Source organism: Nicotiana sylvestris, chromosome 12, assembly GCF_000393655.2.
Source record: "Nicotiana sylvestris chromosome 12, ASM39365v2, whole genome shotgun sequence".
Lineage (NCBI taxonomy): Eukaryota > Viridiplantae > Streptophyta > Magnoliopsida > Solanales > Solanaceae > Nicotiana > Nicotiana sylvestris.
Genome location: NC_091068.1, coordinates 85,575,024 through 85,719,202, shown reverse-complemented (window position 1 = coordinate 85,719,202; position 144,179 = coordinate 85,575,024). Strand labels below are relative to the sequence as shown.

At 39.3% G+C, this 144,179-nt stretch overlaps 1 protein-coding gene and 1 long non-coding RNA gene across 3 annotated transcripts; one reads left to right on the top strand and one right to left on the bottom strand.

Annotated features, from left to right (window-relative positions):
* The first annotated feature begins 47,764 nt into the window (after positions 1-47,764).
* Positions 47,765-49,343, top strand: LOC104224974 (heat stress transcription factor B-3-like). Its single transcript, XM_009776715.2, has 2 exons — positions 47,765-48,134; positions 48,776-49,343. Exons 1-2 carry the CDS (start codon positions 47,892-47,894, stop codon positions 49,259-49,261), a joined length of 729 nt encoding a protein of 242 aa, XP_009775017.1. The 5' UTR covers positions 47,765-47,891; the 3' UTR covers positions 49,262-49,343.
* An 896-nt stretch (positions 49,344-50,239) lies between these two features.
* On the bottom strand, positions 50,240-114,281 carry LOC138884244 (uncharacterized). 2 transcript variants are annotated; one of them, XR_011404422.1, is made up of 5 exons: positions 113,897-114,281; positions 85,682-85,743; positions 74,992-75,049; positions 69,723-69,792; positions 50,240-50,644 (listed from the first exon to the last, which is right to left on the bottom strand). It is a non-coding gene; the product is annotated as an uncharacterized lncRNA (long non-coding RNA). The 2 variants fall into 2 exon arrangements; XR_011404423.1 differs by lacking the exon at positions 113,897-114,281 and adding an exon at positions 110,567-110,732.
* Positions 114,282-144,179: the final 29,898 nt, after the last annotated feature.

Sequence of the window (144,179 nt, the reverse complement as noted above, 5' to 3'; positions counted from 1 at the left end):
ATGACGAAGAGGACGGGGATCGATAGTGGACTAGTTGGTTTATCCGGGTCCGGACGATCGACATTATCCCTGTGGAGCTTTTGCCATTTCCCGAAGGGTGGAATTATGCACGTGAGCGGAGAGTCTGGTGCTTTTTCAGATTTTGCCTATAGCGAAAATTAGTTGAGTAATAGTGTTGTCTCCCTTGTTTTAGCAACTTCATGGACGCCGGGCGAAGTCCTTGACCTGCTCGGTTGGGTCCAGAGGTCGGTGACCCATTCGACCTGCGATGAGCGTCAGTGGTGAGTTGTATTCCGTGCTAGATGGGGGGTGAAATACCAAGGTATGCGTGCACGCTGCCTTTGCCTTGGCCTTCGTATATTTGAGGTAACATTTCCCTCCTTTCTTTTGTACTGGCTTTACTGTTTGTAGGTATTGGGCAATTTTCTGGGATGACGCAGTGCTCTTCCGAAGGGGAGAAAAGGGCGTTGGCCTCCGAGCTGAGGGACGACGATGATAAATGGGATTGGCACCCGCAGTGTGATGGAGCTTTTAGTGGTGCCAAACGGGCTTGTATAGTCGAGGAGAGGGCATCGTTCGAGTCTGCTATTCCCGGGGTATCTGATTCCCTGGCGGCGGTTCCTCCGAGTGAATATGTTTTGCCCGAGGTCAGTTCTTCTGAGGCCGAAGAGGCAGGATCAACAAGAGTGTGTTCTGTCTTCGAGGAAGTCCGTCGGCTTCACTTCGTGGTGAGTTTAGGTGCAGTTTTCCTGTATTCCACGTCCCTCCTATTGCGCTTTCCTTGTGCAGGCCTATGATAGGCTTATGTTTGAGCTGCTCTGTCAAGGGGCCAAGCTTCAGAAAATTCTGGACGAGGGCAAGTCCCTTAGGATCCTTAGCAAGGAGAAGGAGGTTGAGTTGTTGTATTGGTGATATGAGGCGTACCGGAGCTCGAATTTACGAGAGCTATTTGATGGAGCAGGTAACTTTTTGCAGCTCATGCTTTGCTCCTTTTGGACCTTAAGGTTAACCCCCTTTTGTTATACTAGCTGCAGAAAAAGACGGAGGCCTTGGAATACCTCAAGGGCGACATTGGCCGCGTCAGAACTGTTTGTGGCGAGCTAAGGGCTCAGGTGCAAGCTTAATATTTAGAGGAGACAGGCGCCTCGGCCAAGGTCCCCTGCCTTCGAAGCCCAACTCCACTTGGCTCGTGACAATGCCAAAGTTCAAGCGGATATTTTCGGGAAGCTTGAATCTGATCTCTCGAAGATCAGGGCGGAGATAATTGATGCCCGGGCTGAAGCGGCACTAAGCCGAACCAAGGCTGATCGGGAGATGGCGATTCGTATGAAAGATGTTGCGGATGCTCAAGCTGAGCTGAAGCGAACCCTCGACAGGGAGAAGAGGATAGAGGAATATGTCCGTTGCAGATCCCGAAGAGAGGTACTCGAGGAGATCGGTGCGAGAGGCTTCGTTCTCTTAGAGGATTTGGCTCGAGCAAGGGCGGACGAGCGTGAAGCCGGTCACTTCTTGCTGACGATGCGAAGAGCGAACCCGACAAGGTGTAGCCCTTTGGAGTAGGTCACTTCTTGTTCCCATATTTTGCCCTTGGGCATTTGCCATTTCGACTATTTTGGGTCCATTCTCCGAGTCGCATTTCGATTCGAGCTTCAATTGACCCTCAAGTTCTTTCCTAACTGCATGGGCAGACGATAATGGCCTTTTGTGCTTCACGTCGAAGTGACCTTACAGGTGGGTGACCCGAAGGCTCACTCAGCTAGCAATAGTGGCATTTATGTCGTGCCCTTAGCCATATTGTAGTTTAACCATTTCGGATCTAATCTTCGAGTCGCATTGCAACTCGAGCTTTAATTGACCTTTAAGTACTTTCGATTTTCAGACCGGCGATAGTGCCTCTTACGCTGTTTTAGTCGTTGAGACATTTTAATATGTGGCCCGGAGGCTTGAATCGTTAACTATTTTGGATCCGGTCTCCGAATTGGGTTACGATTCGAGCTAATTTTAATCCTCAAGTTGTCAATTTTCAAGCTGGCGACAATGGCCTCTTACGCTGTTTGGTCGTAGAGACCTTTTACTGTGTGGCCCGGAGGCTCGTTTAGCTAGTGACAATGGCTCTTACGCTGTTTGCCCATGGGCTTTTTGTAGGCTTTGTTTTGCGCTCATTAAGGTCTTTTGAAATAATTTTGTCTAACCCGTCGTCGGTTCTGGAAGAATCTCGATTTCAAGTCGTTATCAGCGATGTTTCGAGCACCTCGGAAGGTTCATAGCTCATAGGCTGAGTAGGTCGAAGCCTTATGATTTGGAGCTGACATGGTCGAAGCTCGTTTTTGCCTGTTGAGGGAAGCCTATTTTAACCGGTTCTTTCCGAAGTATATTCGAAGTAGTGGCCTGCGTTTTTTGTTTAATGACGGTCGGGCATCCCCGAGTCACATTAATTTGGCTGTATCAGCCATTTTGACAGTAGTCATATGCGTTTGGCCGGATCCATTTTTGACCCGAGTGATATTTTAGGCATCTACACCAAGGATATGCCCTTTCGGGACTCTTATACATGCGACATATAGCCTGAACTTCGGGATTTTTATGCCTGTTGAGGTCTTATAGTTTGTCGTGCCTGTTGAGATCTTACAGTTTTTGTTGTAATGTAGAATAGATCTGGTTATGCCGAGTCTGCCCGCTAGGGGTCTTCAGTTTTGGGTTTCCCAATGTATGGCGATTAATGATAGTCTTCGAGTCATCGAGCTGTTTAAGCTTGAAGAACGCTTCTCGTGAGCTCGGAGTTGCCTTGTAGGGGCTTTATGAGCCCGGAGTTCCAACCCTGGGGTCATGCAAGTGCCAAATTTGTTGACGTTAAGTCTCCGAGTATTTTGGGATGCATTTGGTGGAGGGGTCCCTGCCGGGAGTGTCACACCTCCTTTTTCACCTACACCCCGCAGGGGGGGCGTAAAAGGGAGTTTTTCCAATTAAGGGACAATCGAAACGGGATTTTATTTAAAGATTCAGAGTCGCCACTTGGGAGATTTATGGTGTCCCAAGTCATCGGTTGAATCCCGAATCGAGGAAAATATTGACTCTATATTACAGTCCGCGAACCAGAAATCCGAGTAAGAAATTCTGTTAACCCAGGAGAAGGTGTTAGGCATTCCCGAGTTCCGTGGTTCTAGCACGGTCGCTCCACTGTCATATTCGGCTTATTTATCTGATTTTTTATACATGTTGAATCTATGTGCAAATTTTAACTGTGTACCGCTCTTATTATTATTATTTTTTACCGAGAATTGCAACATCGTGAAAATACATCTCGAACCATGTCACATCAATGCACCGGTGGTTATTGACACATTTCAACTCTGTTGAGATTTGGATTTGGGTCACATAAATGTGCACCCGAGTTTAAGAAAATAACATTATTAAATACGCGCCTAAAGCGACTAGCGTATCATTATTTTGGGTAGGGCCGTGAAATTTTGCTAAACGGCCCATCCCGAAGTCTAAGTAATTTTACCAACACGTATAGAGGGCCCTGCAGCTTGTGTATTTTTGTTTGTCGAGGCTCGTCTCATTCATTATTTTTAAAAGGAATTTGCAACGTCGTAGAAATGCATCTCGAACCACGTCACAATCAATGTACCCGTGATTAGCGATACATTTCGACTTCGTTTAGATTTGGCTTTGGGTCACATAAATGTGCACCCGAGTTTAAGAGAGTAAATTATTTAAAGCGCGCCGGAAGTGACTTGCGCGTTGTTATCTTTTGGGGAAGGCCGTGAAATTGGCTAAACGGCCCGTCCCTAAGTCTAAGTATTTTAAAACAAATATTTATTGAGGGCCCCGCAATTCTGTATTTTTTATTTGGCGAGGCTCATCTCATTTTTTATTCAAGGATATCCTAAAGCGACTATAATTTTCTATTTATTGGTCTCTAAGAATAAAGAAAAATCCTAATCAATTAGCATTAAAAGTTCGGGCTTCAAATTCAAGTCCGGGTCCAAACAAAAGGAAACACCTTCTAGTTTGAACCCGCTACCTAACTTAAGATCCGCCGCCTGCCGTTGTAAATATTAAAAAACCAGCTACCATTTCGATCCAGTTCAACTTTAGCTTCATTATATGAATTGGATTATTGGAGTTAACTATGTGGAATATAAAGCCATTTTTGAGCTCTTTTTACGATTTGTTGAAAAATGCATCAATGCTTAAAACTGACATCAAGCTAACATGAATCACTAACATTCGAGAACTAACATTATTTACATTGCTATTTAAAATGATGTTATTTACTCAAGTGAACTCGCGATTTCAGAATTAGACCTATTAAACCAACATGCTGATTTTCATAAACTATTTGAACCTATTTTGCGACATAAACTATTTGAAACTATTTCACGACTACTGAACAAAAGAATTAAATACAGTATATTTCATAACTAGTAATCACCAACTAAGATTAATTACAATTGATATTCCATGTTTGTAGAAATAGACTCAACCAGTCCAGTTTATGCATTTCAAAATCATTCCAATACATACTATGAAATATCAAGTGAACTACTGCTTATACATCAAATTAAACACAAAGAAATAGTTATTTTCAGAAATCCATTCCAACAACTCTTTACTTCCTTTCCTTTAAATTTGAGAGCTGTAGAACATGTACCTGGATAACAGAAATACAATAAGACGAAGGAGCAGTCAACAACAGTAATAACACAGCAATGCAGTGACAGAACAACCCAGTGACAGATTAAAAAGGAAGGAACCAGCAGAGTTCCAGCAATACCCAATGAAAACAGTAGCCAATAACCAATAGCAAACTCAGGAAGAACCAATTGAAACCCTTTTCAGTTTCTTAACTCTCCAAACACTGAACCTTTTAGGATTAAAAACCAGCCTCCTTTTTTTTACTCTCAAATTACTAAACTTTTAAATGTTAAAAATCCAGCCTAAACTCTCTGAAAAAATAGACTGAAAGAGAACTGATTTTTCCTTCCAAAAACCAGCCCCCTTTTCTATCTTGAAATGATCCTATTTATAACCCAAAACAGGTATGAGCAACATATTTTAATCAATCCTTTTTAAGTTTTTCATACCATTATGTTTTGTTCCCCATACTTGCATGTCTTGTTCCCCACTAGCAAATGTCTTGTCCTCCACTATATTAAACAAATGTATTAGTTTCCACTACCATATGTCTTGTCCCCCACTATGTATTAAACAATGAATTATTTTAATATTATTAGTCCTTAGTGGACGAAGCACTCAAATTAATCAATTTTTTAGTCTTTAAATCCCAAAATACCCCTGAAACTACTGAAATTGCCATTCTACCCCATCAGCTATATCCAATCCTCCTAATCAATTAACCAAACTATAGCAGCTACAACCAATCTTAAGTGAAAAATCCTAACAATTGACTAATCAAATCATATGAGACTAACTCCCAATTGACAACACTTAGGGCCCAGTTTATCATGGTCAGATTCATATCAACAAACTTAATAGGACAAACAAGTAGATTTAAATCACTAAACTCGATCATCAATTGAACTTCAAATTAAATCCAACAACATTACAACCAAGATAAAGGATTCAATGATTCAAAACCATTGTATTGAACTAGTAAGGTCAAAATTGATTCACACAGATACAAGGGAATAAACTAACTCTATTGGGAACAAAATCACAATTAACTTAGACAAAACATGAACGAGCAGGGAACCAAACAATATGATGAACAACCAAGAGCAGGGAAGCAAACAATACACAAAAATGAAACCATTTGAACCAAAAATGCTAGCAAACATTTATAGGAATAGTCACTGTTTGTACAAGAATATGAAATTGACTAATCAAACAAAGAATTATAATTAAAGCTTTAATTAAGACCTAACCTCAAAGAGACAATAGAAGAGATCGATTCCATAAAAATTCAGACTGTCGCTAAGGGCCTCAATCAATTCACCAAACTATTACGGAAAACTAATCTTATACTGACTGATATCAAACAGAAGCAATATCTTGCTAGATGTTATAATCTGACTTGTTTAGTTTTAGACAAAACAATCAAGAAAACATGACTGAGAGACAATTCAACTTAGAACCCTTCATGCGCACCTGTGGCACCCGTCGCCATTAAAACCAACAAGAACTATATTCACTTCAAGAGGGACTTGAAATGGATCCTCGGCGCGAGAGTGAAGCGTTTGATGAACATCCGATCGAACACTGTCTTTAACATCTTGAAAAGCTTCATGGTGCCACTGTTGGTGACCTAGTGTTCAAATGTGAGCTGACTGGAACGGAGGGTGTGACGGACAGCGTGGTCGACGGACTGGTTTGGCTGAAGGTGAACGACGAAGTGAGGAAGACGTGAAGCAGTTGATGACGAAGCTCAGGCGTGGTGGTTTGGATATGGACATTCATCTGTGGTCGAAGAGCTGATGGAGTCGACGGTGAGGCTGGTTGGTTGCGTCTCTGGTTTGGTGGTTCTTAGACGGGAATGGAGGTGGTCGTTTGAAGGAGCTGATGGTCGACGTGAGGTCTGGTGTTGCAGCTGGTTCACGGCTGGAAATGGTGATGGCAGTTGCTCGACTGAAGAGTGGTCGACGGGCATTCGAGCTGGAGTTGCTCGCTGGTGGTTTTGGGGATAACAGAAGCAGACTGGTCGCTTGGTTTCGACGCCGAGGCGGAGGCTGGGCTGTTGGTGGTCGCCGCTGGAGAAGATGATGAAGAAGATAAAGCAGAAGGGGTGGGGTACTGGGGTCTCGAAGAAGAAGAAGAAAGAAGAGGGGGCGGGTGTTTAGGGTTTTTGGGGATGGAAATGAAAAATGGAAGAAGGGGGGTGGTTGTTTGGGCTGTGGGGCAGACCGGTCGGGGATGGGGTATGGGCTGGGTACCCGGGTTTCAATTTTAAAAGGGGAAGAAAAATTGTTTGGACTTTAAATTGATTTGGCCCAAATATGACTTAACACTCCTTTATTTTGTCTTTCTTTTCTTAAACTAATAAAACTAAAAATTCCAAAAATCCTAAATTAGCTTACAGGACTAGATTAATTTACAAAATTACTACTAACTTTTTAATAACAATTAACACACACAATTAAATAAAATCACATAACTTGAACATGAAATGCTAAAAATGCAAAAAATACATTATTTTGTGATTTTCTTTCTCTTAAAAACAAAACATGGTTCAATTAATTCCTAAGTGCACAATTAAATCTTAAATGTGCATGCAACACATATTTTTGTATTTTTCTTAATTAAAGTAGAAATAAACATGTACAGAAAAAAATACAAATAAATCACAAACAACACCAAACCATTTTATTTTGAATTTTTTTGGGAGTAATTCTCATAGGGCAAAAATCACGTGCTCACAGGGAGTACAGTTGAGATTTCCTGACTTCAACAACTTCTTAAAAATATAACACCTCCATTCTCCAGGCGGGCTCCTGACTTCGTCAACGACTTAAAAATATAACAACCTCCATTCTCCAAGCGGGCTCCTGACTTCAACTATAATTTAAAAGATAATGCCTCCATTCTCCAGGCGGGCTCCTGACTTCAACTACTTCTTAAACTATAACACCTCCATTCTCCAGGCGGGCTCCTGACTTCGACTATTTATTAAAATGTAACACCTCCATTCTCCAGGCGGGCTCCTGACTTCGACTATTTCTTAAAACATAATACCTCCATTCTCCAGGCGGGCTCCTGACTTTAACAACATCTTAAAATGTAACACCTCCATTCTCCAGGCGGGCTCCTGACTTCAACTACTTCTTAAACTGTAACACCTCCATTCTCCAGGCGGGCTCCTAACTTCAACTATTTCTTAAAACATAACACCTCCATTCTCCAGGCAGGCTCCTGACTTCAACTGCTTCTTAAAAATATACGTTTTATTGATGTTGCTCCTTCCTGCATCCCGAACCATTTTCCTTCTAGCTTGAATCATCTTCTTTCAAGTGCTTCCCTCAAAACTGGTGTCTTATTCCTCCGAAAATTGTTGGGGATAACCCTGGTGTTTTACTCACAACTATGTTATTTTCCTTCTTCACAGACTACTTCCTTTAAAGCTGGTGCCTTCCTTCCACTGGAACTACTTCCCTCAAATTGGTGTTTTCACTTCTCTGAAACCTGCCGGGGGTAACGCTGATGGGGAATTATCTTCCTTCTTTAAGACTAGTTACTTTCCTCCCTTTAACAATGGTGGGGATGACACTGATTCAAAGACCACTACCCTTAAAACTCGGGTTATCTTGCTTCTTCCGAGATTGCTTTCTTTAAAACTTGTATTGCCTTCTCCCGTAAATTGCGGGGGATTCTACTCCCGTAAAGGGGGTATCTGAATTCAAGAAAATTTTCGCAATGAGAGAAAATTTCTGCCCCAGTTTGATAATCTTCTTTGTGGCCATGTCTTCCCGCTGTCAATAACATTTCCTTTCCCTGCTTCAAATCAAAGAAAAATTTGTTAGTTTAAAACGTGGTGAGTGGTCGTGCCACTCCTGCCGGGGATGGTTTTTCCCTTCTCCCTTTCCCTGCTTTGCGTTTTATTACAAAACTTGCTGGGGATGATATTATTTGCTGAGGATGATACTCCTGCTGGGGATGGTTTTTCTTTTCTCTTCCTTCCCCGCTCTGTGTTCTCCGACCATTGCGGAATTTGGTCGAGAATCTGTCGGAGTTGTTTTTGTATCTCGCAAATCTGCTGGGGATCCCCATAACCTTTTAACTGTTTCTTTTCTGTTTTTTCTCCAACTTCCCCTGGAAATTTGGTCCTCTTGGGATCTAGACCCATTCATCATTTGGTCTTGCGACAAACTTCTTTTCGCTTTGTCGCCTTATCTTTGGCCTGTCCTATTCGCATTTTGCTTTGCACCATTTTGGCAACTGGTGGTAAGCTCTGAAAATCCTTTTCAAAAACAAACTGCTGGGGAGGTAAAGTCTTTAAACCAAGAAATGAAAAAGTGATGATTTCAAAAGATAAAAAAAAAGAAATTTTTCTGAACAAATGCTGGGGAAAAGGAAAGAAAAGAACTTATCTGAATGATATAACCGATCCAAACGATCATGTCGTGCATTCCGGATTAACCAACCCAGTCTATTTGTATCAATCAATCTTTCGGACGACCTCATCTCACTGGGGATAAACAAGCGCTTGACTGTTGGCCAAATGCGGATCCTTTCCGCCAATCTTGTCTTGTCGCCTCATAGTGCCTTCGAGGAGTTTTCACTAATAATACTCTCTCATTTCTCTCAACTCCCGTCGCCTTATGGTGCTTGTGAAGGTTTTCACTGATAAGACTCTCTCGTTCTATTTCTCTCATCTTCCGTCGCCTTATGGTGCCTGTGAAGGTTTTCACCGATAAGACTCTCTCATTTTATTTTATTTTCAGTTGGGGATTGGAGTGCTGCCGATATGACTCTCTCTGCTGGGGATTCTTTCGGCTATCAATTCATTTCCAGCTTATGATCCTCTCCTCTGATGGGGATCAGAGTGTTATTCCCGACTTCTTTTTGCATGACTTGGCACTTCTCGGATACTGATCGGGAGGTCTTTTTTGGACATCAATATGGGTTTTTGTGTGTGGCTAAAAGAAAAAAGGGTAAAAGGTTCAAAATAATTTTGATGGGTAACACATTACAACTCTCGGAATCAACTTTCTTTCCCAAAATTATAAACACAACTCCTGCCCCAGTTTTCTTGCTTGGGGATTTTTTTTTGTTTTTTTTTGTTACACTATGACCGAGCCGTGAGGCGCCTACGTATCCTTCTTTGAGGAATCAGGTCAAACGTAGTTCCCAATTCCTTTGTTTTTCTTGTGACTTTCTTTTGTCTTTATTATCATTATTTTTCTCTTCTTTTTTTCTTTCATTTTCATTACTGATTCCAAAAGATGGGTATGAAAGAATAAATAAGGCTCAAAGGGGGAAGCAAAGGTTAAAGTGTTTGGATAGAAGAAAGAATTGCCTCCGCCATTTCATTCTCCGATAAATGCTAAGTACAAACAAACATAAATTACAATCAAAAGAAATCATACATAATATCTCTTAACTGCGTCAAAATTGATAGCCATGTCGATGCATTTCCCTTCGATATCTGTTAAACATAAAGCGTCATTGGACAACACTCTGGTTACAATGAATGGCCCTTGCCAATTTGGGGTGAACTTGCCCTTCGCCTCAGCCTGATGTGGGAGGATGCATTTCAGCACTTGCTGGCCCACTTCAAACTTCCGGGGACGCACCTTTTTGTTGTATGCTCTTGCCATTCTCTTTTGATATAACTGGCCATGACACACAACTGCCAATCTCTTTTCATCAATCAAGTTCAACTGCTCCAAACGGGTTTTGACCCACTCGTCATCATCAATCTAAGCTTCAGCGTTAATCCGAAGGGATGGAATTTCAACTTCCGCCAGTATTACTACTTCAGTTCCATATACTAACAAATAAGGAGTTGCCCCTACTGAAGTACAAACAGTAGTGCGATAACCCAACAATGCAAATGGTAATTTCTCATGCCATGGTCTGGATCCTTCTATCATCTTCCTCAGTATCTTCTTTATGTTTTTGTTGGCCGCCTCGATCGCTCCATTCGCCTTGGGGCGATATGGTGTGGAATTGCGGTGTGTAATCTTGAACTGTTGACATACCTCTTTCATCAAACCGCTGTTAAGATTAGCACCATTGTCCGTGATGATCACTTTTGGGATCCCAAATCTACAGATGATATGGGAATGAACAAAGTCTACCACTGCACTTCTTGGTTACAGACTTGAAAGTTTTAGCTTCAACCCACTTAGTGAAATAATCGATGGTCACCAGAATGAACCTATGACCGTTGGTAGCTGCCAGCTCAATAGGTCCAATGACATCCATGCCCCAGGCAACAAATGGCCATGGTTCGTACGCAATTGATGCAATCATGCTCCATAGTGACCGTTGGTATGCAATTCTGTCGGTAGAGAATGAATCAAATCTCCGTGTATCTGACATTGATGGCATTTTCGTACGCAATTGATGCAATCACGCTCCATAGTGAGCCAATAGTACCCTGCTTGAAGAATCTTCTTCGCCAACACATATCCGCTCATATGTGGCCCACAAACTCCAGCATGTACCTCTGTCATAACTGTCGTGGCTTGACTAGAATCTAGACATCTCAGTAATCCCAAATCTGGGGTTCTTTTGTAGAACACTCCTCCACTGAGGAAGAATCCATTTGCCAATCGCCGAATTGCTCTCTTTTTATCTCCGGTGGCCTGTTCCGGGTATATCCCCATCCTTAGGTATTCCTTGACATCATAAAACCATGGTTCGCCATCCATTTCTTCCTCTATCATGTTGCAATAAGCATGCTGATCACGGACCTGAATATGTAATGGGTCAACATGAATTCTGTCTGGGTGGTGCAACATCGATGCTAAGGTGGCCAAAGCATCAGCGACCTCATTATGAACTCGTGGGATGTATTTGAACTCCACTGATCGAAATTGCTTGCTCAGATCGTGCAAACATTATCGATATGGTATGAGCTTCAAATCCCTTGTTTCCCATTCACCCTGAATCTGATGCACCAGGAGGTCCGAGTCTCCCAAGACCAAGACGTCCTGGACATCCATGTCTGCAGCTAACCGTAAGCCCAGAATGCATGCGTCATACTCAGCCATATTGTTGGTACAATAGAAACGTAGCTGAGCCGTAACAGGATAATGATGTCCTGTTTTAGAAATAAGTACCGCTCCTATTCCCACTCCCTTCGCATTTGCGGCTCCATCAAAGAAGAGATTCCAACCTAGTTCCTTGGTCATTTCCAACTCATCTATATGCATCACTTCTTCATCAAGAAAATACGTCCTCAATGGATCGTATTCTTCATCAACAGGATTCTCAGCCAAGTGATCAGCCAATGCTTGGTCTTTCATGGCCGTCCTCGTCACATAGACGATGTTGAACTCCGTGAGTAATATTTGCCATTTTGCTAACCTCCCTGTGGGCATAGGCTTCTAGAAAATATACTTCAGTGGATCCAAGCGTGAAATGAGATAAGTAGTATATGATGACAGATAATGCTTCAATTTCTGGGCCACCCAAGTTAGGGCGCAACATGTCTTCACAAGTTGAGTGTACTTAACCTCATATGCTGTAATCTTCTTGCTGAGATAATAGATAGCTTGCTCCTTCTTTCCTGTAATGTCATGTTGCCCCAGTACGCAGCCAAACGAATTCTCCAGGACCGTTAGATAAGGAATTAACGGTCTTCCCAGCTCAAGTGGAACCAACACAGGTGGATTTGACAAATATTCTTTGATTTGGTCAAATGCTTTCTGACATTCTGCCGTCCATTCTACCGTAACATCATTCTTCAGTAGCCGAAAAATGGGTTCACAAGTTGCTGTGAGTTGAGCAATAAACCTGCTGATATAATTCAACCTTCCCAACAGACTCATTACTTCTGTCTTGTTCTTCGGCGGTGGCAAATCTTGGATGGATTTGATCTTTGACGGGTCCAACTCAATACCTCACTGACTGACGATGAATCCCAACAGCTTTCTAGATGGAACACCAAATGCACATTTGGCCGGGTTGAGCTTAATGTCGTACCTTCGAAGTCTTTGGAAAAACTTCCTTAGGTCCGCCACGTGGTTTTCCTGATGCTTAGATTTTATGATCACGTCATCTACGTACACCTCAATCTCTTTGTGTATCATGTCATGGAACACCGTAGTCATTGCTCTCATGTACGTTGGCCCAGCGTTCTTCAAGCCAAAAGGCATTACCCGGTATCAATAAGTCTCCCACGACGTAATGAATGCCGTCGTTTCCGCATCTTCTTCATCCATCAGAATCTGATGATACCCAACATAGCAATCTACAAAAGACCTGATCTCACGTCTAGCACAATTATCGATCAAGATATGGATGTTGGGTAATGGAAAGTTGTCCTTGGGGCTTGCCCTGTTCAAATTGCGGTAATCGACACACACTCTGATCTTCCCATCTTTCTTCGGCACTGGCACCACATTAGCCAACCAATCAGGATATCGAGTGACCCGAATAACCTTTGCTTGCAGCTGTTTGGTTACTTCTTCTTTAATCTTCACACTCATATCTGTCTTGAACTTCCTCAATTTTTGCTTGACGGGAGGGCACGCCGGGTCAGTGGGCAATTTGTGAACCACTAAATCCGTGCTTAACCCCGGCATGTCATCATACGACCATGCAAAAACATCTTTGAACTCAATAAGTGCTTTGATTAGTTCTTTCCTGATATTTGGTGCAATGTGGATGCTTATTTTAGTTTCCCGGATATCATCTGCATCCCCTAAATTGATGGCTTCTGTGCCATTTAAGTTGGGCTTGGATTTCTCTTCAAACTGGCTTAACTCTCTGTTTATCTCTTCGAAGGCTTCATCCTCGTCGTGTTCCGATTCATCATCATAATCGACCTCTTGTACAATTAGTTCGGAATTAGACTGATTTTTTAGACTGGGTTGAAGATCCGTTGTGCATGCCATGTCATTAGGACCAATATAAAGAGAACTATTCAGAAAGAGAAAAAGAAAAAAACAAAATTAAAACAAAATAAGAAGAAAAAGCTTTCACTTTATTAAAATACGGGATAACAGAGTTTCACACTTTGCCGAATACAAAACAAAACTGGATTACAACCTTGGAATAATCCAAAAACAAGAAAGAAAAATCAGAGCCCATTACCAAGACTCCCTCCGAGTAGGAAGGGGAGTGGCCATCCAATTATTGATATTGGCCCTAGGCCCCACAAACTGTATGTCTGCCTTACTGGAACCTTCTCCAGCTTCTATCATGTTGACATCAGCGAACAACCTTTCAAAGGCTTCATTCAAATCTCCATCTGGCCCAATCAGCGGTCCGAGAACTTTCGGGACCAACAACTTTCTGATACCTGCTCTGACAAATGATCTGGATAGGTGCGGGATTGGCTTGGGAAGGACCCATACTCTTTTCTTCAACTTGCGGGCCCGTCTCACATCCGCCGCTGTAGGCTTGAACCCCAACCCAAAGGTGTCCAGATTTTTAGGCAAAGAAATCGGCTGAACAATACCCTGAAGATCAGCCCCTAAACCTTTGCCTGGCACAAACCCGTTCTTCAACATCTCCGAGGCTACCATGACAGTCGCAGCTGCGATCCTGGGAAGTGGAAGGTCCTCTCCTTCAGAAATTTTACCCACTGAAATCGTATCGAAAACCTGGTAAACCCACGGTCCCTTATCATCATCAGTCTCTATGAAGGGCACGATGGCATCACTTACGACGTTTGCATTGTCTTCCCCATGTACTATGATCTCTTGCCTATCCCACTCGAATTTGACCATCTGATGTAATGTAGAAGGCACTGCTTTGGCGGCGTGGATCCAGGGTCGCCCCAACAGAAGATTATATGACACCGCCACGTCTAACACTTGAAACTCCATAGTGAACTCGACTGGACCAATTGTTAACTCAAGTATGATGTCACCCACTGTGTCTGTACCACCACCATCAAAACCTCGAACATAGATGTTGTTCTTGTGAATCCAGTCACCATCGACCTTCAGTTTGTTCAATGTGGCCAAAGGACAGATATTGGCACTGGACACATTATCAATCAGTACTCGAATGACTACCGAGTCTTTGCACTTCACGGTTAGATAAAAGGCTCTATTATGTTCTGTACCTTCCACGGGCAACTCGTCGTCTGAAAAAGTGACCCTGTTGACCACAAAAATCTTGTTTGCTATTTTCTCCAGATGGTTCATAGAGATCTTATCCGGAACGTGGGCTTCATTCAGAATTTTCATCAATACCTGGCGGTGCTCGTCTGAATAGATCAACAATGATAACAATGAGATCTGTGGCGGGGTCTTCCTCAACTGCTCCACAATAGAATAATCTTACGCCTTCATTTTCTTTAAAAATTCTTCCGCCTCTTCCTCGGTAACTGGATTCTTTGTCGCTACTGGATTGGCCCTTCTTAACTCTGCGGGAGCAAAACACCTTCCCGAACGAGTTAACCCCTGTGCCTCACATATTTCCTCCACAACTTCCTTCCCCTTATGCATTACCATTACCTGACTGTAGCTCCACGGCACAGCTTTCTCACTGATTATCGGCAACTGCATTACTGGCCTGATAACAACTGGTCCTATGCATGCTCCCTTCACGGCTACTGGCTTGCTTGATATCCCTTGCACCGTTACTTTGACCGGCTTTGGATTCTTGGCAACATCAGACGAACTCTTCCCTATCACCACCACTGGTTTGCCTTCTACCCTTTCTGACTGTACTATCGTTTCTACACTGATCAACTTTTCTTTCGGACTGGCATGGATCATCATTACCGTTTGTGAGGGCTTCTTGAGCTTCCCTCCTTTGTGCACCAGTTCGATCATGTGAGCTTCATGGTATGCCGGCAACGGGTTCTGATTGATGTTAGGTGCCTCTGGATCCTGGACCTCGATCCTATTTGTGTCAATAAGATCTTGTATGGCAGTCTTCAACTTCCAACACTTCTCAGTATCATGCCCGAGAGCCCCCGAACAATATTCAAAGCTTACCGAGTGATCCAGATTTTTAGGAAGGGGATTTGGCAATTTGGGATCCACAGGACTCAATAGGCCTAAATGCCTCAATTTGTGGAACAGAGTAGTATAGGTTTCTCCCAGCAGAGTGAATGTTCTCGGCCTCCGCACCCTTTCATTCCTGAAAGTCTGATTCCCACGAAAACCTGATCTCGAAGGATTCCTGTAGGCCCTTGGTGGTGGATATGTGTTTTGTGAAGGTGGATATGTGTTTTTTGGAGGTGGATATGCATTCTGGGGAGCCAGCGCACGCCATTGCGGGCGAGCCAGAGGCTAGGTGTAAGTTTGGGCGTGATGGACAGAGAAATGTGGCTCTTGTGGTGGGTAGTAGGGCCGTGGAGGGCCATATGGAATGTTTGGGTAATTTGAGTAATGGGGTTTAGGTTGGTAGTGAGGGGGGGGGGACCTCTGGATCTGGACCAAGTACCTGCCTCGACTGTTGCGACATCCTCCCTTTTCTTCTTTCCGAGCGCTCCTCCCGTGCCGCTCTGGATGGCCTGAGTGGTTGCTTTAATCGCCAAATAGCTCAGCATTTTGTTGGACTTAAGCCCCTCTTCAATCATACCGCCCATTTTTACTACTTCGTTGAAAGATTTGCCAACTGACGTCACCAAGTGACCAAAGTAAGTTGGCTCTAGAGTCTGTAGAAAGTAGTCCACCATCTCCCCCTCTCTCATCGGAGGATCAACTCTTGCTGCCTGTTCTCTCCAGCGAAACCCAAATTCTCGGAAGCTTTCCCCAGGCTTCTTCTCAATTTCAACAATGTGAGACGGTCAGGGACGATCTCAAGGTTATACTGGAAGTGGCCTGCAAATGCTTGTGCTAGATCGTCCCAGGTATACCACCTGCTAGGATCCTGCCTTGTGTACCATTCCAGTGCGGACCCACTTAAACTTTGACCAAAATAAGCTATCAGCAGCTCATCCTTTCCACTTGCCCCTCTCATCTTACTACAGAAACCTCGTAGATGTGCCATGGGATCACCATGTCCCTCATATAGATCGAACTTTGGCATCTTAAAACCTGCCGGCAATTGAACAACGGGGAATGGGCACAGATCTTTGTAGGCCACACTGACTTGGTTGCCTAACCCATGGATATTCCTGAAGGACTGCTCCAGGCTTTTAAACTTTCGAAGCACTTCGTCTTGCTCTGGGATCTTAGCCGGCTTTTCAGTCTCTACCGAGAGCTCGAAGTGAGTATTATAAGCATGAGGCTCGGGTGCTTTGAAGGTTGGTTCAGGGGGTAATACTGGTTATCGTGAGCCTGAAACAACGGCTCGCTGAATGATCTTTGCAGTGTGGCTGGTGGGGGTGCCACGAAAACAGGAACATTTGGTGGAGGAGGGTTCTGATTGGGTTGTGAAGCTTGGGGATTATATACATTTCTTCCCTGATAGCACCGGTGACTGGGGAAGCTTGTTGAAGGTCTGGGGGGAGGGTATTCCGGCGTGTGTCCTGGTGGGAGAGTGGGAATAACGAGAGGGTTAGGCACTTTTTGCATCCTAGCTAAGGCCAGCTGCATTTCTTTCATCTCCTGTCTCATCTTATCCATTTCCTCCTTCATCATTTGATTCTCCGTCCTTTCATCCTCGACACTTTGGTCTGAACTAGTCATGCTTTTTAGTACGGGCCCTTTGGATCTTGTTTGGTAATGGTAATCTGCCAGAACATTCTAACAAACTAACTGGTTCGAAATCTCTGTATAAACAACAAACTTGTTAGCGTTAGAGTTAAACAAATATTGCAATTTCACGTTGGGGGATGCAATGTTCCTAGGCAGTTTAACCATTTCTAACATGTCTTTGCTTCGACCGCAGGCGTCATTCCGACTTACTTTGTTTGTGCCTTGTTTAAGTGTTTCCGAAACTTTCTTTATCTCTCTTTTTATTTTCTTTCTTTTCTTTTTTTCCCTTTTTATCTTTTTTTTTCTTTTTCCTTTTAGTGGTGGTCGAATCTTATGTGGATTGCCTACGTATCATGTCCCCGCATGAATCAGACCGGGCGTAGTTCTTCCACATAAGTGCGAAAAGAAAAAGATATTTTTTTTGGAAATTTTCGATTTTTCATTAATAAACACTCTATTACAAACCAGACACTTTTTGGAAAGGAAAATAGCAGACTCGAAATCAAACCAAGTACGAACGCAATTACGACTGACATACTCTGATGTGAAATAAAGACAGACTCTAACAGACAACAGACTCTAAGAGAAAGAAAATGCAGATTCAAACTAAGAACACATTAAGGTTTTAAATTTGGGTGCCCGCGGGGCGTCATTCGGCCTCGCCGCGGGTTTAGGTGCAAGGTTCCTCTCCAGTTGTTCCAATTCATACATGAAGTGCTTCACGAATATCGTCACCGCCGAGAAAAAGGTAGTACGGGTCATGTTTTCATATCTCGGCATTTCCTGGTGATAGCACGAGCAATAGTCAGAATCGTGTTCCTGGTTCGGTCTTTCTCTAGGAGTAGGCATTCTATCTGATCCCCTCTAGCCTTCAAAACCCGAGAATCATGCAGATGTTGTTTCCGTAACTGCTGTATTTCATCTTCCATCGAGGCCATCAGATTACAGCAGTGTTTACTCTCGGTTTCAAAAGCCTTGGCTTGTTGAGACGCCTTAATCTCTAGGGTGGTCGCCTTCCTTTTTAGACAGACAATGGTCTTTTCATAATCTTTCCTTGCCTACTGTAAGTACTGTGTGCGCTCTTTCGTTCTCTTTGCTCCTTGTGCCTGGAGTTATGCTATGGTATCCTCTGATTTCTTCAAATCATCCCGGCACTCACCAATTTCTTTTTTTTAACCCTTTTATCAACCGCTCATCCGACCGACTCCTTTATTGTTTGTTAGCATCTCTCCTCATCTGTCGGATTTGGGATTTTAGTGCCTCGTTTTCTTGGGCCAATTTGCTCTTTTCTCCCCGATCGGTATCAACTTGCAGACTATTTTCAAATTCTAGGTCTCTAATCTGTTGCCTCAGCTTGCCTATTTCTGCCCTGTAACTCTCTTCTTCAACCAACCAATCTCACTGTTTTTGCGACGCCTGGACGAACTCCTGGAGATGGGGCCTTTTGGCCGGTCTCCCAAACTCGATTTCTTTCCTAAACCAAGCAAGGTATCCCGGCAAAACTTCACCCTTGGACCGATCGCGTACACATGTATTGGATGTTAAGTATTGACACTCGCTCCAAATTTGTCGGACTGCTGCTTTAGGAAATTGTCCGTTGGGCCCGATCTCGACTACTTGGCCACTAAGATCTTCATCTCTCGAAACTATTTGGCATCTCCCCAACTATCTCAAGACTCGATACGGGGCATAGGGCTGAATACTCCGGAGTCCCATCAAAAGGAAATGGGGCCCAGTGGTTGGCATATATATGATTTCATCCATAGGCAACCATCCGAGTGTCCAATGTATTTGGCTGGCGGTGAGGGTCCGAAAGAATGATGTCCACGCCGTAACTCCCTCGGGTAGAGTGACCCCCTTGATTCTTGTGTAGAACTCTTCTATGCAAGTTTTCTTCGAGGAACCATAACTCAAGAGCTGGGAACGGTGGCATAGATGCTCAGTCATCCATATTTGTAGCAACAAGTTACACCCCTCGAAAAAGTTCCCTCTGGCTTTGCAGGCTGTGAGAGCTCAGAAGATATCAAATACTATCACAGGTGCAAGAGAGCTTTTATCTTGAGTGATCAAGGTACTGACGACCTCGGCTATTTTCAGATCAATGTTTCCGTCTTTCCTTGGAAATACCAAAAGGCTCAAAAAGATTATCATAAACGCCACTCGTCTATGCTCGTCCCATTTCTGACGGTTACTTTTGCTGCATAACTTGTTACCCGGGTTGTTGAATCCTCCGACATGACCGTATCTGTCGTATATGAAGCGCGGATTACAAAAACCTGCGGCCAAATCTGAGTTATGGACCGTCCTGGGTATCTTTAACGAATCTAAAAACCGATGCACAGTGACAGCTCTTGGAGCAACCAGGTATTTTTGCCTCAATGGAACTTCAACATTTCCAATGTACCCGGCTATTTCCTCCAAAGTCGGAGTAAGTTCGAAATCAGAGAAGTGGAAGACATTGTGTGCCGGGTCCCAGCAGGTGACCAAAGCTCTTATGATATCCCCCCGAGGCTGGATTTCCAATAAACCCGTAAGACCTTTTAGATATTTCTTGACCTCATCTTGCCCTTCACCACCTAAATCATCCCACCATAGCCGCAACTTGAAAGGGATTTTAGTCATTATTGAAAAAGGTTCATTTTGCATCGTGCTCATCCTGCACATTTATTAAGGTGATTAAGATTATTTGACTCAACAAATTGACTATTTTTTTTTAATTTTCACGGATTAAAAGGAAGACCCGGTTCCGCACACGGCTTTTCAGCACTTCGGGAACGAAGATTTTAAAGCTGGGTGAGTCAACCGGTCAAAAATCAAAAAATGACTAAGAGTGGCCGTTTATGCAAAGTCAGCCTTCCGGCGTCCCTTTCGGGAACACCCGACTTATTTATGTTGACAATTAACATTTGACATTTTTTGGCTATTTTTGTAAAGGGGAAGTTGGACCCGATGAGGGTTGCCTACGTATCTCGCACCCTGTGAGAATCAAACCGGCGTAGTTCGGGTCGATAAAACAAACTCTTTTTTGAAAAACAGACTCTTTTCATTTGCAAATAAAACTATATATATTTTTTCTTTTTCTTTTTTTTTTCCACTTTCTCAAAAAAATCGGCAGAGTTTCGACACTATTTGGACATTGTTTTTTTTTCTTTTTTTTTTCAAAAACAGGCGATTAACTCTCCTTAACCCTCATACTGCTATTTCCCTTTCCTTAAAAAGTCGGTCAACATGCAAGTCCGAAGCAAATAAATACATAAGTAGAAGCAAGTAAGATGCATCAGGATGGTCATTTTCATTTTTTGGTACACCTGTCCTAGACAGACCCAACCCCTATGTTGAGCCTCCAAAGTCAAATGCACGTGATGCAAACAAACGTTCCTACTAGGGATCCGGCATGAAGCTGAGTTATTCTAGGTTCATAACCTGGGTTTTGTTCTTGACTGTGTACCCGAGCAGACAACTCGAGTCGAGGAGGGGGCTACGTACCGGGAACCAAAAGGCCATCCGGCTTAGTAACTTGTCCGGCCTCTTTCTAATTTCAGGTATTGACACTAACAGAATAGGGAGTCTCAACCAGCAAGCTCATCCTCGGAGGCAAGAAGAGAAGGGTTCGGCACAATTTATATACAGTTCGGATAATATCAAAGCGGTAAAAGCATCATTTAGCACATTAAGCCCAAACATGTAACCAAATCAGATAAAGCCAAATATAATAATTTATCTAAGCTCGAATTCTGGTCTGCGAAACCAGAGATTCTGGGTTCGTTCCCCAGCAGAGTCGCCAGAGCTGTCACACCTCCTTTTTCACCTACACCCCGCAGGGGGGCGTAAGGGAGTTTTTCCAATTAAGGGACAATCGAAACGGGATTTTATTTAAAGATTCAGAGTCGTCACTTGGGAGATTTATGGTGTCCCAAGTCACCGGTTGAATCCCGAATCGAGGAAAATATTGACTCTGTATTACAGTCCGCGAACTAGAAATCCGAGTAAGGAATTCTGTTAACCCGGGAGAAGGTGCTAGGCATTCCCGAGTTCCGTGGTTCTAGCACGGTCGCTCAATTGTCATATTCGGCTTATTTATCTGATTTTTTATACATGTTGAATCTATGTGCAAATTTTAACTGTGTACCGCTCTTATTATTATTATTATTATTTTTTACCGAGAAATCCAACATCGTGAAAATACATCTCGAACCACGTTACATCAATGCACCCGTGGTTATTGACACATTTCAACTCTGTTGAGATTTGGATTTGGGTCACATAAATGTGCACCGAGTTTAAGAAGATAACATTATTAAATACGCGCCTAAAGCGACTAGCGTATCATTATTTTGGGTAGGGCCGTGAAACTTTGGTAAACGGCCCATCCCAAAGTCTAAGTAATTTTACCAACACGTATAGAGGGCCCCGCACCTTGTGTATTTTTGTTTGTCGAGGCTCGTCTCATTTATTATTTTTAAAAGGAATTTACAACGTCGTGGAAATGCATCTCGAACCACGTCACAATCAATGTACCCGTGATTAGCGACACATTTCGACTTCGTTGAGATTTGGCTTTAGGTCACATAAATGTGCACCCGAGTTTAAGAGAGTAAATTATTTAAAGCGCGCCGGAAGTGACTTGCGCGTTGTTATCTTTTGGGGAAGGCCGTGAAATTGGCTAAACGGCCCGTCCCTAAGTCTAAGTATTTTAAAACAAATATTTATTGAGGGCCCCGCAATTCTGTATTTTTTATTTGGCGAGGCTCATCTCATTTTTTATTCAAGGATATCCTAAAGCGACTATGATTTTCTATTTATTGGTCTCTAAGAATGAAGAAAAATCCTAATCAATTTGCATTAAAAGTTCGGGCTTCAAATTCAAGTCCGGGTCCAAACAAAAGGAAACACCTTCTAGTTTGAACCCTCTACCTAACTTAAGATCTGCTGCCTGCCATTGTAAATATTAACAAACCAGCTACCATTTCGATCCAGTTCAACTTTAGCTTCATTATATGAATTGGTTTATTGGAGTTAACTATGTGGAATATAAAGCCATTTTTGAGCTCTTTTTACGATTTGTTGAAAAATGCATCAATGCTTAAAACTGACATCAAGCTAACATGAATCACTAACATTCGAGAACTAACATTATTTACATTGCTATTTAAAATGATGTTATTTACTCAAGTGAACTCGAGATTTCAGAATTAGACCTATTAAACCAACATGCTGATTTTCATAAACTATTTGAACCTGTTTTGCGACATAAACTATTTGAAACTGTTTCACGACTACTGAACAAAAGAATTAAATACAGTATATTTCATAACTAGTAATCACCAACTAAGATTAATTACAATTGATATTCCATGTTTGTAGAAATAGATTCAACCAGTCCAGTTTATGCATTTCAAAATCATTCCAAAACATACTATGAAATATCAAGTGAACTACTGCTTATACATCAAATTAAACATAAAGAAAAAGTTATTTTCAGAAATCCATTCCAACAACTCTTTACTTCCTTTCCTTTAAATTTGAGAGCTGTGGAACATGTACCTGGATAATGGAAATACAAGAAGACGAATGAGCAGTCAGCAACAGTAATAACACAGCAACGCAGTGACAGAACAACCCAGTGACAGATTAAAAAGGAAGGAACCAACAGAGTTCCAGCAACACCCAATGAAAACAGTAGCCAATAACCAATAGCAAACTCAGGAAGAACCAATTGAAACCCTTTTCAGTTTCTTAACTCTCCAAACACTGAACCTTTTAGGATTAAAAACCAGCCTTTTTTTTACTCTCAAATTACTGAACTTTTAAATGTTAAAAATCCAGCCTAAACTCTCTGAAAAAAAAGACTGAAAGAGAACTGATTTTTCCTTCCAAAAACCAGCCCCCTTTTCTGTCTTGAAATGACCCTTTTTATAACCCAAAACAGGTATGGGCAACATATTTTAATCAATCCTTTTTAAACTTTTCATACCATTATGTTTTGTTCCCCACACTTGCATGCCTTGTTCCCCACTAGCAAATGTCTTGTCCCCCACTATATTAAAGAAATGTATTAGTTCCCACTACCATATGTCTTGTCCCCCACTATGTATTAAATAATGTATTATTTTAATATTATTAGTGCTTAGTGGACGAAACACTCAAATTAATCATTTTTAAGACTTTAAATCCCAAATTACCCCTGAAACTACTGAAATTACCATTCTACCCCCATCAGCTATATCCAATCCTCCTAATCAATTAACCAAACTATAGCAGCTACAACCAATCTTAAGTGACAAATCCTAACAATTGACTAATCAAATCATATGAGACTAACTCCTAATTGACAACACTTAGGGCCCAGTTTATCATGGTCAGATTCATATCAACAAACTTAATAGGACAAACAAGTAGATTCAAATCACTAAACTCGATCATCAATTGAACTTCAAATTAAATCCAACAACATTACAACCAAGATAAAGGATTCAATGATTCAAAACCATTGTATTGAACTAGTAAGGTCAAAATTGATTCACACAGATACAAAGGAATAAACTAACTCTATTGGGAACAAAATCACAATTAACTTAGACAAAACATGAACGAGCAGGGAACCAAACAATATGATGAACAACCAAGAGCAGGGAAGCAAACAATACACAAAAATGAAACTATTTGAACCAAAAATGCTAGCAAACATTTATAGGAATAGTCATTATTTGTACAAGAATATGAAATTGACTAATCAAACAAAGAAGTATCATTAAAGCTTTAATTAAGACCTAACCTCAAAGAGCCAATAGAAAAGATCGATTCCATAAAAATTCAGACTGTCGCTAAGGGCGTCAATCAATTCACCAAACCATTACGGAAAACTAATCTTATACTGACTGATATCAAACAGAAGCAATATCTTGCTAGAAGTTATAATCTAACTTGTTTAGTTTTAGACAAAACAATCAAGAAAACATGACCAAGAGACAATTCAACTTAGAACCCTTCATGCGCACCTGTAGCCCCCGTCTCCATTAAAACCAACAAGAACTATATTCACTTCAAGAGGGACTTGAAATAGATCCTCGGCGCGAGAGTGAAGCGTTTGATGAACATCTGATCAAACACTGTCTTTAACATCTTGAAAAGCTTCATGGTGCCACTGTTGGTGACCTAGTGTTCAAATGTGAGCTGACTGGAATGGAGGGTGTGACGGACAGCGTAGTCGACAGACTGGTTTGGCTGGAGGTGAACGACGAAGTGAGGAAGACGTGAAGCAGTTGATGATGAAGCTCAGGTGTGGTGGTTTGGAGATGGACGTTCATTTGTGGTCGAAGAGCTGACAGAGTCGACGGTGAGGCTGGTTGGTTGCGTCGCTGGTTTGGTGGTTCGTCGACGGGAATGGAGGTGGTCGTTTGAAGGAGCTGCTAGTCGACGTGAGGTCTGGTGTTGCAGCTGGTTCACGGCTGGAAATGGTGATGGCAGTTGCTCGACTGAAGAGTGGTCGACGGGCATTCGAGCTGGAGTTGCTCGCTGGTGGTTATGGGGATAACAGAAGCAGACTGGTCGCTTGGTTTCGACGACGAGGCGGAGGCTGGGCTGTTGGTGGTCGCCGCTGGAGAAGACGACGAAGAAGATGAAGCAGAATGGGTGGGGTGCTGGGGTCTCGAAGAAGAAGAAAAAAGAAGAGGGGGGGGTGTTTAGGGTTTTTAGGGTTGGAAATGAAAAATGGAAGAAGGGGGGGGTGGTTGTTTGGGCTGTGGGGCAGACCAGGTCGGGGATGGGGTATTGGTTGGGTACCCGGGTTTCAATTTCAATAGGGGAAGAAAAATTGTTTGGACTTTAAATTGATTTGGCCCAAATATGACTTAACACTCTTTTATTTTGTCTTTCTTTTCTTAAACTAATAAAACTAAAAATTCCAAAAATCCTAAATTAGCTTATAGGACTAGATTAATTTACAAAAGTACTACTAACTTCTTAATAACAATTAACACACACAATCAAGTAAAATCACATAACTTGAACATGAAATGCTAAAAATGCAAAAAATACATTATTTTGTGATTTTCTTTCTCTTAAAACAAAACATGGTTCAATTAATTGCTAAGTGCACAATTAAATCTTAAATGTGCATGCAACACATATTTTTGTATTTTTCTTAATTAAAGTAGAAATAAACATGCACAGACAAAAATACAAATAAATCACAAACAACACCAAACCATTTTATTTTGAATTTTTTTGGGAGTAATTCTCATAGGGCAAAAATCACGTGCTCACAGGGAGTACAATTGAGATTTCCTGTCTGGAGAATAAGATGCTGAAAAGATATCCTTTTATTACTTGGTGTAAACATACATTGTTTCATTGTCGTGGGATCAGCCCGCGCGGGCGCGGCTCCCCGGACCATTTGATCCAGTAAATATTTCCCGATTAAGATTTAGTCTACCGTTTCCCGGCCCTCCTGAGGGGACGGTGCCCTTAGAAGAAGATCATCGCTCGTCGTTGGACTGTAGAAGAAGGCCTACGACCTTATCAAATCCTCTTCTGGGGGGTACGTTGCTCCACTAATAATCTTTCTGATGAGACCCTCTTTGGGGTGGAAGCCCGATTGAGGGAAAAGAGCGCGGCGGGCCCTTTTATTAAGGCTTAGGGATCTCCGTGTAGAGTTAGAACTTCCGAATGTCCTGGCCAGCTATCTACATACAGGTTAGTGAAAAAATAAAAAGGGAGTAAAGCAGTTCTTCCTCACCGCGGGATGCGTAGGCGACGTTTTGAGATTTGGTATGTTCTTACCCTTTTGGCGAATGGTCTTTGTGGCAATTGTCATTTGGAATTCGCCAGGGATTCAGGATGCGGGAGCGATTTGGTCCGTTAGTCTGGACCGCCCCATTGACTTTGGTCCGACATCGTTGTTGTATGTGATCGATCCACCTGAATTCATGAACACATGTTTTATTTGAAATAAATCAATTGAGGGAGAGGGTTACCAATGCGTCAATGTGATGCCGAGGCTGAGTCTTGGTGTCCTTTTCCCTGGATGTAAAGGTGTCCTCTGGAATATTTCCCTGGACCCATTTTTCCCCGGCGGCGAACATTTTCACTTTCCATTTTATGAGTCCTCGGAGGGTGTCGTTTGTCCTTCACTGTCGTGGTAATACGTCGTGGCTTGTTCGCTTCATCCTTCCTGGTTGCCTTCCTCCCTTGGGGCTGGACTTGAGCCTGATCGCTCGATGGTACTCGGTGGTGATTTTTATTGAGTAGCACGACTATCGTCCCTCTGAGCTGGTGGCCATTTTTGACCCCGTGACCGCGCGGGCCCTGCGGTTCCCGCGCTGGATTGTGGTTCTTTTGAAGGGGTCTTGGTCGAATAGGCCTGAGTCGTTCAATGTCCCTGGTTTCGCTTATGGTGATCATGATGTTTGGTATAGCAATGTTGAAATCGTACTCCGCTGGACGGGGTTCCTCTGCCGACTATGCCTCGTCAGATCTGGTTCCACTGAAGGTTCCTCGAGGATATTGCCCTCGAGCTATTTCCCTACCGTTGCGAGGTAGGTTGCATCTTGTGGCATTCCTCCCATCCGCGACGCATGGATGGTACCTCCATCTGTTTGGCATTAGTTTCTTTGCCGGGAGCCTGCTTGGGTATACCGAGCCCGTAGAGGTTCCTAGACGGTTGTCCATTGCCCTGATTCGTGGCCAGTGTCGGGTATGGGCATCTGACCAAATCTCGGTTGGGTATCTGTTCAAGCTTCGTTTGAAATGACCTGGAGTTATCGGGCATGCTTTGTTTAAACTTTAAGCCAAGGCCTGTGTTGCCCTGTCATTCGAAACCGTGAGCGATCTCATTCGTCCTATCAGGGAATAAGGCGCGACTTCCTGTGGTATTTCATTCTCTCTTCGTTCGGCCTCAGATGTGTCGGGCTCTTCCGTTACTACTTCAGTGGCATAGGCATGTGCTTCTGCATAGGAATCTGCTAGTATGGTAAGCGAGTTTGTGAGGTCCGGCGCTAGGCTGCTGCGCCACATCACAGTTTCTTTCAAGAGTGTTTCCCCGAACTTTTTCATTGAGACAGGCTCTAACTCATCATCTTGAGGGTCGCTACCTTTTTCCACACACGTGTAACGGTGGTGCGTTCGTTGGGGTCCGAGGTCCTATCGTACCTTGGGAGTTTTGGCATTCCAGATTTTCGTGAAGTGGGTTCCAGGACCGCTTCCCCGGGGGACAACTGTTGCATGAACCTCCATGAACCTGACTCAATCCTCTTGGAGAGATTCCCAAGCATCTTCGTTATGGTGGGGTCTGTTATCGATCCGTTGTTGCTTGATCTTTCGGGTAATCGTTCGGCAGAGGGAGCTGCTTCCGGTGCTACTGTACTGGGAGTCTTCGGATGGCTCTACAACCGAGCGATAGCCAACTGCTGTGCCTATAATGTTTCAAAAATATCGTGAAGGCTAACTTCATGTTCTTCCTGGGCCGAGGTTTTTTAATCTTCCTGTCGGTCGCTGTGCCATATGCTTCTGTCGGTGTGAGAAGTTTCGTCGGCTTGTTGCGCATCCCATGAATCCGCATTTACTAGAATCGGTCTGGGCGCATTATCGGGATTCTGTGGTGGTGCTCCAGCGGCCGGGATAGCCACACCATTTTCCCCATGGTTTTCGAGGTTGTCGCTCTCGACTCTGTTCACCGAGCCAGATATTTTATCCTGAAATCAAAGGATCTTGGACAAGAAAAAGTGTGAAAGATAATGTGCATTTGTGCAATGAAACTAGCAAGAAAATAATCACTATTATTTTTAGCCCCATGGTGGGTGCCAAACTGTTTACTGTGAAAATGGTAACAACAATTAAATTTGTAAATGGAATTCTAAAAATACGTGATCTATTCTCGAGCTAGTTGTTAGAGCAATTGATGCTAATAATACTGAGTTTAATGATGAAATGCAAGATACAATGAGATAGTAATCGAACCGAGGGGCCTACTTCCCGGGATAGGTCTAGTCGATGGGGAACCTCGGGGTCGACGTCAGGGTCGAGTTCGAGCTATCAGGGATAGCCGGGAATGGGATAATAGTAGAGGATATAATTAAACAAGGCTCTTTACGGCCAATACTAAGCTATATGATGAAGAACAAGCAAGAGAACAATGGATGTAAAGGTGGCCTCGGGCCAGTGAGAACAAGCAAGTTAGAAAGAAAAGATAGAGAGAAATATTATTGCACTTGTGGAGAAAATGGAGCAACATCAGCCTTTTACAAGGTAGGGTGAGTCCCCTTTATATAGGAGGGGAGCTCGACTATAAGTATGTGGGCATTAATTAGAAAGTATGGAGATGAGATGGCTTGACGTGATGCCTCAGCATGGGCTCTATATAGGCCGGCTCTGTCAGACTTAGCCGTATGCCTTGGGAGCTTCCACCTCTGTCCTGGCTTCAATCTCCGTCTTCTTTGAGCCGTGCCTCGATGAGCCCCAAGGTCGGGAACTCGACCCTAGCTTCCTGTCCTCGGGGTCTCGAGGCATTCTTGTGAAATGACTTGAGAACGAGAAATCAAGTTCTCTGATTTTGCCGCGTACAGTACCTCTTGCAGAAGGCAACGATGATGGGGTCTAAAGGATCCAATGTGAAAGGATAAGTGTAAGCACTTAAAAACCGTTCCACATGAGTAATTGATTTCTCAGGCGAGGGCACCACCATGTGCTTGACAACCCAGTTGCAGTCCTTTTTAACTTGGTCAAGGAAACCATCAGTAATCGTACATATGTACCTCAACATCGTTTCGCATCGATCCGGTGTCGAGGGTTTATTCCCTACCTTAAAATTGACATTAGTGGGGCACTTTGTCGGAACGAAGTCCTCTAGAGGAGGTTCCGCCATAGCTCCATCACTGGCAGGCCTTGATGAAGAAGTGGTTTCCTTGTGTGGAACGACTTTTTATGTATTAGCCATTTTTATAAATGGAGAAGAATAAAACGAAGGAGGAGCACTTGGTATTTTGTGATGAAACAAGTAAAGAAACTCAGAGATCTGAAAATACAAAGCTCTGAGGAAGGCAAATGGTTTTGAAGATTATAGTGAAGAATATTAGTAAGTAAAGTTTGAAAAATGAAGAAAGATATATTTGTAGGTTTAAGATGACGATTCATATCTGGTAGTGGCCGACCGTTGACTGTATCGCGTTAAAGGCCTGGGAAACTGTACCAGCGAGATGTTTCAGTTAACTGTGTTGCATACGTCATGATGCTTACGTCAAGATGTATTGAGGTCAAGATCGAGGGCTCAGTCGTTTCTTGTCATTACTCTCCAAAAAACAAAGGGACTATCTGTATACAATCAAAATCGGGCTTGCCCTTTTTGTGAGACTGATCGAGGCTGGAGCATGATAAGTCAAGGATCGACTTCAATTTATATCAGACTATGACACAGAGTTAGATTGTCAAGCTCGAGAACCTAAGACTGACTAAGATCGAGACCGACCAAGATTGGTACCGAACAAGATGGAGATCGAAGGTAGCTTACCAGGTTGAATAACAGAAAGATGAAATATCCGCTATCGGGCGAGGATCATGGCGCAAATCTTTACTCATATCAAGAGGAGGCCGAGTACTTAGCCAATCATAGGATTTCTTACTGTATTTAGAATTTTACCAAGAGTAGGACTCCCCTACTATGTAAATGGGGTCTAATTATTTGTAAAAGGCATCAGATTAACGTTACAAATGTCATGACCCAAATCGATGGGCTGCGACGGGCACCCGGTACCTTACTCAACCGAGTACCAACGTAACATATCTTTTATATCATTCTATCATAGGTAAATGAACCACAGTAAAGTATGAGGGAATACAAACTTATACATATGAAGTACGGGCCTATAAGACCAAAATAACCACTTGTGTACTGAACATAGGCCGACAAGGGCATACAATCTTTTACATACATGATAGCTCTCTACACGCCTCTAAGAATACATAATTTTCATAAAGGTCAGGATAGAGTCCCACCATACCAAACAATATATGTCCAAATCATACTAACCAAACAAGCAACTCCGAAGCAAAAGCGCATCAACATCTTCCGCTAAGTTGATAGCTTACTTGGAGGGCTCTCGACCTGTCTATCGGGACCTGCGGGTATGAAATGCATTATCCCCAGGCAAAAGGGATGTCAGTATGATTAATGTACCGAGTATGTAAGGCACATAAATAAGTACATAACATACATGGAAGAAATATAGAGTTAATGACTCAACCTGTAAGTTTGGATAACTTTGTAAATCATGAAATAATTATAGTGCCATGCATATGCGTATGAATATCATGTCGTGAATAGGTACAGGTTTCATAATAGCATCAGGCCTCTAAGGGCATCCCATCATATCATCTCGGCCACTGTGGGCAAAATCATCAACGTATACCAGCAGATCAGGTGGTGGTGCTTATATAATGCCATAACCTTTATATATATATATATATATATATTTACGCGTATATAACGCCATCTGAGTCATGGGTAAATGCACATGTAAATAAATGCAATGCATGAGAACTATGTTAATAAAATTTCTCGGAACGTCATAAGACCATTATACCTCTGAGTAGTATCATAAATAAACTTTTTCAACTTACGTATATTTCTGAGACCCATGAACAGATGACAGAATAGTATGACACATGGGAAATCAAGAATATAAGTATCTCTAATATTTCTATGAATAAAGTCATGTATGGAAATTGTGTATTTACACGTTTTGCTTGTGTCGTATGGATCATGCCAAAAAAAAGAAGGGATAGCCTTAACATACCTTAATTGCTCATAATAGCTCGAGAAGGTCGTAGATGAATCATTCAAACTTGGATAATATTTGGCATGAATTCCCAAAGAATTATCTTTAACTAAGGTGCTGCAAGTTTGTTACTTATTCTTCATAACAATTGAGGAGTGAATGTTTATGATGGCTTTTTTCAGGAATGAGAGAACACCAAATTAAAGGTAAATATTTTAATAGCTTGCAAGAATGAGAGAACAAGGTCTTTAAATGCTTGGCTGGAGATTTCTTGGTATTGTAGAGATTTACAAAATGAATTAGAAAGGTTTTCTTTACCTTTAGGAGTGTGCCCCACTTTATGGCTTAGTTGACTAATAATGTCTTCAAATTTTGCCACCTTTCATGTGACATTAAGAGTCACTACTTTGAACATAATTGGCTGCCACGTTTTTTACACCTTGAGCTTATCTAAAGACCTTAGTTAATTATCCATAATTCCTTAATCAACTTGTTAATCTCCCATTAACCAATAATTAACCCATTGCCCACATAATTAAAAATTATCTCAAATTACTTAAAAATACTACTTACGTTTAACACACCTTATACACCTTACTATTATGGCCATGGGGTACCTTGCATGGTACTAGTCCATAAATATCGGGTATTTTAGCTCGGGCCTTATTTTATCCCAAAATGCAAAACTTCGACAAAATTCATTTTCTTCGATTTGCTTACCCTCTCACCTTCACAAATTTACTCGTCACTTGTTTGAATTAGCATAATACTTATAATCTCCAAATAATCTTGTTCTTGAACTAATGTCAATTATTTTACTACAAATTCAACATACATTACTGCAGGGCGTAACATTATCGTAATATAATACTGCAGGGCGTAACATCATCGTAATATATTACTGCGGAGCGTAACATCATCGTAATGTAATACTGCAAGGCATAACATCATCGTAATATAATATTGCAGAACATAATATCATCGTAATATAATACTGCGGGATGTAATATCGACATAATATTGCGTGGCGTAACATTATTCCCCCCTTTGGAACATTCGTCCTCAAATGTTGACTAATGCTCTTATCATTTTCATAACTTATAGCTATTGTGAATACCTTAATACTCTCCTTGCCATTTAGGCAGTTGTTCTGTTAATAAATCCAAAGGCCAGGGCATTACCCCTTTTAGGTCTCTTTCCCACGCCATAACTTGCGATCGAATTCTTTCAAATCTCGTAAATGTTGCTACCCTCTATCATGCAGCATCTACGATACTGACCTTGTAAGTGTGCCTATGCGACTCTTCTCTCCTTTTTCGTCCAGCTTTTAACCAATCTCTAAGCCTTACTTTATAAACATATACAAGTCTTAATAGGATGTCTCAGGGGGCATCTATAGGTGTACTGAAGTTCTTCCCTCGGTACTTTGTAGAACTTGCGAATATGGCTATATCTTATTTCATAGACCTTGTTATCCATTCTTATGACTTTACTGCATCTACGTAGGTCATACTATACAATAATTCTTACTTTGATTTATCATTGCTAAGGTCTGCAACCAACTCCAAGTTACTTTCATTGCTTATCCTTAAGACTGATGGTCTAATCTCATCTCATACTGTTGAACTTTTATCCATCTATTGTTGATTCACCTTAATGTTGATTCATCATCTACCACTGATAACTTGATCTTTTATGTAACACCGCCACTAGGGCTCGTGTTTCATCGGGGACATTTTGAGTAATTAGATTGATCCACCTAGGGGTGATACTATACTTCCAAAACCGTATCTTATAGCATCCCAATGTGATTTGCCTTGCGTGGGTATTATAATACTATCCAATTCATGAGATCCCTTTCTTTTGTTCGTCAGATCATTACTCAATCAAAGGCCCAAATGTCATCCTTTGTCTATAACAATTACACCCTCATTCTATTAACAGCGCAATATTCCATCTCTTCTAAATATTATTAGTCTTAGACTCCTTTGAGTTTATTCAGGATATAGTGAGCTTTGTATAACTTAGAGAAACTATATGCTCTTCTTGTTTTCATGGGCTTAATCCCGAGGACTTATCCATTTTGTTACTTTCTCACTCGCATGTTCTTATCCTTACTCCTGTCTTCTAGAACCTTGTCGCTTCACCATACAATAGCTTGCGACCTACACATTTTTATTTTTATATTACTTGTAACCTTTCAACTTGCTTGCATCATAGATTTCCTTATGTCATTTTGGAACATCAAGTGAGACATCACATCGTCTCGAACTCTTCTTTACTCTCTTAGTCAGGCTTTTTGATACCTAGACCATAGGCTGGAAGATATGCTATTGACGATGCCACTATTATTCCTAGATAATGAATCCTCGCGCTTCTAGCCCTTTTATCCGAAGTATGGACAATTCACGATCTTCTGCCTTTGAGTATCATGTATGTTGTTCACTTTTACCTTACTTACCTTAAAATCTCGCATCGTATCTTCTATCTCTTTCATGACCTCCCTTCCACCTAGGTGTAATTCACATCCATAACTTGAAGCCCTATTATAATACTTGCACCTCTGGTGCGTACACAATCCCGGGGGAGCTTCATACTGACGTCTTATGAGGCTGGTACTCTTCTAAATGGCTTTATCATAGAGCCGTTATAGAATACAGTTGTTGTGCTATCTCTCTTGCACCTCTAATATTAAGAGTGATTCTGCTATGTTCTCAATCATAATTCCGATAACTTCTGGGTCCAATGATCGGATTCCTAATTTACTTCGTTGATGTAACTCTTTAGTTTCCTCCTTCTTCTGATCGGCCTTTATGTTGGCTTAAGTTATCTTCCAATTTGTGACTCATGGTATTAGTTATTACTTTAGCCCTCCATGGATGCTATGGAATATCCATGATACAATCTTCTAACAATTCATTCCTTTGTCTATGACCTGAGCTCAATTCTTTCTTTTAACTTATATCGGAATCTTTTACGGCTGTATGATTGTCAACATATATGTTGCATGGATAATACTCAGAACTCTTAAGTGAGTTCATAACATAACCAACTCTGGATCATTGATCGAATGATTCTTTCACTCCTTCTCAGTTTTCTTTAAACGTAAGCCATTACCTTTCCTGGTCTTTTTTCCCCTTGTTGCGTGCATACTTAGCTTATCTTAGCTCTCACGCATGCCGGAATTTTTGTACAACTCATATGATCTTTGAATATTGCTTTTGGATTTTACTTCCCGTTCACTAACCACGATAGGTTCCTCTTTCTTATGGAGGACATACAATGTTGTTGTGAAACTGTTGTTATAAGACCATTTCCTCTTTAGGTCATTATGCTTAGGTTGTACCTTCTTCCTCATTTCCTCAGCTAGTCTTTCACTGTAGTACTTAGGGAGAACCCCCTAACTCTTGTAAAGCTATGATCTTATTACATCGTATACCCAATAAAATTGTTGATATCCTTCATCACCTTCAATTATCCGTAGTTACTTACCTCTTCACCCTTGTGCTTGTAGGGTTGCTTCTGAACTAATATTTGACTGTCTTCCCAGTGACACTCTCTTTTATTCCCGTAACATTCATAAGGTACCTTTAACTACCCCGACTCCTATTTGAATATATCTCACATATTATAATGACATTACAGCGAGGCTGAATTCTCCATGTTGGGATTTACTACATTTATCTTACATGATCTACTGATTTGTCTGTAACTTCTTGTCTAGTCATGACTAGGCTCTTCCTAAATCAACTACTAACTACTCGTTGGCCCATCCTCATATCAATATTTTGCGTAATATTTCTTGTGTTATTTCTTTTTTCCTAACTTACATCTCACACTGGCTTCTTATCTATCAAAAATATCCCGAGCAGGAACCCTTACTTCCTCTCTTTGACGTCGCTCTTGTATAATGCTATGGATTCGTAGCATATCAGTAGGATTTGAGTAAGTGTACTCTCATCCCTTTCTCATTTTTATTGCATTCTTACTTTACCATTCCATAGTTACTAGAACCACTTAATTCTGACTTAAATGCCACATAACCCCATATTGCCCCCTTTAGGGGAGTACTAAGATTTAATGCTACGAAAATATACCTATAGATGTTTTAGCTTTTCATCCTTGACATCTTTTCACATCATCGATAATCCTTACTCGCCTCGTGATAATCCTTCTGTGCCAAGGATAACAAATTTCCTTACTCGCGAGAGTGACACTAAGTATAACTGGAATGTACAGTCCCTTAAGCTTAACTTTGTTCACATTGCTTGCTTTAGGAAAGCGTCTTCCTAAATGACCTTTAAAGGTTATTCTTCTGTCATCCATTCTATTATCGCCGAATGAAATCTGAAAGTCCCATGATGTCGACCATTATCGAATCACTCAGTCCCTAATTCATGTTTAGTTTATCTTGTTCACCAACCCATACTGATTTCTATTCCTCTAGGATCTAACTTTTCCTTCTGGTACTCACATTAGAGTTACGAACTTATTTCTCAAAATGAGGATATGACTTTATGACCTATACTCTTTTGGTGCCTCAAGGCCTATCACCTCTCGTATTTTCCTTCACTTGACTATAGACTCTGTAATACTGTCATCTTTTTTATCTACTGTTGTCATCCATGTATCACATCTTACTCATAATGTTTCATTAACTCTCTTCTTATTTCACGCTAACATCTATGTCTATCACTTTATTCTGAAAATTCTAACAAGACATTCTTTTGCTTTTAGCTCCCCTTTCTCCATCCATTGCTCTTCGAATTGCCTAACATTCTTTCTCTACTAGGGACGGGAGCCATACTAAGGTAATATTTATCCCTTCAAGGCTTCCAATGCATATCATTGTAGTACTCATATCTAGCTGCACTATTTTAGAGTACACCATCTGGGTGTCTCACAAGGGGAATTATTAGCACTGTTGTATATCCTTCGGAAAAATCAACTAATGCAAACAATTCATTCATCATTTTGGGTTACTCTAACCCCAGCCGGATCCTGATATTCGTCCTTCTCTTATACTACTTCGGTTAGCCCCCATAGGGGTTAAATGAGATGGGTGTAGCCAATTGTACATTCCTCTGTTATTGTTGAAGGTAACTCAAAAGACTTATATTCCTCTGCCTGAATTATAAATACTGATAATATTCATTAACTAGGCGCCTCGTACCCTTCTTTATCTTGTTGAAACTTGTATCTATCTTCTGAATCTCTCATTGCCTTTCATCATAGTGTGGATAGATATTCTTTCCTTAAGGCTCATTATCAAGAAGTTACACGTCTTAGTACACACATGATCTACTGAAGACCTTACATTTACTTATCATAAGCATCATTCAAAATCAAGTTCCTCTGACTCAATTCTTCCATAACAATATTCAATCTCTTACAAACTGTCTTTCTAGATGTAGGTATCATCTTATTACGAATAAAATAGAAGTTAGGAATTTGAATTCTTATAAGTGAGCTCTAACAAACGATCTAGAGTAAGAAGAAAGAGTGACAATCCTAAATGCCCTGTACCCATGACTCACTTGTTTGAATTAGCATAATACTTATAATCTTCAAATAATCTTGTCCTTGAACTGATGCCAATTATCTTACTACAAATTCAACGTACATTACTGCAGGGCGTAACATTATCATAATATAATACTGCAGGGCGTAACATCATCGTAATATATTATTGCGGAGCATAACATCATCGTAATGTAATAATGCAAGGCATAACATCATCGTAATATAATACTGTAGAACATAACATCATCGTAATATAATACTGCGGGACGTAATATCGACATAATATTGCGGGGCGTAACAACAAAAAATTATATATTCACTTTCTCTTAAGCTCTCAATATTTCTATTACTTTGTTCTTGTATGAGCTAAATCTTCAATTGGTTCTAGGGTGATCAAATTCGAGGGCCAAGGCTACTTGAATTATTTGGTTTGCTTTAATCTCTATTTATTGTCAATTGCAATATCAATTTATATTTTCTCTTAATTTGTGCCAAGTGAAATCACGTGTCCTTAGAACTACAATATAAATTCAATTGTTATCTGTTTTTAGGGTAAACGATATGACCAATTGCTAACATATAGGCACTGAAAAACTATTTTCATGGAAATGAGTGTTTTTATTACTTTTTTTTCCACGTTTGGTTGGTGAGTAGAAAACTTTTTCCGAAAAATATTTTTTAGTGTATGGTTAGACAGTAGAAAATATATTTTAGCAAAATATTGTTTTATGCTACTCTCCTCATCCTCCTCTCCCCCCATGTTCCCATGTTTTCTGTACTCTTCCCCCTCCCAAATATCCAACATTTTCAGGACTCTATTTTCTTTAAGAATTTAATCATAAAATTAATACAAACTCAAAGAAACTAATGTGCTACTTTACTTTTTTACACAAGAGTTGAAATTTGAGTGCCACTAAAAAAATGCCTTTTCTTGTCGAAACAAAACAAAAATACTCTTTCTAAAATATAAAAAAAGTACTCATTTTGTTGAAATAAATGAAAATACTTTTTTACATCATGAAAAGAAAATACTAATTTTGTTGAAATAAAAAAAAAGTACTCTATCTACAACATGAAAAGAAAGTACTTTGAAAGTTCAGGAGGGGGGGGGGGTGAATTGTAAATACTTAAAATTAATTGCTTATAAGTTGACTTATAACTTGAGTAGTCGACTAAATATGATAATTTAGCAGATGTGGTAACGGAAGGTAAAATGCAGAAAATAATTGCAGGAATTAAAAACACCGGGATTTTTACACTGGTTCGGATTCATTGTGAATCCTAATCCAGTCCCCTTGGGTTGCAAGGGAGTTCTCTTTAGTAAATGAGTTTCCTCCGAGTACAGATGTGGTGTATATCGCTCAGTTTCTCTAGCACTTATTTTTGATACAATGTCTCACCAGTTGTGTGCTCTCTTTCTATCCCTGACTTGTTACACAGCAGATATTAGTGAACTACAATGCTTGTTTGCAGTAGAATGAAGAGAGTGATTTGGTTTGATCAAAGTATGTCTAAGCTAGGGTTTACAAGGGTGTATAAATACTTTGATGGATGGTAGAGGCTTGACAACCCAAGAGATTTGATCCTTGGAAAGAATTGATTCTTTCCAAGAATAAAAAATGAGCCGTTGTTTCTCTTGATTGCTTTCCTTCAATAGAGGATTGCTTCACTTGATTTCTCCTTGATTGTTGGATCTTCCAAATGTGGTCGCTTCCCAGATCTCCTCGTATCCTTTAGTCTTCCATCATTCTGCCCATGATTCGTGCCTTTGTCCAAGGCTTATTTGATTTTTTCTAGCTCAGCTAATCATTGTTATCACTGATTGATTCGTTGATTAGATTGCGCCCAGATTTGCAAGAACAATCCGGATTTGCTGATCACATGCTAATTGATTTCTTTCCTTGTACATCATGAACCATTCCAGCAGTTTTCTTTACTTCTTGAACTTGATTTCTTGCACATGTATATTATTTGCATTATTAAACCATGATCTAACAATCTCCCTTTTTTTGATGATGGCAAAATAATATAATAAGGTAAAGAAGTAAACACCAGTCGACTTCCCTATGTTTTACTAGTCGACTTGACTCCCCTTCACTGTATGTACGATTGACTCTCCCTCAATGTATGCAATCGACTTGACTTGTCCATGACTCTCCCTTCAATGTGTGCAGTCGACTTGTATCGACTTGTACCTGTACAGTATACAATATATGCTACCTATACACATATAAAATGTGTGCAGTCCACTTATACACATACACAGATAGACGCATAGTCGACTTGTACCTGTACACATACACATAACATAGGCAAAATAACATTGGATTTTTCTCCCCCTTTTTGTCATCAGCAAAAAAGCTTAGAAACATAGATAACAGTAAAGCAGGAAAGGTAAAGAGATTATCCAGCGGCTAGTGAAACAACCCACAGTAGCAAAAAACAGAATTATCCAAGGGCTTAAACTGCAGCCCAAAAAAAACATAGTTTTGAAAAACATCCACATTAGCAGCGTAGGAAATAGGTAAGGGTGTTGCAGATGGCCTCCTTTAACTGTTCGAAGCTAGTATTTGCAGCGACGCTCAGACCATTCAGCCTATTGTGAGCCTCCTTGAAGGCTTTGACAACATTCTCCCTTACTCTGAGAACAACAACTCTGATTTTTGACACGTCAGACCCTATTTCCTTTGAAATAGCATGGATTTCACCCACTATAGACAGAGTGGCGGAAAAAAGATTCTTGATGTCAGAGAGTTTGGAGTCAATAGAGCTAAGCTTCTCACTAAGCTCAGAACTGACAAGAGTAGGAGGAGGAACAACTGATGAAGGTTTGGTTTCCATAGGGGCCTGCTTTGATTCACTCTCACTTTTCTTAACCCAGGAGCCCTTGATACTCACATAGCCCATACTAGCAAAAGCTCTAGAATTATAGTACTTAGAGACAGTAATGAAGGGATAGTTGGATAGAGAAATTTAATGGGCTTCTAGATTATGAGTGATTGCCATGCCATAGGGTAAACTAGTGGGATCTTCAGCACTTTCTATCATGAAATTGATGACCCAGGAGGAAAGCTTGAGTTTGAGTTTGGTGATAAGGCAGTAGACAAAGAATGTATCCCTTTGAGAGAAAGTTGAAAAAGAAACCAGTACGCGGAAGTAGGGTGGTTGTCCTAATATGTGACAGAACCCGAATTTCAAAACTTACATCACTGGGGCCCAATTGGTTTGGAAGAATTTGAGAGGGACACTCAACAATGCACTGTTTGGCTTGGTCAAAATAAATTTCAAAATCCTCAGGCCACACATTTTTAAAAAGAGTAGGGAAACCAGAGCAATGACATTGGAAAAGAGAGTCAAACAAGGCACAATCAAGAACAATGCGCTTACCCAGAACTAGAGATTCTAGCCTATATGGTTTAGTAGAGCGAAGATTTGCATAAAACATTTTGACCAGGGGTTCATATACCTTAGGCGGAGGAATAAAGAGGAATTTTTCCCACCTTTGATAAACAAAGAGTTCTTTAACCTTACAGTTGAGGGCTTCCATATCATCAAGATCCACGACCCTTTCATGGTTGATGGGCTTGTCCTTAAGAGTAATGAAAAGATCCCTATTTGGGGTATCCCAGAAATTTAGGTCCAACACGAGTGAGTTAGAGAAATCAACCTTTGATTTCTTTGGGGTGGATGAAATGGGAGGATCTTTCATGGGTCGTATGCCTAAGGCTTTTTCTCCTAGAAGTTGGGAGTGTTCAGAGAAATCACCTTGAGATGAGGCAAAGCCTTCAGAGTGATCAGACCCTAGGTATACTTGCTCAGGAGGCACAGAAGGGGGTTTCGCCTTAGAGCGGGTACTTTTTTTGGTGGAGGCAGAGGGATTCTTGGAGTGTTTCGCCATTGTAGAAGAGGGGATTTGCTCGAGGTTTTGGAGAGAAGATGGAGATGAGAGTGACTTAAAGGGTTTTCTAACTTAAGAAGAGGGTTTTGACGGTTAAGTACAGAAAAGGAAAAGTTGTCGGTTGAGAAGACGTGATGATTGGCTTTCCATCTTCGAACTGCGAACTGATGTGAATGAAGTGAAAAGAGAGGGAAAACATCGGAGGCGTAATAAATGCGTGGGAGAAGGACAATTATAGCACTTTAAAAGTAATTGAGCACATAGGTCCTAAGAGTTATTAGAAAAGCAAATAATGCCAAGTAATTTTCTCAAAGTACAAAATCTTTCTTCTAATAAAGGCTTAGTAAAAATATCGGCTAATTGAGCAGAGGTGCCAACAAAGACTATTTCTATATCTCCCTTAAGAACATGATCTCTAATAAAATAATGCTTAATATCTATATGCTTTGCTCTAGAATGATGCACATGATTTTTTGAAAGACAAATAGCATTAGAATTATCACAAAAAATTTGTATAGGTTTAAACGAAAGCTCATAGTCACCCAATTGATGAGACATCCACAGTAGTTGTGCACAACACTATCCAATAGCAATGTATTCAGCTTCAGTAGTGGACAAGGTGACTGATGCTTACTTTTTACTGTTCCAAGATATTAATGCCTTTCCTAGTAATTGACAAGTGCTGCTAGTGCTCTTTCTATCTTCTTTATCACCTGCAAGATCAGCATCTGAAAAACCGTCTAATTTAAAAGAGTTAGAGCGAGGATACCACAATCCATGAGATATAGTTCCAATGAGATATCGAATGATTCTCTTTACAGTAGTCAAATGTGACTCCTTGGGAGTTGACTGAAACCTAGCACATTTACATACGCTGAACATAATATCTAGTCGACTTGCTATCAGATATAACAGTGATCCAATCATTCCCCTATATTTGGTTTCATCAACTGGTGTGCCCTGTTCATCTTTGTCTAGATTTGTAGCGGGGCTCATAGGAGTGCCAATTGATTTTGCATTGTTCAAACCAATTTTTTGAATCAGCTCTTTTGTATATTTGGTCTGACAAATAAAAGTTCCTTCTTCGGTTTGTTGGATTTGTAGCCCAAGGATGAACGTGAGTTCACCCATCATGCTCATTTCAAACTCGCTTTGTATAAGATTTGAAAATTCCTTGCACATAAGAGGGTTAGCACTACCAAATATAATATCATCAACATAAATTTGAATAATGAGATTACCTTCTAATGATCGTTTAATAAACAAAGTAGTGTCTATTTTACCTCTAGTAAAGCCATTATCAATAAGAAAAGTACTCAGCCTATCATACCAGGCACGTGGAGCTTATTTCAACCCATACAGTGCGTTGGTAAGCTTGTATACATGGTATGGAAATTTTGAATCCTCAAAGCCTGGAGGTTGTTTTACAAAAACTTCTTCCTCGATAAATCCATTCAAAAAGGCGCTTTTAACATCCATTTGAAACAGCCTAAATCCTTTAAAGGATGCGTATGCCAGAAGAATTCGTATAGACTCCAAATGAGCTATTGCGGCAAAAGTCTCATCATAGTCGACTCCTTCTTGCTGTGAATAGCCCTGAGCAACTAGTCTCGCTTTATTTCTTATGACCTTTCCATCCTCGTTCAGTTTGTTTCTAAATACCCATTTTGTTCCGATCACAGACACATTATCAAGTTTGGGTATTAGTTTCCACACTTGATTCTTGCTGAACTGATCTAATTCCTCCTGCATGGCTTGCACCCAGCTTGAATCCTTCAATGCTTCCTCTACCTTTTTTGCCTCAATTTGAGAAATCAATGCAATATTTGCTTTCTTTTTAAGGGCAGCCCTGGTTTTCATTCCATCATTTGGATCCCCTATAATAAATTTCTGAGGATATTCAAGTTCGCTTCTCCATTCATTTGGTCGAATTATATTTGTAGTCGACTCGACTTATGGGTCTGGAGTATTGCTGCTATTTCTCCAGTTGACTCGATCACCCGAGATGTGCTAGTCGACTCTTGTGATTTTCCTTTGTCCTGAGCTTCTTGAGTTTGATCTTCATCACCTGCAGTAGTTCCTTTCTCGACCAAGGGATTATTTTCATCGAATATAACATGTACGGATTCTTCTACACATAAAGTACATTTATTGTAGACTCTAAAAGATCTGCTATTTAACGAGTAACCAAGAAAGATACCTTCGTCACTTCTTGGGTCAAACTTTCCAAGATTATCTTTACCGTTATTGTGAATAAACCATTTGCTTCCAAAGGGATGGAAGTAACTGATATTTGGACGTTTACCTTTCCAGAGTTCATAAGGGGTCTTCTTCAGAATTGGCCTTATGAGGCAACGGTTGAGGATGTGACAAGCAGTACTTACGCCTTTTGCCCAGAAATGGTTTGGCAATGAATGTTCTAGTAGCATGGTTCTTGCCATGTCTTGGAGAGTTCTGTTCTTCCTTTCCACAACCCCATTTTGCTGTGGTGAGCGTGGTGTAGAGAAATTGTGAGTGTATCCTTGATCACTGCAGAAGTCTTCAAAAGCTCTGCTTTCAAATTCTCCTCCATAGTCACTCTGAATTTCTGAGATCAGATATCCCTTTTCTCTTTCAACCTTTTTGCAGAAAACTTCAAAATTTCTTAAGGCTTCATCCTTATGAGACAAGAAGATTACCCAGGTGAAATGTGAAAAGTCATCAACAATAACAAAAGCATACCTCTTACCTCTTATGCTAGCAGTTCTAGTAGGCCCAAATAAATCCATATGAAGTAATTGCAAAGGTTTTGAAGTAGATACTATTTCGTTATTTTTGAAAGAATTTCTGGTTTGCTTACCCATTTGACATGCATCACAAATATGAGTTCTAGAGAAATTCAGTTTAGGCAAACCAATAACTAAATCATGTTTGGACAATTTTTCAATCAAATGCATGCTAGCATGGCCAAGTCTTCTATACCATAACCATGGATCATCAGACATAGAGGATAAGCAAATGTGGCCATCTATCTTTTCAAAACCATCAAGTATATAAACATTTCCATACCTTTTTCTAGGAAGAATTATCTTACCTGATTCATCTTCAATAGCACACCCTGTTCTCTTAAACTTTACCTCATATTCTGCATCTCAGAGTTGACTTATGCTCAAGAGATTGTAGTTTAGGCCATCAACGAGATATACTTCAGTAATGTCACATTTGTTATTGAAAGGAATTGTTCCAGTGCCAACTATTTTGCCCCTTGAATCGTCTCCGAATTTTACACTTCCTCCATCGATCTTTGTAACTTCCTTGAACAGGTTTTTGTCACCTGTCATATGACTGGAACACGCACTACCTAGATACCATTTTCCATTGCGGCTTACTCTGTGGTGTTCCTTCAAGACAAAATGATCACTTTTTTTTGGTACCCAAGCTTGCCTGGGTCCTGGTGGGTTAGTGTTGCTCGGTTCAGAATTTTTTGGTTTCCAAACCCATCTTGACACATTTGATTTATGAAAGCAACAACCGAAATATTTATGCCCACTTTTATTACAATAATGACATTTAGCTCCAGACCTGTTTTCATAAGTGTTAGAACTAGTCGACTTAGATTTAGCTGGTTCTTTCCCAGTTGACTTGTAAGTCATCTGGTCCGACCGACTGGTCGACTTGGTTCTGATTGGTTCCTTTCCAGTTGACTTATAAATCGTCTGGTTTGACCTAACAGAACTATGACTGGTGGATTTGCGCAAGCTGTTAAGCTGCATTTACAACTCCTCAAACTCTTCTTGAAGTACTTCTTTTTCGATTTCACATACTTCATGTTTGAGTTTCCATTCTTTAACCTCCCTAGTGAGTCTCTTAAGTTCATTCATCATTCTTTGAGACTCTTTTAAGGTGGAATCAAGTCCTGCAATTCATTACATCTTTCGCAGTCATAAGATCTTACCTCACTAGTTTCACCCCGTGCCATGAAAAAGTTCTCGTCATCTGAATCATCTTCATCTGTCCAGCATCCTGAGGTTTTGTTTATTTCATTTTCCAGAATTGTCATGAAACAAAGATTTTCTATTTCTTCATGGTCTGAGTCGTCCTCATCGCTCCAGCTTCCGAAGGATTTGTTCTTGTTGAAGCCTCTAGAGATCTTCCTTTTCAGTTCTTGGCATTCAACTTGAATGTGCCCAAATTTTCCACATTCGTAGCATCGTTCTTATCCTGTTCATTTTATTGCCTGGATCGTCTTGGTGGGAATCTTCCTTTCTTTATGGTTCTGTATCTTCTGATCAGCCCATCCATATTTCTAGACATCATAGCAATCTCTTCTTGTAGAGCATCAGGATCATCCATTTCATTTTCAGCCATTTCGGTAGAGGTTTTGAATGCAACTATTTTCTTTTTCTCCTATTGATTTGTCTTTTTCAAATGCGTCCTTTCGAAAACAATGAGTTCTCCTCGCAGTTCATCATAGGACAATTTGTTTAGGTCTTGAGATTCCAGTATGACTACTTTGGTCTGCCAAGTGGCTGGCAGACTTCTGAGAATTTTTCTGACTTGATCACCACTGGTGTAGGGCTTTCCAAATGCTTTTAAGTCACTAATTATTTTACTAAACCTGGCAAACATTTCTTCAATGGATTTTCCTTCTTTCATTGAGAAGAGTTCGTAGTCATGAACTAGCATGTTGATGTGAGTTTTCTTTACTTTGCTGGTTCCCTCATAGGTGACCTCAAGTTTATCCCATATCTCTTTGGTTGTATCGCAACTCGATATTTTCTCGTATTCTTCACCACTTATAGCATTGTGAAGCAGATTTCGTGCCTTGTTATTCACTTGTACTGCTTCTATTTGCTCCTTTGAGTATGAATCTATATCATCAGGATCAACAAATGGTGGAGTACTAGCAGATAGGGGATAGTTTCACTTTTTAATGACTCTCCAAACTTTGACATCGTATGCTTTAGCAAAGATTTCCATTCGTACTTTCCAATGAGAGAAATGTTGTTAATTGAAGTAAGGTGGTCTAACTTGTGAAGTTCCTTCCTAAAAGAGAGCTCCTATGATAATTTGATTTGCCATGATCTTTTCTCACAAGCTGTTAAGCAAAAGGTAAAATGTGATCCTTGCTCTGATATCGATTGAAAGTACAAGAGGGGGGGAGAGGGGTGAATTGTAAATACTTAAAATTAATTGCTTATAAGTTGACTTATAACTTGAGTAGTTGACTAAATATGATAATTTAGCAAATGTGGTAACGAAAGGTAAAATGCAGAAAATAATTGCAGGAATTAAAAATACCGGAATTTTTATACTGGTTCGGATTTAATGTGAATCCTAATCATGTCCCCTTGGGTTGCAAGGGAGTTCTCTTTAGTAAATGGGTTTCCTCCGAGTACAAATGTGGTGTATATCGCTTTGTTTCTCTAGCACTCATTTTTGATACAATGCCTCACCAGTTGTGTGCTCTCTTTCTATCCCTGACTTGTTACACAACAGATCTTAGTGAACTACAATGCTTGTTTGCAGTAGAATGAAGAGAGTGATTTGGTTTGATCAAAGTATGTCTAAGCTAGGGTTTACAAGGGTGTATAAATACTTTGATGGATGGTAGAGGCTTGACAACCCAAGAGATTTGATCCTTGGAAAGAGTTGATTCTTTCCAAGAATAAGGAATGAGCCGTTGCTTCTCTTGATTGCTTTCCTTCAGCAGATGATTGCTTCACTTGATTTCTCCTTGATTGTTGGATCTTCCAAATGTGGTCGCTTCCCAAATCTCCTCGTATCCTTTAGTCTTCCGTGATTCTGCCCATGATTCGTGCCTTTGTCCAAGGCTTATTTGATTTTTTCCAGCTCAGCTAATCATTGTTATCGCTAATTGATTCGTTGATTAGATTGCGCCCAGATTTGCGAGACCAATCCAGATTTGCTGATCACATGCTGATTGATTTCTTTCCTTGTACATCATGAACCATTCCAGCAGTCTTCTTTACTTCTTAAACTTGATTTCCTGCACATGTATATTATTTGCATCATTAAAATATGATCTAACATACTTTACATAGTTTTTTTATTTAGCATGAGGGTGGGAGGTCAGGGGTGGCGCGTAGGTTGTGCAGGTGTGGGTGTTGGTGTGGGGGCGGGTTAGTGTGAATGGGGAATAGGGTAGGAAATGTTTAAAAATAGTTCTGGAAAATATTTTTCATTGTCTTGATAGGGAAAACATTTTCCTTTAATTGGAAAAAAATGAGTTTATGAGAAAAATATTTTTCAAACCATTTAAGCCAACCAAATAAAAAAATTAAAAAATATTTTCCTTCGTACCAAACACACCCTAAGTGATACTTGAATTTCATTTAAAAAATTGTCTGGGATATGGCCTCCAAATTCCACCTTTCGCTAACAATATAAGAATAAAACACACGATCTCTAGAAGAAGACTAGTTCATAGGCCGTCTAGAAGATGCACACGATCAACACATTATTATATTGTCCTAATTTGAAACAACCTCATCAGCTTAATTACCTAATCTCTAGAAGCAACTTAATGTCTTTGCCCTAACATATTATACATTTCATTCTATATATCCATACGTATTTTGTAAAACAAGAGATCACAATAGCGTGTACTATAAATATTTGTCGTTTTGACCAGCTGAATGTTTTTAAAAATATTTCACGTATAAAAGAAAAAATAAGATGTCACTTATCACTATTTTCTTTTACTCCAACATACTGTTAACAAGTAGGATATTTAAGAGAGAAATAAAGAATAATTTATATAAATATTCTTATGATTAAGACAATTAGATCTTTTTTTCAAGAGTGTGTAAAAATCCTAAAAGACAGATAATATGGTGGGACATATTACAGTCAGACCTCTTTATAAGAGCATCTCTATATAACAATACTTCACTATAAAAGCCAAGCTTTTTCGGAACCAATTTTTATGTTATGTTGTAATATATATTCTCTATAACATCAACTTGCTATAACATCTAAAAATATTCGAAACAAATGAGACTGTTCTATAAATGTTTGACTATAGTACTATCTAATTTCAAACAAAGGAACAATATTTGAAAAGAGTTGTTGTTTGAAAAGATAAAGCATTCTTCTAATAGTTCTCCTTCTCTACAGCTATATAAGAAGAGGTAAGCATAAGGCATAGGTGTTTCAAGCATATATTGCTTCCTCTTTACATAACTGTGAAAGGAAACAAATTAACAAATTGCATTTCTCATGAACTTCGGAGTCGTGTTGGGTTTCTACGTTTGGAGTTGGGAGTTCTTAACTGCCAATCTTCTCTTCTCCACCCCTATTTAATTTCATCATAATTATTCACCGTATTCTTCTTTTATTTTTAGCATTTGAAAACCTAAATATTAAAGAAAAAACAAAATAAAAAAGGGTTGAATTTAATTCTCTAGAATTTCATTTCCAGGCAATTTTCTTGGAATTTTTTTTTCTTTGGTTAAAAGTTTTTGAATGGGTGAACTAGACCAATGTGAAAGTACTTTGTTAGAGTATATAAGGAAGTCATCAACGCCACCTTTCCTGCTGAAAACCTACATGATGGTGGAGGATCCGGCGACAGACGATGCCATTTCTTGGAACGCCGATGGGACGGCATTTATAGTCCGGCAGCCGGCGGAATTCGCCAGAGATTTGCTTCCGACGCTCTTCAAACACTGCAACTTCTCCAGCTTTGTCCGGCAGCTCAATACCTATGTATGTTTCCCTTGTAATCTCTCAGATTATTTATACTATCAGATCATTTATAAAGTTATTTTAATCGTCTTATCTATTCTCTCGTTAAAAATTAATGAGATGATATTGTTACGCGCATCTCACAATAGAAAACACTGGGTTGTAGGTTATCAAGACAAGATACTTCCCTAATTGTCCTCTCAATTTGTCCGTGTCATCCTTGCCTAGTTGTCCTCGTTTCAATTACTATAATTTATATGCATGATAATTGTAGTTTCACCATTAGATTCTATGATTATCTTAATTTAAAGAACAACAATAGCAACAAGCATTCATTGTCCATGAAAGACAACAAAGTATATCTTGTAACTATAGTGACAAGTCATCTCATTTCTCATCTCATCTTACATAAAGATTAACAAAGTTTGTTATTTTTCAGAGATTAAATTTTTCTCACAATTAGATTCGTGAATGCTTGAATAATTAAGGAGTAAATCTTTAGACCCAATTATCAAAATTTTAAGTTTTTCACCTCATGAACTCACCATGTTTGAGAAAAATAACGTAACATATTCCGATATTATTTCTTAGTCCGAAACCTTGTATTTTGTTGAATATAGTTCTTGCAATTCCTTGATTCATCAATTATATATGATGAACAGGGTTTTCGCAAAATTGCAACAAGTCAGTGGGAGTTCAGCAACGACATGTTTCGCAAGGGAGAGAAGGACTTACTATGTGATATTCGTCGAAGAAAAGCATGGACGAAAAAACAACAAACTAATAAGCATGGACAAAACATTAATGCTGCCAATAAGAAAGAAAGAGATGAAGATCAAAGGTCATCATCATCAACTTCATCATCATCATCTGAGTACAATAGCCTTATTGATGAGAATAAAAGGCTCAAGATGGAGAATGGAGTCCTAAGCTCTGAGCTCTCAACAATAAATAAAAAATGCAAAGAACTCATTGATATAGTGGCCATGTTAGCAGAAAATTCAGAGGAAGAAGAAGAAGGTCAGCAAGATGAGAGGCCAATGCTGTTTGGAGTGAGGTTAGAAGTTCAAGAAGAGATGGAGAGGAAGAGAAAAAGAGCAGAGTTTACTCAAACTGTTGGTGTTTTTCTCTCTCAACTATGCAAATAAATTAGCAAAAGTAAAGGTATAATAGATTTCGAGCATTGAAATACATGTATGGTGAATTTTAAGTGGACAGAGTTATTTGATATTTCTGCTGAGAGGTGATCACAAGTTGATCCTAACGTCACCATTGGATAAACAAAAGTAATGAAATTTCTGTAATTAATGGTAGGCCTTTCACCATTTTAAGCTATGTGAAGTTTGGGATGACACAATAAGTTCATCCCTCTAAACAATTAAGAAATAAATAATTGAGATATTCTCTACTTTTATCCAATCACGCATTCCTTATTTACTTCGTTGGACATATCATATATGTCATGACATTGCAATATGATACGGAGTTTGACCTATATACGTTAAACAAAATTTTAACTTTTACATTTTGTAGCATATCATAAATTAAACTTTTAACTCTATGATATAGTATATTTTAAAAAAGTATAGTCAGGGAACATGAGCTGAAGAGGGTCATCTTTAAAACATGAGCTAGTTAATTAAAGGCTCAAATATCGACTTTCTAGATCTGCACAAGAAAAAAGGAAGGTGACAAGAAACTAGACAAATATAGTACATAATTGAAGTGATGGTCTTCTAGATGGAGTACTAATAATATGTTCATATGTAATTTTGTTATCAGATTAAGTTACTCTTGAAAGCAGCAAAAGCTTGAAGAGCTGTACTATATACAGTCCAAATTTGATGGCTTGACTATTCTAAACCCACTAAAAAGAAGAAAGAGACGTTTTCTGTAAGCATCAATACCATTGTGGCAATAAAAAGATAGAATTAGTTTGAAGAATTAAAGTCGTGCCAATAGATTTCAAGTCGGCTTGAACATGAAGGAAATTGTGAATTTTCTTTTGGTACATTTATGCTTAGGAGAAAATGTTCCTCTCTTTGAACAACTATCTATAAATTTTTCGGATATATTGGTGAAGCTACTACAGTTATCAGCACTTTCATTTTAGCCATTTTCTAGTGTTCTTTCTTAAATCACTATCCATGTTTTGACCTTTATCTCTTCCAAAAAGTAATATATAGGAATTGATTATGATCACGAGTATAATGACAAAAGGGCATTCCATGACCTTTGACTGAGCAGGGACAGCTCAACGGATCTCATAGCCTAAGACAAAATTATATTGAGAGGCCCTTAAATTTGTTTCATAAAATTTGCACACTAATAAAAAAGTTTGCTTTCTAAACAACAAATTAAATATTTAAGATCAAAAATAGCAAATTTAAAAAAAAAAAAAAAAAGGAAGAAGAGCACAAAGAATAAAGTGATGAATCAAAAAACCCGACGTCTTAAGAGCTCCTGGGGAGGCAATTTAGTGGCGATTCGCAAGAGCTCCCTTCCCATGGCTTCTCCAGCCACTGGCCAGCCTGTAAATGAGGTTGGTCAGGCGTCTACACCATCTCCACAGCTCCAAACAAATACTACAAACCTTAAACCACTGCAGAATTACGCGAAATTACTTTAACCCAAAGCATAAATGCCCCAATGCAACCACAAGCCCACGTAACACTAAAACTAGTGGAATACCTATATGGAGAACTAATTGTTAGATGGAAGAAGTAGGAAGTACGTCAATCCATTGCTCAACAAGGATTGCATCTGGTGGTCCTGGGCAAATATTCATATGGTAAGCCTGTGATCCAACAATTAGGAAAAGCTATCCCTATTCAATGCGAGTTAAAGGGTCCTTGTTCGATTGGCTTAATTGCGGACAACCATGTTCTCATTAAGCTTTTGTTAATGGAAGATTACATTCAGTTATTATCCAAGTCAGCTTTTTATTTGAAAGTTCAAGGAGATATGTGAAAGATGAGATGCACAAAATGGAATCCATGGTGAAAACCTAAAGAAGAAACTCCTATTGCAATAGCCCGAATATTCTTTCACGATTTGCCTCCCAATTTTTTTGGTAAGGAGTTTATATTTTCGTTGGCTAATGCAGTTGGAAAGACTTTACATGTGAACTTGGCTACTCAAAATGGTACACGGTCTAGTTGTGCGAAGGTGAAGGTGGAGGTAAATTTGTTATCAAATTTTTCTCAAAGGTTCAAGATAGTAGAGGAGGAGGATGATACTGGACCTGAAGAATTCAAGTGGATTAACATTAGGTATGATTATATGCCTAAATATTGTAGAAATTGCAAGAAATAAGATCATAAGGAGTTGAGTGCTGGATTGTTAATCCTGAGCTTAGGCAGTTGGAAGATGCAGTGGTTAATGTAGGAAAATGGAAGGAATTAGTTGGTACTGCTGCAGCTACTACTAAAGTATTGACTAGTTGCAAGGTTAAAGGGAAATATATACCAACTACTACAAGGCAAAAATTGTCACAAACCAAAGATGCTTTAGATTGATTCTGCCGGACCAACATGCTGATTCAAAGAAGGAAAAATAAATATTTAAAGGGACAAAAGAGGTCATATAATTGAAGAAACAACTGGGAAAAAGTTTGTTAATTTAGATGGAAAGGGCAAGGATCAAGTGGTTGCAACAAGGAATTTATTTGATGCTTTAGTTGGAGAGGAGGAAAACAATAATGCTATGGTGGTAGTTGAGCAACATGAGCAATTTATAGTGCAAAAAGAGGCCACAACAAACGTGAAGGAAGCAACAAACTCTACAAATCCTAGTGGACATTGGATTCAAAATGCGGTTGTAAACAATCCCTAATTCTAATGCTACTGGGACGGGGATTAATATAAACAAGGAAAGCACAGTTGATTGGGTTGATAGAAGGTTTGGGACTACTTGTGAAGTTCTAATTGTTACTATGAATCAATCATGCCAAGAGGTGCCTTAAAAAAACAATAGATGATAGTTCAAAGAGAATGGAAGCTACTGAAGCAACAAGTAATAGATGAGCATCATGGGGTGATGAAGTAGAGGAGTTGGAGATCAATAATGATGTTAATAAGAGTGCCAACAACAACTAAACTAGCACTTCATATACAAAACAACTAGCCAGTGTTGACATACCAGCTACAGTAAACCCTAGAATACCAGAAACTAGGGTTGAGGATTTACAAAGATCCACGATGCAACACACAACAGAGCCAGTTGGAGCAGGTAATGGGTCACTTGAAGAAGATAGAATCACTGAGGGTGCGGTTGGAGAAGTTACAAGCAAGGAGAAAAGCAATGAAACACTAAACCCTAGAGATACAATGAGGTCAGATCATCAAACTTCTGCTGGCAAGACCTTTGATCTCAATGGAATAATAAATTTTGCACTTGTTGCTATAGTAAACCCTAGCCTGGGGACTGCCTATTATCTTCAATTTAGGGTGATGCAGGAACACTACGAGTTAAGGAGAAAAATTCTATGGTGTTAAATGAGACAAATAAGAAGGCACAAGATCAAATTGAGCATGCCATTGTACCACAAGTAACATGTGATATTGAGCCACTTCTTATGGGCTTGTGCTTCAGGAACTAGGCAACCAATGCAAATTCAGCTTAATATCCCTTTGAAGATACCACTTCAGGTCGTGCATGATATTGTGACACACAATATCACTCTTGTAGATATTCAAAATTCCATGCTAGAACACAAGAAATTAGAGGAAGAATGTGATAATGAGTTAACAACATGGAATTTCAAAGCAATAGCAAGGGAAGCAGACTTGTCATCTAGAGCTACTGGTAAGAGTGGTAAGAAGCGCAAGAAACAAGGTCAAAATAAAGAAGTACCCCAACCTACAAAATTTTTACCTAAGAGGGTAGTCTCAATATCTAAAATGTTGATTAAAACATTGATATGGAATTCAAAATCTGTTAACACCCAACAGGCCTTTCACAGAGTGATCAATATGCACAAAGAATATGATTTCTTCATTGTTGCACTTGTGGAGCCTTGTCAAAACTCAAGGCACATTCAGAGGTATAAGAGGAGGCTAGGAATGGAAGTTACATTTGCAAATATTAATGGTAAAATTTGTTTAATTTTTTTATATTGTGGTTAAATGAAAATTATTAATTGATAGTGAGCATCAGGTGACCATAAAAGTATATCGTCAAGACATTGGAAAGCACATCATGATGACCTTTGTGTATGACAAATGTTCAACGCTTGAGAGATTAGAATTGTGGGACAATTTATACTATCTTGCTAGTGATATAGAGTTGCCTTGATTAGTTGGGGGTGACTTTAATGTGGTGATTCATGAAGATGGGAAGATAGGTGGTTTGCCAGTGTAACCACCTAAATATGAAGACTTTTTCTTTTGTGTGAACTCTTGTGGGTTGTTTGATCTTGGCTATAAAGGGAGTCCTTTTACTTGGTGGAATGGTAAACCAAACATAGAATGTATCTTCAAGAGATTAGATAGGATTTTTATCAATTTGACTTTCCAGAATTTGTTTCCAAACATTGAAGTAGAGCATCTTATTAGAACTGGCTCAGATCATGCACCATTGTTGGTGAGTTAAGGAAGCAACACACTATGTGAAGCCATTCAATTTCCTCAATTTCTAGACCAAGCATGAAATATTTAAGGATGTTGTTAGGCCAAATTGGGTGGCTGATTCATTGGTGATCCTTTCCTTATGTTCAAGCAGAAATTAAAAAGAGTGAAGTCTGAATTATCTCAATAGAGTAAGGGGACATATGGGGATATCTTCAAGAAACTTGCAATTAGGGAAGATGTTGTGAGAGTAAAGGATATGTTTTTTGCGGAAGAACCAACAATTGAGAATAGGATAGTACTTCAAAAGGATGAAGTTGAGTTGAAAAAGTACTTGAGCATTGGAGAGCAATACTTGAAACAAAAGGCAGGCATGACTTGGTTATTAGAAGGTGATAGAAACACACGATTCTTTCACAATCATGTCAATGGAAAAAGACAAAAGCTACAACTTAAAAGAATGTAGAATGGAGATTGTGATTGGATTGATACTCAAGAATTTATGGCTAATGCTACTGTGGAGTTCTTTCACAAACAATTCTCACAAGAGGGGGATCCTACTGAATTTGAGCTGTTGAATAATGTTCCTTATATGGTGAGCTTTGATTAAAACATGAAGCTATGTATATTTCCAACTATAGAGGAGGTTAAGGAGGTGATCTTTGCTTTGAGTGGTGAAAGTGATAGTGGACCAAATGGCTTCACTAGTATTTTTTATCAGGAGTGCTGGGACATAGTAGGTGATGACATCTTCAATATGCTACATGTGTTCTATGGTGGTGCTACACTACCAATATTAATAACTCACACCAATTTAGTACTACTGCCTAAGAATCCTTTGGAACAAACATTCTCAGACTTAAGGCCAATAAGTCTAAGTAATTAAACAAGGTGATCTCTAGGGTGTTGCATGATAGATTGGAGAAGATACTGCCATCTTTGATCTCCTCCAATTAATCAGGGTTTGTTAAGGGAATAAGTATCTTTTAGAACATCTTACTCACACAGGAGATAGTCATTGACATAAGGTTAAGGGTAAGCCTGCCAATGTGATGATCAAACTTGATATAGCAAAGGCTAATGATAGGGTGTCTTGGAAGTATTTAATGCATGTATTAAGGAGAATGGGGTTTGCTGAACACTTTATCAACATGGTTTAGAATTTTCTTTCTAATAATTGGTATCCAGTATTGATCAATGGCCAAACTTCAGGCTTCTTTCATTCGACAAGAGTGGTAAAACAAGGTGATCCTTTATCTCCAGCTTTGTTCATCCTTTTAGCTGAAGTATTTTCATGATCTTTGAGCAAACTATTTGAAGATATGAGGTTTAGGGGTTATGGAAATGCCTAAATGGACTGATCCTTTAAACCATTTAGCCTATGCTGATGATACAATCATCTTTGCTTCTGTTGATCCTTATTCATTAGAGAAGATAGTTGAGGTACTGACTAAGTATGAGCACATATCTGGCTAGTTGATTAATAAGGCTATGAGCTCATTCTGTATGCAGTCTAATGTGGCTAGAGCATTGTTCAATTCAGTAGGGGCAATCACTGGATTCAAAAGAGATGACTTTCTATTTACTTACCTTGGGTGTCCAATATTTTACATAAGAAGGAGGAAAGACTACTACAATGATCTCACCAAGAAGGTCAAAGCCAAACTTCAGTCATGGAAAGGAAAGTTACTGTAATATGGAGGTAAGGCTACATTGATCTCAAGTGTGCTTCAAAGTATGCCTACTCACATCCTATTAGTGTTGGATCCTCCTAACAACATCTTGGAGCATTTGCACAAGACATTTGCTAGATTCTTTTGGAGTACTAAGGAAGAAGGAAGAAGTAGGCATTGGACCGAATGGCAGAACCTATGTCTACCTAAAGATGAAGGTGGATTAGGGTTTAGGTCATTGTTTATTGTCTCTAAAGTTTTGTTTGCTAAGCTATGGTGGAAGTTTAGGGCATCTAAATCGTTATGGTCCAATTTCAAGTGGAATAAATATTGCAAGAAGAGGTTACCTACTGTGATACAATTTAGAGAGAGGTCACATGTGTGGAGAAAAATGTTAGAGTCAAGGGAAAAAGTGAAGCATGAAATACTATGAAAGATGAATAGGGGTTCTACTAATGTGTAGCATGAGAACTGGACTGGACTAGCGCTTTGTATCATGTACTACCACTAGATTTTTACATCAATGAAGAGATTCAAGAAGTGGAAGAATTGAGGATTGAAGATGGCTAGAATGTTCAACTCTTGGAGCATACTTTTCCGGATGATATTGCTGAGCATATAAGGCATGGAGTGCACTTTGACGATAGTGATGAATTCCGGGACATACCTATGTGGATGCCAACTTCTTCAGGAAAATTTTCAGTGAGTAGTGCATGACAAATTTTGAGACATAAGTCTCCGACAAATGCTGAATATAAGTTATTGTGGACCAAAGCTTTTCTTTTCAAAATCACTTTCTTCCTATGGAGGCTATGGAAAAGGAAGATACCTACTGATGATTTATGGAGAAGGAATGGATATTTGATTGTATCTAAGTGTTGGTGTTTCTTGCAATCACAAGAGGAGACCTTGCAGCATCTATTTTTAACAAATACAACATCATCTAGGGTATGGATGACCTTTCTATAGGCAGCAGGTAAAGTTGAGAATTTGGTGCAGGTTCATCAAACTATAAGGACACGGTTGTATACACAATGTTGTGCAAAGCTCAAGACTTTATTTCAAGCAGTACCAACAGTGATCACATGGGAGCTTTTGAAGAGGAGGAACACTATGAAGAATGGAGGTCCGATGTCATGTAATAGGATGGTGCATGAAGTTAACAAAACATTACATTACCTAGTAAAGGTGAGGTGTCCATGGCTGCCAAATATCCCTTTACTTTGGCCAGATATGATCAGGTTCTTTCAAGGCTATAAGCCTTATGTTGTGACTAAAACAGTGACTTGGTAGTTTTCTTATGATGGTTGGTACAAATGTAATATAGATGGTACTTCTAGAGGTAATCCTGGACCTAGTGCCTTTGGCTTTTGTGTGAGAGATTGTAGTGGAGATTTAGTGTATGCAAAGGCAGCAGAGATAGGGAGACAACAATTATTGTGGTTGAGGCAAAGGCAATAGTTGAGGGGTTGGCTTATTGTGTTGAATATCAGTTTCATTCTCTCATCATGGAGATTGACTCATTTTTGATGAAAAGGATTATTGAAGGTAAATGGGATCCTCCTTGGTGCATAGGGGCAGATGTGAAGAGGATTAAGGAGATGAAGAATCACTTCAATGTGATCTTTCAGCATGTACTAAGGGAGGGCAATTCAGTGGAAGATTTTTTAGCTAACCTTGTGTTTTCTTTTGCAGGTACAATTTCATTTCATTTATTCTCTGAATTTCCAAGTGCAAGGAGGAGATTAATCAACCCTGACAAGGCCCAAATCTTTAATCTTAGGGTTAGGGTTACAAAGAGGCAGACACCTAATTGATGATAACTTTCAGCTCTTCACTACCTAATCTTGCTTATTGTACTTTATCTGATGTTGTCTATGTGTTGTTAGGTTTATTCCCAGTGGTATTAGCATGTTACCATGCTTATTCTAGGGGTGGTTTGACAGCATATGGAATTGATAGGGCAAGCAGGTAGTCTACACTATCAACCGTTAGATTACAAGGTGATATAAATAAAATACTGTTGAACTGGATCATTTTATGGTATTTAGTTGAGTGCAATGTTGCCTACTGGAGGTGTAGAGGTACATGGATTGTACACGACACCCTAGCTTATGTGTATCCTCTTATGCTCCATACTGGAACTCATGGTATGATCATGCATCTTCTGCATGCATGTTTTATCTTCATTGGTAGATGCATAATACTATACTATTGTCCAGTGGTATTATCATGGCAACATGCTCAATCTGGATGTCCTAGCTTTTGGACTTTGATTCGATTAGATTGCAGTGTTGAATGTAAGCACTACAAATATGAGCTTCATATACTGTAGAGGAAAAACACAAGATACACATGTTTCTGGGATTTCTGGATGGCTTCCATGCAATGGTGTGTTTGTTTGGAATCTAATTTTGCCTTGTCCATTGGCTTCTTGTCCTTTGGAAAGCATAATCTAGCACCTGATGAGATCATTAGAGGGGCTACTATGTGGTTACTACCCTTGGCGTATGGATTTACTTACACCATTCTTCTATGGTAGCTTACATTCCATTTTCATGTAATAGCTAGCTTAGTAGTGATGTTTACATCTTCTATTGTAATATCTAGTAGTAGAGTACATATTGTAGCTTTGCTTGGGCATCTTGTAACATTTGGATCCTTTTTGGCAGTATTATATATATATATATATATATATATATATACTCATTCTAGTGGTATATTTTCTAAAAAAAGAAAGAATAAAGCGCTGGATTATCTAGGCGATGTATAATATGGTAAATACAGAATTACCATATCGAAATTGAAATTTTTTGTATATGGAATTCGATATTTTGATACTTGGTTTAAGTTCTAAAATAATTTGGTATTAGGCATGGTGTTTGGTATTTTAAAAAATAATTCCAAAATACTGATACCGTACCGAAATATATATTAAGCTACACATTATTACATATTATTGATTAACATACTAAGTTACCCAATACTTTTCTTTGGCATTCATATTGAGGTTGACATTAAAACCCATGTAATTCTATAGAAAAATGGAGGAACACGGTAGGATGCAGATTTTGATTCTTCCTCTCTAGTTTGTCAAGTAGTTTAAGATAATATTTCAACAGTTTTAGGGTATTTCTTTGTCACGACCCAACTCCCACCGGAGCCGCGACAATGCCTAACACTACTTTCTGTGATGACCCGGCCGGTCGTCTTAAGAATTAATGCCCCGATCCCCTATTAACTGCTTTTTCCAAGTTTATTTCTGCTATTTTTGAATTTTCAGAATGTTTGGTTTTGAGTTTCGGAGAGTTTTGGGACACTTAGTCCCTAAATGAGAGCTTAAGTGTTGGAAAGTTGACCATAGTCGGAACAATGTGAAGACGGCCTCGGAATGGAAATCTGATGGTTCCATTAGCTCCGTTGGGTGATTTCGGATTTAGGAGCGTGTTCGGATTGTGTTTTGGAGGTCCGTAGCTAATTTAGGCTTGAAATGCTTAAAGTTGAATTTTTGAAGTTTTCGGTCCGATAGTGAGATTTTGATCCGAGTTTTAGAATGGAATTCCGGAAGTTGGAGTAAATTCGTAATGTTAAATGTGACGTGTGTGCAAAATTTCAGGTCATTTGGATGAGGTTTGATAGACTTTTTGATCGAAAGCGTATTTTGAGAATTTTGGAGTTCTTAGGCTTGAATCCATGGTTAATTCGAGGTTTCGATGTTGTTTTAGGTGTTTTATGGATTGGTACAAGTTTGAATAGTGGTTTGTGACTTGTTGGTGCCTTTGGTTGAGGTCCCGGAGGCCTCAGGATGAAGTCGGATGGTTGACGGAAAGATTTTGGAGTTAGAGTTGCAGCTTTAGCTGCTGGTTCTATCATAACCGCACCTGCGGTTTGGGGTTCCGCAGGTGCGGCACTGCAAAAGCGGCTCAGAGGCCACAAAAGCGAAATTGAGGGAGGTCAACAGTTTTCGCAGATGCGGGAGAATTTCCGCAGAAGCGGTACCGTATCTGCGACTTGGAGACGCAGGTGCGGAAATTGGCCTTTAAGTGAAAGTCGCAGATGCGACGAAGTCCTCGCAGAAGCAGGACCACAGATGCAGTCCCAGGGCCGCAAATGCGGAAATCGCTGGGCAGAGCATATAAATTCTTACCTTCGCGAAATTTAGCCATTTTTCATCTTTTCAAAATGGGAAGAAGCTCGGGGAGCACTTTTCAAGAGGGATTTTCAGAGGAGTTCATTGGGGTAAGGTCTTTGGTCCCTAAACTCGTTATTGGAGTGATTTTTATCAATTTAAGCATGAAAAATTAAGAAAAATCAGTGGTAATTGGGGGGGGGGGGTTAGGGCTTGTCTAATTGGAGACCTTTGAGTAATGATTTGAGGGACAAATTTTGAGGTCCGATTTTGGTACTTTTGATATGACTGAACTCTTGAGAGCATGAGATTTCTGGAAATATAAATTTTACCCAATTCTGAGACGTGGGCCCGAGGGGTGTTTTGGTCATTTTACCTAATTTCGCGTATTAGCTTAGAATTTAATTGTAGAATCAATTAGTTGAAGTGTTATTTACATTATGAAATTTAATTGAATATATTTAGGCCATTTGGAGTCGAGTACTCGTGGCAAGAACATGGTCTCGGATTGATTTTGAGCCGGTTCGAGGTAAATGGCTTGTCTAACCTTGTGTGAGGGACCTTCCCCTTAGGATTGGTATATTTGATAATTGAAATGCCTTGTACATGAGGTGACGAGTGCGTACTTGTGCTAATTGTTGGAAATCCGGTTTTCTTTAAGCAATTACTAGTATGTTTCCTTTTCTGTTTCTATTACCTGCACTATTAAGCGTGTTGTTAGCTTAGGAAAGCATGTCTAAGTGACTTAATTACTTTATTTGCTCAATCTGCCTTGCCTGAATTCTGTGCAACATGCTAGGCTAGAATCACTTGTTGCCTTAATATGGAATTTTGCCATTTCTGTATATTTTTCTGTTGCTGCTGTGTATTTATTTTGGGACTACGGATGTGGGCATCCCCTGCTCAGTTATATGGAACTAAGGGAATTCACCCGGTAGATTCTCCCAGTACTGGGTATTTATATTTGGGACTACAGAACGGGATTACAGTAGATCCCCGCGCATTGTGAGTTGGACTACGAGACGGGATTCCAAGAGATCCATTGGATATGCACATATGGGACTACAGGACGGTATCCTTGGAGATCCCCGATTGTTATTAGTGGTACTGAGCTGTATTTCCTTATCGTGTTTACCTTGCTTCGGTATAGTTGTTGTTGTCCTGTATATCCTGTGTTATTTTCACTGCTGTACTTATTTATACTGTTATGTTCTATATTGATAAACTTATATTTTTGTTTAACCTCAGTAGGGCCCTGACCTTCCTCGTCACTACCCAACCGAGGTTAGGCTTGGCACTTACTAAGTCCGTTGTGGTGTACTCATGCCCCTTATGCGCATGTTTTTCATGTACAGATCCAGGTACCGCTACTCAGGCCTACCATCCTTGAGGGAGGCGACTGCTCTAGAGACTTCGAGGTACATCTACCGCGTCTGCAGGCCGAGGAGTCCCTTTATATTCTAGCTGTTAAACATTGCCTTTCTATATTTTCTTTCTTGTTAGATATTCTGGAGTTAGACTGTTAGATATTCCAAAGGCTTGTATTTCCGTGAGTTTCTGGGTTTTGAAATCCGGTTTTCTTTAAGCAATTGCTAGTATGTTTCCTTTTCTTTTCTATTACCTGCACTATTAAGCTTATTGTTAGCTTAGGAAAGCATGTCTAAGTGACTTAATTACTTTATTTGCTCAATCTGCCTTACCTGAATTCTGTGCAGCATGCTAGGCTAGAATCATTTGTTGCCTTAATATGGAACTTTGCCATTTCTGTATATTTTCCTGTTGTTGCTGTGTATTTATTTTGGGACTACGGATGTGGGATTCCGGTAGATCCCCTGAACAGTTATATGGAACTACGGGAATGCACCTAGTAGATTCTCCCAGTACTGGGTATTTATATATGGGACTACGGAACGGGATTCTGGTAGATCCCCACAAACTATGAGTTGGACTACGGGACGGGATTCTGGGAGATCCATTGGATATGCACATATGGGACTACAGGACGGTATCCTAGGAGATCCCCGATTGTTATTATTGGTACTGAGATGTATTTCCTTTCCGTGTTTACCTTGCTTCGATATAGTTGTTGTTGTCCTATATATCCTGTGTTCGATATAGTTGTTGTTGTCCTATATATCCTGTGTTATTTTTACTGCTGTACTTATTTATACTGTTCTATTCTATATTGATAAACTTATATTTTTGTTTAACCTCAGTGGGGCCCTGACCTTCCTCGTCACTACCCAACCGAGGTTAGGCTTGCCACTTACTGAGTACCGCTGTGGTGTACTCATGCCCCTTCTGTGCATGTTTTTCATGTGCAGATCCAGGTACCGCTACTCAGGCCTACCATCCTTGAGGGAGGCGACTGCTCTAGAGACTTCGAGGTACATCTGCTGTGTATGTAGGCCGAGGAGTCCCTTTCTATTCTAGTTGTTAAACATTGCCTTTCTATATTTTCTTTCTTGTTAGATATTCTGGAATTAGACTGTTAGATATTCCAAAGACTTGTGTTTCCATGAGTTTTTGGGTTTTGGGATAGTGTACTTGGTTTTGAGAATGTTGTGTTGTAAATGCCGAGCGGCATGATAACTATCGTTTCCATTCAGTTATTATGGTTTTGATTATTTCTTCCACAAGTTTTGTTATGTTCCGCATTTGTTAGACTTACCTAGTCGCAAAGACTAGGTGCTGCCACGACAATTCACGGAGGACAAACTGGGGTCGTGACAAGTTGGTATCATAGCTCTAGGTTCATAGGAGTCATGGATCACAAGCCGGTTTATTAGAGTCTCGTTGATCGGTACGAAGACGTCTATACTTATCTACGAGAGGCTATGTAACTGTTAGGAAAATTCCACTTCATTTGATTTCCTTGTCTTATGATATTTTGACATCACAATTCTAAACTTCTATCTTCTATTCTCTCACAGATGGTGTGGACACGTGATACCCGAGATGATCAGGCACCTACGCTCCTTGCTGCAGCCGTCAGAGGCCGTGGCTGGGGTAGAGGCTGAGGATGCGCACGTGGTGCAGCCAGATCACCTGTGCGAGCTTCCGCCGAGGTACCACCAGCGATTCCAGCCAGAGTCCAGGCACCTGACATGCCCACTGTTACCACTACTCCAGCCCTTCAGGAGACTTTGGCACAGTTCATGAGCATGTACACCACTCTGGCTCAGGCAGGGTTGATTCCCCTTGCTGCAGCCACATCTCAGGCCGGGGGAGGAGCACAGACTCCCGCCGCCCGCAATCTTGAGTAGCGAATGCATGTTAGGAAGGTCCCTGAGATTATTCCTGTACTACCTGCAATGCCAGTTCATCTCGAGGACAGGGAAACGACTTCCATGGAGGAGCAGCTGAGGCTTGAGAGGTACAAGCCTCATGTATTCAGTGGTCTAGCATCGGAGGATGCTCTGGGATTTCTGGATGAGAGTTGCCGCATCCTTCGTACCATGGGTATACAAGCATCGAGCGGGGTTTCCTTCACTAGTTTCCAGCTTCGAGGATCCGCCTAGTGGTGGCGCACTTATGAGTTAGACAATTCAGATAAGGTTGCTTCACTGACTTGGACTCAGTTTTCAGATCTATTCCTGAAAAAGTATGTTCCTCAGAGCCTTAGGGATGCATGGCGCATAGCGTTTGAGCATTTGCGCCAGGGTACTATGACTGTCTCAGAGTATGCTGTCCGTTACACCAGTTTGGCTAGCCATGCACTAGCCTTGGTTTCTACTGTTCGCGAGAGGATTCGTCGATTTATTGAGGTCCTTATTCCCAACATCAGGTCTAGCATGTATCGCGAGTTGGAGATGGATATTTCTTATCAGCAGGTGGTGAGCATTGCTAGGAGGATTGAGGGTATGCATGCTAGGGAGAGAGAGGAGAGTGAGTCCAAGAGGTCTCGAGAGTCAGGCCATTTCTCTGGTGCCCGTGCCCCAGCAGCAGGTCGTCATGGTAGGGGTGATATGAGTCGCCCTGTTCATTCAGCTCTTTTGGTAGCCAGTGGTATTCCAGCTCCTCCTAGGCCTCAGGAGCCTTATTATGCACCACCAGTATCTAGCACGCCTCCCGTGCGGGGTGTTTTCAGAGGTCAGTCTAGTAGACCTGGTCCGAGCCAGTCACAGCCACCATATCCTCCCAGAGTTTTTTTTGAGTGTGGTGACACACGTCATATGGTGAGGGATTGCCCCAGACTTGGGAGGGGTGCACCTTCACAGACTTCTCAGCCACAGCGTGCCCCGCAGAGTTCTCAGGCTATGGTTACAACTCTAGTTGCTACCCCACCTGCTCAGCCAGCTAGAGGTGGAGGTCGGGGAGGTAGAGGTTGCCCTAGAGGGGAAGGCCAGGACAGATACTATGCCCTTCCTGCCTGTACCGAGGTTGTTGCCTCCGATTCTGTCATCACAAGTATTATACTGGTTTGTCACAGAGATGCATCAGTTCTATTCGATCTAGGCTCCACTTATTCTTATGTGTCTTCTTATTGCTCCACATTTGGGTGTATCTCGGGATTATTTGAGTTCCCCTATTTATGTTTCTACTCCTGTGGGAGATTCTCTTGTTGTGGATCGCGTTTATCGGTCGTGTTTGGTTTCTCTTATTGGTTTTGAAACTAGAGCCGACCTATTGTTACTCAGCATGGTAGATTTTGACATTATCTTGGGCATGGACTAGTTGTCGCCCCATTATGCTATTATTGATTGTCACACCAAAACCGTGACGCTGGCTATGCTAGGTGTACCGCGTGTTGAGTGGAGGGGTACTTTAGATCACACTCCTAGTAGAGTTATTTCTTTTCTTAAAGCTCAGTGTATGGTTGAGAAGGGGTGCGACGTGTATTTAGCTTATGTGAGAGATGTCAGTATTGATACCTCTTCAGTTGATTCAGTCCTAGTAGTACGGGATTTTCCCGATGTGTTTCTAGCTGATCTTCTAGGCATGCCGCCTGATAGAGATATTGATTTTGGCATTGATCTGTTGCCGGGCACTCAGCCCATTTCTATTCCTCCGTATCGTATGGCTCCTCCTGAGTTGAAGGATCAGTTACAGGAATTGCTTGATAAGGGTTTTATTCGGCCTAGTGTATCACCTTGGGGTGCTCCCATCTTGTTTGTGAAGAAAAAGGATGGTTTTATACGTATATGTATTGATTATCGCCAGTTGAACAAAGTTACAGTTAAGAACTGTTATCCTTTGCCTCGTATTGATGATCTATTTGACCAGCTTCAGGGCGCATGGGTGTTTTCTAAGATTGACTTGCGCTTAGGTTACCATCAGTTGAAGATTCGGGAGCCAGATATCCCAAAGACTGCTTTCAGGACTCGGTATGGTCATTACGAGTTCCTTGTTATATCATTTGGGTTGACCAATGCCCTAGCAACTTTTATGCATTTGATGCACAGTGTGTTCCGGCCGTATCTTGACTTGTTCGTCATTGTCTTTATTGATGATATTCTAGTGTATTCCCAGAGTCGGGAAGATCATGAGCAACACCTATGGACTGTGCTTTACACTCTAAGAGAGAAGAAGTTATATAGTAAGTTCTCGAAATGTGAGTTTTGGTTGGATTCAGTGGCATTCTTAGGCCACATGGTATCGAGTGAGGGTATTCAGGTGGATCCGAAGAAGATAGAGGCCATGCAGAGTTGGGCCAGACCATCCTCAGCTACAGAGATACGTAGCTTCCTTGGCTTGGCGGGTTACTACCGTCGTTTTGTGGAGGGGTTTTCATCGATTGCAGCCTCTATGACCAGCTTGACCCAGAAGGGTGCTCCGTTTCAGTGGACAGAGGAGTGTGAGGCGAGCTTTCAGAAGCTCAAGACAGCTTTGACTACCACCCCAGTTTTGATATTGCATACAAGTTTGGGGTCTTATACGGTCTATTATGATGCCTAGAGGGTTGGCCTCAGAGCGGTGTTGATGCAGGACGGTATGGTGATTGCCTACGTGTCCAGACAGTTGAAAATACATGAGAAAAACTACCCTGTTCACGACCTTGAGTTAGCTATCATTGTTCATGCCCTAAAAATTTGGCGTCATTACTTATATGGTGTGCCTTGTGAGATTTATACTGACCATCGGAGCTTGCAGCACCTGTTCAAGCAAGAGGACCTAAATTTGCGCCAGAGGAGGTGGTTAGAGTTGTTGAAGGACTATGACATCACTATTATGTATCACACGGGCAAGACCAATATGGTGGTCGATGCTTTGAGTCGCGGGGCAGAGAGTTTGGGGAGTTTGGCTTATTTACCAGCATCTGAGAGGCCTATGGCGATGGATATTCAGGCGTAAGCTAGCCAGTTTGTGAGATTGGATCTTTTAGAGCCCAGTCGGGTTCTAGCTTGCGTGGTTTCTCGGTCTTCCTTATTTGATCGTATCAGGGAGCGATAGTATGATGACCCTCATTTGCTTGTCCTCAAGGACAAGGTTCAGCACGTTGATGCCAGAGATGTGACTATTGGTGATGATGGGGTATTGAGGATGCAAGGTCGGATTTGTGTACCCAATGTTGATGGACTTCGAGAGTTGATTCTAGAGGAGGCTCATAGCTTGCGGTATTCCATTCATCCGGGTGCCGCGTAGATGTATCAGGATTTGAGGCAGCACCACTGGTGGAGGCGGATGATGAAAGATAGTTGGGTTTGTAGCTCGGTGCCTCAACTGTCAGCAGGTGAAGTATGAGCACCAAAGGCTGGTTGGATTGCTTCAACAAATAGAGATTCCGGAGTGGAAGTGGGAGCGAATCACCATGGACTTTGTAGTTGGGCTCCCACGGACTTTGACAAGTTTGATGCTATTTGGGTGATTGTAGATCGGCTGACCAAGTCCGCTCATTTCATTCCTGTGTGTACTACTTATTCTTCGGAGCGGTTGGCGGATATTTATATCCGGGAGATTGTTCGTCTGCATGGTATTCCAGTGTCTATCATATCTGATAGAGTACTCAGTTCACATCACGGTTCTGGAGGGCCGTTTAGCATGTGTTGGGTACTCGGGTGGAGTTGAGTACAACATTTCACCCTTAGACGGACGGACAGTCCGAGCGCACTATTCAGATTCTTGAGGATATGCTCCATGCGTGTGATTGAGTTTGGAGGGTCTTGGGATCAGTTCTTGCCATTGGCGGAGTTTGCTTACAACAACAACTATCAGTCCAGCATTCAGATGGCACCGAATGAGGCTTTATATGAGGATTTATATGGGAGACGGTGTAGATCCACGGTGGGTTGGTTTGAGCCGGGTGAGGCTAGACTATTGGGCATAGAGTTTGTTCAGGATGCTTTGGAGAAGGTCAAGGTGATTTAGGATAGACTCCATACAGCCCAGTCCAGACAGAAGACCTATGCGAACCAGAAGGTTCGTGATGTTTCCTATATGGTTGGAGAGCGGGTTCTACTTTGGGTTTCGCCTATGAAGGGCGTTATGAGATTTGGGAAGAAAGGGAAGTTGAGTTTGAGGTTTATTGGTCCTTTTGAGATATTGATGTGTGTTGGGAGGTTGCTTATGAGCTTGCTTTACCTCCCAGCTTGGCAGGAGTTCATTCGGTATTTCATGTTTCAATGCTCCGGAGGTATCACAGTGACCCGTCATACGTGTTGGACTTCAATTCAGTCCAGTTGGACAAGGATTTATCTTATATTGAGGAGCCAGTGGCAATATTGGACATGCATGGTAGAAAGCTGAGGTCAAAGAACATTGTATCGGTAAAGGTTCAATGGCGAGGTCAGCCGGTCAAGGAGGCAACTTGGGAGACCGAGCAGGATATGCACAGCCGTTACCCTCATCTTTTCACTACTTCAGGTATGTCTTTATGCTTGTTCGAGGACGAACGAATGTTTAAGTGTAGGAGGATGTGACGACCCGGCCGATCGTCTTAAGAATTAATGCCCCGATCCCCTATTAACTATTTTTTCCAAGTTTATTTCTGCTATTTTTGATTTACCGGAATGTTCAGTTTCAAGTTTCGGAGAGTTTTGGGACACTTAGTCCCTAAATGAGAGCTTAGGTGTTGGAAAGTTGACCGTAGTCGGAACAATGTGAAGATGGCCTCGGAATGGAAATCTGATAGTTCTGTTAGCTCCGTTGGGTGATTTCGGGTTTAGGAGCGTGTTCGGATTGTGTTTTGGAGGTCCGTAGCTAATTTAGGTTTGAAATGTTGAAAGTTGAATTTTTTAAGTTTCCTGTCCGATAGTGAGATTTTGATCCGAGGGTCAGAATGGAATTCCGGAAGTTGGAGTAGCTTCGTAGTGTTGAATGTGACCTGTGCGCAAAATTTCAGGTCATGACGAGGTTTGATAGACTTTTTAATCGAAAGCGTATTTTGAGAATTTTGAAGTTCTTAGGCTTGAATCCATGGTTAATTCGAGGTTTCGATGTTGTTTTAGGTGTTTAAGGATTGGTAAGAGTTTGGATAGTGGTTTGTGACTTGTTGGTGCCTTTGGTTGAGGTCCCGTAGGCCTCAGGATGAATTTGGATGGTTGACAGAAAGAATTACTGACTATTTATTTTTAGCTCATCACTGCTTTCAGCCCAAGGTTAGGTTTGTTACTTATTGCGTACATGGGGTTGGTTGTACTCATACTATACTTTACACATCGTGAGCAGATTAAGGTACTTCCAGACGCGGTTATTAATAGAGTTATGTTGGCACCAGCTTTTGGGAGACTACGAGGTAGCTGATATGTCACCCGCAGACCTTGAAGTCCACTTTCATTTATTTATGTTATTATTGTTCTATTGTTGAGATAGTTGTATTGAGGATTTTGGACTTGTATTATGATATTCAGTAGTGCTCATATGCTCGTTGACACCACATATTTGGGATGGTCATAGTAGTATTACCGTTGTTTACTCAGATATTTCATGATATTTTCACTGTTGAGATTATTAAGTTCAGCTTTATTGAGTTCATTGTTGTTTTGAAACTGTGTGCTTTCCTAGAAAGTGTCACGACTACAGTTCGCCCTCCGTGAACTGTCGTGATAGCACCTAGTCTCTACGACTAGGTAAGCCTGACAAATGCGGAACATAACGAAACTTGCGGAAGAAATAATCAAAACCAAAATAACTGAATGCAAACGATAGTTATAATGCCGCTCGGCATATACAACACAACATTCTCAAAACCAAGTACACTATCCCAAAACCCGGAAACTCACGGAAACACAAGTCTTTGAAATATCTAATACTCTAACTCCAGAATATCTAACAAGAAAGAAAATACAAAAAGGAAATGTTTAACAGCTAGAATAGAAAGGGACTCCTCGGCCTGCGGACGCGGCAGATGTACCTCGAAGTCTCTAGAGCAGTCACCTCCCTAAAGGATGGTAGGCCTGAGTAGTGGTACCTGGATGTACACATGAAAAACATGCGCAGAAGGGGCATGAGTACACCACAGCGGTACTCAATAAGTGTCAAGCCTAACCTCGGTTGGGTAGTGACGAGGAAGGTCAAGGCCCTACTAAGGTTAAACAAAAATATAAGTTTATCAGTATAGAATAAAACAGTATAAATAAGTACAACAGTGAAAATAACACAGGATATACATGACAGCAACAACTATACCGAAGCAAGGTAAACACGGAAAAGAAATACAGCTCAGCACCAATAATAACAATCGTGGATCTCCCAGGATACCGTCTTGTAGTCCCATATGTGCATATAAAATGGATCTCCCGGAATCCTGTCCCATAGTCCAACTCATAGTGCGCGAGGATCTACCGGAATCCCGTTCCGTAGTCCCAAATGTAAATACCCAGTACTAAGGGAATCTCCCGGGTGCATTCCTGTAGTTCCATATAACTGTGCAGGGGGATCTATCGGAATCCCACATCTGTAGTCCCAAAATAAACAGATAAGAGGGAGCTACCGGAATCCCACATCCGTAGTCCCAAAATAAATACACAGCAGCAACAGAAAAATATACAGAAATGGCAAAATTTCATAATAAGGCAACAAGTAATTCTAGCCTAGCATGCTGCACAGAATTCAGGTAAGGCAGATTGAGAAAATAAAGCAATTAAGTCACTTAGACATGCTTTCCTAAGCTAACAATAGGCTTAATAGTGCAGGTAATAGAAACAGAAAAGGAAACATACTAGTAATTGCTCAAAGAAAATCGGATTTCCAACAATTAGCAAAAGTACGCACTCGTCACCTTACTACAAGTCATTTCAATTACCAAATATATCAATCCAAAGGGGAAGGTCCCCCACACAAGGTTAGACAAGCCACTTACCTCGAACCGGCTCAAAATCAACCCGAGACCACGTTCTTGCCACGAGTACTCGACTCCAAATGGCCCAAATCTATTCAATTAAATTTCATAATGTAAATAACACTTCAAGTAAATAATTCTACAATTAAATTCTAAGCTAATATGCGAAATTGGGTAAAATGACCAAAACACCCCTCGGGCTCATGACTCGAAAGGTAAAATTTATACTTCAAGAAACCTCGCGCTCTCACAAGTTCATTCATATCAAAAGTACCAAAATCGGACATCAATTTGTCCCTCAAATCATTACTCAAAGGTCTCCAATTAGACAAGCCCTAACCCCCCCCCCCCATTACCACTGATTTTCCTTAATTTTTCATGCTTAAATTGACATATATCAATCCAATAACGAGTTTAGGGACCAAAGACTTACCCCAATGAACTTCTCTGAAAATCCCTCTTGAAAAGTGCTCCCCAAGCTTCTTCCCGTTTTGAAAAGATGAAAAATGGCTAAATTTCGCGAAGACAAGAATTTATATGTTCTGCCTAGTGATTTACGCATTTGCGGCTCTGGGACAGCATCTGTGGTCCAGCTTCTGCGAGGGCTTCATTGCATCTGCAACTTTCACTTAAAGGCCAATTTCCGCACCTACGGTCTCCAACTCGCAGATGCGGTACCGCTTCTGTGGAAATTCTCCCGCTTCTGCGGAAATTCTGCCACATCTGCGAAAATTGCTGACCTCCCTCAATTTTGCTTCTGTGGCCTCTGAGCCGCTTCTTTGGCGGCGCAACTGCGGAACCCCAAACCGCAGGTGCGGTTATGATAGAACTAGCAGCTGAAGCTGCAACTCTAACTCGGGATATAAAAGAAGCAATATAAGTAAAACAACTCAATGGTATCATGTTCAGCTCGTTCACATTATAGGAATTTAAACATGTTTTTCAAGTAAAATAGTTAGAGCTCAACACAGATAAGATATTTCATTTACTAAATAGCATGAGGAAACTACATCTTTATGCCTACATGTCAAATATACATGTCATTTAAATATCATCACAGTAAAACCATCAAGAATAACCACACTCAACATGCTCACGGTGTCTGGCACAAGTCCCCTCACCATCACACATAACTACACTCAACACTGTACTGGTTCCTGATATAAATGCCCCTCACCATAGCACGTATAAATCATTATGCCTGCGTTTACTGTAATATTAGACTCCGGAGTGGCAGATCCTGGTCCAAGCGCTAACCAATGTCACATAGCCTTATAGTGGGGCCTGGTGCATGTGTCGCCCCAATCAGTACTTCTTAGCCCAATATAGGCATGGTGTACACATTACCTCAAATCAATACCAAAGTGGATCTTTGGACCAAGCTCAATCATCAACCACTTAAGTCTCAGTTAATTACACATCACAATACTCAATGCAACAGTGTTACACAAATCGGTATCAACATGTAAGGACTCAAATAAGAAAGCATTTAGATGGGGATATAATACACGGATATAACATCATAACTGAGAGTATGTGTACAATTAAGGAAAATCACTCAGAAACAACAAGAATAGCCCTATCTTGTCTCAATCAAATAAGCACATAGCCTAGATATGATTTCTAATATGAATCATAACTCAATTAATCATACAGGTTTAGAAAAATATGGATATAACGAGGCATGATAGCAAAATAAGTCCCATAATAGTCTAAAAACCACCCGGTTCATGAATACCCGGGGCACGCACACATGCCATTACCCACAACACATCTCAAATTATCATAGTTCTCCGGGATAAATACTCTCAATTCCAAGTTTAGTTATGTTACTTACCTCAAAATGCAGGAATCAATACTCTAAAAAGACCTTTCCACGCGAATCGATCTCCGATCGACTCGAATCTAATCAAAACAACTTAATATCATCAATAAAAACCATCAAAACCAATTCCAAATGATAAAACTAAGATCTTGAATCAAATATGCAAAGTCAACCTCGGGACCGCACCTCAGAACCCTACAAAACTCACAAATTCCAAACATACGAGTCCCAATATATGTGTTTCATCCAAATCCAACCTCGAATCGACCCTCAAACCACCAATTTACACTCTCCAAAACCGTAGTAAAAAATCCCCAAATTTCACCTTAAATTCACATTAACTAGGTGTAATAATCTATAGGTAATGTTTATCTATCATCAAATTGAATAAACTTCACTTACTTCTTCAATTGCAGTAAAATGTATCCCATAAAGGGCCTCCAACCGAGCTCCATAACCCTAAATAATGAAAAATGACCAAATCCTTCGAAATATAAAGTCCGCCAGTGATTCTGCATATGCGGTCACTCGACCGCATCTGCGGCTCTGCTTCTGTGGAAAGAATGACGCATCTACGATTTATCCCAATCCTTAGGAATTTTGCTTTTGCGGCCAACTCCATACATTTGTGCTTGTGCATCTGCGGCCATGCCTCACAGATGCGACCACGCACCTACGCAGGGCTTCTGCACCTGTAATCTTCCCTGAATCCAGCCTAGTCCGATTTTAAGACCCTCTTGCCTACACCTGCGGACAAGCATCTGCGACTAGTCCTTGGCAAGTGTGAATGCACCAGACTTGGCAACTCTTCAGCCATGCAACACAATTCCAAAGCAAGCTGAAACCAATCCATAACACACCCGAAGCCCCCCGGTACCTCGTCCAACCATACCAACCAATCCCAAAATATAGCACGAACCTAGTCACAACCGCAAATCACATAAAAAACATCAAAATAATGAATCGCATCATGATTCAAGCCTAAGGAACTAATAAACTTCCAATTTCCAGAACTCATGACGAATCTCATCAAACCAAACCTGAATGACCTCAAATTTTGCATGCAAGTCCCAAATGACACAACAATCCTATTCCAACTCTCAAAAATAAAATCCAAACCTGATATCAATAAAGTCAACTAACGATCAAACCTATCAATCTGCACAACCTTTAATTTTCCAACTTTCGGCAAAAAGTACCAAACCAACGTACAAATGTCCAAATCCCAACCCGGACATATGGATAAGTCCAAAATCACCGTACGAAGCTATTGGAACCATAAAACCTCCATTATGGAATCTTCTACACAAAAGTCAAACTCTGGTCAACTCTTACAATTTAAGTTTCCAACCTTGAGACTGTGTATCCGAATTCACTCTTAATCTTCCCTGAAACCAAACCAACTACCCCGATAAGCCACATAACCACAAATACACATAAGTAAAGCATCAAACATGGGAAACGAGGCTAAAATACTCAAAACTACTGACTGAGTCATTACATTATCTCCTTCTTAAACAGATATTTTCCCTCGAATGGGTCTAGAATCATACATGGAGTCTTAAAAAAGGTGAGGATATTTCCTTCACATCTCCTGCTCGGTCTCCCAAGTATCCTCCTTGACCGGCTGACTTCTCTAGTGAACCTTCACTGATGCTATATTCTTTGACCTCAAATTTCGAACCTGCCAATCCAAAATGGCCACCGGCTCCACATCATAAGTCAAATCCCATTAAACTGCACCATGCTGAAGTTCAAAATATGTTCCAGATCACTATAATACTTTCGGAGCATAGAAACATGAAACACTAGGTGAACTCCCGATAGACTAGGTGGAAAGGCAAGTCTGTAGGCCACCTCTCCAACTCTCTCAAGCACCTCTAACGGGCAACATACCTAAGGCTCAACTTTCCCTTCTTTCCAAACCTCTTCACACCCTTCATAGGCAAAACTCTGAGTAGAACCTTCTCACCTACCATATGTGCACTATCACGAGCCTTCTTGTTTGTATAACTCTTCTTCATGGACTACGTTGTACGAAGTCGTTCCTGAAACAACTTCACCTTTTCGAAAACATCACTGACCAAATTAGCACCCAACAACCTATCCTCCCCGGGCTCAAACCAGCTCAAACCAACCAACCGTAGAACGACGTCGCCTCCTGTATAATTCCTTATAATGAGACATTTGGATACTCGATTGATAGTTATTGTTGTAAGCGAACTCTACTAATGGAAGGAACTGATCCCATGAAACCCCAAAATCAATAACACGTGCATGTAGCATGTCCTCCAAAATTTGGATAGTGCGCTTGGTCTACCTATCCGTTTGGGGATAAAATGTTGTACTCGGCTCAATCTACGTGCCCAACTCTCACTGCACTACCCCTAAAAAATGCAGCTTAAACTAAGTTCCTCGATACGAGATAATAGACACGGCCACACCATGAAGGCGAACAATCTCACGAATGTAAATCTGAGCCATTTGCTTTGTAGAGTAGGTAGTCATAACTGGAATGAAGTGTGCATACTTGGTCAGTCTGTCCACAGTGACCCACACTACATCAAATCCCCTCAAGGTCCATGGAAGTTCAACTATGAAATACATCATGATATGCTCCCACTTCCACTCCAGAATATCAAGCCTCTAAAGCAAACCACCAGATATCTAATGCTCATACTTCACCTGCTGACAGTTCAAACACCAAGCAACATACTCAACAATGTCTTTCTTTATCCTCCGCCACCAATAGTGCTGTCTTAAATACTAATACATCTTTGTGGCACCCGAATGAATGGAATACCACAAACTATGGGCCTCCTCAGGAATCAACTAATGCAACCCATTGACATTCGGAACACAGAACCGACCCTGTAGTCTCAATACCCCATCATCTCCAATATTCTCCTCCTTGGCATCATTATGCTACACCATGTCCTTAAAGAAAAAAAAATGAGGATCATCATACTTGTCACACCTCCTTTTACACCTAAACACTTTGATGCGCTAAAATAAAGAAAAATGTGAAACCATGCAAGCACTGGACTCTAAAATATCCAACCTCACAAACCGGTTGGCTAATGCCTAAACATCCAATGCTAATGGTCTCTCCCCAACTGGAATATAAGCAAGACTCCCCATGCTCTCAGCCTTCCTACTCAACGATTAGTGTCACGACCCAAAATTCCAACCCATCATGATGGAGCCTAACACATCGGATAGACAAGCTGAAACATAACAATAAAGAACCAGAACAATGGAACTTATACAAATAACATTAGTCTGGAATCACAATATAACTAAATACTACTACTACAAGGTAAATCACCTAGAAACTGGTAACTATAGAGTCATGATCTCTACAACAAAATACAATTCTAAAACTAAACAGTAATACCATCTGAACTGATACAATAATACATAAGAAAAGACAAGTCAAAACTGCGGCCAAGAATGCAGCTTTACCTCTCCTTTCGAAGCTAGTCCAATAAGCAAATCTACTGCTGATAACTGGCCCCCACACCTGGATTTGTACATTTAAGTGCAGAGTGTAGTATGCGTACAACCAACCCAATGTACTCAATAAATATCATAACTAACCTCGGCGAGGTAAAAGAAGCAAGAATTATAAATGATGCCTGCTATAACTTGTACAGTTTCATAAATCCAACAAGTACATAATAGTAATGTGATAAAATATAAGGTACTAAAAGGACTATCTCTGTGTGTGTGTGAAAAATTACTCATAATGTCTGTTCAGTCAATGGTACAGCATATACGATGATATAGAGATAAATCAGATAATGACTCATGGAAATTTCAAGTAAAGATGAAATGAAATTCCAACAAATAATACTGGCCTGGCATTCCTCAACCTTTCCATATCCATACCAAATCACTGATCTGTTTCCTCAATAACCGTGTGTGCACCATCAAGAGAGAAACATGAGAGGGTGATCCTAGGGGGATGAACCCTCTCCACACGCTGCATGGATAACTCATGTGCTGCACGAACAACTCACATGCTAATAATATTAACGTACGAACAACTTATGCGCTCCACTTTAATGACCTGACTAGTCATTTTGCTTTATAGATCCTCGTTTTCCTATTTAAGACTTCTCGTATGTTCTTTTACTATTTTATGATCTGCGGGGATAGTGGGTTTGCCTTTGAAAGGGTTTAAGTTGAATAAGGATTTGAAGGTTCTAATAGAGTTGTATGATGATTTTGTACTTGGGAGAAAGTTCAGATTGAGTTTCGGGTGGGGCGAGAGCATTTCGGCGCTTATTGTTGAAAGTTTGCATTTTGAAGGTTTTAGAATTTTTTATGTTTGACCTAAAGTGGAATTTGGTGTTATCAGTGTTTATTCGGGATTTCAAACCTTGGAATAGATTTGTACTATGATTTATGACTTGTGCATATAATTTGGTGTCATTCTGAGTTGTCTAAGTATGTTTTGACGTGTTCGAAGTTGGGTAAAATGAGTTTGAAGCTTAGAAGTTGATTAATGAGGTCTTGAGGTGCGCTTCTTGATTTTGGTATTGTTTTATGTGTTTCGAGGCTTCGAGTAAGTTCGCAATATGTTTATGGACTTTTTGGCGCATTTGGACGAGGTCCTAGGTGGCTCAGGTGTGTTACGGACCACCCGAAGCATGTTTGAACTAGGCTGAAAACTGCCGGTGTGCTGGTGACTTGGTGTTGTTTGCGATCGCAAAAATGGTCCCACGATCGCGAAGAAGGGATTTGGATAGGCGGCTGATTGCCCTTCACGAACGAGAAGAAGGGTTTGCGATCCTGAAGGTGTACCTAGAAGTTGCTTGCAAATGCGGAGGCCTAACCATGATTACGAAGAGAAAATGGAGTAGCTAGGCAAGGAGGCCTTTAGTGTTACACTCCATGTTTTCGTACGTGAAAGCGCGCCATAAGTAAATTGACAAAAGCCCGGGAATGAGATTATTTTTCAGGTTATAAACATATATGCTATTTAAAACAAGTGATAAGTAAATTTGTGAAGGTGAGAGGGTAAACGGATTGAAGAAATGAGTTTCGTCGAAGTTTGACAATTCGGGATAAAATATGGTCCGAGCTATAATATTCGGTATTTATGGACTAGTGCCATACAAGGTACCATATGACCATGACAGTATGATGTATAAATTGCGTTAAAAATGAGTATTATTTTAAGTAATTTGAGATAATTCTTAATTATGTAGGTAATTGATTAATTATTGGTTTAATGGGAGATTAAGCATGCAATTAAGGATTTGCGGATAATTAATAGGTGGGGACAAATTCCCCCATGTGGCAACAAAGTAGCTTTGGCTAAAAATGACTCTTATGTCATGTACTTGGCGTCACAACTAGAAGATCTTTTGGCCAAGTCATCCTAAAGTTGGGACCACCCTTTTTAATAAAAACTCCAATATAGTCATCAGAATACATATGTTCCATTTGCAAGTCTAAGGGAATTTCAATTCTAGGCAATTGGAGTTTACACATTTAAAGATCTTCTTACTTCATAAAGAGAGATGCATATTCATGTTAACGTGAGAATTTTCATCTTCAACAATTCAACAAAATCTCATAAGCATCTTCAATAATTCAAACGAGAATTCTTAGCATCTTAGTAACGTGAAATTTTGCAATTCTAAAGGAGTACGGTGCAATCTTTTTCGATAATATCTTACGGATTTTCCCCTAATTTGATCCGCCGTTACGTGTTGTCGCAATCAACGGGTGTATAAGGGATTGTCAAGAGAATCGGTTGAGGTATGCTAAGGCTATCCCTTCTTACCTTTTGGCATGATTCATGCGGTATAAACTAAACGAGCAAATGCACAACTTCCATAAATGACTCTATTCATAGAAATGATAGAGATGCATATGTTCTTGATTCTCTATGTGTCATATTATTCTATCATTTGTTCGTGGGTGTCAGAAAATACATAAGTTGATAAAGTTTATTTCATGAAATTAATAAAAGGCATAATAGTCTTATGACACTCCAAAAGATTTTATCGACGTAGTGCCTTTATTTATATTGACCCATGACCAGATGGCGTTATATATGCATATATATATGTATATTATATGTATATGGGATATGGAAAAAGTTTACAGCGTTATATACACACCACCACCAGATCAGCTAGTATACGTTGATAATTTTAGCCACAGTGGCCGAAATGATATGATGAGATGCCCTCAGAGGCTTGATGATATTATGAACACATGTAACTATGCACGACATGACATTCATACGCATATGCATGGCACTATAGGCACTACATGATTTACAAAATTATCCAGACTTATACATCGAGTCTTTTACTCCATGTTTCCCTCATGTCTACTGTCTATTATTTACTGATTTTCATTCCTTACACACTCGGTACATTATTTGTATTGGCTTCCCTTTTGCCTAGGGACGCTGCATTTCATGCCCGCAGATCCCAATAGACAGGTTGATAGTCCTCCAAGTAGTCTATCAGCTCAGCGGAAGATGTTGGTACGCTCCATTTGTCCAAAGTTGCTTGTTTGGTCAATATGATTTAGACGTGTATTATTTGGTATGGTGGGACCCTGTCCCTATCTTTATGATAAGTATGTACTCTTAGAGGCTTGTAGACAGATGTCATGTATACGGATACTTGTATGACCTTGTCAGCCTATATGTTAAGTTTATAATGGATTGCATTGGCCTTATAGGCCCGTATGTCACAAGTATGAGTTTCTATATAAGGTTGGGTCATTCTATATCGGGTATTCCCTCATGTTTACTCAGGTTATCTCATGACACCCCTTTTGGCCCATTTACCTATGATGATGTAATAAGAAAGATATGTTACGTTGGTACTCGGTTGAGTGAGGTACTGGGTGCCCGTCGCGGCCCATCTATTTGGGTCGTGATAAAAGTGGTATCAGAGTAGTTCTGTCCTAGGGAGTCTGCAAGCGATGTCTAGTAGAGTCTTGTTTATGGGTTTGTTGTGCACCATAATTATAAGCAGGAGGCTACAGGGCATTTAGGACTGTCACCCTTTCTTCTTACACTAGATCGTGTGGTAGAGCTTAATTGTAAGAACTCAATTTCCTAACTCTATCTTATTCATAATACGACGATGCCTACATCCAAAAATACGGTTGGTAAGAGATATAGCTGTGGAATAATTGAGTCAGATGAACTCGATTTTTGCATCATGCTTATGATGGATAAATATGAGGTATTCAGCAGATCATGTGGGTAATAAGACATGTGTGTTTCTTTATAAGGATACCTAAGGCAAGAATGTCTATCCACTCTTAAGGTAAAAAGGAATAAGAGAATCAGAAGGTAGACACAAGTTTCAACAAGTAAAAGAAGCAAGGTAAAGAAGGGTACGAGGTACCCAGTTAACGAAGATTAACAATATCTACAATTCAAGCAGAGAAATATAAGCATTTTGAGATACCTTCAATTGTAACAGAGCTGTGTACAATTAGTCACACCCATCTCAATTATGCTCCATCGGAGCCAACAAATATAGTTTAAGGAAAAGACGGGATATCTGGATCCGGCTGGGGTTAGAGTAACCCAAAATGGTGAATGTATTGTTTGTGTTAGTTTACATTGAATGATATTGTAAATGTGCTAACAAAATCTCCTTGTGAGACACCCAGATGGTGCACTCTAAAATAGTACAACTAGATTTGAGTACTACAAAGATAGGCACTAGAAGCCTTGAAGGGATAAATATTACCTAAGTGTGGCTCTCGTCCCTAGTGCAAGAATGTTAAGCAACCCGAAGAGCCAGTAGATGGAGCAAGGGGAGATAAAAGCAAAAGAACATCTTGTTAAATTTTTCAGAATAAAGTGATAGATAGAAATGTTAGCAGGGAAATAAGAAGAGAGATAATGAAGCATTATGAGTAAAATGTGATACATGGATGACAATGGCAGATAAAAAAATGACAGTATTATAGAGTGTATAGTCAAGTAAAGGAAGAGACGAGAGGTGACAGGCCTTGAGACAACAAGAGACTATAGGCCATAAAGTCGTATCCTCATTTCAAGAAATAAGTTCGTGACGCTAATGTGATTACCAAAAGGAAAAATTAGATCTCAGAGTAATAGAAATCAGTATGGACTGGTGAACAAGATAAACTAAACATAAATTAGGGACTGAGTGATTTGATAAGAGTCGGCATCATGAGAATTTCAGAGATTGCGTTCTAGATATAATAGAATGGACGACAGAAGAATAACCTTTAAAGGTCATTCAGGAAGACGCTTCCCCAAAGCAAGCAATGCGAGTAAAGTTAAGCTTAAGGGACTGTGTGTGCCAGTCACACTAAGTGTCACCCTCGTGAGTAAGGGATTTCATTATCCTTTGTATAGAAGGATTACCGCAAGGCAAGTAAGGATCATCAATAATGTGAAAAGACGACAAAGATAAAGAGGTAAAACATCTATAGGTAGATCATCGTAGCTCTAAATCTTAGTATTTCCCTAAAGGAAGGAATATGGAGTAATGTGGTATGAAGTCAGAACTAAGTGGTTTAATCATGGAATGGTAAAGGAAGAATACGGTAAAAAAACCAAAAAAGGGATGAGATTGCAATTATTCAAATCCTACAGATATTCTACGATTCCAGAACATTATGCAAGCATGACGTCAAGGAAAGGAAGTAAGGGTTCCTATCCGGAATGTTATTGATAAATAAGGAGCCAATGTTAGAGGTAAGTTAAGACAAAGGAAATAATCTAAGAAAGATTACGCAGAATATTGATATGAGAATTGCCCAATGAGTAGTTAGCAGTCGATTCAGGAAGAGCCTAGTCGTGGCTAGACAAGAGGTTATAGAAAAATTAGCAGATCATGAAAGATAAACATAGTGAACCCCAACATGGGGAATTCAATCTCGCATATATGACATCGGGACTCTTGAGAAATATTCAGATAGGAGTTGGGGTAGTTAAAGGTATCGTATGGATTTTATGGAAAGAAAAGAGAGTGCCACTCGGAAGACAGTCAAAATATCAAGTTCAAAAGCAACCCTACAAGCACAAGGGCGTGGAGGTAAGTAACCACAGATAATTATAGGCGAGGAAGGACATCAAAATTTCGTCGAGTATACGATGTAATAAGCTCGCAGCTTTATAAGAGTCAGAGGGTCCTCGTTAAGTACGACAACGAAAGACTAGCAGAGGAAATAAGGAAAAAGGCTTCAACCTAAGCATAGTAACTTGAAGAAGAAATGATCTTGTAATAACAGTCTCACTACTACATTGTATGCACTCCATAAGAAAGTGGCACCTATCATGGCTAATGAATAGGAAGAAGAAAAATCAAAAGGTGATATTCAAGATCATATGGGTTGTATAGACACTAAGGTAATGCTAAGTATGTATACAACAAGGGGGCAGAAAGACCAGGAAAAGCAATAGCTTACATTTAAAGAAATTTGAGAAGGGACGAAAGGAATTACTCGATCAATGATCCTGAGTTAGTTACGTTATGAACGTACTTAAGATTTCGGAGTATTATGCAGCATATATGTTGACAATCATACAAGCAGTAGAGGACTCTGATATAAGTTAAAAGAAAGAATTGAGTCTGGGTCATATATAAAGGATTGAATAATTACAAGATTATATCATGGATATTCCATAATGCCCTTGAAAGGTTAAAGTAATAACTATTACCATGAGCCGCATAACGGAAGATAGCTTAAGCCTACATAAAGGTTGATCAAAAGGAAGGGGAAACTAAAGAGTTACATCAACCAAGTAAATCAGGAGTCTGATTATTGGACCCAGAAAATTTTAGAAACCATGATTGAGAACATTACAGGATCACCCATAATATTAGAAGTACAAGAGATAACACAACAACCAAATTCTATGACGGCTCTATGATCAAGCCAGTTAGAAAAGTAACAGCCTCATAAGAAGTCAGTATAAAGCTCCCACCGGATTGTGTATGCACCAGAGGTACAAGTATTATAATAAAGCTTCAAGTTGTGGATGTGAATTATAGCTATGTCAAAGGGAGGTCACGAAAGAGATAGAAGATGCGATACACGATTTTAACGTAAGTACAAAAAAGGTGAACAATGTACGAGATTCTCAAATACAGAAGGTTGTGGATAGTCCATACTTTGGATAGAAGGCTAAAAGCACGAGAATTCAGTGTCTAGGAATGATAGCAGCATCATCAGTGGCATTTCTTCTAGCCTATGGTTTCTAGGTATCGAGAGGCCTAGTCATGAGAATAAAGAAGAGTTAGAGACAATATGATGTCTTTCTTGATGTTCCAGAATAACATAAGGAAATCAATGGTGCAAGCAAGTTGAAGGAAGGTTGCAAGTAGTATAAATACATATGTGTAGGTTGCAATCTAAAGTATGGTAAAGCGGCAAGGTTTTAGGAAGACAGGAGTAAGGATAAGAAAGGGCGAGTAAAAAGTTGACGAGAATGGATACGTCCTCAAGATTAAGTTCATGAAACCAAGAGAGTTGATGGTATCTCTAAGTTATAGAAAGCTCATTATATCCTGAATGAACCCAAAGGAGTTACTCATCATAAATAGCATTTAGAAGAGCTGAAATGTTGCCCTGATAGTAGAATAAGGGTATAATTGTGAAAGATAAAGGATGCCATTTGGGCCTTCGATTGAGTAATGATTAGAAGAAGAAAATATCAAAAGAAGAGAAGGGATGCTATGAAATACGATTATGGAAGTATCGCACCCAAGTGAATCAGGAAAATCACTTCTAATGCTCCTTGATGCGACGTGAACCCTAGAGACAGTGTTACATAAAAGGTTAAGCTATTAGCGGTAGATTATACATCAATATCGAGGTAAATCAACAACGGATGGATAAAAGTATTAAAGTATGAGGTGAGATTAGGCCATCATTCTTAAGATGAACATTAATGAAGAAATATTAAAGGACTTAGACTTATACATATATGATAAGCAGCATAAGAGTAACCTGGAGTTTGGTAACAGACCTCAGTAAAGGTAAATCAAAATAAGATTTATGGTAAAGTATGACCTACCTAGATGCAGTAAAGTCATACAGATAGATAATCGGGTCTATGAAAAAAGATATAACAATAGTCGTAAGTTCGACAAAGTGCCGAGCAGAGAATTTCAGTACACCTATAGATGCCCAACGGGACATCTTGTTAAGTTTTGTATATATTTCCAAAATGAGGCCTAGAGATTGGCTAAAAACTGAAGGGAAGAGTCGCACATGCGCACATGCAAGGAAAAAAGTCATACAGGCTACATGACTAAAGGTAGCAACAGTTACGATATTGAAAGGATTCCAACCACAAGTCATAGTAAGAGAAAGATACCTAAAGGGGGGAAAGTCTTGGCCTTTGAATTTATTCACATAACAGTTACCTAGATGGCAAGTATAGTATTAAAACCATTCGTAAGAGCTATCAGTGCACTAGTCAACATTCGAGGACGAATGTTCCAAAGCGGGAATGATGTTACACCCCATGTTTTCGTACGTGAAAGTACGCCATAAGTAAATTGATGAAAGCTTAGGAATGAGATTATTTTTGAGGTTATAAGAATTTATGCTATTTATAATAGGCAATAAGTAAATTCGTAAAGGTGAGAGGGTAAGCGGATCGAAGAAAATGAGTTTCGTCGAAGTTTGACAATTCAGGATAAAATACGGTCCGAGCTATAATACCCGATATTTATGGACTAGTGCCATACACGGTACCACATGACCATGATGGTATGATATATAAAGTGTGTTAAAAATGAGTAGTATTTTAAGTAATTTGAGATAATTCTTAATTGTGTGAGTAATTAGTTAATTATTGTTTTAATGAAATATTAACCATGTAATTAAGGATTTGTGGATAATTAATAGGTGGGGACAAATTCCCCCACGTGGCACCCAAGAAGCTTTGGCTAAAAATGACTCTTAAGTCATGTACTTGGTGTCACAACTAGAAGATCTTATGGCCAAGTCATCCTAAAGTGGGGCCCACCATCTTTAATAAAGACTCCAATATAGTCATCAAAATACATATGTTCCATTTGCAAAATTTCAGTTCTAGGCAATTGGAGCTTACAAATTTAAGGATCTCCTTACTTCATAAAGAGAGATGCATATTCATGTTAACGTGAGAATTTTCATCTTCAACAATTCAACAAAATCTCATAAGCGTCTTCAATAATTCAAATGAGAATTCTTAGTATCTTAGCAACGTGATAATTTGCGATTCTAAGGGAGTACTGTAAATTTTTTTTGGATAATATCATACAAATTATTCCCTACTTTGATCCACCGTTACATGTTGTCACAATCAATGGGTGTTAAAGGGATTGTCAAGAGAATCGGTTCAAGTATGTTAAGGTTATACCTTCTTACCTTTTGGCATGATCCATATGGTACAAATGAAATGAGCAAATGCAAAACTTTCATAAATGACTCTATTCATAGAATTGCTAGAGATGCTTATGTTCTTGATTATCCATGTGTCATATTATTCAATCATCTGTTCATGGGTCTCAGAAAATATATAAGTTGATAAAATTGAATTACATGCTTCTTTGATTCCGTATTCATTATTTAACTATGGGATTCCTTTCTGGAAATATCATTGTTTCATTTATTATGTTTTGGTTTTCGTGATTATTGTTGAGATGATTGTTTGGTTGTGGCACTGGGTTTCTGTCGTGCGAATTATTATTGTGGCACGATGTTTCTACTATGTGTTTTGTTATTGTGGCTCGAGGTTTCTACCGTGCGGATTATTATCGTGGCATGAGGTTTCTGCCGTGCGGTTGTTATTATAAGGCAAGATTGTGAGATATTTACTTTTGAAACTATGAGGCGGTGCATTGGGAGTGCCCCTACTGATTTCCTCTAATTGCTATATTATTTGTTGTTGTTGTTCCTTAACTTGTAAGATTCTTGCTTCCTTACGTGTTGTATTTATCTTCTTGATTCTGTGTTGTTACCTTCCATAAATATCTATTGTTACACTTCTCTGTCATTTTGTTCTTTATTATTCCCATTAGGGCCCTGAACTGACTTCGTCACTACTCTACCGAGGTTAGGCTTGGCACTTACTGGGCACCGTGGTGGTGTACTCATACTACGCTTCTATATATGTTTTTGTGCAGACCCAGGTACATTCTATCAGCCTTGATATTAGAGTGTTGTGCTATTGCTTGGAGACTTCAAGGTACACCTGCTCACGTCTGTAGGCCTCGGAGTTCCCTTCTATCCTATTCTTTTCTTATCTCTTTTTATCTTATAGACAGTGATGTAAAGGAGCGTTCCATACTATATCTAGAGCTTGTGACTTGTATTTTATCGAGTTTTGGCATTTATATATGTTGAGTGGAAATTTTAATTTATATAGCGGTTGATGTTTTATATTTCAGTTATTCCGCATATTTGTTAGGCTTACCTAGTCATAGAGACTAGGTGCCATCACGACATCTTACGAAGGAAAATTTGGGTAGTGACAACATGAGATCTTACTTATTTCGGCATTTTAAAGGAAACTTCTATTTATAAAAGTTAAAAAGGGATAACTAAATTGGAGGTTCACGTGTGGGCTTGCCTAACCATGGCATTAGGAACCATTGCGACCTATTATAGATTTTGGGTCGTGATATGCATGGACAACTCACGTGCTAATAATATTAATGTCTGGATCAGCAGACAACTCACATGGAAATAATATCAACCGGATAGACAACTCACATGCCAATAATCACAATCCGCCCGGTGTACTTCATCAATGATTATCAAGTTTCATATTCCTGGACTAATATAAATAACATGTTGTAGTGTAGGCATATGCAACGTGTGCTATCACAGCTAGACAAACAATTGTCATTAAGAATAGCAGTTTATCAGGTTCAAATGCAAGAATAACCTCAACGAAATCTCATATCTGGTACAAATAGTACGCAGGAGGTTTCAAATAGGAGAAACATCTCAATTGAATCTTGAAAATCATTTCAAGGCATGTCATAGGCTAAGCACTACTCCAAGCATGGAAATAGTAATCTGGTGCACGCATATGGGCTCAACCCTACACATATGTGCCACTCATAGCACGTCGCTATCACAAATAATTCAGGAAACTAGTGCCTCAACCAAGTTTAGATAAGATACTTACCTCAAGCAAGTCAAATCATTCCTCTAGCAAGCCCTTCCCATGCGTGTCGATCTCCGGATGATCTGAATATAACCAAACCAACTAAATAAATTCAATAAAATCCATAGAATGTGATTCCAAATGATAAAGCTAAGATCTTTAACCATAATTAAAAATTCAACTCAAAAAGTCAACCCCGGTCTCGCACCTCAAAACCGGCATAATTCACAAATTTCGAACACCCATTCGATTACGAGTCAAACTATACCAAAATCTTCCAATTTCTACCTTAAATACACCTTCAAACCCTCATTTCTGATTTCTGAAAAGTTTCTACAAAATTCCCAATTTCTCTATTTCAAATTCCCACATGGGAAGATAGTTTAGATGAGGACTATGATGATGATGATGAATGGGTTCCTATGGAAATTGGAGAATCTGAAGATGAACCTGATGAAGAATCTGAGGTAAAATTTATTGACCTAAAAGATAAAATTAAATTCCTTTATAAAGATAGACTATCAGAACTTTTTCTAACTTTAATCGATGAATCTGAGGATGTTAGTCTTGAAAAAAAAACTGTCAAAAGAGTGTGACATTTTAAAATAAGGTGCAAAAAACTGAAAATAAAAGCTTGTAAAATTAGAAATAATACTATTTTGAAGAATCAAGTTCGTGCACTTGATACTTATATTTTAGAACTTAGATCTAGAAATTTTAAGTTAAAGTTAGGGATTGGTAAAGGAATATCTAGTGACATGCAACTCAAACTAGAGGATGGTCTAAAGAAGGTTAAAGATTAGCTATACAAAAAGGAAGAAAATATAAAAGTTTTAAAAGAGGACCTGACAAAGGTCAAAACTGTCCTTGATAGAACATGTAAGTTGAACAGGTCCTCTGATACACTTTCTTGGCTATAGGAATACCATAGTTGCAACAAGAAGGGGCTTGGATTTAGAAACTCCTCACCTAAATGGGATCCCAAAAATAAGTAGCTAACACTTCCTAAAAACAAAATCAGTACTTGATACTGGGCACTATAAAAGAATGTGTAGCTAAGGAAAGAGCAAGTCTAAGGAACAAGAACTTTGTTCTTGAGAAGAAAAGCTTGCTAAGTTAGGCGAAGAAGAATTTGATTTATTTTTTTGCCCATAGAAAGGGATCCAAACTAGTTTGGGTTCCTAAGACTAACCTCTAATTTTATTTTATAGGTCCAAGTAATGGTGGGAGGCCAAAAATGGCATATGAATAGTGGTTGCTTAAACACATGACGGGGAATAAGAAAAGGTACCTTACACTCATGGCCTTTAAGGAAGGTAATGTTTCCTTTGAAAATGGGAAAAAAGGTGAGATCATTGGAGTCGGGAAGGTAGGTAAATCTAATTCTCACTCTATTGAAAATATTTATCTAATTGATAGGTTGAAACATCGCTTGACAAGTATATCACAACTATGTGATAGAGGAAACAAGATGCTTTTATCTCGACAAAAAGTATTGTCACTAACATTAGGAGTCAAGAAGGTAGGTAAATCTTATTTTCACTCTATTGAAATATTTATCTGGTAAATGGAATGGAACATCACTTGTAAGTATCTCACAACCATATGATAGAGGAAACATGATAGCTTATACCTCGACAAAATGTATTATCACTTACCTTACGATTAAAAAGATAGTCTTGTAGGGAAAGATAGTCAACAAGATATACGTGGCGGATCCCTCTGCACTGTCTGATAATGACTTCACTTGTTTAAGTGTCATGGACGATATATCCCTCCTATAGCATAAGAGGCTTGGGCATACTAGCTTGAGTCAACTTAACTGTGACGACCTGATGGGTTGTTTTGAGTACTTGCTCCTTTTTCTTTGTTCCAAGACCACTCATAGTCTTATTTGATGATTTATGACTTGCGTTCATGACCCGTGTCAATTTTCGGGTAGGTTATGCATGAAAATTCATAGAAAATGTGATTTTCGACTTAAAGTGAGGTTTGAGTTGACTACAATCAATGTTTCTGGTAAACGACCTCGGATTGATGTTTTGACAATTATAGTAGGTTCGTATGATATTTTAGACTTGTACGCATGCTTATTTGGGGGTCCAGAGTGACCCGACGATGTTTCGGTGCATTATATGAAAGATTGAAAATTTTGGTTTTAAACTTGAAATCCTTGAGTTTTTGCAACTGATTCTTGATATTTGATATTGTTTGATGATTTAAGTGAGGGGGCGAGTGAGTTTATAGGATGTTATTATACTTGCGTACATGATATTATGTGAGCCCGAGGGGTTTTGGTGAGTTCCAAATTAGTTTTAGAGTGTTTTGGTATAGCTGAGTTTCAATTTTTGTTGGTGTAGCCTTCAAATCTCGCATTTGCAAGGTCTAGCTCTCATTTGTGAGATTTGCTTTTGCGGTCAAGGAATCGCAATTTCGAAGGGGACTGGGATTGGGGCACTTTGTATTGTGAAGCTAGAGCCGCATTTGGGAAGGGCTGGGTAATCACAATTGTGGCTGGTGTGTTGCATTTACGACTATGGGTAGCTTCGCAAAAGCGAAGCTTAGTTCGCATTTGGGAAGGGAGGAACCTTCGCAAATGAGAAGGATATTTTGCATTTGCGACATTTCTTAGGCCAAAGAACTTTCAGTGGTTAGCAATTCTTGCAGCTGGGTAAAAGTTGGGAAAACAGGGACTTAGCTTATTTTACACCTTGTTTGAACCCTAAACTCTCTAGAGGCGATTTTTGAAGAGAAGTTTCTTCCCAAATTCATTAGTAAGAAACTTTAACTAGTTATCAATCGATTTCAACTATTTTCCATGAATTTTATATCAAGTCTATGAATTTAAAAGAGAAATTAGGGGTTTTGGGTAGAATTTAGGAATTTTTAAAATTGAGATTTAGATCTCCAAGTGAGATAGGTTTCTAAACAAATCACATAATTGGGCTTGGTGGTGAATGAATAATTGACATTTGGTCCGAATCTCAAATTTCGACCACGTGGGCCCGGGTTAACTTTTGTTGACTTTTTCAATTAAGTTAAAGATTGAACCTTTTTCATTCGTGGGTTGTTTCAAAATCTTATTTTTGATTGTTTGAATGATATTTGACTAGATTCATTTGGTTTGGCGGCTTGTTACAAAGGAAAAGCGGTGGTTGATAATTGATTTGATTCAGGAAAGAGGTAAGTGTCGTGGTTAACTTTAACTTGATGGAAATAGGACTTGTTTGGTCTATTTGCTATGTGAATTATCTGTGGGTACGGTGTATATGCAAGGTGACGAATGTATATGTGCTTTCATGGGTTAAAGAACGCGGGGTGGGCTATTTATCTTTATGTCATCATTTATTCCATGGTGTATCTCATTATATGCTTTGATTGCTACATGTCATTAATTGCTGTTTATGTCTTACTTGTTATCTGTCATTTATTTTCTACCTGTTTCTATTTATTCATTTGTTGATAAATATCTGTTTACCTACTATATGCTCTCACCTGTATTAATTGAACATCTCCACTATTTCATGCCTTTACTTGCCTTTATTCACGTTACCTTACTTGTTTCACTTTATTAAGTTACATCCGACTATGTGAACTCTTGGCTATTCTTGTGTTAATGGCTTGTCGAGATTCGTGTTGGCTTATGATATTGAGGATACATTATGAATTTGAGTTGTTGGTTGTTCTGTGTTTGTACTCGTGGTTCCTTGGTGATTTATATGCTTTGGCTTCCTTTTTATGTTGAGATTTTAAAATGTGTTGTATTGAATTATTGATGATAATTAAATGATATTGGGACGGTGAACAGAACTAAAATGATATTAGGATCAGGTTGCTCGCTGCAACAGATAATTGGATTGGGTTGCACCTTGTATTGAAATGATATTAGGATCGGGTTACGTGCCGCAACGAGAGATGATGTGTTGTAACTATTTGCAGTTATGGTGTTGTATTTTTCTGTGTTGTGATATGAGGTTATAAGATGGTGTTATTTTAGGACCCCCTATTAGTTGACCTTATGGGTTCGTTGTTATGAGTTTTATCCATTTTCTCTACATTTCTTTTACTCTTCTCTTTATTACTCGCACAAGCTTATAGTGAATGTCCTATCATAGCCTTGTCACTACTTCGTCGAGGTCAGACTCGATACTTATAGAGTACATGGGGTTGATTGTACTCATATTACACTTATGCACTCTTTGTGCAGATCCCGGTGTTGGTTCTAGCGGTGCATACAGAAGTTTGCTCAGATCAAATCTATCTAGGAGACTTAAGGTAGAGCTGCACTACGTTCGCATTCCTAGAAGTCCCCTTCCTATCTTGTTTTACTGTTTGTTTTGTTTCGAACAGTTCTAATTCATTTCAAATTATATTTGTAGCATTCTAGTCACTCATGTACGTGTGACTCTAGATTTTCCGGGTTTAGCATCAACATCGTTACTTATGTTTTTATTATATGTATTCAGAGTATTTTGGTCTTCAATTCTTAATATCTTGATTTTAAATTGTTAAATTTGTTAATTCTTTAGCTAATGTTGGCTTTCCTAGAAAGCGGATGTTAAGCGCCATCACGACACCGTGGTTGGGATTTCTGGTCGTAACAAGTTGATATCAGTGTACTAGGTTGTCTAGGTCTCACGAGTCATGAGGAAGCTTAGTAGAGTCTTGAGGATAGGTACGGGTATATTTGTACTTATCTTCTAGAGACTATAAGGCTTTAGGAAATTTTGCTCTTTTTTTTTTCTATCGTGCGACTTTATTCTATCATTGAGTTTTAATTATTCTTCTCTTAATCTCTTGTAGATGGTGAGGATACGTATGACATCCAAAGCTGATCTGGAGCCGGAGCACGCTCAACATCACATATTGTTGAACCTTTAATTGGGCAGGAGGAGGAGATCCATATTCCAATTGCACTGGTTGGACCACCTCAGGTCCTAGAGGGGTTCATTTCCACCCCAGTGCTTCATGATGATCTAGTCTGTCTGGTGAGCCTTATAGAGAGTGTGGCCTATGCCACTATATTCGTTATGGAGCCAGCCATATCTCAGGCTGGGGGAGGAGCCCAAACTCTCGTCACCCACAATCTAGAGCAAATGGCTCACGAGTATCAGATTCAGCAGCTCTATAGCTGGGGCGATCAACTTGTTGTTATTACACAGCTCGGGGAAAGAACCGTGATGTCAGTTGAGGGGCTGCATAAGTTGAACAAGTTTACCAAGTTATTTCCCCCTTAGTTTAGTGGTTTACCTTCTGATGACCCCCGTAATTTCTTAGACTGTTTTCATGAGATATTACGTAACATGGGTATAATGGAGAACAACAGAGTCAATTTCAAAGAGTTTCAAATGATTAGTTCAGTGAAGAAGTGTTAGCAAGAGTATGTTCGAGGCCGACTAGTGTGTTTACCTCCTCTTACTTGGGCTCAATTCTCACAATTGTTCTTAGGGAAGTTCATCCCCTTCACTTAGAGAGGACTTTTGTAGTCAGTTTGAATGCCTTCCGTAGGGTAGCATAACCGTTACTTAATATGAGACCAGATTCATGGATTTACCATTCCATGTTGTTATCTCGATCCCTACTGAGAGGGAGAGGGTGGATATGTTTATAGATACCTAGAGAGACTAAGGATAATATTTCTTTTACTCGGGCTATAGAGATAACTAGGAGAATCGAGAGGATTCATGGCCAGGGTAGGGAGGTGACATCGGAGAAGATGCCTCATCATTTTGGTGGTGCCTCGTTTAGAGGCAGGGGTTAATTTGGTAGAGTCCATCCTATTAGGCCCATTCAGTCAGCGCTTCAAGTGTCCCATGGTCCTTCAGATGGTCACGGTACGTATGGGTCTTATTCCGAGTAGCCAGTATTTAATGCGCCTTCAGCTCCCATTAGTGCACCACCACTATAGAGTTATTATGGTGGTCATTTGTGTCATCAGGGACAGTCTCAAACTCAAAAGTTACGTCAATCGAGGGGTAGTTTTGAATATGGTGACCTAGGTCATATTAGGAGGTACTATCCTAGATTGAGGAGCAGCAATCCACAACAAGGTACTCGTGCCATAATTCTGGCACCAGTTGCTCCACCACCCACTTAGCCAGCTAGAGGGGGGTGAGGTAGCCCAAGGTTATGGTTAGACAACTAGAGGTGAAGAACAATCGGTTAGAGGCCATCTCAGAGGTGAAGGTCAGATTAGTGGGTCTCAGCCTCGTTGCTATGCATTTCTAGCTAGACCTAAGGCAAAATCATTTGATACAACTACACATGTATTTTTCCTGTTTGGCATTGAGATGCATCCGTTTTATTTGATCCAGGTTCCACTTATTCGTATGTATCATCTTATTTTGCTTTATATTTGGATATGTCTTGTGATTATTTGAGTGCTCCTATTTATGTAACTATGCCTGTTGGGGTAACTATTGTGGTGGACCATATCTATCGCTCTTGTTTGGTCACGATTGGGGGCTACGACACCATGGTTGATCTTTTGTTGTTAGATATGGTGGACTTTTAGGTTATTCTCAATGTGGATTGGATATCTCCATATCATGCTATCTTGGATTGTCACGCCAAGACTGTCACGTTAGCCATGTCAGGGTTGCCTAGGGTGGAGTAGAGAGGGACTTTTGGTCACTCCACTAGCATGGTCATATGATATGTGAAGGCTCGTCGTATGGACGAGAAGGGGTGCTTGGCATATTTGGCCTATATCCATGATTCTAGGGCAAAGGTTCCTTCCATGGATTCAGTTCCAATTGTGAATTAGTTCCTAGAGATGGTTCCTAAAGATTTTCGGTATGCCACCCGATAGGGATATCGACTTTTGCATTAACTTGGTTCCAGGCACTCAGCCTATTTCTATTACATGATACTGTATGACCCCAGTTCAGTTGAAAGAATTGAAGGAGCAGTTGCAGGATTTTCTTGATGAGGGATCCATTAGACCTATTGTATCTCCTTGGAGTTCATCGGTGTTGTTTGTGAAGAAAAAGAACGAATCAATAAGGATGTGCATAGATTATCGGTAGTCGAACAAGGTCACTATTAAGAAAAGTATCCATTGCCAAGGATTGATGACTTATTTGACTAGCTTCAGGGTGAAAAGATGTTTTCCAAGATTGATTTGTGATCGTGCTACCATCACGTGAAGATTAGGGCATCAGATGTCTCTAAAATAGCTTTTTAGACTTAGTTTGATCACTACAAGTTCTTGGTATTGTCATTTGGTTTGACCAATACCCCAACAACCTTTATGGATTTGGTGAACAGAGTGTTCAAGCCTTAACTGATTTCGTCGTGATTGTCTTCATTGATGATATCTTGGTTTACTCTCGTAGCCGAGAGGAGCATGAGCTGCATCTACAGATCGTCTTCAAACTTTAAAGGATCATCAGTTATATGCAAAGTTTTTAAAGTGTCAGTTTTAGTTAAGACTCGGTTACCTTTTGGGGCCATGTTATATCTTCCAAAGGCATCAAGGTGGATCTTGAGAAAATTGAAGCAGTTCAGAACTGGCCTAGACCTATTTCAGCTACATAGATTTGGAGCTTCTTGGGTTTGGCGTGTTATTATCTCTGGTTATGGTGGGGTTTTTATCTAACTTAGCACCATTAACTAACTTGACCTAGAATGGCACTCTCTTAAGATGGTCCAACGAGTGTAAGGTGAGCTTTCGAAAGCTTAAGATTGCATTGAATGCAACCCAGTGTTGGTGTTGCCTACCGGTTTAGGATCTTACACTATGTATTGTGATGCATCACATATTGGACTTAGTGCAGTATTGATGCAAGATGATTGGGTGATTACTTATGTGTCTCATTAGTTGAAGGTTTATGAGAAAAATTATCTTGTGCATGTTTTAGAGATGGCAATCATTGTTCACATGCTGTAGAATTGGAGACACTATATATACGACATTCTGTGTGAGGTCTATATCGACCATCGGAGTCGCCAACACCTGTTCAACCAGAGAACCTTAATTTTCGGAAGCGGAGATGGTTAGAGTTATTGAAAACTATGATATCATCATATAATATCATCCATGGAAGGCCAATGTAGTGGCCGATGCATTGAGTAGGAAGGCTGAGAGCATGGGCAGTTTGGCATGTTTACCGGTTATAAAAAGGACATTAGCCATATATGTTCAGGCTTTGGCCAACTGGTTCATGAGGTTGGATGTTTCGGAGAATAGTCGAGTTCTTAATTGTGTTGTGGCACAATCATCATTGTTGGAGCGTATCAAGGCTCACTAGTTTGATGATCCTCGCTTGTTGGTGTTGAAAGACATAGTGCATTGGGGTGGTGCTAAGAAGGTTGTGATTGAAGATTATGGTGTTATACGGCTTCGGAGCCGGATTTGCGTTCCAAACATTTATAGGTTGAGAGAGTTTGTCCTCGAGGAGGCTCACAGTTCGCTTAGTCCATTCACCTCAGGGTTACGAAGATGTAACATGACTTGAAAGCTCACTATTGGTGGTAGAAAACATTATTGATTATGTCTCCCGGTGTTTGAATTGCAAGCAGGTAAAGTACGAGCATCAAAAACTGTATGGATTGACTTAGATATTAGAGATACCGAAATAGAAGTAGGTTTACCATAAACCTTGAGGAAATATGACGCAGTCTTGGTTATTTTGGATCAGTTGACTAAGTCAGCATACTTCATTCCGGTTATGGCGTCCTAACGGTTGGCTCATATTTATATCTCAGAGATTATCCACCTGCATGATGTTCCCATTTCCATCATATCTGACCAGGGCATGTCGTTCACATTACATTTTCGGAGGGCCGTGAAGTGAGAGTTGGGCACGTGGATTAATGAGTACCACATTTAATCTTCATATGAATGGACAGTCCGGGCACACTATTCATATTAAGTGAGCACATAGGTTTATATAATGCAATTACACTTGTGTGCATGTTCAGATTGAGTCTGAGGGGCTCATGTGAATTTTGGGTAAGTTTTAGGCTGGTTTGGGAGGCTTAGGCCTCCATCATTTAGTGGCACTAAGTCTAAGGATCTCAGGACTTCTTGCACAAGTGCTAGCGGATTCTTTGCATGGTGGGTATTCTGGAGACTAGTGGAGTCTCATTTACTACTTTTTAGCTCTCGGGGGTAGCCTTCAGATGGTGAGAGGCTTATGGGTTGAGCAGACTATTCGGCGCTGCACCACTTACTTGGCTCGAGTTCTCCATTCTCTTTTTGGAGAAGTTTGTACGACAGACCTACGGGGAGGAGTTGCATAGGCAGTTTGAGCAGCTACGCTAGGACGGTATTTCCGTGACCCAGTATGAGATGAGATTTTTAAAGTTGGCTCATCACGCGATCTGGTTGGTTCCCACAGAGAGGGAAAGGATTAGGAGGTTCATTGATGGCCTCAACTATGGACTAAATTTTGTCATGACTAGATAGATTGCATCAGGAGCTAGGTTCGATGAGGTAGTTGATATTGCTAGGCGGATAGAGCAGGTCCGTAGTCACGAGCGTGAGGAAACGGAGGCCAATAGGCCTCGTGGTTAGGGTGGTTTTAGAGGTGTTTCCTCAGGGGGGATAGTCCCACCATAATAGGGGTCGTCCTTATAGGCCTGCTCAAGTGGCTTGTCCGGTTCATCGGGGGGCATCAGCTAACCATGGTTCATATAATGCTCGTTCAGGTCAGCCATCTCTTAGTGTCCTCCCAGCTCAAAGTTCATCCCATGCTCCATCAGTTCAGGGCTCATCTGTGCCAGGTCCCTCTAAGAGTTACACTGGTTCTTAGTGTCCGCTTCAGTACCTACTGCCATTGTTAGAGCGGGGTCACTTTGAGTGTGGAAAGTTCGGTTATATGAAGAGGTATTGTCCCACGTCTTGCGAGAGGTCCAGTTCAGCAGAGGAGTCAAGCTACGACTTTTGCCCTAGTTATTTTACCACCCTCTCAGTTAGCTTGGGTTAGGGCTTAGGCAGCTAGAGGTCGCCCTAGAGGGGGAGGTCGATCAATTGGCGGTCAGGCTCGATGCTATGCTTTCGCTGCTAGGATAGAGATTGTTGCTTTTTCTCAGTATGCCACAGTGATGCTTCTATATTATTTGACCTTGTTTCCAATTATTCGTATGTATCATCATATTTTTCCTGCTATTTTGATATGCCCGTGAGTCTTTACTTTCAAATTTTCTTGTATCTACACTGGTGGTTGATTCTATTTTTGTGGACCATGTGTATCGGTCGTGTGGTGACCATTAAAGCATTAGAGACGAAAGTTGAAATATTATTTCTTAGTATGGTTGATTTTGACATGATTATGGGCACAAACTGGTTGTCCCCATGTCATGCTATTCTGGATTATCACGCTAAGACTGTAATGTTGGCGATGCTAGGGTTACCTAGAATCGAGTGGAGAGGTTCTCTGTACTATGTTCCAAAAGGGTGATTTCATATCTAAAGGTCCCACATATGGTTGGGAAGGGGTGTTTGTCATATTTGGCTTTTGTGAGGGATGTTGATGCTGACACTCCTACTATTGGTTCTACTCCGATAGTGCGAGACTTTTTGGATGTGTTTCCTACTGGTACCTTTCTTTGCTTAGCTTTAGCTCTTTCGCCGGTAGCCTGCTCGGGTATACCAAGCCTGAGGGGGCTCCTAATTGGTCATCCTCGACCCTAATCTTCAACTGGTATCGATTGTGGACGTCTAACCAAGTCACGGCGGGGTATTCGACTAGGTTCTTTTTCAGCTGCTTTGAAGCCACCAAGCTTCGTTCATTTAGACCTTGAGTGAAGGCCTGCACTGCCCAGTCGTTGGAGACTGGCGTTAGTTCCATTCGTTCCATTTTAAAGCGAGACAAAAACTCTCGCAACATCTCATTCTCCCTCTGTTTGATCTTAAAGACGTCGGATTTCCCCTCGCTACCTTGATGGCACCAACATGTGCATTTATGAAAGAGTCTGCCAGAATGGCAAATAAATCTATAAAGTTAGGAGCTAGGTTGTGATACCACATCATGGCTCCGTTTGAGAGTGTTTCCCCAAACTTCTTTAGTAAGATGAACTCGATCTCGTTGTCCTTTAGATTGTTGCCCTTCACTGCGCAAGTGTAAGCAGTAACGTGCTCATTGGGTCTGAGGTACCGTTGCATTTTGGAAGGTCTGGCATTCTAAACTTCTTTGGAATAGGTTTTGGAGCCGCTTCTTATGGGAACAACCATTGTATGAACTTCTTCGAATCCACACCTTTAAGGATCGGGGGTGCACTCGGAATCTGGTCGACCCTGGAGTTATAGGTCTCGACCTTTTTGTAGTTGGCTTCTATCTTCTTTTCGCCCGATTCAATCCTCTTTGTGAGGTCCTCGAGCATCTTTATGATGGCGGGGTTAGCTACCAACCCGTTGTTGCTTGACCTCTCCGGCACTTGCTCGATCGGGGGAGATCTCCCCGCCGCTATCATGCTGGGAGTTTTCTGGTGACTTTGCAACTGAGCAATCACTAGCTATTGTGCCTACAACATTTCAAAAATAATGTGAAGGCTAACCTCCTGTTCTTCCCTAGCGGGGGTTTCTTGGGATTCTTGTTGGTATCCTTGGTGCACGCTCATATTAGTGTGGGATCTTACATCGACGTGTTGAGCATCGCGCGAGATTGGGTCCACGAAAATCGGCTCTGGTGCATTCCTAGGGTTTCGCAGTGGTACACCAGCACCTAGAACATCTACACCATTTTTTTCGTGGTTCTCAAGATTGTTGTTCACTGAGTCGGACATTTTGACCTGAAATCAAAGATCTTGGGCAAGAAAAAGTGTTAAAGATAACTTGCGTTATGTATTTAAGCCAGCAAGAAAATAATCACTATTATTTTTAGCCCCACGGTGGGCGCCAAACTGTTTACCGTGAAACTAATAATAACAATTAAATTTGATTGAGTGGTTCTAAAAATATGTGATCTATTTTTATGCTAGTTGTTAGGCAGTTGATGTTATGTGATGGTCGATGGGGAATAATAGTTATAAACAAATCAAGGATGGCTCTTTATGGTCAATAATAAGCAATAAATGGTGAACAATGAATAGAACACAATAAATACGAGTTATAAATGAAGTAATAAGATCGAAAGAATATGTTTTAGCATAGAGAGAATGTTCTTGTATATTTAGTATGGAGCAACAGATGTTTACTAAATGATAAGGATCCCCTTTATATAAGAGGGGAATCTCAACATAGTGGAAATGCATTAATTACAAAGATATGGGGCTCGTACAGCCGTTAGATGCCTTGGTTTGGTTTTGGGCTAGTCCACTAGACTTGACCTGCCATATGCACATTCCTTGGGAACTCCACATAGATCCGCCGAGACCAGTAATTCAAGATGTCTCGGGGACGGTCATTAGTTATACTGTCTCAAAGTCGAACTGCCTCGAGGTCGGCCATATGTGCTTTCATGGATTAAAGCATGTAGGGTGGGCTATTTATCTTTATGTCATCATTTATTCCATGTTGTATCTCATTATATATTTTGATTGCTACATGTCATTAATTGTTGTTTATGTCTTACTTGTTATCTGTTATTTATTTTCTACCTGTTTCTATTTATTCATTCGTTGATCAATATCTGATTACCTACTGTATGCTCTCAGTTGTATTAATTGAACATCTCCACTGTTTCATGCCTTTATTGACTTTACCTTACTTGTTTCACTTTATTAAGTTACATCCGACTGTGTGAACTCTTGGCTATTCTTGTGTTAAGGGCTTCTCGAGATTCGTGTTAGCTTACGATATTGAGGATACATTATGAATTTGAGTTGTTGGTTGTTCTGTGTTTGGACTTGTGGTTCCTTGGTGATTTATATACTTTAGCTTCCTTTTTATGTTGAGATTTTGGAATTTGTTGTATTGAATTATTGATGATAATGAAATGATATTGGGATGGGTTGCGCAGCGCACAAGAACTAAAATGATATTGGGATCAGGTTGCTCGCTGCAACATATATTTGGATTGCGTTGCACCCTGCAATAGATATTCAAATGATATTAGGATCGGGTTACGTGCCGCAACGAGAGATGACGTTTCGTAACTATTTGTAATTATGGTGTTATATTTTCTATACTGTGACATGAGGTTATAAGATGATGTTATTTTAGGGCCCCCTATTTGTTGACCTTTTGGTCTCATTGTTATGAGTTTTATCCGTTTTCTTTACATTTCTTTTACTCTTCTCTTTATTACTTGCACAGGTTTATAGTGAATGTCCTATCATAGCCTTGTCACTACTTTGTCGAGGTTGGGCTCGATACTTACAGAGTACATGTGGTTGATTAGACTCATATTACACTTATGCACTTTTTTTGCAGATCCTGATGTTGGTTCTAGCGGCACATAAAGAAGTTTGCTCAGATCAGATCTATCATGGAGACTTAAGGTAGAGCTGCACTACGTTCGCATTCCTAGAAGTCCCCTTCCTATCTTGTTTTACTCTTTGTTTTGTTTCGAATAGTTCTAATTCATTTCAAATTATATTTGTAGCATTCTAGTTGCTCATGTACGTGTGATTCTAGATGTTCCGGGTTTAGAATAGACATTGTTACTTATGGATTTATTATATGTATTCAGAGTATTTTGGTCTTCAATTCTTAATATCTTGCTTTTATATTGCTAAATTTGTTAATTCTTTAGATAATGTTGGCTTTCCTATAAAGCGGATGTTAAGCGCCATCACGACACTGTGGTTGGGATTTCGAGTCGAAACAAGTTGATATCAGTGCACTAGGTTGCCTAGGTCTCACGAGTCATGAGGAAGCTTAGTAGAGTCTTGAGAATAGGTTCAGAGATATTTGTACTTATCTTCTAGAGGCTATAAGGCTTTAGGAAATTTCACTATTTTTCTTTTTCTATCGTGCGACTTTATTATATCATTGTGTTTGAATTATTCTTCACTTAATATCTTGTAGATGGTGAGGATACGTATGAGATCCATAACTAATCTGGAGCCGGAGCACACGAAACATCACCAGTTGTTGAACCTTTGATCGAGCAGGAGGAGGAGATCCCTATTCCAACTACGCTGGTTGGACCAGCTCAGGTCCTAGAGGGGTTCATTTTCACCCTAGTGCTTTATGACGCTCTAGTCTGTCTGGTGGGCCTTATAAAGAGTGTAGCCTACGCCAGTATGTTCGCCGTGGAGCCAGCCATCTCTCAGGCTGGGGGAGGAGCCCAGACTCCCGTCACCCATAATCTAGAGCAAATGGCTCACGAGTATCAACTTTCAGCAGCTCTATAGCTGGGGCAGATCAACTTGTTGTTATTACACAGCTTGGGAAGAGAACCATGATGTTAGCTGAGGGGCTTCATAAGTTGAAAATATTTACCAAGCTATTTCCCCCTAGTTTAGTAGTTCACCTTCTGATGACCCCCGTGATTTCTTAGACTGTTTTCATGGGATATTACGTAACATGGGTATAATGGAGACCAACAGAGTTGATTTCAAAGTGTTTCAAATGATTGGTTCAATGAAGAGGTGTTAGTAGGAGTATGTTCGAGGCCGACTAGTGGGTTCACCTCCTCTTACTTGGGCTCAATTCTCACATTTGTTCTTAGGGAAAGTTCATCCCCTTCACTCAGAGAGGACTTTTGCAGTCAGTTTGAATGCCTTCAGTAGGGTAGCATAACCATTACTTAATATGAGACAAGATTCATGGATTTACCATTCCATGTTGTTATCTCGATCCCTACTGAGAGGGAGAGGGTGCATATGTTTATTGATTCCTAGAGAGACCGAGGATAATATTTCTTTTACTCGGGTTGTAGAGAAAACTAGGAGAATCGAGAGGATTCATGGCCAGGGTAGGGAGGTGACATCGGAGATGAGGCCTCATCATTTTGGTGGTGCCTCGTTTAGAGGCAGGGGTTAATTTGGTAGAGGCCATCCTATCAGGCCCATTCAGTCAGGGCTTTAAGTGTCCCATGGTCCTTCAGGTGGTCACAGTATGTATGGGTCTCATTCCGAGCAGCCAATATTCAGTGCGCCTTCAGCTCCCATTAGTGCACCACCACTATAGAGTTATTATGGTGGTCATTTGTGTCATTAGGGACAGTCTCAAACTCAAAAGTTACGTCAGTCGAGGGGTAGTTTTGAGTGTGGTGACCTAGGTCATATTAGGAGGTACTGCCCTAGATTGAGGAGCAGGAAGCCACAACAAGGTACTCGTGCCATGATTCTTTCATCGCTTGCTCCACCACTCGCTTAGCCAGCTAGGGGGGGTGAGGCAGCCCAAGGTTAAGGTCAGACAACTAGAGGTGAAGATCAATCAGTTAGAGGCCATCTTAGAGGTGGAGGTCAGATTAGTGGGTCTCAGCCTCGATGCTATGCATTTCTAGCTAGACTTGAGGCACAGTCATTTGATATGACTATCACATGTATTTTTCCGGTTTGCCATTAAGATGCATCCATTTTATTTGATCCAGGTTCCACTTATTCGTATGTATCGTCTTATTTTGCTCCATATTTGGATATGTCTTGTGATTATTTGAGTACTTCTATTTATGTATCTATGCTTGTTGGGTAACTATTGTGGTTGACCGTATCTATCGCTCTTGTTTGGTCATGATTGGGGGGCTACGACACCATGCTTGATCTTCTATTGTTAGATATGGTGGACTTTAAGGTTATTCTCAATGTGGATTGGATGTATCAGTATCATGCTACCTTGGATTGTCATGTCAAGACTGTCATGTTAGCCATGCCAGGGTTGCCTAGGGTGGAGTGGAGAGGGACTCTTGGTCACTCCACTAGCATGGTCATTTGATATGTGAAGGCTCATCATATGGACGAGAAAGGGTGCTTGGCATATTTGGCCTATATCCATGATTCTAGTGCAAAGGCTCCTTCCATGGATTTAGTTCCAGTTGTGAATTAGTTCTTAGAGATGGTTCCTAAAGATTTTCGGTGTATGTCACCCGATAGGGATATCGACTTTTGCATTAACTTGGTTCCGGGCACTCAGCCTATTTCTTCCACGTACTGTATGACCCCAGTTGAGTTGAACGAATTGAAGGAGCAGTTGTAGGATTTTCTTGATGAGGGATTCAATAGACCTATTGTCTCTCCTTGGAGTTTATCGGTGTTGTTTGTGAAGAAAAAGGACGGATCGATAAGGATGTACATAGATTGTCGGCAATTGAACAAGGTCATTATTAAGAAAAAGTATCCATTGCCAAGGATCGATGACTTATTTGACTAGCTTCAGGGTGACAAGATGTTTTCCAAGATTGATTTGAGGTCAGGCTACCGTCACGTAAAGATTAGGGCATCAAATGTCCCTAAGATAGCTTTTCAGACTCGGTTTGGTCACTACAAGTTCTAGGTAATGTCATTTGGTTTGACCAATGCCCCAACAACCTTTATGGATTTGATGAACAGAGTGTTCAAGCCTTATTTGATTTCATCTTGATTGTCTTCATTGATGATATGTTGGTTTACTCTCGTTGCCGAGAGGAGCATGAGCTGCATCTACAGATCGTACTTCAGACTTTAAAGGATCATCAGTTATATGCAAAGTTTTTGAAGTGTCAGTTTTGGTTAAGACTCGGTTACCTTTTGGGGCCATGTTATATCTTCTGAGAGAATCAAGGTGGATCTTAAGAAGATTATAGCAGTTCAGAACTGGCCTAGACCTACTTTAGCTACAGAGATTTGGAGCTTCTTATGTTTGGCGTTTGGTTATGGAGGGGGTTTTATCTAACTTAGCACCATTAACTAACTTGACCCAGAATGGCACTCTTTTAAGATGGTCCAATGAGTGTGAGGCGAGCTTTCAGAAGCTTAAGACTGCATTGACTGCAACCTAGTGTTTTTATTGCCTACCAGTTTAGGATCTTACACTATGTATTGTGATGCATCGCATATTGGACTTTGTGCAGTATTGATGCACGATGGTAGAGTGATTGCTTATGTGTCTCATTAGTTGAAGGTTTATGTGAAAAATTATCATGTCCATGTTTTAGAGATGGCAACCATTGTTCACGTGCTGAAGAATCGAAGACACTGTCAATACGATGTTCCATGTGAGGTCTATACCGACCATCGGAGTCGCCAGCACCGGTTGAACCAGAGAACCTTAATTTGCGGAAGCGGAGATGGTTAGAGTTATTAAAAGACTATGATATCATCATATAATATCATCCATGGAAGGCCAATGTAGTGGACGATGCATTGAGTAAGAAGGCTGAGAGCATGGGTAGTTTGGCAGTTTACCGGCTGTAAAAAGGCCATTAGCCATATATGTTCAGGCTTTGGCAAACTGGTTCATGAGGTTGGATGTTTCGGAGTGTAGCCGAGTTCTTGATTGTGTTGTGGCATAGTCATGGGTTTTGGAGCGCATCAAGGCTCACTAGTTTGATGATCCTCACTTGTTGGTGTTGAAAGACGGTGCATTGGGGTGGTGCTAAGGCGGTTGTGATTGAAGATGATGGTGTTATACGGCTTCGGGGCCGTATTTGCGTTCAAACATTTATAGGTTGAGAGAGTTTGTCCTCGCGGAGGCTCATAGTTCGCGCTACTCCATTCACCTAGGGTTACAAAGATGCAACATGACTTGAAAGCTCACTATTGGTGGTAGAAAATATTATTGATTATGTCTCTCGGTTTTTGAATTGCTAGCAGGTAAAGTGCGAGCATCAAATACCGGATGGGTTGACCCAGAGTTTGGAGATACCAGAATGGAAGTGGGAGCCCATCATGATGGATTTTGTGGTAGGATTACTACAAACCTTGAGGAAATATGACGCAATCTTGGTTATTTTGGATTAGTTGACTAAGTCGGCACACTTCATTCCGGTTATGGCATCCTAGCGGTTGGATCAAATTTATATCTCAGAGATTATCCACCTGCATGACGTTCCCATTTCCATCATATCTGAGCAAGGCATGCAGTTCACATTAAATTTTTGGAGGGTCGTGAAGTGAGAGTTGGGCACGCGGATTAATGAGTACCACATTTAACCCTCATACGAATAGACAGTCCGGGTGCACTATTTAGATTTTGGAGGACATGTTATGGGCATGCTCTATGGATTTTGGTTGTCAGATGGGGTAGTTTTACCTCTAGCGGAGTTCGCCTACAACAACTCTTATTAGTCAAGCATCTAGATGGATCCATATGAGGCCTAATATTGGAGGTAATGTTGTACCCTGGTTGTTTGGTTTAAGCTCGGTGAGGCTATATTGTTGGGAACTGATTTGGTTCGTGATGTTTTATAAAGGTTTACAGTAATTCAGGAGCGACTTCGTACATCTTAGTCCAAGCAAAGGAGTTATTTGGACCAAAAGGTTCAAGATGTGACTTGCATGGCGAATGAGAAGGTTCTTCTCCGAGTTTTGTCTATGAAGGGTATGATGCGATTTGAGGTAAAGGGCAAGTTGAGCCCGAGGTTTTTTGGCGTATTTGAGATCTTGGAAAAAGTTGGGGAGGTTGCTAAAAGGCTTGCATTGCCTCATAGCCTAGAAGGTGTACATCCGGTATTTCATGTCTCCATTCTTTGGAAGTACCATGAAGATAGGTCATATGTTTTACACTTCAGCACGGTGCAGCTTGATGAGAATTTGACCTACGAGGAAGAGTCAGTGGCTATTCTAGACCGGTAGGTTCGAAAGTTGAGGTCTAGGAGTTTTTCTTCTATGAAAGTGCAATGGAGAGGTCAGCTAATCAAGGAGGCTAAGTGGGAGTCTGAGTCCAATATGAGGAGTAGATACCCGCACCTTTTTACTAGTCCAGGTACATCGCTATGTCCATTCGAGGATAAAAATTTCTTTTAGAGGTAGAGAATGTGACGACCCCATTTTGATTACTAGGTCTTTTTTATGTTCTAAGACCTCTCTTATTCTTATTTGATGATTTATGACTTGTGTGTGTGGTCCTTGTCAATTTTCAGATAGGTTATGTGTGAAAATTCAAAGAAAATGTGATTTTTGACATAAAATGAGGTTTGAGTTGACCACAATTAACGTTTTTGGTAAATGACCTCAGATCGGTGTTTTGACAATTCCGTAGGTTCGTATGATATTTTCAGACTTGTGCGCATGCTTTGTTGGGGCCTGAGTGACCCAATTGCATTTATGCGCATTATGTGAACGACTGGAAAAATTGGCTTTAAACATAAAATCCTTGAGTTTGATGATCGACTCTTGATAACTGATGTTGTTTCGATAACTTAAGTGAGTGCGTGAGTTTATATAATGCAATTACACTTGTGTGCATATTCAGATTGAGTCTGAGGGGCTCGTGTGAGTTTTGGGTAAGTTTTAGAGTGGTTTCGGAGGCTCAGGCCTCCATCATTTAGTGGCATTGAGTCTGAGGATCTCAGGACATCTTGGACAGGTGCCAGTGGATTCTTTGCACGGTGGGTATTCTGGAGACTAGTGGAGTCTCATTTACTACTTTTTAGCTCTCGGGGGCAGCCTTCAGATGGTGAGAGGCTTATGAGTTGAGTAGGCTATTCGGTGCTACACCACTTACTTGGCACGAGTTCTCTGTTCTCTTTTTGGAGAAGTTTGCATGACAGACCTGCAGGGAGGAGTTGCATAGGCTGTTTGAGCAGCTATGCTAGGAGGATATGTCCGAGACCCAGTATGGGATGAGATTTTCAAAGTTGGCTCGTCACGCAATCTTGTTGGTTCCCATAGAGAGGGGGAGGATTAGGAGGTTCATTTATGGCCTCAACTATGGACTACATTTTGTGATGACTCGAGAGATTGCCTTAGGAGCTAGGTTTGACGAGGTGGTTGATATTGCTAGGCGGCTAGAGCAGGTCCGTAGTCACGAGTGTGAGGAAAGGGAGGCCAAGAGGCCTCGTGGTTATGGTGGTTTTAGCAGTGTTTCTTCTCGGGGGGAGAGAGGGGCAGTCACACCACAATAGGGGTCATCCTTATAGGCCCGCTCAAGTGGCTCGTCCGGTTCATCAGGGGGCATCAGCTAACCATGGTACATACAGTGCTCGTCCGGGCCATCCGTCTCTTAGTGCCCTCCCAACTCAGAGTTCATCTCATGCTCCATCAGTTCAGGGTTCATCTGTGCCAGGTCCCTCTAGTAGTTACACTGGTTCTTGATAGTGTACTCATGTAGCCAAGAAGAGCATGCTCAACATTTGAGGATTGCAATGTAGAGGTTGAAAGAGGAGAATCTTTATGACAAGTTATCCAAGTGTGAGTTTTGGATCAGTTCGGTGGGGTTCCTAGGGTACGTGATGTCCAGTAAGGGGATTAAGGTGGATCCAAAGAAGATAGAGGCGGTTAAGAATTAGCCTAGACCATCTTCAGCTACTGAGATTCGGAGTTTTTTCAGCTTGGCTAGATATTATTGTTGCTTTGTTGAGAGTTTCTCATCCATTGCAGGTCCTTTGACCATGTTGACCTAGAAGGGTGCTCCATTCAGGTAGTCGGATGAGTGTGAGGAGAGCTTTTAGAAGCTCAAGACTGCCATGACCACATCTCCAGTTCTAGTTTTTCCTTCAGCATCGGGTTCTTATACATTATATTGTGATGCTTATCGGATTAGTATTGGGTGCGTCTTGATGAAGGAGGGTAGAGTGATTGCTTATGCTTCACTCCAGTTTAAGTCTAATGAGAAGAACTACCTCGTTTATGATTTGGAGTTGGCAACTATCGTTCATGCATTGAAGATTTAGAGGCATTATCAATACAACATGTCTTGTGAGTTATTTACGGATCATTGGAGTCTTCAGCACTTGTTCAAGCAAAAGGATTTAAATTTTAGGCAGCGGAGATGGTTGGAGCTACTAAAGGACTATGATATTGCCATTTTGTATCATCCCGGGAAGGCCAATGTGGTGGCCGATGCCTTGAGTGAAAAGCCGGTGAGTATGGGTAGCCTTGCATTTATTCTTGTTGGTGACAGACCGCTTGCATAAGATGTTCAGGCCCTTGCCAATTAGTTTGTGAGGTTAGATGTTTCAGAGCCTAGTCGGGTTCTGGCTTGTGTGGTTTCACGGTCTTCCTTATATGATCACATCTGAGAGCGCCAGTATGATGAACCCCATTGTTTTTTCTTAAGGATACGGTTCAACACGGTGATGCCAAGGATGTTTCTATTGGGGTTGATGAGGTGTTGCGGATGCAAGGTCCAATTTGTGTGCCCAATGTACATGGGTTAGAGAGTTAATTCTTGATCCGATGGGCTAGTTTGAGCCGGGTGAGGCTAGGCTATTGGGTACTAACTTTATTCAGGATTTCTGGTGGGTTGGTGTCATATCGTGATTTTAGACTTAAGAGTGTGTCCAGATATTGATTTGGAGGTCCGTAGATGATTTTTGCTTGAATTGGCGAAAGTTGGAAAAGTTTGATTGAGGGTTGACTTTGTTGCTATCGGGCTCGGATTTTGATTTTGCAAATTAGAATAGGTCTGTTGTGTCATTTTTGACTTGTGTGCAAAATTTGAGGTCAATCAGAGTTGGTTTGATATGTTTCGACATCAATGTGCAATTCATGATTTTAGTGTTGTTTGATGTGATTTAAGGCTTCGAGAAAGTATGATGATTTAGGACTTGTTGTTATGTTTGGTTGAGGTCCCGGAGGCCTCATGTGGATTTCAAATGATTAGCGGATAAAAATTGGACTTGAAGAGTTGTTGAAGTTGCTGAAGTTGTTGATGCCTATGCTTCTGCTTTCCTCCTACGTGATTGCGACGAGAGGGATGCAATTGCGGAGGGTAAGGTCTGGAAGGTGGAAATTTGTTCTATCTGGTCACGTGGTTAGAGCTATGATCGTGAAGCCTTGAGGGAGTTTTGTTACACGATCGTGTGGTAGGAAGACGTGTTCACGAAGAAGGAAGAAGAGGCCTGGGAATTCCATGCGTTGCTCGTCGTGATCGCGTGAGGCTATCCACGACCGCATAACTCAGGGAGATTGGTCACCGTGTTTGCTTCTAGAGTGTGCATTCGCATAGATGGTTTTTGGGCTGCTGAAGATTTTTTTCTTTGCGATCGCGATGTGTAATTACTGGGCAGACTATTAAAATATCAAAATCAAGGGTTCGAACCTATTTCTCATATTTTGAGCTAGAGATCTCGGATTTTGGCAATTTTTGGAGGGATTTTCAAGGAATTAATATGGTTAAGTGATTGTAATTCAAATTTGGTTAATATACATGAATCTATCATTACATGTGATTTCTATATTACGACCCCAACTAATCAAATTTGCCCTATAGTTTACAACCCGTTAGGTAACCTCCTAGGTGGAGGTCACGACCCTAGATTCCTTTATCATTTGAAAAATAACCAAAACCCAAAAACATTGTCTTCTAGTTATTAATTGCAATCTGTAGTTTAAATTAGCTATAGAAACTACCAACATGCAATTTAGGGCACACCATACATTAACTTTAGTTATATACCTAATCCCATTTCTAACTCCCTGAGGATTCAACCACGACTCGTGTTGGGATTTATTATTGCTTCGACCGCCTCACTACCTATTTTTGGTGTGAGTTTGGCGAGATCAAGTAGTTCAGCCCGTTGTTGTTGTACATCCCGGGAGAGGCCCGTGATATCATTTGAGGAATTGATGAGGTTGGATAAGTTCACCAAGCTCTTTTTGATTCACTTTTATGGTACACCTTTTGAGGACCCACAAGACTATTTGGACTGTTGCCATGAGGTGTTATGCAACATGGGTATTGTGGAGTCCAGTAGAGTCTACTTTGTAGTGATCCAAATGACCGATTCTGCTGAGAGGTGGTGGCATGGTTATGTGCAGATTAGACCGTACGGTTAACCTCCACTTACTTGGGATCAATTTTCATATCTAGTTCTGGAGAAGTTCATTCCTTTTACTTTGAAGGAAGAGTACCATAGGCAGTTTGAGTGCTTCCAGCAGGGTAACATGATTGTTGCGTAGTATGAGACCAAATTTTTGGATCTAGACCGTAATGCAGCTATTTTGATTCCTACAGATTGGGAGAGAGTGAGGATATTTATTGATGGTCTTACTTTTAGTATCAGACTATAGATGGCCAAGGATAAGGGGGATGATATTTCTTTCCAGTGGGCAGTAGAGATTTCAAGACGAATCGAGATGATTTGTAGTCAGGTTAGAGAGACGGTGTCTGAGAAGAGGCCTCGGCATTGTGGTTGTTTTAGTGGTGCCTTATCTAAAGGCAGAGGTTCTTTTGGTAGGGGCCATCATCACAGGCCGATTCAGTTAGCTCTTCAGGTAGCCCACGATGCTTGGGGCAGTTGTGGTTCTTATGGGTCTCATCTTGAGCAGCTATCATTCAGTACACCTTTAGCCCCTACCAGTACACCACTGTTATAGAGTTACTATAGTGGTTATCTGGGCCATCAGGGTGAGTCTTAGCTTCAGTAGCCACAACATCCAAGAAAGTGCTTTGAGTGTAGAGTTATGGGTCATATCAGGATGTATTGTCCTAAATTGAACAACAAACCTCAGCAGGGTTCTCGTGCCATTATGCCGACACTGGTTGCTCCACCACCTGCATAACCAGCTAGGGGTGGGGTTAAGGCAGCTAAAGGTGGAGGTAAGGCCATTAGAGGTGCATGCCAGTCAGCTAGTGGTCGTCCGAGAGGCAGAGATCAGAGTAATGGGGCCTAGCCCTATTTTTATGCATTTCTAGCTAGACCTTAGGCATATTCATGATGCCATCATCACAAGTATTGTTCCGATTTTCCATAGGGATGCATCAATTTTATTTGATCCAAGCTTTACTTATTCATACGTGTTATCCTGTTGCACCCTATTTTGCACGAGTCAAAACAAGATTCAACTGTGGTTTCTCTGTTATTGATGAAAGAGAGTCACTATTCAATATTTAAATGTATACTAAGGTACGTATTTAATTATTAAACTCATGTTCTTTATTATTCTGCTAACCGGTGAGATTTTGGGTAAGGGTTCTTGTTCTTCTAAGGGGAAGGTGTTAGGCATCCCTTAAAATCTACTGAGGTAGCTCCATAGGATTTAGATTAGGTTTTAAGGGTTAGTTATTTGTATTCTGCTTAACTAGTATTACAGAGACTTATTATTTATCTAGGTGAGAATATGATGTTATTACAAGGTATCCAAGATTTTATAGGGTATTAGTTTAGAAAGAGTCTTGAAAACTACTGTTGGGTGTGATTAAAAGAGTTTTAAAATTGAGTGGTTTGTATGAAGCATGTGGGAAACACTTTATTTTTAAAGAATGGACATTCATATAATTCTTAGATGTTTTAAGTAAAATGAGTCTAAAATATACTTTGGATTCTAAAATCACTTAAATCTTAGACTCGAGGGAATATTTTGAATGTCTTTACTGGGCGGCATCACTTAAGTTTTGAAAGAGTCGATTTCTTTTAGGAGGCTAGCCTTGCAATTCTTTTCTGGTTTTGAAAAAAGGGACTGTCGCCTTTGCCATATTATTTTCAGCTTCAAATATTCATGAAAGGGTTAGCAAAACATAGCAGATTAGTAATGTGAGCAGTATATGACTAACTAATGGAGAGTTGGTTACTACCTAATTTTTGTTTAACACTATATTTTTCAAGGCTTGCCTAAGTTATCTATAGAATTCAAAACAACAATAACAACAATAACAACAACAATAAAAAATCCAGTTTGATCCCAATAGGTGGGGTCTGGGGAGGTTAGTCTGTACGCTGACCTTACCCCTACCTAATGCAGGTAGAGAGGTTGTTTCTAATAGACCCTTGTCTCAGGAATGGCAAGAAGAAGAAGAGGAAAGTAAGGAAAGAAGAAAGATGGAAGAGAAAAGAAAAAAGGGGGAGATAAAGGATAAGTGGTACCAAATAACAGCAACAGGTACAATACTTGGGGAGAACAAAACCACTTAACGTAATAAAAATCTAAGAATATGAAGGGACATGCATGCTACTAAGACTATCGGTAAACAACTATAAACTACCTACTAACCTTCTACCTTAATCCTCGACCGCCACACCCTCCTATCAAGGGTCATGTCCTCAATGAGCTGAAGCAGCACCATGTCCTGCCTAATCACCTCTTTCCAATACTTATTAGGCCTACCTAGACCTCTTCTCAAACTCTCCATCGCCAACCTCTCACACCTCCTAACAGGAGCATAAATGTTTCTTCTCTTAACATATCTGAACTATCTATAGAATTCAAAAGATAAAGTTAAAACATTAAATCAAATATGATTAGAGTAGCGTCATATACATATAAAATAATATAAATAACGAAATATAAGGAAGCAGTAATGGGGTGAAGAGTGACTTTGGTTTGAGCCTAAAAGAGGTATGCCCGGTAATCAACAGGAATGGACAACAACAAGCTCCAGATTTTTTTCATGCATGATACGAGGTTTGGGCCTGATTTCCTTAAGAACTCAACAGGCCCAATAATCGTACATGTTCAAAAAGAAAGAGACAAAGTCATTAGAAATACTATTTTATGCATACAATCATACATGAAATATGTAAGTAAGTGACTGGAACAAACTATAACAAATAATAGTTTTAAAATATTATGAAAGGTTATACTAATATGAGAGTTATATATGGTTAAGTAATTTATATTGAAAACCTTTCGCTGTCATTAAACACTAAATCCAAAAGGAGTAATGAATATCAATGGATTAGAGGCTAAGGTAGAGCTCTACTCAAGGTCAAAGACCCCTTTGAATCCCCAGATACTTCAAAGTTCCCAAGGGTCTCAAAGGCCCAGGGCAATGTTTGTGCCACGGAGAACTGCCCAACCAAGAGTTAAACTCTACTCCCAAATGCCCCTAACCACTAATAAATCACATTTTCCCATATGTCTAAATGTCAATGATGCACTTCCAATGTAAACTAATCACCGTAGCAATACCATACCACAGAAGTGTAACCTTCCTTATGAGAGCCAAACAAAATACCATAAGACTACAACATAGTTTTATCTGCGTTTTTATAACCATATTTCCAAAACATAATTGGATGATTAACACATTAAACACATCCAAAGAGATAAGTTTCAAACACATAAAGGCAGAGATATTATCATGCTACTGCTAAGAAAATCAAACACCTAAGATCAAGTGTCTTAAGGATAGAGAAAGAGTACGCAATTCAAATCTACAACAGTTTATGGATACAGATGCAATTGTCTTGACAGACTAGTCACATAGTGGTTTAACTCAAGTCTTGTCCTTTAGCATACAAAGAACAACACTATTGGAAGCTTTTGAAAGTATCAACAAGGATTCTAACAAAATAGTTATAGTTAGAACCTCTACAGATGCTACTAGAGGCACTAAAATATAATCAGAGTTTCAATAAGGCTACAGATTTACAAATCTAAATGGAACTCCTAAGAGTTCTTAACAGAATCCCATGCCACTAGTATTACTTATCTTTGAAATTAATGACATGATTACCTCTTTCTAAGAATGTTAACTTCACATTAATCTCACTAAAAACAAAGCAGACTGTTATATCCAAGCAGTAGCAATAAGAGCTTTTCTCTAGGGTTCAAATGCTAGGTTTTAATTCATTTTATAAGAGAGAGAGAGAGAGAGAGAAAGAGAGAGAGAGAGAGAGAGAGAGCTTAATGCAGTTTCAAGATAGTATGAACATGTATGAAATCATGAAGGACAAACAGAAGTATTGAAGACCCAGAATAAGTGCAGGATCATAGGGACATACACAAAGGCACTTATCAGAGATCATAAACTAGGTCTTGACTTATATTAGAGGATGAGTTGGTAGCTTCATTTAGGAATCTCTTAAAAAGCATTAACAAAACTTTTTTTACTAGTTGTCAGGCCAATATTACCCTAAGCATATAACATGATTACTTTCTTTTAAAAGAGCTCTAAGTCTCACATTCATGCTAGCTTTATTTGAAGATCAAGGCATATTAGAATACTCAGGCCAAAGGAGATAATCTTAAAGTCTTTCATTTGTTCCAATAGTGGATTAAGTAGATTCAACAAGTTTTAATGATACTGGATGCACAAGCATGGGCATGAAGGACAAACATAGATGGATGCAAAAATCTCATTCAAGTACATACATAAGATGTTCCAGCCAAGGGTTTACAAACATGATTGGGTTCCAAATATTATGAATTCATGTCAATAATATCATTAAAGGAGTTCAGGATAGGGGAGACTTTACACTAAGTAGGTCTAGTTTAGCTTTGTAGATATAAGGTGATAGTCTAAACATGGTGAAGTTCTACTCAACTTATTGACATAATAGTTAATGCCTAGTCACAACAGATACAATTATGGTCTAATTCATAAAAGATAACTTGATCATCTCATAATACATATAACAATAGTTGTAGTAATTAGCCTAGTTACCTTAAGAGACTATTTCATTCAATAAGGCTCACATATATGATTAACAATTATATAAAGATACAATACTTTCACAGTAATGACTCAAAGATTGCTCTAAAATTAACAAGCATTCATGTGAAGAAAGAAAGCAACTTATACACTTAGACTGACATACTCCAATTAAGTGATAAAGGATTAGACCTTAAGCATTCATATTTGTTCTAGTTAAAATCATCAAATAATAATCTCAACTACAGAACAACAGACTACGATAAACAAAATAAGTGTTGTAGACATGAAGACCACAATAGAACATTAAAGAAATCTAAGTCTGAACAAACATGGGAAGTTATTAAGGCATATCAAGGAGCTTAAATGTATAGGTTGTGTGATTCAGAATAATAGTCATCAAGGTCACATAATGATTAAATGATAATGATTTGAGACACATAATGTCAATCATAACAACCAATCATAAATCAATAAAAAATCATCATGAGTAGAAACAAACAATTATAAACTGATGACAAACCTCATAAAGAAAAAACAGTCAATAGAAAGAGAACAGTGTATTCATAGTTTCAAATAAAACAATCAAAAGAGAATGGGTCGAGGTATATTGACCTCCTTTTGAGAAGCAGACCAAACAAAGGTTTACTTACCCGTACAGGAACCAAAATTTCAAGCTTTGAATAGTAAAAGAACTCGAAAACAAAAAAGTAACAGAAATCATTAAAAAATATTAAAATTTAAAATCTTAGTGTGTTCTTTGTGCTCGTATTAGGTCTTAGACCTTGTCAGATTAGAGCATTGAAAGACCTATTCATAGTGGCATTTAATGCCTTAGGTTCAACAGATTCAAATTAGATAGTGAAAGATGACGGAGAGTTGATGATGTGAGCACAATTGAGTGAATACCAGAGATGACCACAGGGAAAAATGGTGAAGTAATTTACCTAAGAGGAGGAAACAACTGTTGAAGGCAAAGAACCATTGGACAAATCCTAAAACCCAGAGGTCACTGCATTTCACCTCTAGGTAAAGAATCCTCATGATGAATCTTCTAAAAAAACCCATGCATGCGGCGATTTGATGGTTCATAAGAAGATTTGAGCGATTTGAAGTTTCATCTTTAAGTAAGGGTTTCATATTTTAGGTATTTTGAAATGAAGTGATGAAAGGGGGAAGATATCGGCGAGATTCACGATTGGGGAAGAGAAAAGGCATGATTTGGGTCAAGATTTGTGACCTTGCACAAATTTGTGCAAGGTTTTGAAAATTGATGTAGTAGCAGGCTAGAGAGAATAGAGAATAAATGGGAAAGAAGAGGCGGTCAGCCTCTGATGAAAAGATTTAGGGTTAGGGGCTTCTTTGGGGTTAAAAATGCGAGATTGAATCTGGGTCGTTGGATCATTTGATCAACGACTCTAATGTTTAGGGAGATAAAGATTTTATAAAATGCTTAAATTACTAAAATAGGCAACCGTTGGATTTCTTTGATCTGATGGTTGAGATTAAATCATAAAAGGTTAAAGAATAAATAAAAAAAGGATATTAAAAGTGGACCGTTGATGAAATAGATCAACAGTCCAGATCCGTTGTGCTTTCTTTATTAGTGAGGGAGATAGGTGACATGGCGTGATTTCATTGGTTCGGAGGGGTGGTTATGGATTGCCAAGTTTGAAGGGAATGGGCTTGTTTGGACTGGGTATTTTCCAGATTGGGCTTGACATTTGGGTCAAAATGAATTTACAAGATGGTCATATTGTATTTAATAGAGAATTATAATTATAGCTTTTAGTCATTTTTAATCTTTTTTGAAATTAAATTACATAAACTTAATTATTTTCAACAAAATATAATAAAATTTTAATGATGATATACACTACTAATTATTGAAAAATAATAAGTTATAAAATTACTCTATTTTTTTTAAAGTGTTAGAGTAGTTTCAAATTATTGAAATGATAGACCAATTAACTAAAATCGAAGAAATAACCAATTAAACTAATTGCAAGACCTATGTAATATATAAGATTATTTATCAATCGTAAAATATATTTATAATTACAATTATAGAATTGAATTATTAACATCAAATTAATTTTGTAAAAGTAGGTGCTATTGATTAAAATATACACAAAAATATTCATTGTAAATTATTAAGTATAAATAAATTAATTTTAAAAAGGAGGGTCAAAATTGGCCGTCAACAATCCTACTTTGCTTCATATTTGGCTATGCCTTGTGATTCTTTCAGTGCTCCTGTCTATGTGTCTACGCTTGTGGGAGATTCTATAGCAGTAGCTCGTGTTTATCGCTTGTGTGTGGTTTTTATCGAGAAATTTGAGACTATGGTAGACCTTCTACTTCTTGATTTTGTGGACTTTAATGTTATCTTAGGTATGGATTGGTTGTCACCTTATCATGCCATTTTGGACTGTCATGCTAATACGGTGACCTCAGCCATGCTGTTGTTGCGCAAATTAGAGTGCAGGGGGACTCCTGGCCATTCTACTTGCAGGATTATTTCCTATATGAAGGCTTGACGTATGGTCGAGGAGGGATATCTCGCGTATTTGGCCTATATCTATGATCCTAATGCGGAGGTTCCTTCCATGGATTCAGTACCAGTATTGAGCGAGTTTCCAGAGGTATTTCCTATAGATTTGTCAGGGATGCCACCCAACAAGGATATCGACTTCTTTATTGACTAGGCTTCAAGAGCTCGGCCCATTTCTATTCCACCATACAATATGGCCCCATTTCAGCTGAAGGAGCTGAAAGAGAAGATGTAGGATTTGTTTGATAAGGGATTCATTAGACCTAGTGTCTCGCTCTGGGGTGCACTAATGTTATTCGTGAAGAAGAAGGATGTGTATAGATTATCGATAGTTGAACAAGGTCACTATCTAGAACAAGTATCCGTTGTTGAGGACTGTCGAATTATTTGATCAGCTTCAAGGTGCCAAAGTATTTTCGAAGATTGATATGAGATCTAGCTACCATCAATTGAAGATTAGATTGGATGTCCCTAAGGCAACTTTTCGAACTCAGTATAGTCACTACGAGTTCCTAGTGATGTCATTTGGCTTGGCAAACCCCCAAGCTGCATTTATAGATTTGATGAACCAGGTGTTCAAGCCTATTTGGATACTTTTGTGATCGTCTTCATTAATGATATTTTTGTCTACGCCTTTAGTCGATAGGAGCATGAGCAGCATCTTCTAATCGTACTTCAGACTCTGAGAGATAGTCAATTATATGCCAAGTTTTCAAAGTGTTAGTTTTGGTTGGATTCAGTTGCCTTTTTGGGGTATGTTGTTTCTTCCGAGGGCATTATAGTAGATCCTAAGAAGATTGAGGCAGTTCAGAGCTGACCTAGACCTACTTCAGCTACAAAGATTCGGAGCTTTCTGGGTTTGACGGGTTATTATTGTCACACCCCAAACCTGGGGAAGCGTGGCTGGCACTCCGTGCCGCACGGCCCGAGCGAACCACTCTGTAACTCATGATCATTCGACCAAAACTAGAAGATACATAGGTCGAGTTAGCTGGATTCTTTCCTTTTGTAATTATCATGAGCCCACATGGCCACAACTCATAATATATAGCTGTAAGTGGGAAAATACTATATCATTGAATCATTTTTCTTAAAACCTGAATACATATGGGCCGTCAAGGCCTCTGACATACTGTACAATATATTCTCCGTCTACAAAGCCTCTAAGATTATTTGACATTTAATGGTACAGGGTACTAGCTTACCCATATGCCTTTAACAAAACTCTTACACGATGACTCATAGACTTGGTTGCACTCCGAATGAGGTGGAGTCTTACCGATCCTTCGCTGAATGCCAATCTCGTCTACTATGAGAGCTTGTCAAACTGATTGTCTATACCTGCAGGAATGAATGCAGCGTCCCCAACAAAAGGATGTCAGTACGAATAATGTACTGAGTATGTAAGGCAAAACTGAAACATAACAATAAGTTAATTAGAGACATATAAGAATCAACCTGAATCTCCGAAGTTCCACCATATATGTATACTTATTATAATTACATATATAATGCTCTTCGAGACTATTTCTATTGTCCATATCATATGACGCATGTCTGCCCAACTGATCAGTGATAACTGCCCGACCGGCTGTCGCACGGTGGTAAATGCGTGACTGCCCAATCGGTGGTAAATAATGATACATAACTGCCCAACTGGTGGTAACTGCCCGACCGACCGTAGCTCGGTGGTAAATACATATGCATGAAGATGCATGTATCACTATATTATAAACATTAACATCTTTATCAAATACCTCAATAGGGAACTGGATACATACTTAGACATGCTTGAATATCACTTTACGAGAATGAATAACATAAACATCCTTAACTGCTAAGAGTAGAATAACTTATGGAATATTATTACGTTTACGTATCGTTACTTGGATCATGCCAAAAGAAGAAAGGATTAGCCTTAACATACCTGGAGTAGGGAAAAATCCGTATGATATTCTTGAGAAAGATTGCACTATACTTCCTTAGAATCACAAAATCTCATGTGCATGTGATAAGCACGTGACTTTCATCATTGGCATTTCTATCTAACGCAACCATGATATGCTCAGCGAAGCAAAGGTATAAGCAATAATTTGCATACAAATTTCAAACACTTGTTTGACACAGCTAAAATATATGTTGAAAGATACCAAGACAGTGGCATATTTTTGTCAAAAAGTGGCGCCTGAGCCAAGGTGAAAGGAACACTATATCTCGCAAGTTTCATTTCTGCTCATTGAATTGTTGAAGACGAGCATTCTCTCGTTCTCATGAATATGAGATTGCATAAAGAGAGATGCATATTAGATTCTTTACGCCTAGGAATCGTAAAATTCTATATGTTTTGCTTTTGCCACCGTTTATGAAAGCTTAAGAGTCCCAAATATTATTAAGTGGCTGCCACGTTTTTTTGGATATTAAGATTATCCAAACTTGGTTAAGTTTATCCACAATTTCCTTAAATAATTTGTTAATCTCCTACTAATCAATAATTAACCAATTATTCACATAATTAAGAACTATATCAAATTATTTAAAATACTATTTATGTTTTAATACACATTATATAACTTACTATCATGGTCATGTGGTACCATAAAAATAAATATATACACTATTAAAATATTCATGTAAAAATAGGGGTTGTTTGAGTTCATCTTATTTTTCATAGGATCTTTTTTATGTAGTTGTGGAATTAAATGCTTTTTCATGATTATCTGTAGCTAACCTTGAAATTTCTTTTATATTTTCAAGTGTGTATTCTAAGTATTTAATATCTTTAGTTTTTTGATATTCTTCTATATTTTTTTCTAATATTATTTTTGACATATTTATATGTTTTAGAATTTCTAACCAGTACTTAAAATATTTGTAACTATCAATTTTTGATTTGTTCATATTAATACTGAGATGTATACCTGTTGATACATATATCCATGGTTTCTATATTTCTCAGTGTTATTTCTTTTCTGTGTTGATAACTTTCAAGTTTATCTTCATAAAATTCAATTTCATTTTCTATAGTTAATAAAGCTTTATTACGTAATTTATTATATCTAATAATATCTTTGCAGGTTTTAATATTGTATTTAACACAATCTATTTTTCTATTTATGTTACTGAGGTTTTTAAGAAGTTTCCATTTCTGGGTATTATAGAATCTTATATAATGAAAAGTGTTATGTTTCATTTATAAAAAGATTTTATTAACTTGATATGTGATCATTAGTCTGAATATAAATCTAGTTCATATAGATCTAATATATCTATTTCATGTGATACAATTAGTTCTGTAAATGCTTGTTCCATTACATATATTATTTCAAAAGTAACTAAAATATCGTAAATTTTTCTTTTAACATCGTTATTAAGTCTCTTAAAGATATATAACATAAGTATTTTGTAGTCAATATTTTCTTCTAATAAATACGTGTGGTTGTTCATTTAGATTTATTATTTATCCTTATCATGTGTTTACTAAACATATTCCCTCTAACCTCTTTGTTTATCATAGAGTTTATTTCATCTTATTTTTCATAGGATCTTTTTTATGTAGTTGTGGAATTAAATGCTTTTTCATGATTATCTGTAGCTAGCGAAATTAACCTTGAAATTTCTTTTATATTTTCAAGTGTGTATTCTAAGTATTTAATATCTTTAGTTTTTTGATATTCTTCTATATTTTTTTCTAATATTATTTTTGACATATTTATATGTTTTAGAATTTCTAACCAGTACTTAAAATATTTGTAACTATCAATTTTTGATTTGTTCATATTAATACTGAGATGTATACCTGTTGATACATATATCCATGGTTTCTATATTTCTCAGTGTTATTTCTTTTCTGTGTTGATAACTTTCAAGTTTATCTTCATAAAATTCAATTTCATTTTCTATAGTTAATAAAGCTTTATTACGTAATTTATTATATCTAATAATATCTTTGCAGGTTTTAATATTGTATTTAACACAATCTATTTTTCTATTTATGTTACTGAGGTTTTTAAGAAGTTTCCATTTCTGGGTATTATAGAATCTTATATAATGAAAAGTGTTATGTTTCATTTATAAAAAGATTTTATTAACTTGATATGTGATCATTAGTCTGAATATAAATCTAGTTCATATAGATCTAATATATCTATTTCATGTGATACAATTAGTTCTGTAAATGCTTGTTCCATTACATATATTATTTCAAAAGTAACTAAAATATCGTAAATTTTTCTTTTAACATCGTTATTAAGTCTCTTAAAGATATATAACATAAGTATTTTGTAGTCAATATTTTCTTCTAATAAATACGTGTGGTTGTTCATTTAGATTTATTATTTATCCTTATCATGTGTTTACTTCTTCGAATCCACACCTTTAAGGATCGGGGGTGCACTCGGAATCTGGTCGACCCTGGAGTTATAGGTCTCGACCTTTTTGTAGTTGGCTTCTATCTTCTTTTCGCCCGATTCAATCCTCTTTGTGAGGTCCTCGAGCATCTTTATGATGGCGGGGTTAGCTACCAACCCGTTGTTGCTTGACCTCTCCGGCACTTGCTCGATCGGGGGAGATCTCCCCGCCGCTATCATGCTGGGAGTTTTCTGGTGACTTTGCAACTGAGCAATCACTAGCTATTGTGCCTACAACATTTCAAAAATAATGTGAAGGCTAACCTCCTGTTCTTCCCTAGCGGGGGTTTCTTGGGATTCTTGTTGGTATCCTTGGTGCACGCTCATATTAGTGTGGGATCTTACATCGACGTGTTGAGCATCGCGCGAGATTGGGTCCACGAAAATCGGCTCTGGTGCATTCCTAGGGTTTCGCAGTGGTACACCAGCACCTAGAACATCTACACCATTTTTTTCGTGGTTCTCAAGATTGTTGTTCACTGAGTCGGACATTTTGACCTGAAATCAAAGATCTTGGGCAAGAAAAAGTGTTAAAGATAACTTGCGTTATGTATTTAAGCCAGCAAGAAAATAATCACTATTATTTTTAGCCCCACGGTGGGCGCCAAACTGTTTACCGTGAAACTAATAATAACAATTAAATTTGATTGAGTGGTTCTAAAAATATGTGATCTATTTTTATGCTAGTTGTTAGGCAGTTGATGTTATGTGATGGTCGATGGGGAATAATAGTTATAAACAAATCAAGGATGGCTCTTTATGGTCAATAATAAGCAATAAATGGTGAACAATGAATAGAACACAATAAATACGAGTTATAAATGAAGTAATAAGATCGAAAGAATATGTTTTAGCATAGAGAGAATGTTCTTGTATATTTAGTATGGAGCAACAGATGTTTACTAAATGATAAGGATCCCCTTTATATAAGAGGGGAATCTCAACATAGTGGAAATGCATTAATTACAAAGATATGGGGCTCGTACAGCCGTTAGATGCCTTGGTTTGGTTTTGGGCTAGTCCACTAGACTTGACCTGCCATATGCACATTCCTTGGGAACTCCACATAGATCCGCCGAGACCAGTAATTCAAGATGTCTCGGGGACGGTCATTAGTTATACTGTCTCAAAGTCGAACTGCCTCGAGGTCGGCCATATGTGCTTTCATGGATTAAAGCATGTAGGGTGGGCTATTTATCTTTATGTCATCATTTATTCCATGTTGTATCTCATTATATATTTTGATTGCTACATGTCATTAATTGTTGTTTATGTCTTACTTGTTATCTGTTATTTATTTTCTACCTGTTTCTATTTATTCATTCGTTGATCAATATCTGATTACCTACTGTATGCTCTCAGTTGTATTAATTGAACATCTCCACTGTTTCATGCCTTTATTGACTTTACCTTACTTGTTTCACTTTATTAAGTTACATCCGACTGTGTGAACTCTTGGCTATTCTTGTGTTAAGGGCTTCTCGAGATTCGTGTTAGCTTACGATATTGAGGATACATTATGAATTTGAGTTGTTGGTTGTTCTGTGTTTGGACTTGTGGTTCCTTGGTGATTTATATACTTTAGCTTCCTTTTTATGTTGAGATTTTGGAATTTGTTGTATTGAATTATTGATGATAATGAAATGATATTGGGATGGGTTGCGCAGCGCACAAGAACTAAAATGATATTGGGATCAGGTTGCTCGCTGCAACATATATTTGGATTGCGTTGCACCCTGCAATAGATATTCAAATGATATTAGGATCGGGTTACGTGCCGCAACGAGAGATGACGTTTCGTAACTATTTGTAATTATGGTGTTATATTTTCTATACTGTGACATGAGGTTATAAGATGATGTTATTTTAGGGCCCCCTATTTGTTGACCTTTTGGTCTCATTGTTATGAGTTTTATCCGTTTTCTTTACATTTCTTTTACTCTTCTCTTTATTACTTGCACAGGTTTATAGTGAATGTCCTATCATAGCCTTGTCACTACTTTGTCGAGGTTGGGCTCGATACTTACAGAGTACATGTGGTTGATTAGACTCATATTACACTTATGCACTTTTTTTGCAGATCCTGATGTTGGTTCTAGCGGCACATAAAGAAGTTTGCTCAGATCAGATCTATCATGGAGACTTAAGGTAGAGCTGCACTACGTTCGCATTCCTAGAAGTCCCCTTCCTATCTTGTTTTACTCTTTGTTTTGTTTCGAATAGTTCTAATTCATTTCAAATTATATTTGTAGCATTCTAGTTGCTCATGTACGTGTGATTCTAGATGTTCCGGGTTTAGAATAGACATTGTTACTTATGGATTTATTATATGTATTCAGAGTATTTTGGTCTTCAATTCTTAATATCTTGCTTTTATATTGCTAAATTTGTTAATTCTTTAGATAATGTTGGCTTTCCTATAAAGCGGATGTTAAGCGCCATCACGACACTGTGGTTGGGATTTCGAGTCGAAACAAGTTGATATCAGTGCACTAGGTTGCCTAGGTCTCACGAGTCATGAGGAAGCTTAGTAGAGTCTTGAGAATAGGTTCAGAGATATTTGTACTTATCTTCTAGAGGCTATAAGGCTTTAGGAAATTTCACTATTTTTCTTTTTCTATCGTGCGACTTTATTATATCATTGTGTTTGAATTATTCTTCACTTAATATCTTGTAGATGGTGAGGATACGTATGAGATCCATAACTAATCTGGAGCCGGAGCACACGAAACATCACCAGTTGTTGAACCTTTGATCGAGCAGGAGGAGGAGATCCCTATTCCAACTACGCTGGTTGGACCAGCTCAGGTCCTAGAGGGGTTCATTTTCACCCTAGTGCTTTATGACGCTCTAGTCTGTCTGGTGGGCCTTATAAAGAGTGTAGCCTACGCCAGTATGTTCGCCGTGGAGCCAGCCATCTCTCAGGCTGGGGGAGGAGCCCAGACTCCCGTCACCCATAATCTAGAGCAAATGGCTCACGAGTATCAACTTTCAGCAGCTCTATAGCTGGGGCAGATCAACTTGTTGTTATTACACAGCTTGGGAAGAGAACCATGATGTTAGCTGAGGGGCTTCATAAGTTGAAAATATTTACCAAGCTATTTCCCCCTAGTTTAGTAGTTCACCTTCTGATGACCCCCGTGATTTCTTAGACTGTTTTCATGGGATATTACGTAACATGGGTATAATGGAGACCAACAGAGTTGATTTCAAAGTGTTTCAAATGATTGGTTCAATGAAGAGGTGTTAGTAGGAGTATGTTCGAGGCCGACTAGTGGGTTCACCTCCTCTTACTTGGGCTCAATTCTCACATTTGTTCTTAGGGAAAGTTCATCCCCTTCACTCAGAGAGGACTTTTGCAGTCAGTTTGAATGCCTTCAGTAGGGTAGCATAACCATTACTTAATATGAGACAAGATTCATGGATTTACCATTCCATGTTGTTATCTCGATCCCTACTGAGAGGGAGAGGGTGCATATGTTTATTGATTCCTAGAGAGACCGAGGATAATATTTCTTTTACTCGGGTTGTAGAGAAAACTAGGAGAATCGAGAGGATTCATGGCCAGGGTAGGGAGGTGACATCGGAGATGAGGCCTCATCATTTTGGTGGTGCCTCGTTTAGAGGCAGGGGTTAATTTGGTAGAGGCCATCCTATCAGGCCCATTCAGTCAGGGCTTTAAGTGTCCCATGGTCCTTCAGGTGGTCACAGTATGTATGGGTCTCATTCCGAGCAGCCAATATTCAGTGCGCCTTCAGCTCCCATTAGTGCACCACCACTATAGAGTTATTATGGTGGTCATTTGTGTCATTAGGGACAGTCTCAAACTCAAAAGTTACGTCAGTCGAGGGGTAGTTTTGAGTGTGGTGACCTAGGTCATATTAGGAGGTACTGCCCTAGATTGAGGAGCAGGAAGCCACAACAAGGTACTCGTGCCATGATTCTTTCATCGCTTGCTCCACCACTCGCTTAGCCAGCTAGGGGGGGTGAGGCAGCCCAAGGTTAAGGTCAGACAACTAGAGGTGAAGATCAATCAGTTAGAGGCCATCTTAGAGGTGGAGGTCAGATTAGTGGGTCTCAGCCTCGATGCTATGCATTTCTAGCTAGACTTGAGGCACAGTCATTTGATATGACTATCACATGTATTTTTCCGGTTTGCCATTAAGATGCATCCATTTTATTTGATCCAGGTTCCACTTATTCGTATGTATCGTCTTATTTTGCTCCATATTTGGATATGTCTTGTGATTATTTGAGTACTTCTATTTATGTATCTATGCTTGTTGGGTAACTATTGTGGTTGACCGTATCTATCGCTCTTGTTTGGTCATGATTGGGGGGCTACGACACCATGCTTGATCTTCTATTGTTAGATATGGTGGACTTTAAGGTTATTCTCAATGTGGATTGGATGTATCAGTATCATGCTACCTTGGATTGTCATGTCAAGACTGTCATGTTAGCCATGCCAGGGTTGCCTAGGGTGGAGTGGAGAGGGACTCTTGGTCACTCCACTAGCATGGTCATTTGATATGTGAAGGCTCATCATATGGACGAGAAAGGGTGCTTGGCATATTTGGCCTATATCCATGATTCTAGTGCAAAGGCTCCTTCCATGGATTTAGTTCCAGTTGTGAATTAGTTCTTAGAGATGGTTCCTAAAGATTTTCGGTGTATGTCACCCGATAGGGATATCGACTTTTGCATTAACTTGGTTCCGGGCACTCAGCCTATTTCTTCCACGTACTGTATGACCCCAGTTGAGTTGAACGAATTGAAGGAGCAGTTGTAGGATTTTCTTGATGAGGGATTCAATAGACCTATTGTCTCTCCTTGGAGTTTATCGGTGTTGTTTGTGAAGAAAAAGGACGGATCGATAAGGATGTACATAGATTGTCGGCAATTGAACAAGGTCATTATTAAGAAAAAGTATCCATTGCCAAGGATCGATGACTTATTTGACTAGCTTCAGGGTGACAAGATGTTTTCCAAGATTGATTTGAGGTCAGGCTACCGTCACGTAAAGATTAGGGCATCAAATGTCCCTAAGATAGCTTTTCAGACTCGGTTTGGTCACTACAAGTTCTAGGTAATGTCATTTGGTTTGACCAATGCCCCAACAACCTTTATGGATTTGATGAACAGAGTGTTCAAGCCTTATTTGATTTCATCTTGATTGTCTTCATTGATGATATGTTGGTTTACTCTCGTTGCCGAGAGGAGCATGAGCTGCATCTACAGATCGTACTTCAGACTTTAAAGGATCATCAGTTATATGCAAAGTTTTTGAAGTGTCAGTTTTGGTTAAGACTCGGTTACCTTTTGGGGCCATGTTATATCTTCTGAGAGAATCAAGGTGGATCTTAAGAAGATTATAGCAGTTCAGAACTGGCCTAGACCTACTTTAGCTACAGAGATTTGGAGCTTCTTATGTTTGGCGTTTGGTTATGGAGGGGGTTTTATCTAACTTAGCACCATTAACTAACTTGACCCAGAATGGCACTCTTTTAAGATGGTCCAATGAGTGTGAGGCGAGCTTTCAGAAGCTTAAGACTGCATTGACTGCAACCTAGTGTTTTTATTGCCTACCAGTTTAGGATCTTACACTATGTATTGTGATGCATCGCATATTGGACTTTGTGCAGTATTGATGCACGATGGTAGAGTGATTGCTTATGTGTCTCATTAGTTGAAGGTTTATGTGAAAAATTATCATGTCCATGTTTTAGAGATGGCAACCATTGTTCACGTGCTGAAGAATCGAAGACACTGTCAATACGATGTTCCATGTGAGGTCTATACCGACCATCGGAGTCGCCAGCACCGGTTGAACCAGAGAACCTTAATTTGCGGAAGCGGAGATGGTTAGAGTTATTAAAAGACTATGATATCATCATATAATATCATCCATGGAAGGCCAATGTAGTGGACGATGCATTGAGTAAGAAGGCTGAGAGCATGGGTAGTTTGGCAGTTTACCGGCTGTAAAAAGGCCATTAGCCATATATGTTCAGGCTTTGGCAAACTGGTTCATGAGGTTGGATGTTTCGGAGTGTAGCCGAGTTCTTGATTGTGTTGTGGCATAGTCATGGGTTTTGGAGCGCATCAAGGCTCACTAGTTTGATGATCCTCACTTGTTGGTGTTGAAAGACGGTGCATTGGGGTGGTGCTAAGGCGGTTGTGATTGAAGATGATGGTGTTATACGGCTTCGGGGCCGTATTTGCGTTCAAACATTTATAGGTTGAGAGAGTTTGTCCTCGCGGAGGCTCATAGTTCGCGCTACTCCATTCACCTAGGGTTACAAAGATGCAACATGACTTGAAAGCTCACTATTGGTGGTAGAAAATATTATTGATTATGTCTCTCGGTTTTTGAATTGCTAGCAGGTAAAGTGCGAGCATCAAATACCGGATGGGTTGACCCAGAGTTTGGAGATACCAGAATGGAAGTGGGAGCCCATCATGATGGATTTTGTGGTAGGATTACTACAAACCTTGAGGAAATATGACGCAATCTTGGTTATTTTGGATTAGTTGACTAAGTCGGCACACTTCATTCCGGTTATGGCATCCTAGCGGTTGGATCAAATTTATATCTCAGAGATTATCCACCTGCATGACGTTCCCATTTCCATCATATCTGAGCAAGGCATGCAGTTCACATTAAATTTTTGGAGGGTCGTGAAGTGAGAGTTGGGCACGCGGATTAATGAGTACCACATTTAACCCTCATACGAATAGACAGTCCGGGTGCACTATTTAGATTTTGGAGGACATGTTATGGGCATGCTCTATGGATTTTGGTTGTCAGATGGGGTAGTTTTACCTCTAGCGGAGTTCGCCTACAACAACTCTTATTAGTCAAGCATCTAGATGGATCCATATGAGGCCTAATATTGGAGGTAATGTTGTACCCTGGTTGTTTGGTTTAAGCTCGGTGAGGCTATATTGTTGGGAACTGATTTGGTTCGTGATGTTTTATAAAGGTTTACAGTAATTCAGGAGCGACTTCGTACATCTTAGTCCAAGCAAAGGAGTTATTTGGACCAAAAGGTTCAAGATGTGACTTGCATGGCGAATGAGAAGGTTCTTCTCCGAGTTTTGTCTATGAAGGGTATGATGCGATTTGAGGTAAAGGGAAAGTTGAGCCCGAGGTTTTTTGGCGTATTTGAGATCTTGGAAAAAGTTGGGGAGGTTGCTAAAAGGCTTGCATTGCCTCATAGCCTAGAAGGTGTACATCCGGTATTTCATGTCTCCATTCTTTGGAAGTACCATGAAGATAGGTCATATGTTTTACACTTCAGCACGGTGCAGCTTGATGAGAATTTGACCTACGAGGAAGAGTCAGTGGCTATTCTAGACCGGTAGGTTCGAAAGTTGAGGTCTAGGAGTTTTTCTTCTATGAAAGTGCAATGGAGAGGTCAGCTAATCAAGGAGGCTAAGTGGGAGTCTGAGTCCAATATGAGGAGTAGATACCCGCACCTTTTTACTAGTCCAGGTACATCGCTATGTCCATTCGAGGATAAAAATTTCTTTTAGAGGTAGAGAATGTGACGACCCGATAGCTCATTTTGATTACTAGGTCTTTTTTATGTTCTAAGACCTCTCTTATTCTTATTTGATGATTTATGACTTGTGTGTGTGGTCCTTGTCAATTTTCAGATAGGTTATGTGTGAAAATTCAAAGAAAATGTGATTTTTGACATAAAATGAGGTTTGAGTTTACCACAATTAACGTTTTTGGTAAATGACCTCAGATCGGTGTTTTGACAATTCCGTAGGTTCGTATGATATTTTCAGACTTGTGCGCATGCTTTGTTGGGGCCTGAGTGACCCAATTGCATTTATGCGCATTATGTGAACGACTGGAAAAATTGGCTTTAAACATAAAATCCTTGAGTTTGATGATCGACTCTTGATAACTGATGTTGTTTCGATAACTTAAGTGAGTGCGTGAGTTTATATAATGCAATTACACTTGTGTGCATATTCAGATTGAGTCTGAGGGGCTCGTGTGAGTTTTGGGTAAGTTTTAGAGTGGTTTCGGAGGCTCAGGCCTCCATCATTTAGTGGCATTGAGTCTGAGGATCTCAGGACATCTTGGACAGGTGCCAGTGGATTCTTTGCACGGTGGGTATTCTGGAGACTAGTGGAGTCTCATTTACTACTTTTTAGCTCTCGGGGGCAGCCTTCAGATGGTGAGAGGCTTATGAGTTGAGTAGGCTATTCGGTGCTACACCACTTACTTGGCACGAGTTCTCTGTTCTCTTTTTGGAGAAGTTTGCATGACAGACCTGCAGGGAGGAGTTGCATAGGCTGTTTGAGCAGCTATGCTAGGAGGATATGTCCGAGACCCAGTATGGGATGAGATTTTCAAAGTTGGCTCGTCACGCAATCTTGTTGGTTCCCATAGAGAGGGGGAGGATTAGGAGGTTCATTTATGGCCTCAACTATGGACTACATTTTGTGATGACTCGAGAGATTGCCTTAGGAGCTAGGTTTGACGAGGTGGTTGATATTGCTAGGCGGCTAGAGCAGGTCCGTAGTCACGAGTGTGAGGAAAGGGAGGCCAAGAGGCCTCGTGGTTATGGTGGTTTTAGCAGTGTTTCTTCTCGGGGGGAGAGAGGGGCAGTCACACCACAATAGGGGTCATCCTTATAGGCCCGCTCAAGTGGCTCGTCCGGTTCATCAGGGGGCATCAGCTAACCATGGTACATACAGTGCTCGTCCGGGCCATCCGTCTCTTAGTGCCCTCCCAACTCAGAGTTCATCTCATGCTCCATCAGTTCAGGGTTCATCTGTGCCAGGTCCCTCTAGTAGTTACACTGGTTCTTGATAGTGTACTCATGTAGCCAAGAAGAGCATGCTCAACATTTGAGGATTGCAATGTAGAGGTTGAAAGAGGAGAATCTTTATGACAAGTTATCCAAGTGTGAGTTTTGGATCAGTTCGGTGGGGTTCCTAGGGTACGTGATGTCCAGTAAGGGGATTAAGGTGGATCCAAAGAAGATAGAGGCGGTTAAGAATTAGCCTAGACCATCTTCAGCTACTGAGATTCGGAGTTTTTTCAGCTTGGCTAGATATTATTGTTGCTTTGTTGAGAGTTTCTCATCCATTGCAGGTCCTTTGACCATGTTGACCCAGAAGGGTGCTCCATTCAGGTAGTCGGATGAGTGTGAGGAGAGCTTTTAGAAGCTCAAGACTGCCATGACCACATCTCCAGTTCTAGTTTTTCCTTCAGCATCGGGTTCTTATACATTATATTGTGATGCTTATCGGATTAGTATTGGGTGCGTCTTGATGAAGGAGGGTAGAGTGATTGCTTATGCTTCACTCCAGTTTAAGTCTAATGAGAAGAACTACCTCGTTTATGATTTGGAGTTGGCAACTATCGTTCATGCATTGAAGATTTAGAGGCATTATCAATACAACATGTCTTGTGAGTTATTTACGGATCATTGGAGTCTTCAGCACTTGTTCAAGCAAAAGGATTTAAATTTTAGGCAGCGGAGATGGTTGGAGCTACTAAAGGACTATGATATTGCCATTTTGTATCATCCCGGGAAGGCCAATGTGGTGGCCGATGCCTTGAGTGAAAAGCCGGTGAGTATGGGTAGCCTTGCATTTATTCTTGTTGGTGACAGACCGCTTGCATAAGATGTTCAGGCCCTTGCCAATTAGTTTGTGAGGTTAGATGTTTCAGAGCCTAGTCGGGTTCTGGCTTGTGTGGTTTCACGGTCTTCCTTATATGATCACATCTGAGAGCGCCAGTATGATGAACCCCATTGTTTTTTCTTAAGGATACGGTTCAACACGGTGATGCCAAGGATGTTTCTATTGGGGTTGATGAGGTGTTGCGGATGCAAGGTCCAATTTGTGTGCCCAATGTACATGGGTTAGAGAGTTAATTCTTGATCCGATGGGCTAGTTTGAGCCGGGTGAGGCTAGGCTATTGGGTACTAACTTTATTCAGGATTTCTGGTGGGTTGGTGTCATATCGTGATTTTAGACTTAAGAGTGTGTCCAGATATTGATTTGGAGGTCCGTAGATGATTTTTGCTTGAATTGGCGAAAGTTGGAAAAGTTTGATTGAGGGTTGACTTTGTTGCTATCGGGCTCGGATTTTGATTTTGCAAATTAGAATAGGTCTGTTGTGTCATTTTTGACTTGTGTGCAAAATTTGAGGTCAATCAGAGTTGGTTTGATATGTTTCGACATCAATGTGCAATTCATGATTTTAGTGTTGTTTGATGTGATTTAAGGCTTCGAGAAAGTATGATGATTTAGGACTTGTTGTTATGTTTGGTTGAGGTCCCGGAGGCCTCATGTGGATTTCAAATGATTAGCGGATAAAAATTGGACTTGAAGAGTTGTTGAAGTTGCTGAAGTTGTTGATGCCTATGCTTCTGCTTTCCTCCTACGTGATTGCGACGAGAGGGATGCAATTGCGGAGGGTAAGGTCTGGAAGGTGGAAATTTGTTCTATCTGGTCACGTGGTTAGAGCTATGATCGTGAAGCCTTGAGGGAGTTTTGTTACACGATCGTGTGGTAGGAAGACGTGTTCACGAAGAAGGAAGAAGAGGCCTGGGAATTCCATGCGTTGCTCGTCGTGATCGCGTGAGGCTATCCACGACCGCATAACTCAGGGAGATTGGTCACCGTGTTTGCTTCTAGAGTGTGCATTCGCATAGATGGTTTTTGGGCTGCTGAAGATTTTTTTCTTTGCGATCGCGATGTGTAATTACTGGGCAGACTATTAAAATATCAAAATCAAGGGTTCGAACCTATTTCTCATATTTTGAGCTAGAGATCTCGGATTTTGGCAATTTTTGGAGGGATTTTCAAGGAATTAATATGGTTAAGTGATTGTAATTCAAATTTGGTTAATATACATGAATCTATCATTACATGTGATTTCTATATTACGACCCCAACTAATCAAATTTGCCCTATAGTTTACAACCCGTTAGGTAACCTCCTAGGTGGAGGTCACGACCCTAGATTCCTTTATCATTTGAAAAATAACCAAAACCCAAAAACATTGTCTTCTAGTTATTAATTGCAATCTGTAGTTTAAATTAGCTATAGAAACTACCAACATGCAATTTAGGGCACACCATACATTAACTTTAGTTATATACCTAATCCCATTTCTAACTCCCTGAGGATTCAACCACGACTCGTGTTGGGATTTATTATTGCTTCGACCGCCTCACTACCTATTTTTGGTGTGAGTTTGGCGAGATCAAGTAGTTCAGCCCGTTGTTGTTGTACATCCCGGGAGAGGCCCGTGATATCATTTGAGGAATTGATGAGGTTGGATAAGTTCACCAAGCTCTTTTTGATTCACTTTTATGGTACACCTTTTGAGGACCCACAAGACTATTTGGACTGTTGCCATGAGGTGTTATGCAACATGGGTATTGTGGAGTCCAGTAGAGTCTACTTTGTAGTGATCCAAATGACCGATTCTGCTGAGAGGTGGTGGCATGGTTATGTGCAGATTAGACCGTACGGTTAACCTCCACTTACTTGGGATCAATTTTCATATCTAGTTCTGGAGAAGTTCATTCCTTTTACTTTGAAGGAAGAGTACCATAGGCAGTTTGAGTGCTTCCAGCAGGGTAACATGATTGTTGCGTAGTATGAGACCAAATTTTTGGATCTAGACCGTAATGCAGCTATTTTGATTCCTACAGATTGGGAGAGAGTGAGGATATTTATTGATGGTCTTACTTTTAGTATCAGACTATAGATGGCCAAGGATAAGGGGGATGATATTTCTTTCCAGTGGGCAGTAGAGATTTCAAGACGAATCGAGATGATTTGTAGTCAGGTTAGAGAGACGGTGTCTGAGAAGAGGCCTCGGCATTGTGGTTGTTTTAGTGGTGCCTTATCTAAAGGCAGAGGTTCTTTTGGTAGGGGCCATCATCACAGGCCGATTCAGTTAGCTCTTCAGGTAGCCCACGATGCTTGGGGCAGTTGTGGTTCTTATGGGTCTCATCTTGAGCAGCTATCATTCAGTACACCTTTAGCCCCTACCAGTACACCACTGTTATAGAGTTACTATAGTGGTTATCTGGGCCATCAGGGTGAGTCTTAGCTTCAGTAGCCACAACATCCAAGAAAGTGCTTTGAGTGTAGAGTTATGGGTCATATCAGGATGTATTGTCCTAAATTGAACAACAAACCTCAGCAGGGTTCTCGTGCCATTATGCCGACACTGGTTGCTCCACCACCTGCATAACCAGCTAGGGGTGGGGTTAAGGCAGCTAAAGGTGGAGGTAAGGCCATTAGAGGTGCATGCCAGTCAGCTAGTGGTCGTCCGAGAGGCAGAGATCAGAGTAATGGGGCCTAGCCCTATTTTTATGCATTTCTAGCTAGACCTTAGGCATATTCATGATGCCATCATCACAAGTATTGTTCCGATTTTCCATAGGGATGCATCAATTTTATTTGATCCAAGCTTTACTTATTCATACGTGTTATCCTGTTGCACCCTATTTTGCACGAGTCAAAACAAGATTCAACTGTGGTTTCTCTGTTATTGATGAAAGAGAGTCACTATTCAATATTTAAATGTATACTAAGGTACGTATTTAATTATTAAACTCATGTTCTTTATTATTCTGCTAACCGGTGAGATTTTGGGTAAGGGTTCTTGTTCTTCTAAGGGGAAGGTGTTAGGCATCCCTTAAAATCTACTGAGGTAGCTCCATAGGATTTAGATTAGGTTTTAAGGGTTAGTTATTTGTATTCTGCTTAACTAGTATTACAGAGACTTATTATTTATCTAGGTGAGAATATGATGTTATTACAAGGTATCCAAGATTTTATAGGGTATTAGTTTAGAAAGAGTCTTGAAAACTACTGTTGGGTGTGATTAAAAGAGTTTTAAAATTGAGTGGTTTGTATGAAGCATGTGGGAAACACTTTATTTTTAAAGAATGGACATTCATATAATTCTTAGATGTTTTAAGTAAAATGAGTCTAAAATATACTTTGGATTCTAAAATCACTTAAATCTTAGACTCGAGGGAATATTTTGAATGTCTTTACTGGGCGGCATCACTTAAGTTTTGAAAGAGTCGATTTCTTTTAGGAGGCTAGCCTTGCAATTCTTTTCTGGTTTTGAAAAAAGGGACTGTCGCCTTTGCCATATTATTTTCAGCTTCAAATATTCATGAAAGGGTTAGCAAAACATAGCAGATTAGTAATGTGAGCAGTATATGACTAACTAATGGAGAGTTGGTTACTACCTAATTTTTGTTTAACACTATATTTTTCAAGGCTTGCCTAAGTTATCTATAGAATTCAAAACAACAATAACAACAATAACAACAACAATAAAAAATCCAGTTTGATCCCAATAGGTGGGGTCTGGGGAGGTTAGTCTGTACGCTGACCTTACCCCTACCTAATGCAGGTAGAGAGGTTGTTTCTAATAGACCCTTGTCTCAGGAATGGCAAGAAGAAGAAGAGGAAAGTAAGGAAAGAAGAAAGATGGAAGAGAAAAGAAAAAAGGGGGAGATAAAGGATAAGTGGTACCAAATAACAGCAACAGGTACAATACTTGGGGAGAACAAAACCACTTAACGTAATAAAAATCTAAGAATATGAAGGGACATGCATGCTACTAAGACTATCGGTAAACAACTATAAACTACCTACTAACCTTCTACCTTAATCCTCGACCGCCACACCCTCCTATCAAGGGTCATGTCCTCAATGAGCTGAAGCAGCACCATGTCCTGCCTAATCACCTCTTTCCAATACTTATTAGGCCTACCTAGACCTCTTCTCAAACTCTCCATCGCCAACCTCTCACACCTCCTAACAGGAGCATAAATGTTTCTTCTCTTAACATATCTGAACTATCTATAGAATTCAAAAGATAAAGTTAAAACATTAAATCAAATATGATTAGAGTAGCGTCATATACATATAAAATAATATAAATAACGAAATATAAGGAAGCAGTAATGGGGTGAAGAGTGACTTTGGTTTGAGCCTAAAAGAGGTATGCCCGGTAATCAACAGGAATGGACAACAACAAGCTCCAGATTTTTTTCATGCATGATACGAGGTTTGGGCCTGATTTCCTTAAGAACTCAACAGGCCCAATAATCGTACATGTTCAAAAAGAAAGAGACAAAGTCATTAGAAATACTATTTTATGCATACAATCATACATGAAATATGTAAGTAAGTGACTGGAACAAACTATAACAAATAATAGTTTTAAAATATTATGAAAGGTTATACTAATATGAGAGTTATATATGGTTAAGTAATTTATATTGAAAACCTTTCGCTGTCATTAAACACTAAATCCAAAAGGAGTAATGAATATCAATGGATTAGAGGCTAAGGTAGAGCTCTACTCAAGGTCAAAGACCCCTTTGAATCCCCAGATACTTCAAAGTTCCCAAGGGTCTCAAAGGCCCAGGGCAATGTTTGTGCCACGGAGAACTGCCCAACCAAGAGTTAAACTCTACTCCCAAATGCCCCTAACCACTAATAAATCACATTTTCCCATATGTCTAAATGTCAATGATGCACTTCCAATGTAAACTAATCACCGTAGCAATACCATACCACAGAAGTGTAACCTTCCTTATGAGAGCCAAACAAAATACCATAAGACTACAACATAGTTTTATCTGCGTTTTTATAACCATATTTCCAAAACATAATTGGATGATTAACACATTAAACACATCCAAAGAGATAAGTTTCAAACACATAAAGGCAGAGATATTATCATGCTACTGCTAAGAAAATCAAACACCTAAGATCAAGTGTCTTAAGGATAGAGAAAGAGTACGCAATTCAAATCTACAACAGTTTATGGATACAGATGCAATTGTCTTGACAGACTAGTCACATAGTGGTTTAACTCAAGTCTTGTCCTTTAGCATACAAAGAACAACACTATTGGAAGCTTTTGAAAGTATCAACAAGGATTCTAACAAAATAGTTATAGTTAGAACCTCTACAGATGCTACTAGAGGCACTAAAATATAATCAGAGTTTCAATAAGGCTACAGATTTACAAATCTAAATGGAACTCCTAAGAGTTCTTAACAGAATCCCATGCCACTAGTATTACTTATCTTTGAAATTAATGACATGATTACCTCTTTCTAAGAATGTTAACTTCACATTAATCTCACTAAAAACAAAGCAGACTGTTATATCCAAGCAGTAGCAATAAGAGCTTTTCTCTAGGGTTCAAATGCTAGGTTTTAATTCATTTTATAAGAGAGAGAGAGAGAGAGAGAAAGAGAGAGAGAGAGAGAGAGAGAGCTTAATGCAGTTTCAAGATAGTATGAACATGTATGAAATCATGAAGGACAAACAGAAGTATTGAAGACCCAGAATAAGTGCAGGATCATAGGGACATACACAAAGGCACTTATCAGAGATCATAAACTAGGTCTTGACTTATATTAGAGGATGAGTTGGTAGCTTCATTTAGGAATCTCTTAAAAAGCATTAACAAAACTTTTTTTACTAGTTGTCAGGCCAATATTACCCTAAGCATATAACATGATTACTTTCTTTTAAAAGAGCTCTAAGTCTCACATTCATGCTAGCTTTATTTGAAGATCAAGGCATATTAGAATACTCAGGCCAAAGGAGATAATCTTAAAGTCTTTCATTTGTTCCAATAGTGGATTAAGTAGATTCAACAAGTTTTAATGATACTGGATGCACAAGCATGGGCATGAAGGACAAACATAGATGGATGCAAAAATCTCATTCAAGTACATACATAAGATGTTCCAGCCAAGGGTTTACAAACATGATTGGGTTCCAAATATTATGAATTCATGTCAATAATATCATTAAAGGAGTTCAGGATAGGGGAGACTTTACACTAAGTAGGTCTAGTTTAGCTTTGTAGATATAAGGTGATAGTCTAAACATGGTGAAGTTCTACTCAACTTATTGACATAATAGTTAATGCCTAGTCACAACAGATACAATTATGGTCTAATTCATAAAAGATAACTTGATCATCTCATAATACATATAACAATAGTTGTAGTAATTAGCCTAGTTACCTTAAGAGACTATTTCATTCAATAAGGCTCACATATATGATTAACAATTATATAAAGATACAATACTTTCACAGTAATGACTCAAAGATTGCTCTAAAATTAACAAGCATTCATGTGAAGAAAGAAAGCAACTTATACACTTAGACTGACATACTCCAATTAAGTGATAAAGGATTAGACCTTAAGCATTCATATTTGTTCTAGTTAAAATCATCAAATAATAATCTCAACTACAGAACAACAGACTACGATAAACAAAATAAGTGTTGTAGACATGAAGACCACAATAGAACATTAAAGAAATCTAAGTCTGAACAAACATGGGAAGTTATTAAGGCATATCAAGGAGCTTAAATGTATAGGTTGTGTGATTCAGAATAATAGTCATCAAGGTCACATAATGATTAAATGATAATGATTTGAGACACATAATGTCAATCATAACAACCAATCATAAATCAATAAAAAATCATCATGAGTAGAAACAAACAATTATAAACTGATGACAAACCTCATAAAGAAAAAACAGTCAATAGAAAGAGAACAGTGTATTCATAGTTTCAAATAAAACAATCAAAAGAGAATGGGTCGAGGTATATTGACCTCCTTTTGAGAAGCAGACCAAACAAAGGTTTACTTACCCGTACAGGAACCAAAATTTCAAGCTTTGAATAGTAAAAGAACTCGAAAACAAAAAAGTAACAGAAATCATTAAAAAATATTAAAATTTAAAATCTTAGTGTGTTCTTTGTGCTCGTATTAGGTCTTAGACCTTGTCAGATTAGAGCATTGAAAGACCTATTCATAGTGGCATTTAATGCCTTAGGTTCAACAGATTCAAATTAGATAGTGAAAGATGACGGAGAGTTGATGATGTGAGCACAATTGAGTGAATACCAGAGATGACCACAGGGAAAAATGGTGAAGTAATTTACCTAAGAGGAGGAAACAACTGTTGAAGGCAAAGAACCATTGGACAAATCCTAAAACCCAGAGGTCACTGCATTTCACCTCTAGGTAAAGAATCCTCATGATGAATCTTCTAAAAAAACCCATGCATGCGGCGATTTGATGGTTCATAAGAAGATTTGAGCGATTTGAAGTTTCATCTTTAAGTAAGGGTTTCATATTTTAGGTATTTTGAAATGAAGTGATGAAAGGGGGAAGATATCGGCGAGATTCACGATTGGGGAAGAGAAAAGGCATGATTTGGGTCAAGATTTGTGACCTTGCACAAATTTGTGCAAGGTTTTGAAAATTGATGTAGTAGCAGGCTAGAGAGAATAGAGAATAAATGGGAAAGAAGAGGCGGTCAGCCTCTGATGAAAAGATTTAGGGTTAGGGGCTTCTTTGGGGTTAAAAATGCGAGATTGAATCTGGGTCGTTGGATCATTTGATCAACGACTCTAATGTTTAGGGAGATAAAGATTTTATAAAATGCTTAAATTACTAAAATAGGCAACCGTTGGATTTCTTTGATCTGATGGTTGAGATTAAATCATAAAAGGTTAAAGAATAAATAAAAAAAGGATATTAAAAGTGGACCGTTGATGAAATAGATCAACAGTCCAGATCCGTTGTGCTTTCTTTATTAGTGAGGGAGATAGGTGACATGGCGTGATTTCATTGGTTCGGAGGGGTGGTTATGGATTGCCAAGTTTGAAGGGAATGGGCTTGTTTGGACTGGGTATTTTCCAGATTGGGCTTGACATTTGGGTCAAAATGAATTTACAAGATGGTCATATTGTATTTAATAGAGAATTATAATTATAGCTTTTAGTCATTTTTAATCTTTTTTGAAATTAAATTACATAAACTTAATTATTTTCAACAAAATATAATAAAATTTTAATGATGATATACACTACTAATTATTGAAAAATAATAAGTTATAAAATTACTCTATTTTTTTTAAAGTGTTAGAGTAGTTTCAAATTATTGAAATGATAGACCAATTAACTAAAATCGAAGAAATAACCAATTAAACTAATTGCAAGACCTATGTAATATATAAGATTATTTATCAATCGTAAAATATATTTATAATTACAATTATAGAATTGAATTATTAACATCAAATTAATTTTGTAAAAGTAGGTGCTATTGATTAAAATATACACAAAAATATTCATTGTAAATTATTAAGTATAAATAAATTAATTTTAAAAAGGAGGGTCAAAATTGGCCGTCAACAATCCTACTTTGCTTCATATTTGGCTATGCCTTGTGATTCTTTCAGTGCTCCTGTCTATGTGTCTACGCTTGTGGGAGATTCTATAGCAGTAGCTCGTGTTTATCGCTTGTGTGTGGTTTTTATCGAGAAATTTGAGACTATGGTAGACCTTCTACTTCTTGATTTTGTGGACTTTAATGTTATCTTAGGTATGGATTGGTTGTCACCTTATCATGCCATTTTGGACTGTCATGCTAATACGGTGACCTCAGCCATGCTGTTGTTGCGCAAATTAGAGTGCAGGGGGACTCCTGGCCATTCTACTTGCAGGATTATTTCCTATATGAAGGCTTGACGTATGGTCGAGGAGGGATATCTCGCGTATTTGGCCTATATCTATGATCCTAATGCGGAGGTTCCTTCCATGGATTCAGTACCAGTATTGAGCGAGTTTCCAGAGGTATTTCCTATAGATTTGTCAGGGATGCCACCCAACAAGGATATCGACTTCTTTATTGACTAGGCTTCAAGAGCTCGGCCCATTTCTATTCCACCATACAATATGGCCCCATTTCAGCTGAAGGAGCTGAAAGAGAAGATGTAGGATTTGTTTGATAAGGGATTCATTAGACCTAGTGTCTCGCTCTGGGGTGCACTAATGTTATTCGTGAAGAAGAAGGATGTGTATAGATTATCGATAGTTGAACAAGGTCACTATCTAGAACAAGTATCCGTTGTTGAGGACTGTCGAATTATTTGATCAGCTTCAAGGTGCCAAAGTATTTTCGAAGATTGATATGAGATCTAGCTACCATCAATTGAAGATTAGATTGGATGTCCCTAAGGCAACTTTTCGAACTCAGTATAGTCACTACGAGTTCCTAGTGATGTCATTTGGCTTGGCAAACCCCCAAGCTGCATTTATAGATTTGATGAACCAGGTGTTCAAGCCTATTTGGATACTTTTGTGATCGTCTTCATTAATGATATTTTTGTCTACGCCTTTAGTCGATAGGAGCATGAGCAGCATCTTCTAATCGTACTTCAGACTCTGAGAGATAGTCAATTATATGCCAAGTTTTCAAAGTGTTAGTTTTGGTTGGATTCAGTTGCCTTTTTGGGGTATGTTGTTTCTTCCGAGGGCATTATAGTAGATCCTAAGAAGATTGAGGCAGTTCAGAGCTGACCTAGACCTACTTCAGCTACAAAGATTCGGAGCTTTCTGGGTTTGACGGGTTATTATTGTCACACCCCAAACCTGGGGAAGCGTGGCTGGCACTCCGTGCCGCACGGCCCGAGCGAACCACTCTGTAACTCATGATCATTCGACCAAAACTAGAAGATACATAGGTCGAGTTAGCTGGATTCTTTCCTTTTGTAATTATCATGAGCCCACATGGCCACAACTCATAATATATAGCTGTAAGTGGGAAAATACTATATCATTGAATCATTTTTCTTAAAACCTGAATACATATGGGCCGTCAAGGCCTCTGACATACTGTACAATATATTCTCCGTCTACAAAGCCTCTAAGATTATTTGACATTTAATGGTACAGGGTACTAGCTTACCCATATGCCTTTAACAAAACTCTTACACGATGACTCATAGACTTGGTTGCACTCCGAATGAGGTGGAGTCTTACCGATCCTTCGCTGAATGCCAATCTCGTCTACTATGAGAGCTTGTCAAACTGATTGTCTATACCTGCAGGAATGAATGCAGCGTCCCCAACAAAAGGATGTCAGTACGAATAATGTACTGAGTATGTAAGGCAAAACTGAAACATAACAATAAGTTAATTAGAGACATATAAGAATCAACCTGAATCTCCGAAGTTCCACCATATATGTATACTTATTATAATTACATATATAATGCTCTTCGAGACTATTTCTATTGTCCATATCATATGACGCATGTCTGCCCAACTGATCAGTGATAACTGCCCGACCGGCTGTCGCACGGTGGTAAATGCGTGACTGCCCAATCGGTGGTAAATAATGATACATAACTGCCCAACTGGTGGTAACTGCCCGACCGACCGTAGCTCGGTGGTAAATACATATGCATGAAGATGCATGTATCACTATATTATAAACATTAACATCTTTATCAAATACCTCAATAGGGAACTGGATACATACTTAGACATGCTTGAATATCACTTTACGAGAATGAATAACATAAACATCCTTAACTGCTAAGAGTAGAATAACTTATGGAATATTATTACGTTTACGTATCGTTACTTGGATCATGCCAAAAGAAGAAAGGATTAGCCTTAACATACCTGGAGTAGGGAAAAATCCGTATGATATTCTTGAGAAAGATTGCACTATACTTCCTTAGAATCACAAAATCTCATGTGCATGTGATAAGCACGTGACTTTCATCATTGGCATTTCTATCTAACGCAACCATGATATGCTCAGCGAAGCAAAGGTATAAGCAATAATTTGCATACAAATTTCAAACACTTGTTTGACACAGCTAAAATATATGTTGAAAGATACCAAGACAGTGGCATATTTTTGTCAAAAAGTGGCGCCTGAGCCAAGGTGAAAGGAACACTATATCTCGCAAGTTTCATTTCTGCTCATTGAATTGTTGAAGACGAGCATTCTCTCGTTCTCATGAATATGAGATTGCATAAAGAGAGATGCATATTAGATTCTTTACGCCTAGGAATCGTAAAATTCTATATGTTTTGCTTTTGCCACCGTTTATGAAAGCTTAAGAGTCCCAAATATTATTAAGTGGCTGCCACGTTTTTTTGGATATTAAGATTATCCAAACTTGGTTAAGTTTATCCACAATTTCCTTAAATAATTTGTTAATCTCCTACTAATCAATAATTAACCAATTATTCACATAATTAAGAACTATATCAAATTATTTAAAATACTATTTATGTTTTAATACACATTATATAACTTACTATCATGGTCATGTGGTACCATAAAAATAAATATATACACTATTAAAATATTCATGTAAAAATAGGGGTTGTTTGAGTTCATCTTATTTTTCATAGGATCTTTTTTATGTAGTTGTGGAATTAAATGCTTTTTCATGATTATCTGTAGCTAACCTTGAAATTTCTTTTATATTTTCAAGTGTGTATTCTAAGTATTTAATATCTTTAGTTTTTTGATATTCTTCTATATTTTTTTCTAATATTATTTTTGACATATTTATATGTTTTAGAATTTCTAACCAGTACTTAAAATATTTGTAACTATCAATTTTTGATTTGTTCATATTAATACTGAGATGTATACCTGTTGATACATATATCCATGGTTTCTATATTTCTCAGTGTTATTTCTTTTCTGTGTTGATAACTTTCAAGTTTATCTTCATAAAATTCAATTTCATTTTCTATAGTTAATAAAGCTTTATTACGTAATTTATTATATCTAATAATATCTTTGCAGGTTTTAATATTGTATTTAACACAATCTATTTTTCTATTTATGTTACTGAGGTTTTTAAGAAGTTTCCATTTCTGGGTATTATAGAATCTTATATAATGAAAAGTGTTATGTTTCATTTATAAAAAGATTTTATTAACTTGATATGTGATCATTAGTCTGAATATAAATCTAGTTCATATAGATCTAATATATCTATTTCATGTGATACAATTAGTTCTGTAAATGCTTGTTCCATTACATATATTATTTCAAAAGTAACTAAAATATCGTAAATTTTTCTTTTAACATCGTTATTAAGTCTCTTAAAGATATATAACATAAGTATTTTGTAGTCAATATTTTCTTCTAATAAATACGTGTGGTTGTTCATTTAGATTTATTATTTATCCTTATCATGTGTTTACTAAACATATTCCCTCTAACCTCTTTGTTTATCATAGAGTTTATTTCATCTTATTTTTCATAGGATCTTTTTTATGTAGTTGTGGAATTAAATGCTTTTTCATGATTATCTGTAGCTAGCGAAATTAACCTTGAAATTTCTTTTATATTTTCAAGTGTGTATTCTAAGTATTTAATATCTTTAGTTTTTTGATATTCTTCTATATTTTTTTCTAATATTATTTTTGACATATTTATATGTTTTAGAATTTCTAACCAGTACTTAAAATATTTGTAACTATCAATTTTTGATTTGTTCATATTAATACTGAGATGTATACCTGTTGATACATATATCCATGGTTTCTATATTTCTCAGTGTTATTTCTTTTCTGTGTTGATAACTTTCAAGTTTATCTTCATAAAATTCAATTTCATTTTCTATAGTTAATAAAGCTTTATTACGTAATTTATTATATCTAATAATATCTTTGCAGGTTTTAATATTGTATTTAACACAATCTATTTTTCTATTTATGTTACTGAGGTTTTTAAGAAGTTTCCATTTCTGGGTATTATAGAATCTTATATAATGAAAAGTGTTATGTTTCATTTATAAAAAGATTTTATTAACTTGATATGTGATCATTAGTCTGAATATAAATCTAGTTCATATAGATCTAATATATCTATTTCATGTGATACAATTAGTTCTGTAAATGCTTGTTCCATTACATATATTATTTCAAAAGTAACTAAAATATCGTAAATTTTTCTTTTAACATCGTTATTAAGTCTCTTAAAGATATATAACATAAGTATTTTGTAGTCAATATTTTCTTCTAATAAATACGTGTGGTTGTTCATTTAGATTTATTATTTATCCTTATCATGTGTTTACTAAACATATTCCCTCTAACCTCTTTGTTTATCATAGAGTTTATCATATTTTAATAAGTTATACTGAACAATCTTTTCTGGTCACTACCATGTTTTTCATGCTTCAATCATTTACCCTAACAGCGCCTCAACTCTGTGTACTCCCCTAAACGGCTTCCTTGCCTACTGGTTTCCACTTTAGGATGGCATAGTCTGGGCTTAACTACTCTCAGCATTATTAGACAGGCAAACTTTCTCAAGATGTTCTTTATAACAGTACTATAACATGATAAACAATTATGATATTCAAGAGATTATAAGGAATATATGAGTTTAGTTAAACATGATTATGAATAAACTTACCTGGTTTTGTAACTCGTTTGAATGCTCCATAGCTGTTTTAGATACTTGTAAATAACTCAGATATTTCTTACAAGAGAGAAGATAAGAGAGAATATTAGAGAGAGAAGGTAAGGGTGAGGATGTCTGAGGATGTCCTCCTTCCTCAGATTTACATTCTATATAAAGAAAATTAAAACGACTCTTACTGTTTACAAATGACTCCTACTATTCATGAACGACCTTTACTGTTCATGATTATGACATATACTATTTACTTTATGACTCTTACTATTCATGAACGACCTTTACTGTTCATGATTATGACATATACTATTTACTTTATGACTCTTACTATTCATGAACGACCTTTACTGTTCATGAATGCGACTAGTACTATTTACTTTACATTATATGTTTCCAGTAGCTGTCTTCTTCTTTTGTCTTCTTGTTGATACCTTCATTCTAGTTGGACTTCTGGTACATAGTTATCATCTCCGTTGCACTTTGAACATATGTGGTCTGGATATTTGTGTCCTACTAGTTTGCAGTATCTTGTTAATAACTCGTTTGAAATAAATTCTTTTTTCAATGCTCTGGTAGTTGGTTGCATTTCTGGTTTTAATAATGATAAAATCCATTTCTGGACTTCATCCATATCTCCTTGTCGTAGTTCCTTCGAGTTGGCATATATCATCAATTGGTCTCTGGAATAGTAGCTCCAGATAGCATTTCCTTGTAGATAATTGTTAGCTAGTTCTTGAATAATAGTTGCTATACCAATTATTCTTTTATTAGCATAGAAACTTGGTATCTCCATTTTCTGTATCTCCGGTTGTTTCTCTATCTCTTCCGGTATTATCATATCTCGTGTTAGTCCTATTTTTATCACCTGTATTATGGGTTTTATTTCATCATATAGTATTTCCGCTGGTGCTGTATAGAATTTGATGAAGAATAGGTTGCCTTTTGTAATTCTCTTGAA

Excerpts from the sequence above, each read along its gene's own strand:
- LOC104224974 (XM_009776715.2), top strand. The coding sequence starts at position 47,892 with ATGGGTGAACTAGACCAATGTGAAAGTACTTTGTTAGAGTATATAAGG. Across the intron at positions 48,135-48,775 it reads TCCGGCAGCTCAATACCTAT|GGTTTTCGCAAAATTGCAAC; the intron begins GTATGTTTCCCT and ends TATGATGAACAG.